Here is a 123768-nt window from a genome sequence, read left to right on the forward strand (position 1 = left end):
GCTACCTAATTACGAGGCAGAAACAGTGGCCCAGTTTAAGTTTTCACCAGGTTCGGTGTACCCGAGGAACTGCGCTCGAACCAAGGAATTGAGTTTGAGTCCTGAGTTTTCCGTGAGTGTTGCCGGCTCCTGGGGATTCACAAGACTCGTACCACGCCCTCAGAGCGACGAGATGGACAGGTCTAATGCCACCATCTTCCATCAGCTGGCCAAGTATAGCAGCTAGGACCAGCACGACTGGGATGCCTGGGGCCCGTCCATTTTGATGGCTTATTGCTCTGCTGAACACAAGTTCATTGGATTCTCGCCAGCACGATTGATGTTTGGCCAGGAGATTTGCCACAGGCCGGCAGCCTAGGGCAAACCTGCCAGGCATCCACACCGCTTATGTCAGGGCTCTGCAGCAGCGACTGGAGGAGACGCGTCATCGTGCGAGCCGGCATCTCAGGACAGCAGGCCAGGCCATGTGGCGGCAGTACCAAGAAAAGACCAGGAACGCGGAGTACAACCCCGGCGGCCTGGTATGGCTCTACTATCCACAACGCAAGCCTGGTCGGTCGCCGAAGCTCCAATGAAGCTGGGAAGGCCCGTGCAAGTTTGCGGAGACAGTATCAGCTATCATTTACCGCCTTGACATGCCTGAGAAAAAGAGGGTTAGATGGTTAATGTGGATCGCCTGTGGGGACACCCGGGTGATGTTGTGTACAGCTGGAGTGAGAAGAATGACAGTGCTACCGATGGTGACAATGATAATGATATTGATTTTGATACCGACAGTGATAGTGACACTGGTAGTGATTGTGATGGTGACAATGATTGTCGTAGTGACACTACGACACTAGACATTAGACACTAGAGATACAGGTCTCGCTGCACAACATTGCCGCAGTTATAACGGTAGAGATGTGAGTGAGAGTAAAGACGTAGAGAGAAAATAAGAAAATAAAATTCAACTAAAACGCCAGTCGAGAAATGTCTCACTGGCTTTTAAATTGCATAATATAAATATAAAATTTGTCCCTTTTGTTTTCTTTAGTTTGTTGTTTTTTTTCTTGTTTCTTTTATATTTTCATTTAAATTTTTATTTTTGTTGTTTGAGTTAGTGTGTGGGCGAGGTAACCGCACATTAATGAGGCCATAGTTGCATAGGTGGCCGGAAGGCTGATATTATTGTAAATAACCTATGTTTATTATCATGTGTTTCTTTTGTAAATGAATCATGTAGTGTTATTGTGAGAGTTTATGAGTGTGTGTGGAGAGTATGACAGGGCGAGTAAACAGCCAAGTATTGGCGGGAGAGTTGCGTGGGATGCAGTTGCCGCTAGACCAGAGAGAGAGATGCTGTCAGACTGCCGTTGGGGAGATTTAGTAGCCATAAGACCTACTGTGCGCTCCCTATCTGCCTCTGCCGTTGTTTGCCCTCAGGACTGGTGTGTGGTGTTTGTACACTTTGCTAAGTGACTGTGTGCCCAAACTGAGCTCGGAGAGTGTGCTTGTGTCCTCATAATATTATATATATATATATATATATATATATATATATATATATATATATATATATATATATATATATATATATATATATATATATATATATATATATTTTTTTTTTTTTTTTTTTATGTAGGAAGGACACTGGCCAAGGGCAACAAAATCTTATAAAAAAAATGCCCACTGAAATGCCAGTCCCATAAAAGGGTCAAGGCAGTGGTCAAAAATTGATGGATAGGTGTCTTGAAACCTCCCTCTTGAAGGAATTCAAGTCATAAGAAGGTGGAAATACAGAAGCAGACAGGGAGTTCCAGAGTTTACCAGAGAAAGGGATGAATGATTGAGAATACTGGTTAACTCTTGCGTTAGAGAGGTGGACAGAATAGGGGTGAGAGAAAGAAGAAAGTCTTGTGCAGCGAGGCCGCGGAAGGAGGGGAAGCATGCAGTTAGCAAGATCAGAGCCCGTATACACAAAACTTGTTAGCGCTAACAAATAGCTGTTAAGGGTAACAAATTCCAGTTAAGGCTAACATTTAGCTGTTAAGCACTAACAGTGGATACAGAAAACTTGTTAGGGCCTTAAAAGTACTGTTAAGGTAAAAGTGCTGTGGAGGACTATTAAGCTCTTAACAAATTCCTCTTAGTAGAGAAGATGGCGGAGCAACAACAACAACTTCAAAGACGACAGCGAGTGTATCGACAGCAACTGGACGTATTCAACAAGTACAATGACGACGAACTCATCAAACGCTTCAGGATGAATCGTGCTGGTATAATAACAGTGGCTGATTTAGTGAGGGACAAACTTCAATCCCGTACAGAACGGAATCAACCACTGAGTCCTGAGACAAAGGTGGCAATTACCCTAAGATATTTGGCCACGGGTAAAATGCAGCAGTGCAGCAGTGACGACTTTGGGACCTCACAAGCAACAATCAGCCGTGTCATTACTCAGACACTTGATGCACTGTCAGAACCAGACATTGTAACTCAATTTGTAAAATTCCCATTGACTCGCCAAGAAGTGCAAGTGAAACAAGTAGAGTTCATGGAAGACTATAGGTTTCCCGGTGTTGTGGGTACCATAGATGGCACACACACATTAGAATTGTGGCTCCCAGTGTCGATGAACATTTATATGTAAATAGAAAACGATACCACAGCATCAACGTGCAAATCGTATTCGATGCCAAGTACAGGATACTTGATGTTTTGGCACGGTGGCCTGGCTCAGTACATGATGCCAGGATATTGGACGAGTCTGGCTTGAAGGCACTTTTTGAACAAAATTATGCCCCAGCTGGATGCTACCTTCTAGGAGACAGTGGTTATCCTTGCAAGGAGTGGTTGCTGACGCCTTATCTAAACCCTCTAGCTGGTGTTCAAACAAACTATAACACGTAAGTTAAAATCATGTTTCTTATGCTATATAGTAAAGTTTATTTTAAAGAGGTATTGTCCTCTCCAGTCTAGGTAGTAGTCATTACTTAATGTGATAACAACCAAAATACCAATACAGTATAGAATTCCTCTTCAGTACAGATTTCCTCTTCAACACTATGCAGCTTATAGATGCTACTGTATATACTGCAATACCTCACCTTATGATGGTTAACAATTCTTGCAGAGCACACAAGAGGACACGTTGTGTGGTAGAGAGGGGGATTGGCCAGCTCAAGCGACAGTTCCATGTACTTCATGGTGAAGTACGATTGTCCCCAGAGAAGACATGCAAAATTGTCTATGTCTGTGCTCAGCTCCACAACATGTGCAAGCAGTTTAACATTCCAGTGCCTATCAACGAGGAAGATGAACTGTTCCACGATGCAGCTGAAGGGGACGTAGGTGCAGATGAAGAAGACGACCAGCTGGCCGTAACGGACATCCATTTCGAGATTATATTGCCAATCTTCATTTCAGGTATGTGCTATTTATCCTTATCAACTTTTCTGAATGTACTGTACTGTATACTGTACAATACAGTATACTGTATACATTACAATATATGTTCACTAAATTAATAAATGTTTAAATACAGTACAGTACAGTACTGTACTTAATTACCCTTGCTCAGAGATGCAGTACTGTGCATGAATATTTGTGATTGGTGCCAGTCTTATTTTCTAAACTACTAAATTTTTGTACATTAATTTATATTGCAGCAGACCAGTGGCTGAGTGAGGTATCGTGAAGGTGTGATTGCTGTTGCAGTGCTCTCTCTCTACTAACAAGTTTTTTTTCCACTTATAGTCAAAAGTGAAAGATAAAATGAATTGAAACAAATACAGTTTGTAAAATAATATAATTTGTATTTTTTTTCCTTTGCATACATGCTACAGTATATAATCTTGTGGATCTCATGAAAATTGTCCACCCCAAGCATGTTAGGGTGGACAATCTTCATGAGAGCGAGACTGAGGGTAGACAATGTTCAGCTGACCCGACCATTCCCTAACCTAACCTAACCTAAACTTTGGTGTTGGATGCCGAGAGCAGCTGAGGTGGACAATTTTCAGTTGGGTACCCTGGGGTGGACAATCTTCATGAGATTCAATCTTGTTAATAATACTGCAATATACTGTAAAATCTTAATAAATAAAATAATATATTTTTATTTCCTCAGCATAAATTTCTACTGTACCAAAAATGAAGCCTATACAATTGACTTATTAATTTTTCATATTTTTTTGCTGTCAAAGACTGGTAATATTCAATTTCAGCCATCATTAACTTCTGTTTAAGTTCAATGTTTCCCTTCAATGCTAACAATTTTACTTTCCTTTTTTTCAATTTTTTTCCTTTTCCTTTTCAAGTTTCAATTTGTGTTTTTTCAGCTTTGTATTGTTCATACTCATCACTGACACTTGAACATTTTCTTAGTTTTGGTGTTGATATGCTTGGTTGGGCCTTAGAGGTTTCAGGTTCATTTATGGTGCATTCTATAAAGGACCCATCCTCCAAGAGTTCTAAGTGCTGGGCCTTGTGCAATGATTGTTGTGGTTGGGGCTGGACTTGGACACTTTGCCAATGAAGCTGAGGGAGTTCACTATCATCCTCTACCTGTTGCTGGGGTGGTTCTTCTCCCAACTCCTCAGTGTCTTCCTGCCGTTGCTGAGTCTGCAGCTTCCTAAAACCACTGCATAAATTTACCACAGTTAAAAACATGCAACTAATTTAATCTCACAAGGAGAAAAGTGCATATCAACTACAGTACAGTATGTAAAAATGCCTTGCTGAAGTATGAACTATCTGATAAAATTATATCAATGCAAATGTTAGGCTAAAATTGTGGTACATTACGCAATAGAAAGTCCAATACAGTACACAGGACAAAAAAATTGCAAGAATCTTACCTCAACATATGAAAGCCGAGATCATTCTGAATCACACCTATCACAGTTGCATTCTTCTCCCCTAATAATTCCTCAACTTTCATGTCTACTGGGTCAAGTGGAGGAGCTTGGGGGCCACTAGGACCTTCAAGAATAGTTAATCATATTTTAGCACAGTACTGTAAAGCTGCAAATATACAATATCACTACACATTACAGTACAATATAATTTGTATGTATGACTAAGTTTGCGCTGAATTTGACTGCTACAGTACTTGCAACACATCTTTGTTAAATGATATGCATGTTATTAATACTGTGAGAACAAACACTCAAATGCTGAACTTCTACCTTAATAAAAGTAATTGTGACAAGTTGATTGAGGTGAATAAGCAATAGGAATAACGTGAAAGCTATTTCGCTTATGTTAACTTCTTAAAACAGAAGAGTATACAGTAATAAGTTAATCTTACCTGATTGGTTATATTCAGCCTTTATTGCCGAAATTTTCTTCCTCGATTTTGAGAGGACAGAAAACCATTTGGTTTCAACTTCTACAATCCGCTTAGTCAGTGGATTTGTTCCATTAATGGCATCAGTTATGCTTTGCCATGCCTCCCTCTTGTCCTTGTGGCTTAAACTTGGTTTAAATCACCCATTTATAATTTTTTTTTTTCTCCATAATCACGTTGACCAAGAGGAGTGTTTCCTCTTGTTACCAGTTTGGCTTCCTTTTCTTTTTCTGTGGTTCTTCTTCCATGTCTATATCCTCTGAAGTAGTTGTTGAGTCTTCTGTAGGAAGATTTGTCTGTGATGCAGCCGCCTGTACACTGTTTACAAACATACGGTGCGATGTGCTTTCGTCCAAAAATATCTGTCGTTGGTTAATAAGTACTCCTAAAAAAAAACATACATACGCTATTTATGTGCTATCATGATACTATATTAATAAATTTTTAACAACTGCATTAATAACACTGTTTTATGTGTGCAATTTTTAATAATATACCCATTTACATGTTCATAAGCTGCTAACTTCAGCATTGTTTAGCGGGACTTGACAAACAACTGTTTACTAGCTAACATTTGCTAGTTAAGCATTGGTGCATTACTTTTAGTGATTTTCTGTTAGCTAGCAGAGATTGGTAAGGCTAACAAAAAAGTTTTGTGTATACAAAACAGCGGTAGAAGACAGCTAGAGATGCAACATTGCGGCGGTGAGAGAGAGGCTGAAGACAGTCAGTTAGAGGAGAGGAGTTGATGAGACGTAAAGCTTTTAATTTCATCCTGTCTAGAAGAGCAGTATGAGTGGAACCCCCCAGACATGTGAAGCATACTCCATACATGGACGGATAAGGCCTTTGTATATAGTTAGCAGCTGGGGGGGTGAGAAAAACTGGCGGAGTTGTCTCAGAACACCTAACTTCATAGAAGCTGTTTTTGCTTATATATATATATATATATATATATATATATATATATATATATATATATATATATATATATATATATATATATATATATATATATATATATATATATATATATATATATATATTAAAAACAACAATGGGCCTTAAATTTATCCTTTTTAACACCCCACTAATTACTTTACCGCACTGGATTTATAATCGTTTACTATATATTTGTTGCCTTTCGCCTAACCACGACCTTATCCAGCCTAACACTTTCACATCTATCTCGTGTGCCCTAACCTTTCTCAGGAGCTTCTGATGTGGTACCTTATCAAACGCTTTACTAAAGTCCAGTTATAAGATTTCTTAACTATCTACATTATCTGCCGCCTCGTAAACTTTACTGTAAAAACTCAACAAGTTCGTAAGGCAAGACCTTCCCTTCGTGAAGCCATGACAGGTTTATAATTAGACATTAAGGTTTTATCTCCTGTCTTAAAGACGGTTACTACATTCCCTTGCCTCTACATTATCGGTACGTCTCCTGAGTCTAACAATTTCCTTAAAATAAAAAGTAGTGGTTCACTGATAACCTCTTTGCATTCTTTTATTTCTCTGGGATGTATTTTCTCTGGTCCTGATGACGTAAATTTTTGAGACAATCTATCTCCTGTTCCATTATTTCCTTAGTTATGGAAATATTTATTGGCTTTTCATTCTCTTTTGCTCTAAAAATCTGTTCACTATCCGCAATTTCCTCTATGTTTTCCTGTGAGAAAACTGTTAAAAAGTTAAAAACTCGTTCATAATTTCAATCATCTTTTCCCCAGAATTAATTCCCCATCACCTGCCTTGAGTTGATCCATTATTTCTCTATTCATCGTTCCATATACCTGTTACAATTTCTTGGGGTCAATCTTCGCCTGGTAAGCTACCTTTAATTTCTAATTGTTTTTAGCCTTCTTCAATAACTTTCTGACAGCTCTAACTAATTATTTATAATGATGCCTTAATCCTCTACCGGGCACTCATTGAAATCGGTGTTATATCTAAACAAAACTATAGCAGTTTGAAAGTACAATAAAATATAAGATACTTTTACTGATGAACGATTTTTTTTCTTATTTCTATAAATCTACAGTCTATCATGTGCACCTGATATGACTACTAAAGGTACTCTTCCCGGCTCCCGGTAAACCATGCTTGACTGTTGACAGTCACTTGGCCCAGGCCACTGTAAAATGTATTTGCCTATATTTTATTGTTATCAAGGGTCACAATGGTTGCATAGTTATTGCAAAGTAAAGAAATTATATTAACTAAAACTCAAGTGGACATGTGCAAATTTATTGAATCACATCAATGTATTTTATCAATATATTTATATGAAAGCATATGCAAAGTCATGAATTTTCCTTATAAACTTGGCATGAAAATATATTTTTCACATTTTATATTATAATAAAATAATATAATAATATGTAAGATAATATATAACAGTCTTAGTTTATCATTGAAAATATGTTATGACTAATATTTTAACAGCATGCTTTATTACCAAAATAACTAGAAATTACTACTGATACCATCAAAAAATATGTTTTCACATCTGCCTCTAAGAATGTGGTAAAAAAAAAAAAAAAACATTATTATTTCTTCCTTGAGTAAATACACCCTAAAGGGCCTTACTGTTAAACGATTTCTCCGCACGGAATCGCACGAGAGATTTTGTCGTCATAAAACTGGTACCGTTAAACTGGTCTGAAGTGCGAGAGATGCCGTCACGCGGCCCGGGACGGGATCCCTGTGAGGGAACCGCCACCCCGTGTTTTCGCCTTTCTCTTCCCTGATGCCATTAGCTTGTCAATAATTATCACCTCATTTTTAGATCAGGAAAGCCCACTTTTCTAGTTTACTGATATTTTTCATCAGTTTAATAACAGAATCAATTTATGTGTGTCATAAAAAAGGCCGCTTTGTTGTCCAGTTTCCTTATACTAGAGTGTGGCAATAAACCTGTTTGTACATTCTCTTACCATGACAATTTCATTAATGATAAGACGACCACATTTCTTTAGCTTTTCGTACTTTGCTAGTACTTTCATAACAAAGGTAACATGTATGCGTAATATAAAAAAAACTGTCTACATTTGTATTCTTTAAATTGACGATGGCAAAGTGCCTGTGTTAAGAATGTCATACCATGCTTATTTACGCCAATTTATTCCTAAGATTATCCTATATTCTTAGTTTATTGGCGCTTATAAGGTATATTATGACAAACTTCGGCTTGTAAGGGGAAGATATGCAGTAAAATTAGGACAATTTTCTAGAGTCCTCTCTCGGCCTTATTACTGGTTTATTCTTTTCCATTTTTCATATATATTCTCTTAGATATACCTATAACGTAAATATTAGGTGAAGAAGTGCTCCCGTCTTTAATTAAGGCTCCCCCTGGATAGGTGAGGTTAAGTAATGTCAGGTTAAGTTAAGTAATGCAAATTTTGATTAGTGTCCTTAAAGTAGGGGTCCAGGCGGGAGTCAGTTAGGTTTAATATGTAACTCAGTAAACTTATCAAATCTATTACAATATGAAGAAGTGAAGGGCACAATAAATTAATGTTAACCATTCTCCACTTTTTTTTTTTTTTACAGATTTCAAAGATGGGGATGGGGAAACTTGTCAGAGCAACCGCCATCTCTGTTCCTGAGGGAAATCTCTTAATCCACCTCATCGAAAATCGGAAAAAAAATAAAAAAAAAAACGTTTAGGACCGGAGGACTGACGGGAATACCGTTCTGCCTAAGACGGAGGCCTGGGCCAAGGTGACGACAGTTTAATTCTCATAACCTTGGGCCTGTACTGTCCGAGCAGCAGCTCAAGAAAGCCTAGGACCGCTTGAAAGTAAGGTAAGTTTATGAGGTGATGAACACACTGTTTATACAGTAGAACGTTGGTTAACGATTGTCTCCCTTTTCGAACTAATCGGTTTTGTATTCATTATTGCTTCGGTTGTGGTATTCGGTTCTAGAATAAAGTTTTTATATATTTGGAGGAGAGACACATAGTGTAAAACAGTAATTCGATTTTTTTTTTTAAATAAAGTAAATGTGATCCCGTTTAAAAGCCTTGCTGTAAACAAACAGCTTTCGGCGCGCAGGAGTTATCCCGAACCACCTGTGGCTCTCTCGATGACTCCCAACGCAATCACTATTGCACAACTGCATCTTTCCAGTAGCTTTTCCCAGCAACAAGATGTCTAAGTGTTTGATCACCATTTTGGCGGTAAGTTGCTCCTTTTTTGTGTCCTGTAAAGCTTCCCTCACTAGATCGGTGACAAAGAGAATACCTGCACGGTCTAAACAATATATTCTGATAAGTTCTGTGTCACAAAGTTCATTCAATACGAGTACATCCTTTCTGGATAAATAATTTGTGAAATGGAGATGTTTTGAAGCAGCTGTCCTGGTTGTGGAAGCGTCTGCCACAAGCCGCTAAAACAGAGTAGACTGGTGTCTGGGAACGGATAATCCATTTTGCATTGATACCTAAGGGGAAAATAGTTCCGGTTTTCACACATTTCGGATTTCGAACGGCATTCAGGAACAAATTAAGTTCTAGAACCGAGGTCCCACTACATAGTAATGGTAACATGCAGTATTATTCCTCATTGTGAAGAATTGAAGTTAATTGTTATTGATACTTTTCAGTTTTATTTATTTATTTATTTTTTTATTTTTTTATTATTTTATTTTATTTATTTTTTTCAAGACCAAACATGACCGACCTCCGAGGCGAGGAAGCAGAAGAGGACTGGTGGTGGGATCCCTCCGCCCACTGTCTCCTTGGTAAGTCAGCAACATCATAAATTTCCCTTCAAATTTGATATTATCAACATGAAATTATGTCATTGAAAGGATATATGAGAAGGCATTAATGCAAAATATATCACATAAATTAATGGCTGTGTAATTTTATTTCATCTTAACCCACAACTTCATTTAAGTACAGTGAAAAGTTTTTTTTTTTTACTTGTTTATTTATTTGTTTATTTATTTATTTTTACATCTATTAATTCAGTCATTAAATAGCAGAACACACCTACTCGACGATGTGTGAGGTGGTTCAATATAGCCCACTCCTGAGGAAATGGAAGAGGTGTAGGTGGAGGTTCTGAAAGCAGGGCCAAGTACCAGCCAATCACCTGTCCCACAAAGCCCCGACAAGCATCACAGACTTCGTGGTGACGTGTGATTGACACATGGTAATTTTTTGAAGGGTAAGTAGATGGAGAAACGAATGATAAAAAGAAAAAGAACACTTAAGATTATCAAGGAACAGTAAGTAACTGCCACGATGTGTCGCAGACAACAGTCAGTGAATGCCTCCAAACTGCTTCAACAACAGTTGCCAGTAGGAGCAGGCATCTCCTGCAATTATTTGCAGCAGGCCTTTTATGATATTTGGGGATTGTAGGGGCCATTGGTTGTACCCATATTGCCATTTCTAAACCATCGCTTGTTAATTCTGAAGTGTTTTGTTGTATGATTTCTCTCTCTCTCTCTCTCTCTCTCTCTCTCTCTCTCTCTCTCTCTCTCTCTCTCTCTCTCTCTCTCTCTCTCTCTCTCTCTCTCTCCCAACGTGCAAGGTGTGTGTGGGCCTGAGTTTGCTGTTTCATAATGTTGCTCGTTGGCCTGGAAGTGTCAGTGACAGTATATATATATATATATATATATATATATATATATATATATATATATATATATATATATATATATATATATATATATATATATATATATATATATATATATTTTTTTTTTTAATAGCTTTGGAATACAATCTTGCTCCTAAACACCATTTACTTGGATATGCTGCTTATGCACTGAAACCATTTGTAATGACTCCAGTGTCAGTTCCAAGGGATGCCCACGAGAGAGCATATAACAATTGACATTCTCAGATAGAAGTAATTGAACGAACATTTGGTGTACTAAAGATATTTGGTTATTTTGGTATGAAATTTAGAACGGATTTAGACACCACTAAAGCAGTTATTGTTGGATGTAATGATACATAACATAGACGTTAAAAATAGATTAATTTTGCCTCATGATGGGGAAGATGTCATTCAGAATGATGTTCCCAAAAGAATGGATGTACAAGTACTTGAAAATGAGCAAGGGAGAAAGAAACAGTAACAAATAATCAGGAATCCCTTCTAAGCGTGCCTCATGGGCATACATTATAGAGGTGAATTGTGCCTCGCTAGGAAATAAGCGCCTTTATGATTGGAAAAAAAAAACAGTATTAATTATATTATGTACAGTTTCATTTTTCTTACTGAATGTGACTTACATAGGTATTCCTGTGTATTATTATACATGTTTGTATTGTCAAGGCTGGTGTGGGTGTGAACAGACAAAAGTGGCAGTAGACAATAAAAGTAATGATTGAATGGTAGGGTTGAAAGTCACATGAGAGATGCAAGGAAAGCAAAATACAAGAAAAAAGAGTAGTGTGTGATGGTAAAAGGATGGATGCTGAAAGGTGGGGGAGAAAGTTAATGTTCAAGAGAATAAGAAATTTTTTCGGGAAAGAAATGAAGGTAATAAGAAAAGCAGTATGTGGTAATGAAGAAAAGGTGAAACCAATGGATGGTGATATGAAGAGTATTTTAAGAAACTGGTGAGTATGGAGCAGGAGAGAGAGCCTGAGATTTGGGTATTTGGGAGAGTATTAGAGTTAATGTACTAAGGAAGTTAAATGTGGCATGTATAATGAAGGTGGAGGTGCAGGCAGCAGTAAGGGAGATGAAAAGTGGAAAAGCACCAGGATTGGATGGGTGTGCAGTTGAGTTTTGAAGTCAGGTGTAGCCAGCGTCGTAGAGTGGTTAGTGCACACCATTCTAGCCCCTTGGCTCCCGATGGAGACGAGAAAGTACTCCTGCCCTCACTCCGTGGGGATCAGTCGGAGTTTGGTCCAAGTAAAGCAAGTATTCTACACACTTAATTGCCCCACATCTGCGTTACTCCCCATCTTTGGAAGCTGTGGAAAAAATAGGAGAATAATTAACATTAAAAATTATGTTATCCTATTCAGTACTTCATATGTTAACATACTACAGTAGTAGGTAAACATGTACATCTTCACACACAACTTTCCTGTCTGCTTATTTTGTAAAGCCTTACAGAACAGGAGTAGAGATTAAGAAAGAGACTAAGATCACACTCAAGGAGAGCTGAAGTTAGGATAGGGGTTAGATAAAATAAGGGTAAGGTTAGGTTTCATCGGTAATGAGTTAAGGTTAAGTGAAGTGAGATTGAGGTTAATTTTAATAAGTTACATATTTACATATTTACATATTTGATCCTATGAATTAAAATGACATTTGCACACAGCTTTACTATCGTTTTCATAATTGTATTAGCCTACAGAAAGAAGATAGGAAGGATTATTTTTTTTTAATCAGTCTTCCAACTAATTTCACCCTATATCTTCGCCCACAAGGTTAAGTTTGTCATTATATAGTTTATACGTACCAATATAAAAAGAAAATGATATGATCTTGGCAATAAATTGCCATAAATAAGCATGGTAAAATATCCACAGCACAGGTATTTTGCCATCTTCTAATTAAAAGAAAAGGAATGCAGACTTCTCTTCATATTACTCCTACAGGTTACCTCTGTTACAAAATTGCCAACAAATGACAAAATGTGGAAATGTGCTCATTTTATCAATTAACTGGATGAAAATAACAGGGTTAGGGATGTATTTTGCCACACTCCATTTCAAGTTAACTGGGCGTCAAGACGTTTTTTTTTTTTTTTTTTTTTTTTTTCAGGGATACTTTTCATACTTGTTTATGGTTTGGGCCTGGCGGGATATGGAGGCTTGGGGTCGGTACACGAGATGTAGGTGTCTCACATTTATTTATTTGATGTACCTCGCAGGTTATATATATATATATATATATATATATATATATATATATATATATATATATATATATATATATATATATATATATATATATATATATATATATATATTAAGGGTGTATATGGGCAGGAGTCTTTCTCTAATACATATCTCATTGAATGTGATAGCTAGTTGAGCATTTATTATTTTTCTTAAGATATTTTCCTTATATCTTATGACTGTCTTATATTCTTTTTTAATTGGCTGTATGACTTCGCCGAAGCTAGTCATTTTCGCTAGATCGCGATTTCGGGTCCTTGACCCTTCTTCAGTAGAAGGTCTTTCTGTATTGAGGGTGTCGGAGAGAATGGCTCAATTACATTACATTACAAGAGGGGGACAGACAGTGGGGGTGAAATCAGAGGGGGAAGTAGGGTTAAGAGTTGGAGGGAATAGTTTTGGTGAAAGTGAAATATAGTTAGAGAGTAATTGGTGGCTGGCTGTACGCCTTGCTTTTCCTGTTGTTCATTTACCTTTTACCGTTGAGTTGACGTAAATTTTGTTTTGGCAACGGGCAGTGTATATATGTGTGTGTGTTATAACATGTTATTGTTGTCATCTAGATCTTATGCTTTACCTAACGACTGAGAAGTTTAAGTGTAAAGTGGAGGTGGTACATCTTGCTCTAATGTTTTTGCTGTTTTCCTGATTTTTTGTGTAGACGCTGATTTACCACCAGCGTCTACACAAAACCAACGAATCTTGGACTCTGCTTGAACGGACGAAGTGAGTGTCCCACGAGATACAAGGATTCCACTATCTCAGCCTACATCAGAAGAGCGCTTACACACTGCAGCACGTGGAAACAAGTCCACCAAGAAATACAGCGCTCAACTCAAGTCCTCATAAACAACAATTTCAGTGAAAAGGATATCAACCGCCTAGTAAAGAAATTGTCGACAGCTGGCATAACAAGAAGCAACAAGAGGATAAGGAAGGGAACATCAACATCTTCTATAAAGCAACTTTCTCTACCGCCTACGAAGAAGATGAGAGGGCCATCACGCAGATTGTGAAGAGGAACATCAAGCCTTCCGACCTTGACAGACAAGTTAAACTGATAATTTATTAAAACACCAAGAAAACCAGCCATCTTCTTCTGAAAAATAACCCCTCAAAAGAGAAAGAGAGCCTTCAAAAGCCACATGTCATATATAGGTTTACGTGTAACCAAGGAAACTGTGAAGTCCTTCCCTCCACCTATGTTGGCATGACGACAACAAGACTCTCCCAACGACTAACTTTCCACCTCGCAGCAGGAGCACCCAAGAAACATCTGAAGGAGAAGCATAACATAAACATCACAAGAGGAATGCTAGTAGATAAAACGGAGATCCTAACTACATGTCCAGGCACCAGGCGTCTCCCCATCTTAGAAGCACTATATATAAAAGAGACAAACCCTACATTAAATCAATAAACCGAAGACCTACAAGCATTACCAAGCGCGCGAAGACCCAGCTTGGATAGCAGCCCAGCACAGCCCGCGACAGCCGTCAGCCAATCAGAGACCAGGAGGCGCGGCGGGGTGACAAGCCTACCGGTATAAATACACCCCCGCAATCAGCTTGAGCCATTCTCTCCGACACCCTCAATACGGAAAGACCTTCGCTACTGAAGAAGGGTCAAGGACCCGAAATCGCGATCTAGCGAAAATGACTAGCTTCGGCGAAGTCATACAGCCAATTAAAAAAGAACATAAGACAATCATATGATATAAGGAAAATATCTTAAGAAAAATAATAAATGCTCAACTAGCTATCACATTCAATGATATATATATATATATATATATATATATATATATATATATATATATATATATATATATATATATATATATATATATATATATATATATATATATATATATATACTGTTTATTTATATTTACCCATATGCCATAGTTATTCAGTATTTCTTAGAAGTGCCATGTTCTTTTTTTGCCTTGCAGTCTATACCATAGATTTAAGCTGAGTAAAGCTTGGTATGCAGCACCCAAGTTTTCTTTACTCCACAACAATTTACTCAGCTTAGATACCAGCCATGGAGAGAGTACTCCAGCCTATACGCTTGGACATCGACCCCAGTGTTCCGTTAGCAGCGAAGGAGTAGTGATATTGGTACAGGACTTTCAAGAACTTCATCGAGGAGTGCGGGGAGAAGGCTCCAGATAAGTTCAGGACATTAGTCAACTGTGTGACCCATAATGTGTTCGAGTACATTGAAGACTGTAAGGATTTTGATTCTGCTCTCTCTACTCCGGATAAAAAAAAAATGTGAAAACTCCCAATTAAATCTTTGCTAGGCACCTCTTAGCAACCAGGCAACAAGAACCAGGTGAATCCCTTGGTGAGTTTCTCAGAGAACTCCGTAAGTTGAGCAAGGATTATAACATTAAGGCTGTAAGTACAGAACAGTATCGTGAGGAACTAATTCGCGATGCTTTTATCAGTGGCATTGCCTCCTCCCTGATACGTCAACGTCTCCTGGAAAATGACACTCTTAAACTGCAAAGTGCTTACAAACAAGCCTATTCACTAGACCTGGCGCGGCGTAATGCTGATATCTATACTCTATAGACCCCTCACACTGCTGCTGTAGTTGCTTCACAGACCTCAGAAGATTCTCCGACAGCTGCTGGCTTCTTCCGAGGAATCAGCAGTAGCTGCGACCTACAGTAATACTAAGAAGTGCTTCTTTTGTGATGGCCTTTACCATGGACAGAATCGCTGCCCAGCACGCGAGGCTAATTGTAACAAACTCGAGTGTGTAAGTCAGGTGAGTTTAAGTCAAAGGTCTCCTCAGGCTTAGTGGCCACAGCATTCATTTTGGCCACTTTAATGTTACCGTGGGCTGCTACCTCCACTACCATTAATGATCGGAAGATGAGTGCTCTCATGGACTCATGCAGTACTGACAGCTACATTAATGAACAAGTTGCCCAGGAGCTAGGGCTGAAAGTGCACAAAACCAGTAAGAGAATCTCTGGCCCAGATATCCCTGACCACTAGTTCTCCAGGATTTGTAATAGTAGACCTTCAGCTTAGTCCCAGTGACCAGTCATATCCAGGTATACAATTTGGTATAATGAAAGATCTTTGTTCAGACTTATCAGGACTTGGTCAGGATTTTCAGCGAATGCATCTGAATGTAAAGTTTGAGTATGGGGGACCCAAGCCTAAGTTGACTCTGAAGAGGGACAATGCATACTGTGTGTTCTTGCTGCAGCAACTTTAGATGATCCCTCTCTGTTCCCTAATTTGTCACCTATTTGTAATGCAAGCCAATTGCTTCCAGATCAAGACGTTTCAGTAAGAATGATCAGGAATTCATCGGAAAGGAAGTTAACAGATTGCTCACTGAAGGCATAATTCAAACTAGTTTTTCCCCATGACGAGCTCAAGTCGTGGTAGTGAAAGATCCCATGCACAGACATAAGAAACGAATGTGTATTGACTACTCACAGACAATTAATCAGTACACAGAGCTAGATGCATACCCTTTACCGAGTATTAATGAGATGGTAAACAATCTAGCAAAATACAGTGTTTTCTCTACGTTTAACCTGGTAAGTGCTTACCATCAGATCCTATTAAAAGAAGCTGAGAGAAAATACACTGCCTTCGAAGCCAATGGTTGCCTATATCAGTTTTGTAGGGTACCATTTAGAGTCACAAATGGAGTACCCGTTTTTCAACGGGCTATGGCATACAAGTTAATCAAGGATGAAAACTTGCAAGGTGCCTTACCTTACCTTGATAACATCACTATTGCTGGACACACACAAGGGAAGCATGACCGGAATGTACAACATTTTCTGAAGGTGGTCTTTCAAAGGAACTTGACGCTTAATGGCTCAAAAACTGTAAAATCTGTGAGTTCCATCAGTATTCTTGGATACTGTTTTGGAAGAGAAGTCATAAGGCCAGATCCTGAGAGACTTCGTCCTTTACAACAGCTTCCAGCACCGACAAAGGCTGGATTTCTTAAAATGAACACTGGGGATGTTTGCCTACTATGCTAAATGGATCCAGAACTTCTCACAGAAAATACAACCACTGGTGAATACAAGAAAATTTTCACTCGGTGAAAGAGCACTAAAGGCATTTAATGAACTTAAAGGGGAGCTGGAATCAGCCACGCTTCATTCTGTGGATGAAAACCTGTCCTTTGAGGTTGAGTGTAACGCATCTGATGTAGCTATCTCGGCAGTATTCAACCAAGGTGGTCGACCTGTTGCCTTAATGTCCAGGACTCTACAAGGGAGTGAGCTGCATTATCACATTGTAGAGAAGGAAACTACTGATATTATTGAAGCAGTAGGTAAGTGGAGCCACTTCTTAGCACGTCACTTCAATCTTGTGACTGATCAACGTTCTGTGGCGTTCATGTTTGACAATAGAAAACGGACAAAAATCAAGAATAACAAGATCCAAGAATGGAGGATGGAATTTGCAGCCTTCAGTTATATATAAGGTATCGGCCAGCTTCTGCCATCTAGTGGTCACCAGACTCTTGTGTTTTGTGAGAACAAAAAATCCCTCCTTTTCCACAGAGGATGTGAAGAGGACTTGTGCTTCGTGCAGGATTTGTGCAGATTTAAAGCCTCGGTTTTATAATCCTGCAGAAGGGAGGATAATAAAAGCAACACAACCCATGGAGCGGCTCAGCATATACTTCAAGGGACCTTTACCTAAAGCTTCACGTAACCCATATATGCTGACAGTTGTTGATGAGTATTCACGTTTCCCCTTCGCCTTCCCTTGTCCTAACAAACACATCAACATTGATAAGATGCTTGGAGGATATCTTTATTCTGTGTGGAATACCACACTATGTTTATTTTGATCAAGGTACCTTCTTCATGTCTAAGAACCTTAAAGACTATCTTTCACAAAAGGGAGCTGCGACTAGCCGCACTACCCCATATCACCCCACGGGCAACTCTCAAGTGGAACGATTTAATGGTATTGTTTGGAAATCTGTCAAGTTGGCTCACAGTTCCCACAATTTGCCTGATAGTCACTGGGACCTAGTTCTTCCGGATGTGGTGCATTCCTTGAGGTCTCTCTCTAGTGTACTTCTACCAATAACACACCGTATGAACGGTTCTTTGCATTTCAACGCCGTTCAACTCGTGGAAACTCTTTACCCTCATGATTTAATGTCACCTGGTCCTGTGCTGCTGCGACAGTTTGTAAGAGGTAGCAAGCATGACCCTCTCGTGGATCAGGTTGGACTCCTTGATTGTAATCCCATCTATGCAACTATCAGGTACCCGGGTGGACGAGTCTACGGTATCTGTTTGTCATCTGGCTCAGTGTCCAGAAATCGCGACTACTCAAGAAACTTACCTTAAGGAACCTGGGAGCACTCATCTAACACCAGTGGTACCTAACGTAGAGAATCAGACAACATCAGTGCAAGAGAAGACTACTGTTGACTCGGCGCTGATCCAGTTCACATGAAATGTGAAAATGAAACTTTGTCGAAAATGAGGAAATGTGCCCGTGTCTGAAAACTTGTACGCTATGACTGGGATTAAATCAGATAGATAGGTATCTTTCTCAAGAAGGTGGTGTGTGTATGTACATGTATGTATGTATCTTATTAATTTAGTTTTAGTTTGTCTAAGGTCTGCTGTGCCAGCACATCTACCATCATTTTCATTCTAGGAGGGAAGAATGTTACATTAGGAGTTTTGCATGTTTACCTAGTTGATACTGTGACGTTTTCATACTTTGCCAGGGAGGTTTTTCATACTTGTTTATGTTTCGGGTCTGGCGAGATGTGAAGGCTTGGCATCGGTACATGAAATGTAGGTGTCTCACATTTATTTATTTACTGTATCTCGCAGGTTTATATATATATATATATATATATATATATATATATATATATATATATATATATATATATATATATATATATATATATATATATATATATATATATATATGGGGTAAAGAAAACTTAGCTGCTGCATACCAAGCTTTACTCAGCTTATATATATATATATATATATATATATATATATATATATATATATATATATATATATATATATATATATATATATATATATATATATATATATATATATATATATATATATATATATATATATATATATATATATATATATATATACTGTTTATATCATAGTTATTCAGTATATTTTAGAAGTGCCATGTTCTTTTTGCCTTGCAGGCTGTACCCTAGATTTAAGCTGAGTAAAGCTTGGTATGCAGCAGCTAAGTTTTATTTACCCCACAACATTTTTATTACACACACAAGTTGATTGCATAACTTATGTGCCTTATACGGCTGCGTGAAGATTGCTAAGCGCACAGGATTCCCTTTTCAATATAACAACCTTACCGCGGGAGAATGGCATGAAGGGAAGGGACAGGAACAGTTGATTGGTACCGCGGGGCTTCTAAGAACTGAGAGAATCTCTCAGAGAAGGGAAGGAAAGTTTTCACAATCTTGCCCTTAGATTCCAGAGTAATAAAAATAAATAAATAAATAAAAAAAATTGACATGAAACACTTTCCACAAACATATTACTTCACTGATTATGGTGCTTTGCATGACCCATAATACTGCTTAATGAAATTTATGAAGCCTTATAAAAATCTACAAAGCAGTTATTGATCTGTTTTAGACACAAGTTTACCTTGCAAACAGAGCGAGCTATATGTGACCTTATGAAGTTACTCTTTCTGCTCCAGTGCTTACAGGTTTGCCTGTAAACATACAGAGGGAAATAAAATTTGCTACTATCAACTTAAATGCCGACATCTGGGAGGATGGTTCATTGTTCCCTGACTGCAACAGGCAGTGCAAAATCAGGATTAATTGGGCTGCAGAGGATATTGGTTTATGTCTTTCTTTTTTTTTTCTTTTTTTTCATTTTTTTTCCGTGAAGGTGATGAGGTTGGAATGGTGAAAGTGTAGATGTTTTCTTAATCGCCTTCTTCCTCTTCCAGATCATCAGCCACTTCATGGTTCCTCCCTCGAGAAGAAACTGCAAATAAATGATAAAAGAAAGAGTTCTACCCTTAATTTTCTTGCAAAAGAAAAGAGCAAAAATGTAGTTTGTTTGGTGGCAAATATAGCCTACCAAAACCTTTCTAACAAAAAAGCAAAATGTGTCCTATATATAGGCACATAAAGCTTAGTATTAGCTGAGCATAACCTTTCTTACAATGAAGGAACAAAATGTATTCTGTACATTAGTAAATAATAATAATATAACACCACTTTTCTAATAAAGTAGAATTAAATTAGATCAGAACGATAAGTGGCAAGTCATAAAACAGCAGTTTTATGCATTAATTACAGTAATGCTCTCTATAAATAAATATGAATTCAATTTAAAGTACCGCCAGAAAAAAAAAAAAAGATAAATAAAAAACGGTGATTTAAAACATATTTAAAAGACACTTAAAGTTCCGCCAGCTAAGAGAACGGTGACTTGAAGCCCATTTAAAAGACATCTAAAATGAAAACGAGGCATTTAAAATGTCTATGAATGAACATCCTAAATTATGCTTTCATTTTCACACACACACACACACACACACACACACACACACACACACACACACACACACACACAATAATAACAATAATTACAATAATAATAATAATAATAATAATAATAATAATAATAATAATAATAATAATAGCAATAATAATAATAATAATAATAATAATAACAATTATGATAATAATAACCCACCTATCTTTCTGACGCTTGGGCTGTCGGCTAGGCTTATATTCATCTTCATTAAAAGAATTCTTGGAAAGCTGAGGGTCGAAGTCAGGGTCAAACACGTCATCATCAGTAGAGAGGTCAAAATTTAGGGCAATCACTATCAGCAGATGTTTTTCTTGTGATTACCCATGCCGTAAAATGAAATGAGGCTGAACTGTAAAGTAATAAAATAAATTATTCACGCTGTGTCATACAGAACTACATAGCATCGAAATTCGGCAGTAACTCTGACCTCCTTAATACCTGTATATTATATTATATATATATATATATATATATATATATATATATATATATATATATATATATATATATATATATATATATATATATATATATATATATATATATATATATATATATATATATATATATATATATATATATATATATATATATATATATGCATTAATCATAAAAGAAATATCATATATGAGTGTGTCATGATGAGCAAGCGTGCATCACGAAGCGCCGGGCAAAGTGGCCGCCAACAGCCAAACATCATGCACGACGCTTCGGGCACGTTACCACCAGTAGCCACTTCATATTTCTCTATAAGTTTATTAAAGTAAATTTATCCCTTATCGAAACTTTTATGTATCAATAGTTCGCACAACTCTTGAACTATCCACAGTGAAGAATATAGACATTTACCGGGATAAACAGGTAGAGACTCAAAACTCAGGTACTGAGACTTAAGAGGATGGATACTAAGACGCTGTGAAAGTAGCCATGTCAAGTGACTATTGCCGGTAATTTGCCCGGTAAAGGATTAAGTTTAATCTTATGTAATAAAACGCATTATGTACATATATTGTACATAATGCGTTTTATTGGATCTTTCTGGAGTCGCAATCACATAATCGAGCTAACCTGACTGTTGCAAGGCATGATAAGGGCCAAAATACCGGGAATGAAGAGGACGCTTAGGCAAGGCTAGCATTTCCTTCCGGAAATGTACGCAATTTTGCCTTGTGAATTCTATCAAAATAATTTTGGCATGTGCCTTAAAAAGGTGAGCATGTGCAATTTCAATAGCTTTAAACGTTCTTCTCATTTTTGCAAGCAATTAGTGACGAACAGCATCCTCAGCACCATCCATCCAGTACCCTTTAAGAACTTTCAAGGGCTTTTTAACTTCACGTCCATACATTAATTCAAATGGAATGAATCCTAAGCCCTCTAACACACTGTCTCTAACGGAAAACCTATTTTCTTTTTCTTGTTTCTTGACACAATTCTCTAATTATACTAGATAAATCTGGTTCTTCTTCTTCTAGTACTATAGAAGTGATGACCAAAAAAATACAGTTGTAAAGCTGCTGCAGATATATTAATGTAATGTACAAAAGATAATAATAAAGCCGCCAGGAGCCGAGGGTCCTTATCCGAGGCAGGTAGGACGGCGACTGGTCAGTGTGTGTGTGTGTGTGTGTGTGTGTGTGTGTGTGTATATATATATATATATATATATATATATATATATATATATATATATATATATATATATATATATATATATATATATATATATATATATATATATATATATATATATATATATATATATATATATATATATATATATATATATATATATATATATATATATATATATATTCATTCCACATGCAGTGTGTTCATATATTCATCCCATGTGTGCCTATGGCCGGCCAGTCCTCGAATTTTAATCTCTCAAGGGAATTCAGACCCACTTCCAGTCCTTAGGGAAAACACTTGCATTCGCTTCTGAGTCCTTCTCCCTGGTCACTGGCTAAAATAACGACAGCTGTCATTGGTCAATTCACCCCATTTCCTGGCATCTCATTGGTCATTTCTTCCGCCAAAAGCTGTATCGTGATCCATTTCTTTGACATAAATAAAGCCCGCATGCCCAGCTAGAGTCAGTCCCAGTTCCAGTTAGTTTCGGTCAGTCAGAGTTAGTCTCTGACTGACCGAAACTAACTAGAACTGGGACTGACTCAGTTCATCATCAGTTGACGAGTAGTCCAGCTCATACAATTTCAGAGGGAGGCAGTATGGTCAGTCATTATGTCGCTTGTGCAAACACGCCTCAGGAGGAGGCAGTAGACTCAGAAGGAGGCAGTAGACACCTGCCGAAACGATAATTACTCCCAGCGAGGTCTAAAGCACTGTTCAGGGGGTGCTGTGAACTTATCAATAAACCCAGCTGTGACCTCAATGAACGTTTCCCTTTGTGTCTCACAACACAAGGGGACAGTCACAGCCTGCCCACTAAAGACAACTCTCTTTCTCCACACAAAACTACAAGCACCTAATAACACACACACCCTTCACTCAAAAATTTTAAAATCATCATGGCGACTCCTACACCAGCCTCGGAGTCCCCATCTGGGGAGACCATGAATGTCCCCAGGTCGGACTGCCTTTCTGTCAACGAACGTAAGTGTCTTGACACCGTCCTCAACTTTTTCTTCATTAACTTCTGCAACATTCGCGGTCTAAGATCTAATTTTCAATCTGTAGAACACCACCTCTCCTCTTCTAAACCTCATTTTCTTTTCCTCACTGAAACTCAGGTGTCTGAGGCAACTGACAGTAGCCCCTTTTCTGTTCCCTCCTACTTTCTCTATCCTCATTTTCGATCCAAAGCTGGATGCTGCGTTTATGTACGCAGTGACTTAACTTGCTCTCGTGCCCACGCTCTTGAATCTTCCGAGTTTTCCACCCATCTGGCTACGACTACAGATATACCTCTCACCTAACTCCTTTGACTATAAGAAATTCTTTGACTACTTAACTTCCAAAGTGGAGCACATTCTGACCCTCTTCCTTTTTGCAGAGATCTCCCTTCTTGGAGACTTCAATGTTCACCACCAGCTTTGGCTTTCCTCTCCCTTCACTGACCATCCTGGTGAACTAGCCTACAACTTTGCTATCCTCCACGACCTAGATCAATTGGTGCAACACCCTACTCGTATTCCTGACCGTCTTGGAGATACGCCCAACATTCTTGACCTTTTCCTGACCTCTAATCCTTCTGCTTATGCTGTCACTCTTTCTTCAGCGTTGGGCTCCTCCGATCACAATCTCATATCTGTATCTTGTCCTATCGCTCAAACTACCGTCCTATTGGTGTCTGACTAATTCTCCGGTGAATATTGCTGGTAGTGTGAAGGTCGTGGGTAATGGTCTGGATTATGGTTGATTGTGCTAGAAAAAGAACACAAGTTGACAAGTTTTCTTCTTGATTTAATGATGGATAGAGATGTATACACGTGATACCGTGACACAAATTACGACAGACGTGATGATACTTGATTCTCTCTCTCTGTGAACTGATGTCTCTCTCAGAACTGATCTGAACTCTGGACTGATCTTGAACTCTGTGAACTGATCTCTCTCTGTCTGAACTGATTTACCTACGTATACAGGCTCTATTCATGTGAATTGAAGTGGACCAGGATTTAGAATCTGAAATGAAGAAATGTCCAGTCAAGTGCCTGTAAATTGGCTGAAGGAGCCAATCACATCTTATTCTTATTCTTATTCTGGCCACTAACCTGAAAGTAATGACGAGGGAAATGCAGGTGTTTTCCCTAAGGACTGGCAGAAATGTAGGGAAGGTGTGGTATTTCCTTGAGAGTGCAATAGGGAGGGTAAAAGGATAAAATAGACTAGACCTGGCCACGTTGGCACGTGGTATGAAATATATGAATGATGAATATATATAATAAGAATTGTTATGACTGATGTGTCCGATATATATATATATATATATATATATATATATATATATATATATATATATATATATATATATATATATATATATATATATATATATATATATATATATGTTACGGCCATTTTGGAAAATTGGTCGTTTTACAAAATTGCCGGTCATTATGCAAAAAGACCAAATTCGTGGTCACATTGCAAAATGACCTAAATTTCTCAACATTTTGCAAAACGACCAAGATTTTGGTCAGTTTACAAAATTATCGTTGGTCAGTTTGCAAAACGACCAAGATTTTGGTCAGTTTACAAAATTATCGTTGGTCAGTTTACAAAATGTCCATACAGCAAGCAGGCAGATGAAAAAAAAAGCGAGGGAATGATAAAACTAGTGAACATAACTAATTTTATTGTGTGTCGACCTTGTTGGAGTAAGAGGCACTGCATTTGCATCTGCTGTTGCATAATACAGAGTTTTTTAAACACTTGCAGCGTCTGGTCATACATGACTTAGTGCAAGAGCATTTAGCGAATCCCTGACCTTGTCCCATTGATTCTGCAATTGCTACTTCCCGCAGACTTACTTCCCGCTCCTGTACAACATCATCAAGAGAAAGGAATTTTTCTAGACATGGAGTAAATTGGTTGCGAGTGTACACTTGTTTAAGCAGGCCGTGTTTTGTACCAAGCTTATATGTGCCATTGTCCAATGCCTGAAAAACAACTGCCTTCACATTAGGAAACTCTGCACGTCCGCGGTCAACTAATGGAACAGGAACCATCACAGTTTCCCCTACCTTGGCTGGTTGAAATCTCTTCACAGAATTATCGATCATTTTTTGGGCTTGTTTCTGTTGTTCTATGTTGGACTTCATTTGTTCAGTATGAATACTCTGACTCCGACTGCAGATGGAACAAAGCACAGACTCATCAGCATCGTTATTCCTCATAGAACACGGAGTATTAGAGTGACATGGGTTCTCACACACATTGCACACATTTAAACCAAAATATCTTTTGCCACAGGAGATGCAGTTAATGACAGCAGATGCTTCTTCTTGCTTTTCAACACCTGTCTCTTCCTCCTCTGTGTCTGTGACCTCATTGACAACACCTAGTGCCTAGTGTAAACGGACCAACAAAAATACTGTTTATTTTGTAAACTGACCAAAATCTTGGTCGTTTTGCAAAATGTTGAGAAATTTAGGTCATTTTGCAATGTGACCACGAATTTGGTCTTTTTGCATAATGACCGGCAATTTTGTAAAACGACCAATTTTCCAAAATGGCCGTAACATATATATATATATATATATATATATATATATATATATATATATATATATATATATATATATATATATATATATATATATATATATATATATACATATATATATCACTAAGTTTAATAATTTGTGTTTAAACTAATTATTACTTCATCATCAATTTTAAAGCCAAACAGATGTGGTTCATAACTGATAAATTGCGACTTGGAGTATTTTTAAGAAAAAAATGCAATTGTACTTCCGAACGCAAAAGAACCAATAGCAATTTCTTTGGATAGTCTATCAAGATTTTTACAACAAAAATAATATCCGGGAATGGTAGAAATATTACGAAATGAGTTATCACCGTATGATAAAAATTAAATTATCATCACATCCATTAGAGATTTTGGCGAAACTTTTGCTGTTGCCTTGGACATATCAAAAGCTTTTGATAGAGTCTGGCACAAAGCTTTGATTTCCAAACTACCCTCCTACGGTTTCTATCCTTCTCTCTGTAACTTCATCTCAAGTTTCCTTTCTGACCGTTCGATTGCTGCTGTGGTAGACGGTCACTGTTTTTCTCCTAAATCTATTAACAGTGGTGTTCCTCAAGGTTCTGTCCTGTCACCCACTCTGTTCTTATTATTCATTAATGATCTTCTAAACCAAACTTCTTGTCCTATCCACTCCTAAGCTGATGATACCACCCTGCACTTTTCCACGTCTTTTCATAGACGTTCAACCCTTCAGTAGGTAAACATATCACGCAGGGAAGCCACAGAACGCTTGACTTCTGATCTTTCTAAAATTTCTGATTGGGGCAGAGCAAACTTGGTATTGTTCAATGCATCAAAAGCTCAATTCCTCCATCTATCAACTCGACACAACTTTCCAGACAACTATCCCCTCTTCTTCAATGACACTCAACTGTCCCCCTCTTCTACACTGAATATCCTCGGTCTGTTCTTTACTTATAATCTGAACTGGAAACTTCACATCTCATCTCTAGCTAAAACAGCTTCTATGAAGTTAGGTGTTCTGAGACGTCTCCGCCAGTTTTTCTGGTGGAGATGCTAACTCTGTACAAGGGCCTTATCCGTCCATGTATGGAGTATGCTTCACATGTCTAAGGGGGTATTCCACTCATACTGCTCTTCTAGGCAAAAGCTTTTCGTCTCATCGACTCCTCTCCTCTAACTGACTGTCTTCAGCCTCTCTCTCACCGCCGCAATGTTGCATATCTAGCTGTCTTTTACCGCTATTTTCATGCTAACTACTCTTCTGATCTTGCTAACTGCATGCCTCCCCTCCTTCCGCGGCCTCGCTACACAAGACTTTTTTCTTTCTCTCACCCCTATTCTGTCCACCTCTCTAACGCAAGAGTTAACCAGTATTCTCAATCATTCATCCCTTTCTCTGGTAAACTCTGGAACTCCCTGCCTGCTTCTGTATTTCCACCTTCCTGTGACTTGAATTCCTTCAAGAGGGAGGTTTCAAGACACACTTATTCATCAATTTTTGACCACTGCTTTGACCTTTTTATGGGACTGGCATTTCAGTGGGCATATTTTTTTTATTGGATTTTTGTTGCCCTTGGCCAGTGTCCTTCCTACATAAAAAAAAAAAAGTCCCATACGGTTTATTTAATATCTTTTGATACATTTTTTTTTTCAGGGCCCAAATCAGTTTGAATATAACGTAAATGAAGTACGTAATATGCAGCAGCATCGCTCTTATTTTTTTTTTATTTTTTTTTAATAACAGTTAATCGTTTTGTACGAACTTCTGCTATACCATTATAATTAACTTTATCTACGCAAAATTCTGAAGGTACTTTAGCCATTTAATTTATGATAATTTATTGTACAAAACTGATAAATCCAACTCCCATTACTATTTTTGTTGGGATCGGATGACAATTCAGGGGTAGATTCCATTTTGAAAAAGTTTACTGCACAATCAGTATTATCATTTTTTTTTTCTGTTAACATCAGTAATGACAATTATCATCCTGCTATTAATACATTTGCGTTTAAGAAAGGCAAGTAAGTCTTTTTTTTTCCACACCGAAAATAGTAACAACAAGAACAACAACAACAACAACAACAAAAACAACAACAACAACAACAACAACAACAACAACAACAACAACAACAAAAATGTTTACCATTTAAGCAATCTAGAAATTGGCCCACGTGTAGATTATCTTAAAGACAATAACGTATCTTATTACACATCTTCTATACACTCCCATTTATTTTTATTATTATTTTTTTTTTTTCCATGATGGCACTGAAAAACATCTGCTTACGTTTTGCGCAACAGAGTATCCGTTGCTTCTTTATTTATTTACTAATATAAGACAATGTGACAAATATACCAAGATCCTTTGACGTGTAGTTCTAAGAATTATTTGAATTGTGTCGGGTAAAGATTGTATGGAATTAAGATTGTAAGGAATTAAGATGCGGGGGGAACAGTGAATCCAGAAGTGCGGGAGAGCCTCTCACCCCAGTTCTCCACCACCCTTTTCCAGTTTTCCTCCCCTCCCTCCATCACATGTTATATAGACTGCACGGGCATCCCTGGCAGCGTGGGTCTGCCTTTGTTGTTCAAACAGTAGCCGGTGGGATATCAGAAAGCGTAGACAGTGCTGCGTTAGTCCAGGAGGAGTCGTATTTAAGGAGGGATATTCCTGTATATTTAACGGTGGGCTTGCAGTATAACATCCTATATTATTATTATTACTATCATTATTATTATTATTATTATTATTATTATTATTATTATTATTATTATTATTATTATTATTATTATTATTATTATTATTATTTTTATTGTTATTGTATACCATGCAAGGCCCTACGGGAGGGCAGAATCTAGGAGAAGCCAGATTTCAGACGAGAGAGTGTTTGGGACTCATATTCCGGCTGCACCTGTGACTGTGTGTGACTCTGTGCACAGTATTGCATTTTTGGTGTCGTTGTACCCAGTATTTTATACGTGAGCAGGCTCTCTCTTCTCCCAACCCTTTTTTTTGGGGGGGGGGATAAAAAAACAAGCAACTGAATTTGATCAAGCTTATTTTAACTTTAAAGATACAGTTTCATATTTATATTTGAATTGCCTTAACATTAGATTAAAACATAGTAATTGCTCCAAATAAAAACATGATGAAACCAATCATAATAAAAAAAATAAAATAAAATAGAAGCTTTAGGTATTCCTATTAACAACGCAATTGACAAAGACAAAACAGTTATCAACCTCTCGAATAGAACACTCACTACCTCAGAACTGGATGTATTATCACTAGGACTATCATACTCCCTCACTAAATGTCAAATTAATTTCGAGAATCATTTTCCTGCTTTTCAACATGTAATCAATTCTCTTAAATACTTACTATATAAGCCCAAGGAATGGGTGAAGTTTAAGGATATTTCTTCAATAGCTCACTCCTCATTTCAAGAATTCATCACGGTTAAACGTTCTTTCCTGATATTAATAGAAGCTCTTTATTACTCTCTCATTAAATTATAATCAGATAAGTCAATTATTATCACTAAATCGTGCCACAGTGTTATGGTTATAAATAAAAAAGATTACATCGTGAATGTTTAACTAATTATTGATTAATTAATTAATTTAGATGATGCATCAATGTTTAAATTAATTAAAGCTAAACCCTTCCATTACATAACTAAATTTCAAGATAAGCTAACATGACTTCTAAGACATCTTAAACTGAAGGTTATCACTAAAGATAATTTTAATCACCTATTCACAAGTGGCTCGTCCCCTGACATCTTTTATGGTCTTCCGAAAACTCACAAAGCCGGTAACCCTATTAGACCCATTATCAGTACCATTAATTATTAGTTAATTAATTGCCATTTAATTATAAATTAGCTGAATATTTTGTCTCCATACTGAAACCATTGACGTCAAATAAATTTACCTTGAGAAAATCTTACTATTTCGTTAAAGAAATAAATAAGTTCATAATACTGTCATGGCTAGTTTTGATGTTAAATCACTCTTCACTAATATTCCCTTGATGAAACCATTGAAATTATTTGTAATTATCTAAAGACCATGACACTTGTCTGAACTACACTGAAAAAAAAAATCAAATTGCAAATTAGACTTTGTAATTAAAAGCTCCCCCTTCCTGTTTTATATATATATATATATATATATATATATATATATATATATATATATATATATATATATATATATATATATATATATATATATATATATATATATATATATATATATATATATATATATATATATATATATATATATATATATATATATATATATATATATCAAGTTGATGGTGTGACCATGGGTTCTCTTGTCTTGGTCCTACCCTTGCCAATTCCTTTTTATGTTATCATGAAACTAATTGGTTAAATATATGTCCTAGTGAAGTTAAACCTATGTTTTACAGAAGATATATTGATGGCACCTTTCTTTTATTTAAACACTCAACACATTCCTAAATTTCTTAGCTATTTAAATAACTAAATAACCCAATATTGAATTTATATATGACACAAAAAACAATTATTCTTTCTTGTTTTTCCATATAATGGTAACTCGTAACAATAATCAATTACATACGGCAATTTACCGCAAACCAACTTTCACATGTTTGGGAATTAATTAACTATTTTGTATTCCTCACTTGTTTAAGAATAATGTTATCAATGTTCTTATATCGTTGCTACAGTTTTGACCATGAGGTTAACTTTTTGAGGACACTTTTCTATAATAACGGATTTATGTTAAGCATCATCAGTAATAATGGATTTCCGTTAAGCATCATCAATAATACCATCTACATTTTTTTAGAAAGCAAATTTAATCGGCCTTCCTCTAATGACAGACGAATCCTAAGAAATACTTAAAATTACCTTACTATGGCCACCTTAGTTATACTATTAGAAAGAGACTCACTACCATACTTAGATCACAGTATTCTGACACCAAGTTCCTTTTCATCTTCACCAATAAATATTTTACTACTGGCTCTTTCTTTAAATTCAAAGACAATATTCCTATTGGACTCATCTCTAACATCATTTATGAATTTACTTGTTCGAGTTGTAAGACTCGATATATTGGAGAAACCAAGAGGAATCTAACACACAGAATCAGTGAACATAAAGATATTTCGATGCGTACACAGAAACACGTAGCTAATCCCCAATTTTCAACAATAAGAAGACATTCACATACATATGATCATCCGTTTACGGAGAAGGATTTCAGTATATTACATAAAGCTGAAGCACATACAGACATTAAAATATTAAAAGCTATTTACATTAAACACTTCAAACCTGAATTACATAACCAATTATCATCATCACAGCTATATCCTTTATAAACTCTGTTCGGGGCTTCGACTGTCTGAGTTAGTAACCAATCAAATCACACACCGCCATCCTTTGCCAGTCCTCGCCACTCCACCAGCGAGAGCATGCAAGGTTTGTTTACATTACTCCCTTATTTATTGCACTTGCTTTGCCGAATATCAGTATTTGTTAACAGATCATATTATTCCATTAACATATATCACTATTGACTGTTTTATTTTATTTTTATTTATTTATTTATTTTGGGAGTTTTTGGTTACTTTATTTACCTGTATTGCCTTTTTTTTTTCCACTTTACCGATGTTTATCTAATTTTCTGTTGTCCGTCACCTCATATTGCTGTAACTTCTATGAGGTTATATATATATATATATATATATATATATATATATATATATATATATATATATATATATATATATATATATATATATATATATATATATATATATATATATATCTTTTTCTTTTTCTTCTTTTTTTTTCTTCTTCTTCTTAATGTATTTTATGTATTTTTCTCAGTTTACTTGTTTTTAGCCTGATGATAACCTAGGAAGGTGAAAAGTTGCATGCAATAAATAAAGAAGAAACTCTGGATGTATCGCTGTTCACCTTATTTGTAACTCGGAATCTGTCTAAAAAAAATAATAATAATATATATATATATATATATATATATATATATATATATATATATATATATATATATATATATATATATATATATATATATATATATATATATATATATATATATATATATATTGTGTTGCATTATAAGTATTAACAAAGATACTGCCCTGCCGCATGGATTGATTCACATGAAGGTCCATCAAAGCGAAACATTCATCCTGGAACGTTGCTCTTCAAACTTCTTGCTTTCACGTAGCATCACGTCCATCACCTCATCTACTGTATTGTTGCCTGTGGGTACAATATTAAGAGAGTTTTGTAGCACTTAGTAAAGCAGCCCTACTAACTTCTTGTAAAAAATTTACCTAGCAATGTTGTTGGTCCTGTGTGAGTGTGTCTTGTATCAGTCATAGGCGAAAATTATAAAAATAATATTGTTTTCTTCGTAAGCAGTAATCATTATACGACTGGGGAAAAAATGTATGCCATAATGTCAGGATGTATTTGTACCGTTCATCAAAAGGGTGCGCACTAAGAACGCATACTTACTTTATGTAAGCAAAAAAAAATAAATAAAATAAATAAATAAATAAATAAATAAATACCTTATACTATATTTTAACGCTAGCAACTGATTTTTTTTTCTTTATTCCCTTATCTATTCATATTTAGTTAGTTTGAAGAGGATATCTATAGACGATAACGCTAGCCGTATGCTGAAAAATAAACTGCAAGATTAAATAAGAATTAAATACAATTATAAGAATGATAGAAGTAATAATTAGATAGCAAATTAAAAAGTGATAAAATATATCATAATGTACAACTAACCTTAAAGAGATGAGAAAAATAAATGACATGTAACATTTCTCTAAATATCTGTATTTATAATCATAGTCGTAGACGAAAATTATGTAAATAATATTTTTTTTTCATCGTAAACAATAATCATTATACGATTAAGGGAAAATGTCTGCCATAATGTCATGATGTATTTGTTTCTCATCAAAAGGATGCGCACTAAGAACACATGTCTTATTTTGTTTAAACAAATATAAAATAAATCATAATCTTATACTATATTATAACGCTAGCAACTGAATTTTTTTCCTTTTTATATATTAAAAAAAGTACAATTGGACTTAAATTTCCAAACTTTCACAGCAGGTTTTTCCCTATTCACCTTTAGTTAGTTTTGAAGAGGATATCTATAGAAGATAACGCTAGATGTATGCTAAAAAAAAATAATAATAATTAATTAATTAATTAATTAATTAATTAATTAATTTTTTTTTTTTAAATATGCTAAAAATAAGAAATAGATGAAATTATTTGAAAGTTGGAAGTAATAATTAGAAAGTAGTAAATAAAAAAAGTGATAAAATATATCAAAATATACAAATAACACCAAAGAAATAAGAAAATAAATGATATTATGTAACATTTCAGTACACATTTTGTTTTTTATTTTCATTTATTTATTTATTTATTTATTTATTTATTTATTTTCATTTATTTATTTATTTATTTATTTTGTTTATTTATTTATTTTTTTTCTATGCTGATAACTGGCAGTTTAATGTCAATTCAATTTTCGTTATATATCCGCCGTAATGAAATGTTGTGTACTACGTAGTGTGCTATGTATCGTTTTGTGACGGCTCCCTCCTCCTGATGTATAGCTGGTGTTAAGGAGCATAAAATTACATCTTGTAGCCTCGCCGTTTACTTGATGTCGAGAATACGCCTGTTCGCGTCCTTAATTTTATTCCGGGCCGAGAGTCGTCCACAATCACATACATTACATTTCTTATGTGGTTTCGGAGAAAAGGGTGTAGAAGTGGTAAAGTGCGACTCCAGGTGTTTCCCCAGTGGACTGATGATGTGCGAGGTGTTCACCTCCGTGATTCTCGAGTATACACACACACACACACACACACACTAATGATAATGATAATAATAATAATAATAATAATAATAATAACAGTAATAATGACGAGTATAAGTATAAAAAAAAAAATTATTTTCATGGTTTATACACATTGTAATGTTGTTTAATTATTTCTTGTTTAATTGTTATGGTAAGTCATTATGAAGTTATGTAAAAAAAATAGATATGAGGGTGCTTTCATGTGTGTATATATATATATATATATATATATATATATATATATATATATATATATATATATATATATATATATATATATATATATATATATATATATATATATATATATATATATATATATATATATATATATATATATATATATATATATAAAACTTTCTCGAGTATTTTCATGTCGTCTCGCATCTTCCAATGTCATGCGGAAAGCATGATAGGGTGAAGGTGGATGGTACGTCCCCACCCACCTACCCAACCTGTGAGTCACATCTGATAATTAGTAAGTATAGAGTTTCCAACACCTTAAATTTTACGTTCCTCTTAAGTCTTTGATGATAATAACATCAACGCAACTGTTAAAAAACGTAACGCTATGTCAAAATATGATTTTTTTTTTTTTTCGGATTAAACTCGTCTAAAATATCAATTGCGCGTGGTGTGCAAACTTTTGGCAGGCTTTCATCGTGACGAGATTATCTAAAAATTTCAACATCCAACTAACGTGTTGCCTATACGGACATCTATCTTCCTACTGCTGTTGTCAAAGAATTCAGAAGAATGTGAATTTCAGGTGTTGGAAACTGAAGGCAGTTGTTTATAATTTATGAAACATCATTCATCCTCGCCATAATGACATTGCATTTTTACTTTATTTAGGTTGAAAATTTACCTAACTTGTTTAATATATCTATCTATCAATATATATATATATATATATATATATATATATATATATATATATATATATATATATATATATATATATATATATATATATATATATATATATATATATATATCCTCTTTTAGAGATTTTTGTGAAACTTTTGCTGTTGCCTTAGACATATCAAAAGCTTTTGATAGAGTCTGGCACAAAGCTTTGATTTCCAAACTACCCTCCTACGGTTTCTATCCTTCTCTCTGTAACTTCATCTCAAGTTTCCTTTCTGACCGTTCTATTACTGCTGTGGTAGACGGTCACTGTTCTTCTTCTAAATCTATTAACAGTGGTGTTCCTCAGGGTTCTGTTCTGTCACCCACTCTCTTCTTATTATTCATTTATGATCTTCTAAACCAAACTTCTTGTTCTATCCACTCCTACGCTGATGATACCACCCTGCACTTTTCCACGTCTTTTCATTGACGTCCAACCCTTCAGGAGGTAAACATATCACGCAGGGAAGCCACAGAACGCCTGACTTCTGATCTTTCTAAAATTTCTGATTGGGGCAGAGCAAACTTGGTATTGTTCAATGCCTCAAAAACTCAATTCCTCCATCTATCAACTCGACACAACCTTCCAGACAACTATCCCGTCTTCTTCAATGACACTCAACTGTCCCCCTCTTCTACACTGAACATTCTCGGTCTGTCCTTTACTTATAATCTGAACTGGAAACTTCACATCTCATCTCTAGCTAAAACAGCTTCTATGAAGTTAGGTGTTCTGAGACGTCTCCACCAGTTTTTCTCACCCCCCCCCCAGCTGCTAACTCTGTACTAGGGCCTTATCCGTCCATGTATGGAGTATGCTTCACATGTCTGGGGAGGTTCCACTCATACTGCTCTTCTAGACAGGGTGGAATCAAAAGCTTTTCGTCTCATCAACTCCTCTCCTCTAACTGACTGTCTTCAGCCTCTCTCTCACCGCCGCAGTGTTGCATATCTAGCTAGTAGTAGAGAGGGCGCTGTTTAGCTGACGCCAGGGCACTGTGTGTGCTCCAAACCTTTTTAAAATTTTTGAACTTTATGAGCTTTTTAACAAGAGACACACTGAAACGACATCTTCATGAAGTCTTGGAGAATCTGGTTATACCTTCTTTGCATTGGACAGTGGAATATATCGTGGAATAAAGTGCAAAATATAAGTGGTGGCCTTGGTGGTAGTGACAGTGGCTCAAATATCAACATGGCGGCAAATCATCACAATAATACGAACCGTGTAAGTACTACCTCAGAGATCACTCTTTCAGTGCCATTAACATATTCAAGAAGTGACTTATTAAGAAAACAGTTTCGTTGCTCCAAGTTACACACGAGAATAATTGCATTGCTAAAGGAAAAAGGTATATATAGAAATAGAGGTAGAAGGGGAGGTAAGCATATTAGACGAAACATTTTGACAAGAGTTACGAACCGTAGTGAAAAAAATGAAACGGAAGTGAAACCCAATGAATCACGAGTGTTGATAACGCCACCTATTGTGAAAATAAACAAACACAAAGCACGAGCACCACCCGCACTACTTATCACCAACCCACAAAGCCTCACAAATGTATACGAGGAATTTTATGCGCAAGTTCGAAAGCTTCAACCGGACATTGTTGGCGTCAGCGAGACCTGGTTCTCGGAAAACAAGCCAGCTCATCAGTATTCTTTACCAGGTTATGAACTTTTTCATAAGGATCGTGTCTCAAGAGGTGGGGGAGTAGCACTTTACGTGAAGGATACTTTCGTGACCAAAAACATTGAAATTGCAGTGCCGGAAAACGTCGAGTGTGTATGGGTTGTTATTGAACAAAAATTTGCCCAACAAATAAAACGGTTGTGTGTGTGCTGTGTATACCATCCCCCTGCGGCAGCCTCACACGACGATCTTGTGGAGCATCTTATTACAACCACGGACACTTTACGCTCCAACTATACTGACATGCGTACAGTTATTATGGGGGACTGTAACAACCTGAACGTCGCTAACATTATGACCAACTTAGAACTCAGATGCATAGTTAATCAGCCAACACACGGTAATTCAATGATTGACCTTATTCTGACGGATGCAGAATTTTACACAACCAGTAGTGTTCATCCACCCATAGGACTTAGTAGACATCTGTGTGTGCTGTGTCAACCCGAGGCGCCACCCGCCCCACCACCCTATACTGTGAGGGTGTACCGGCCATTCCTCGACTCATCCGTCCGAAGCTTCGGTCAGTGGATCACGGCAGAGGACTGGAGTGCCGTACTAAGTGTGCAGGACGTGGACGAGGCGGCGGACTTGTTGGAGGGCATGGTGAGGCAGCAGTACGAGGTACACTTCCCGGAGCAGCAGCAGCGAATGCGGCGGGAAAACAAACCGTGGATAACCGCCAGGATACTCCGGCTTATGGACCAGAGACGTCGTGCTTACAGCAGGGGCAGGATGGGCAAGTGGAGGTTGTTATACCTTAGAGTAAAAGCCGAAATAAAAGCAGCAAAAAAGGCAACAGCACTCAGTATTGAGGAAAATAACATAAATTCTGTACATTTCTCCAAGAATTTAAGATGCATACTAGGAACTCAGAAAAAGAAACTTAATATCCCTTTTTTAGATCATTTAGATACTCAGATTATTGGAGAAAAAATCAAGCAACATTTTACCAATATATGCACAACCCTCCCATCACTTGACCATTCACAACTACCTAGTTTTTTACCAATCAGTGACACCACTTCAATAGATCGTATCAGTGTGTACAAATCATTAAAACAACTTAAGATTACAAAAGCTTCTCCACCTGGATCATTACCAAAGAGGCTCATTAAGGAATTTGCCTATGAAATTAGCCTACCCCTCACTTATGTATACAACCTTTGTCTGAGCAATGGCATCTTTCCCAGTAGATGGAAAGAAGCGACAATAGTAGCTTTACCCAAGAAAAAGGTAATTTCCCAGCTAGGAGACTTACGACCATTGTCACTCACACCGGACTTGGGCAAAATATTGGAGGGGTATGTAGCTGTGTTGGTATTAGAAGACATTCGTCCCAATTTAGACCCATTTCAGTATGGAAACCTTAAAGGTAAATCTACCAGTCACTGTCTAGTCATGCTTTTAAACTCAGTTTTAAAGGGCCTTGATGTACCTAAGAAAATAGCACATATTGTTTTGATTGATTTTAAAAAAGCATTTGATTATATTGACCATACTGTAGCTTTAACAGAACTATTTTTATTAGGATGTAGACCTTCATTGCTCATGTTTGTGGCAAACTTTTTATCAAACAGAAAACATAGGGTTAGGTATGATGATATTATTTCTGATTATGATATGATAACATGTGGAGTACCTCAGGGGACACGTCTTGGTCCCATTATTTTCTTGGCTGTTATTAACAGACTATGCAGAAATTCCCCAATTCATGTCAAATATGTTGATGATTTAACTATAATGGAAATAGTAGATGTAGAAAATACAGTAACTTTCACAATGCAAAATACCTTGGATAAGTTAGCTCGGGATTGTGAAGTTATTAAGATGTGCCCAAACCCCCTTAAATGTGAAGTAATGATTGTGTGCCCACCCAAAAGACCTATCGTCTTCCCACTACTTAAATTAAATGGATACGAACTCCCGATAGTACACTCTTGCAAGCTACTTGGGGTTCACATTAATTCAGATCTTACTTGGAACGATCATATCACTCACATTGTCAGTAGAGCTAGCAGTCTCCTTTTTATCCTATATCGAGCAAGACAATTTTCTTTTAGTCCAAATGTAATGTTCATACTATACACATGGTACATAAGAACTGTCCTAGAATATGCTGCACCTGTATGGCACCCAGGTCTCACGCGTGCACAGCATAACTCACTTGAAAAACTTCAAAAGCGTTGCTTTAGAATCATATTGGGTGAGGCCTATCTGAACTACAACCATGCATTGCAATTACTTGGTACAGAATCATTACACAAGCGACGAGAAGCAGCAACAATAAATTTTGGACGGGGACTGCTCAACTCACCCGAGCTCAGAAATATGTTGCCACAGACCTTGCATGATGTCCATGGTAGGGAAACAAGGAGAGGTAGTCAACTCTTGCAGTCAGTAAGGTGTAGGACCTCAAGATACCAGAACTCTCCAATACCATATATTGTCTCTAAACTCAATGCTTTGTAAATACCTATGTACATGTTTTATATTTATTTTAGCAGCTTCTTGAGCTTATTTTACCTTTCATGTAGCTACCTAAATAGATACGCACTTGTTGTAAATCAAGACATGACGTTTTATAAATGACTTTGTAAAGCTTTCTTGATCAATAAACCATCAATTATTATTATTATTATTATTATGTCTTCTACCGCTATTTTCTTGCTAACTGCTCTTCTGATCTTGCTAACTGCATGCCTCCCCTCCTTCCGCGGCCTCGCTGCACAAGACTTTCTTCTTTCTCTCACCCCTATTCTGTCCACCTCTCTAACGCAAGAGTTAACCAGTATTCTCAATCATTCATCCCTTTTTCTGGTAAACTCTGGAACTCCCTGCCTGCTTCTGTATTTCCACCTTCCTATAACTTGAATTCCTTCAAAAGGGAGGTTTCAAGACACTTATTCATCAATTTTTGACCACTGCTTTGACCCTTTTATGGGACTGGCATTTCAGTGGACATTTTTTTTTATTAAATTTTTTGTTGCCCTTGGCCAGTGTCCTTCCTACATAAAAAAAAAAAAGATATATATATATATATATATATATATATATATATATATATATATATATATATATATATATATATATATATATATATATATATATATATATATATATATATATATATATATATATATATATATATATATATATATATATATATATATATATATATATATATATATATATATATATATATATATATATATATATATATATATATATATATATATATATATATATATATATATATATATATATACACACACACACACACATACATGCATACATACAAAGTAGAGTGCTCGTGTTTGGTGATAGTCAGGTTAGGTACTTAGGTGCTTTGGTGATAGTCAGGTTAGGTAGTGCATTCTGTGCTAGAGATAGGAAGCGTAGGTCGAGGGTGTGTTTGCTGGGGGCCTGGATAAGGAAGGTAGCTGATAGGCTAGACACGTGCTTGGAAAAAGATGGGACCAAGCCCATTGTTTTTCTCAGTGTGGGAGGGAATGACTTTGGTAAGATCAGGATATAGGAACTTATCGGGAGGTTTCAACAGGCTTTGAACCGGATTAGGGACAAGGGAGAGATCCTTGTGGTATGTGGTGTCTTGCCAAGGAAGGGAGTTGGTGCTGAGTGGCTGTCCAGGGCTATTACAGTGAACCGCAGGCTCGCAAATCATTGTAAGAGTAATGGATGGACGTTCATCGAAAACTGGGACCTCTTCTATGGTAGGGACACCTTGTACGCCAGGGATGGAGTGCATTTATCACGCCAGGGTGTTCGTGTTTTGGCCGAACACTACACAAACTGTTTACTACACAAACTGTAGAAATATTTTGAATAATATAGACTTGCTTAGAGGAATAGCATGTGTAGATAAATTTGATATCATTGCTTTAGCTGAAACTTGGTTAGATATGTCAGGAAAAGTATTTAATCCAGAAGTTAAGATAGATGGTTATACACTTCTATAAATATAGGGAAAACAGGAGAGGAGGAGGCGTCGCGTTATACGTTAGGGACACATTACAGTGTTGTATTAACAGTAGGATTACAACAGATAACAAAGCAGAGTCAATATGGATAGATATTAAAGAAAGATCACAGTCAGTAGTACTGGGAGTAGTTTACAGACTACCGACCAGTACAAAGAAAATTAACACCTCACTGTTGCAGGAATTAAATAAAGTAGGCAGGTACAGTCAGGTATGTGTGGTAGGATATTTTAATTTTAGGGAATATTGACTGGAGCCTGATGGTGGATAACAAGGAAGCAGAGGAATTTCTTAAGATAATTTAGGACAATTTTTTTTTAAACAGGTAGTCGTAGAACCCACAAGGGGGAACAATATTCTAGATTTCATTCTTACTAACAGGGAAGAAGCAGTCACGCAGGTAGAGATTGGAGGACAGCTAGGTAACAGTGACCATAGGGAAATTAGGTACAATTTAAAATGGGAAGAAACTTTTAGAGGCAAAAACACTAGTAAAATACCTGACTTTAGGAGAACAGATTTTGAGGAATTAAGAAGGTACCTCCAGGGGGTTGACTGACAACGGATGCAGGGTGAGGTCAGGTCAGGGACGGAGTTGAGATAGATAAGGCAGGATGAGAGAGGTGAGGTGAGGCGTGAGGGTGTAGGACAAGAGGAGGAAAGATGTGTCCGGAAGGGGCGGAGGAGAGAGGGAGGGGGAGATAGGTGTGAGTATGTTGGAAGGTCAGGTCATGCTGAAATGAGAAAGATGAGGTCGAGGCGAGTAGGTGAGGGAGTGGAGAGGATGGAAGGGGCCGAGATGAGGAGATTAGGTGAAGTAAATGTAGATGAACTGTATAAATATTTCATAGTTAAAGTTCATACTGGTCATTTAGCAAATATCCCGTATAGGGCAATAAGATCACAGAAAAATTACCCTAAATGGATGAATGCTAGGTTAAAACATTATATAAGGCGTAAGAGAAGTATATATAAGAGATTAAGGGCAGGTGAAAAAGTTTTAAGTCACAATATATTGAATTAGTTAGAACTGTCAAGAAGTTAACGAGGAAAGCTAAGGACACTTATTAATTAAAGGTAGCCAGCCAGGCGAAGACGATAAAACAAGGGATTTTATCAGGTATACAGGACGAAGAATAAGGATACTATAGGTCCATTAAATGCTGCAGATAGGGAGCTGGTTAGTTCTGGGGAGGAGATTAGTAAAATTCTGAATGAGTATTTTTCAACTGACTTCACCCAGGAAAACATGCAGGATATGCCAGATAGTGAACAGATGTTTAGAGCAGATAAGAATGAGAAGCTGACAGATATTTCCATAACTAAGGAGATAGTGGAACAGGAGATAGATTGGCTAAAAAGTTCAAGACATCAGGACCAGATGAAATATATCCCAGAGTACTTAAGGAATGCAAAAAGATTATTAGTGAGCCGTTAGTTTCTGTCTTTAGGAAATCACTTGAGTCAGGTGAGGTACCAGTAATGTGGAGGCAGGCTAATGTAGTACCCATCTTTAAGAAAGGAGATAAAACTTTAGTGTCAGCTTAGCTTCAGTTGTAGGTAAAATATTAGAGTCAATAATAGCGAGAAACATAAGGGAACATTTAGACAAACATAACTTGTTAAATCAGTCACAGCATGGCTTCACGAAGGGGAAGTTTTGCCTGACAAACTTGTTGAGTTTTTACAGTAAAGTGTACGAGACAGTAGATAATGGTGATAGTTATGATATCTTATATCTGGACTTTACTAAAGCATTTAACAAGGTATCCCATCAAAGGCTCCTGAGAAATGTTGGGGCACACGGGATAGATGGGAAGGTGTTAGGCTGAATAGAGTCATGGCTTAGCGACAGGCGACAAAGAGTTGTAATGAACGGCTCTAAATCCGAGTGGGGTCATGTAATTAGTGGGGTGTCACATGGATCAGTATTAGGACCATTGTTATTTCTAATATATATCAATGACTAATTTAGAGAATTAGTAGTGATGTTAGTAAATTTGCAGATGACACAAAGATAGGTAGATTAATTAGGTCAGAATCGGATGCCATCACCTTGCAGGCAGATTTAGATAGGATGAATAGGACGGACAGATGGCAAATGCAATTTAGTATCAACAAATGCAAAGTACTTAGCGTAGGTAGATGAAACCCACACAGTAGGTACACAATAAACAATGAAACTCTGGTAGGTACAGGGTACGAGAAAGATATAGGAGTTGTAGTTAGCTCTGAACTCCGTCTAGGAAAACAATGCATAGAGGCCAGAAACAGGGCAAATAGGGTACTAGGATTCATTTTTAGGAGTGTTAAAAGTAGAAGGCCGGGAGTAATATTAAAGTTATTCTTGGCGCTGGTCAGGCCTCATCTAGACTACGCTGTGCATTTCTGGTCCCCACATTGCAGGAAAGATATAGGTCTCTTAGAATCAGTACATAGGAGAATGACTAAAAAGGATACAGGGGATGAGGAGTATTCCTTATGAAGCGAGGTTGAAGCTGTTAAATTTACATTCTTTAGAGAGACGTAGGTTAAGAGGGGACCTGATAGAAGTTTTTAAGTGGTATAAGGGTTATAACAAGGGAGATGTAAGCAAAAATCTTAGGATCAGCATCCAGGATAGAACAAGAAATAACAGGTTCAAGTTTGAAAAATTTAGGTTTAGGAAGGAGATAGGAAAAAATTGGTTCTCAAATAGAGTGGTAGATGAGTGGAACGGACTCAGTAATCATGTTGTTAGTGCTAGGACATTAGAGAGCTTTAAGATAAGATTAAACAGGTTTATGGATGGGGATAATAGATGGAAATAAGTAGGTATATTTCATACAGGGAGTGCCACGTGTAAGCCTGGTCGCTTCTTGCAGCATCCCTTATTTCTTATGTTCTTATGTACATACATATATACATGCAGGAACATGAGTTCCTGCAGATATTAGCACAGATGGAGGTACAGCTCATTCTAAGTCGAAAATTATCTATGCACATATGCATTTTGAGGCCCTGTTCATTTGTAATGTGGTCTGGCAACAGATACAACTGCTGGTTGGGTATCAATGGTGTGATGTCCGTTGACGAAATTGCGAATTATTTAGTCATGATTTCTACAAGTCTTGGAGGTTTACAATATACAAAGACGAAACGAGTAACAGCAAGGGACATATCATTTACGGATAAACATTTCACAATGAAACTATGGATATAATAAACGAAAACTAAAATAGCAGACTGCGTGGCACCATGCATTGCCTTCCCGGATGAGGAGAGGGAAGGATTTTTTTTTTTTTTTTTACTTAAGAGGGTCATTGGCCAAAGAAAAAAGAAACTTGAAAAATAAAAAATCACCTTTAGGGTGACAATTATCGTAAATTAAAGGATAAATGTCTTGAAACCTCTCTCTTGAAAGAGTTCATAAGATAGCAAGAAGGAAATACAGAAGCAGATAGGGAGATCCAGGCTTTTTTTTTTATTTTCATTTAGGAGGGGCACCAGCCAAGGGCAACACAAATCCCCCCCCCCCAAAAAAAAATGAAATGCCGATTCCCGAATAAGGTCCGTAGCGGTAGTCAAAAATTGAAAGATAAGTGTCTTGAAACCTCACTCTTAAAGGAATTCAAGTCATAAGAAGTGGAAATACAGAAGCAGGCAGGGAGTTTTAGGGTTTACCAGATGAAGAGATTCATTAGAGAGGTGGACAGAATAGGGGTGAGAGAAAGAAGAAAGTCTTGTCCAGCGAGGCCGCGGGACGAGGGGAGGCATGCAGACAGCAAGATCAGAAGAGCAGTTAGCATGAAAATAGCGGTAGAAGATAGCTAAAGATGCAACATTGCAGCGATGAGAATGAGGCTGAAGACAGTCAGAGGAGATGAGTTGATGAGACGAAAAGCTTTTGATACTACACTGTCTAAAAGAGCAGAATAAGTGGAACACCAAGACATGGGATGCATACTCCATACATGGACGGATAAGGCATTTGTACAGAGTTAGCAGCTGTGAGGGTGAGAAATACTGGCAGAGACATCCCAGAACGCCTAACTTCATTAAAGTTGGAGATGAGATGTCAAGTTTCTAGTTTGGATTATAAGAAAAGGACAGACTGAGGATGTTCATTGTAGAAGAGGGGGGCAGTTGAGTGTCACTGAAGAAAAGGGGATAGTTGTCTGGAAGATTATATCGAGTTGATAGATGGAGGAATTGAGTTTTTGATGCATTGAACAATACCAAGTTTGCTCTGCCCCAATCAGAAATTTTATAGAGGTCAGAAGTCAGGCGTTCTGTGGCTTCCCTGCGTGAACTGTTTACTTCCTGAAGGGTTGAATGTCTATGAAAAGACAGAAAAGTGCAGGATGTTATCATTAGCGCAGGAGTGGATAGGACAAGAAGTTTGATTTAGAAGATCATTGATGAATAATAGGAAGAGGGTGGGTGACAGGACGGAATAGATTTAGGAAAACAGTGACCGTGTACCACAGCAGCAATGGAACGGTCAGAAAGGAAACTTGAGATGAAGTTACAGAGACAAGGATAGAAGCCGTGAGAGGATAGTTTGGGAATGAAAGCTTTGTGCCAGACTCTATCAAAAGCTTTTGATATGTCTAAGGCAACAGCAAAAGTTTCACCAAAATCTCTAAAAGAGAATGACCAAGACTCAGTAAGGAAAGCAAGATCAACAGTAGAGCGACCTTGACGGAACCCATATTACATACCCATAGTATGAGTAGGGTGTTGCACCAATTGCTCTAGGTCGTGCAGGATAGGAAAGTTGAAGGGGGATTGTACGATCCAGACCCAAAATAAAAAAAATGTTTTTTTTTTTTCTTCTTTTATAATTTTCTCCATTTTTCCACCTCTTTTGATATATGTAACACTTTGATAAGAAAAAAAAATTCTTATGTAATCAGGTCTTCCTTCATGAAATTCCACGGTTTCGGCCGGCGCGAGACATGTATGATAAGTTTTTTTTTTTTTTTTCATTTTTTTCCCATATTTTTTTCTGACACTCGTTTTTCTTTTGTCTCCCATGAAAATCTACAGTTCTCTCACTGCGTACAACATTAGAGAGCACGAAATTTAAGACCTAACTATTTTTTTCAGATTTATATACTAAAAATTAAATTATATAATTATTTTTTTTCTTAAATCCAGCAAATAATCAATGTGCAAATAATCAATGTATCTGCATCAGATATATTTTGCATTAATATTGTATTTATTTTAAATAGTTAAACCCTGTTGTTTACTGAGAAATATGGCGAAATATAACAAAAATCGTTTCCCCCCTTCCCCCCGGTTAATTAATTGTGAAATCATGAATCGCTCTCGGCCTATGTACAAAACCAATAGGAGTAACTAAATGAAAATATGTCTGCTTTTTCGACATATTTTGATATATATATATATATATATATATATATATATATATATATATATATATATATATATATATATATATATATATATATATATATATATATACCATGTGAATTTCAAGTCCCTTGCTGCAAAAGGTGAATTATAGTCACCCCTAACCTTAATGACGCGATATCTCAAAAAGACGGATTTTGGCATATAAAAATAATCTCCTCCGTTGTTATTCCTGTTACACACATATGGGCTATTGCGGCTTATGAAATTATGAGAGCCCAACAAAGTCTGCTATCGAAATTTTTGTTTGGAGTTGATTTTGTTTTTTGACAAATATTTGAAAGTATTTTTTTTTTTTTTACTTTATCATCGAACAATTTTTTTTTATTATTATTATTATCGTACAAGGAAAAACGATAGCAGATATTGTTCTATCCTTCCTGATTAAAATTAAATTAAAGAAATTGGTCAATAAATAAGGGAGGAGATACGAGTTGAACATAGGTAATTTAACATGGGATTAGGGACTTTACAATCCCCTGAAGGCTAGTTCACCAGAATGGTCAGTGAAGGGAGAGGAAAGCCAAAGCTGTTGGTGAACATTTTAGTCATCGAGAATGGAGATCTCCAGAAACGGGAAGAGAGTCAGAATGTGCTCCACTTTGGAAGTTCAGCAATCAAAGAATTTCTTATAGTCAAAGGAGTTAAGTGAGAGGTACATAGCACACAGATAAATTTAGTTTGAGAGTGACTCTGCAGTCGTAGCCAGATGATGGAAAACACGGAAGATTCAAGAGCGCGGGCGCGAAAGCAGGTTAAGTCGTTGCGCACATAAATGCAACATCCAGCTTTGGATTAAAAATGGAGGTAGAGAAAGTAGGAGGGAACAGGAAAGGGTCTACTGTCAGTTGCCTCAGACCTTCTAGCTTAGTGTAGGGCTTTGCATCTGCTGGTCGCCAGCAAATATCAAGCCTCTATAGGTCGACACCCTACTTAACTCACTAACAAGGAAGAGATAATGACGAACGCTAATCAAACTCACACGCTGAGAAAGGATTGTGAACCATGTGCTAGAGGTAAAAAAAAAAAAAAAGTCAACAGAGACACGGTGATAAGGATTATAATATTCTGTGGGCAACCTCCCACGAGACGGAGCCACTCACTTTCAACAGAACATTATATCCTTCTGCTTGAGAACGGTCTACTAGCTCCCAGCAGATGGACAATCACTCCCACTATGCTTGTCTCCCACTATATACTTTCTCCGGAGAGAAAACAGACAGCCGCAAACCAGCACCATATTGCGAAATCCTCTAGTTCTAAGACTCACAGCAGAAAGCTAAGAATACTAGTAGCATTTGACAGCACAAACACTTTGAACACAAGTGAACTACAGCTGACAGACATAAGATGGTCCACCGACCGCTCTCCGACTGTCACCGATCCCAACACACTCAGCTGATCTGAGTATGTCCCAAAGGTCTCGTGTTGAACAAGTTCCGGCAAGCTCCGGTGAGACTCCCTCCTAGCTAGGATGACAGAGGCGTACTGTCACAAACACTCAGCAATTATTACAGACCTCTACAATATATCATCTCCTCCCCCCGCCCCAAGACTTCTTACCGGTTCTCTCTCTCTCTCTCTCTCTCTCTCTCTCTCTCTCTCTCTCTCTCTCTCTCTCTCTCTCTCTCTCTCTCTCTCTCTCTCTCTCTCTCTCTCTCGTCACGCTCCCCTGATGAACTGGGTCCGACTGACTGGAGAAGACAAAGAGAGATAGTGTTGCTAACCTTCGGTGACCTGTGCTACCTACATCCAAGGTGATTTTCCCCTACGTTCCTCTACACACCAAAACTGATAATATAGCATCAGACTTGTTCCCCCCCCAAAAAAAAAAATACGTAACATGTAAAAGACTGAAAGGTGATAAAATACATATGTAAACAACTGTACAAAAAATAAGTAAAAAACATATACAATGTACCACAAAACAATAAACAAAGACTATATGCTTACGTTCACAGCACTGATTGTTGACTTAAGACAGGTCACCATTTAGTGTTGAGTCTCCTTAGCCAGAATGTCATTTTTTTTTTTTTCATTATCGGGGTATTTCGCAAAGTATCCTGACCTTGCACTTGAATAGTCTTTTATCAAAGATGGTGTCATATCAAAAGTTGAGGAGAATTTCTTAGATGTTTTGATTATTGATTCCAGTGTCTTCACAGAGTTTATTTCGCACTTTCGTTTTATTGTTATTAAGCTTTGAAAATGTTCTCTCAACTTGTGCTGTGCTTTGCGGCAAAGCTCTTAGCTTGACCATAAAAGTTGCTATTTCCTCATATGAGGGTACACCTCTCATATGCTTCCAAAATTCCATGATACTTTTAGTCTCCCATGCAGCTTTTTTGACTTTTTCATCAACTAAGATAGACCTCCACTGTCTGTCGATGGTTTGCACGTCAACATCCGGAAGAAGACGTGGTAGCTTGCGAAACACTACAATTGCAGAACCTAAATCAGCTTTGTCCTTTAAAATAATTTCATGATTTACATCTTTCAGTCCCACAAGCACTGGATCCAACAGATCAACCCTTTTCATTATTTGGCAGTATGCAATTATGTACCAGTCTCTGCATCGTGAAAGAAAGCTCTCCTTCCTATGAAACCTTATTTCTGTCAAAGTTTCACTGGCAAGTATACTATGATATATCTTATCTGGCTGCAACCAATTTCATTCATCCTCAAAAGCTGGAAGCTTGTAGGTGGCAGACTACCTTATCATGAAATTCAAGACAAACATCCGACGAACTCTTTCAGTCTCTGGTAGCAACATATGTAATCTGAAGCTGTTAGAGTGAAAAAAAGTTTACTCAAGCCAACCAGATCTCCCAGAACAAAGCTTGTAAATTCCAGGGTGGTTTTGACATAGGGGGATTCAGAGCATGTAGTATTTTGTCTGCCTGCGAAGTTTTCATTTCATGAGGTTCTACTGTGAAATACAATTCCAGTGTTGACCACTGTGCAAGGATAGTTCTACGCATTGTGAGGTCGATAGCTACCTTGTCTGACAAGGTTTCAACAGTTTATGTGGATCACACTCAGCAAAGTGTTGAAATTCTTCGTAGCTATTTTGCCGATTAGGTGATAGTTTGAAATAGTTGTAGTTGTCATGTTTCAGCTGCTCGGCCGTTTTTGACAATGCTTCACAAGCATGGCCTGCAACTAAATGGAATGTGTGACAAAAGCATTTCACAACAAATAAATCTGGCATGACATCCTTTAACTTGGTTAACAATGAATTAAAAGCATTCCACAACAAATAAATCTGGCATCACATCCCTTAACTTGGTTAACAATAAATTTATCTCTCCTTGCATCAGATTTTTACCATCAGAGGCATAACCAACTATTTTGTTCCATTCAATACCATCTTCTAAGATTGCTTTCAGTAGTTCAAACAGTTCTTCTGCACTATCATCATTTACAGGGATCAGGCGGTAGAAACGGGTAACTGGTCCATATGTGTCTTTTCAAAAATCTGATATTGACCCAAAATATTTTGTTTATTGTTACATCTATAAAAATTTGCTCTTAAGGACTTCATGAGTTTTTTTTTTTCATTTATTTATTTATTTTTTTATTATTTTTTTTATGTGCACAGGGTGATAAGCATTCAGTCAAAAGATATGTTCCCTTGCTTCGTTTACAAGTCATACTTTTGATTACTTTTAAATCATCTACTACAAAATGGAGTGTACTAACCATGTCATCAAGACAGTTGAAAAACTTTTTTTTTTTCTATCCATCATTGCTACAATATTCATCTCTGCTTTAATCCTGCCTTCATCCTTTGATTCCACAAACGTGATCATCCGTACATTTGACTGGATTCGCTTAGCAAGTCTTATATGAGTGACCAATAAGCTCAGATTTTCTTGCCACTAGATATTTATCACATACTCTCCAATGGGCTTTTTCCATTCGTTTTCCAGCAAAGAGCCATCCTGAAGCCAAGCTTTTTTTTTTCCCACTCCGACCTGTATCTTTGAGAACGATAATTCTTTTCAATTTTTGGCATGATTATCCCCTTTCCGAAAACGGTAACACAACAAACAATCTCCACACAACAATGACACATTCTTAAAACGGAGGGACTGCTTGTCTGAGCCAGCCTCAGTGTCGTGAGCCGCCTCAGCCCGTCGGCCGTTGAGTCATGAGGAGGCGACGAAATATTCCTTTACTATAAAACTCTCCTTAACACCATACGCGTTGCTAGCTTCAACATTATTTTGGTGAAAAATATGACTAGTACAATTGTAGTCTATAACAATTTGCTCTTAAGGACTTCAAGCCTATTTTTTCACAAGAAATAAAAGAAAGATAGTAACAGGGTCAACGAGGGAAACGCATTTTGTCACAGGAAATACACGTTCTGTACAAGAATGAATCGGCTGTCGCTCTCTCTCTCTCTCTCTCTCTCTCTCTCTCTCTCTCTCTCTCTCTCTCTCTCTCACTCTCTCTCTCTCTCTCTCTCTCTCTCTTGCCGTTAATGTACCTAATTCTCTTCCGCTATGGGTGTTCCCGTGTTGGAATTGAATCCATAGAATTCTCTCTCTCTCTCTCTCTCTCTCTCTCTCTCTCTCTCTCTCTCTCTCTCTCTCTCTCTCTCTCTCTCTCTCTCTCTCTCTCTCTCTCTCTCTCTCTCTCTCTCTCTCTCTCTCTCTCTCTGTGTGTGTGAATTACAGGTGTTAGAAACTGAAAGCAGTTGTTTATAATTTATGAAACATCATTCTTTAATTCATCCTCGCCATAATGACTTTGCATTTTTACTTTATTTAGGTTGAAAATTTACCTAACCTGTTTAATATATCTATCTATCAATATATATATATATATATATATATATATATATATATATATATATATATATATATATATATATATATATATATATATATATATATATATATATATATATATATATATGAGGAGGAGGCAGTAGGCACCTGCCGAAGCGATAATTACTCCCAGTGAGGTCTGAAGCACTGTTCAGGGGATGCTGTGAACTTATCATTAAACCCAGCTGTGACCTCACTGAACGTTTCCCCTTTGTGTCTCACAACACAAGGGGGCAGTCACAGCCTGCTCTCTAAAGACAACTCTCTTCCTTCACACAAAACTACAAGCACCTAATAACACACACATCCTTCACTCAAAATTTCAAAATTATCATGGCGACTCCTACACCAGCCTCGGAGTCCCCATCTGGGGAGCGGACCATAAATGTCCTCAGGTTGGACTGCCTTTCTGTCGACGACCCTAAGTGTCTTGACACCCCCCTCAACTTTTTCTTCATTAACTTCTGCAACATTCGCGGTCTAAGATCTAATTTTCAATCTATAGAACACCACCCCTCCTCTTCTAAACCTCATCTTCTTATCATTACTGAAACTCAGGTGTCTGAGGCAACTGACAGTACCCCCTTTTCTGTTCCCTCCTACTTTCTCTATCCTGATACTCAATCCAAAGGTGGATGTTGCATTTATATGCGCAATGACTTAACCTGCTCTTGTGCCCACGCTCTTGAATCATCCGAGTTTTGCACCATCTGGCTACGACTATAGAGTCACTCTCAAACTAAATTTATCTGTGTTGTATACCTCTCGCCTAAATCCTCTGACTATAAGAAATTCTTTGACTACATAACTTCCAAAGTGGAGCACATTCTGACCCTCTTTCCTTTTGCAGAGATCTCCATTCTTGGAGACTTCAATGTTCACCACCAGCTTTGCCTTTCTTAACCCTTCACTGACCATCCTGGTGAACTAGCCTTCAACTTTGCTATCCTCCACGACCTAGAGCAATTGGTGCAACACCCTATTCGTATTCCTGACCGTCTTGGAGATACACCCAACATTCTTGACCTCTTCCTGACCTCTAATCCTTCTGCTTATGCTGTCACCCTCTCTTCTCCGTTGGGCTCCTCTGATCACAATCTCATATCTGTATCTTGTCCTATCGCTCCAGTCCATTTTCAGGATACCCTTAAGCGAAGGTGCCTCTGGCGTTTTACCTCTGCTAGTTGAGGGGACCTGAGGAGGTATCTTGCTGATTTTCCTTGGAATGACTACTGCTTCCGTGTCAGAGACCCGTCTTTGTGTGCTGAGCGCATAATAGAGGTGATAGTGTCCGGTATGGAGGCGTACATTCCTCACTCTTTTTCTCGACCTAAACCTTCCAAACCTTGGTTTAACACAGTTTGTTCTGGTGCTATACATGATAGAGAGGTGGCCCACAAAAAGTACTTAAGCCTTCCATCACCAGAATCTCATGCACTTTATATTTCTGCCCGGAACCATGCCAAGTCTGTTCTCCAATTAGCCAAAAACTCCTTCATTAACAGAGAGTGTCAAAATCTTTCAAGATCTTACTTCCCTCGTGACTTCTGGCATCTAGCCAAAAATATCTCCAATAACTTTGTTTCTTCTTCTTTCCTCCTATATTTCAAGCATATGGCACCATTGCTATCACATCTGTTTCTAAAGCTGAACTCTTCGATCGAACCTTTGCTAAAAACTCTACCTTGGACGATTCTGGGCTTGTTTCTCCCTCTCCTCCACCCCCTGACTACTTCATACTACCCATTAAATTTCTTCGCAATGATGTTTTCCATGCCCTCGCTGGCCTAAACCTTCGGAAAGCTTATGGACCTGATGGGGTCCCTCCTATTATTTTCTGAAACTGTGCCTCCGTGCTTGCACCTTGCCTAGTCAAACTCTTTCAGCTCTGTATGTCAACATCTGCCTTTCCTTCTTGCTGGAAGTTTGCCTACATTCAGCCTGTTCCTAAAAAGGGTGACCGTTTTAATCCGTCAAACTACCGTCCTATTGTGTTAATTTCCTGCCTATCTAAAGTTTTTGAATATATTCTCAACAGGAAAATTCTTAAACATCTATCACTTCACAACCTTCTGTCTGATCGCCAGTATGGTTTCCGTCAAGGCCGCTCTACTGGTGATCTTCTGGCTTTCCTTACTGAGTCTTGGTCATCCTCTTGTCCTATCCACTCCTTGTCCTATCCACTCCTACGCTGATGATACCACCCTGATGATGATACCTACGCTGATGATACCACTTTTCCACGTCTTTTCATAAACGTCCAACCCTTCAGAAAGTAAACATTTCACGCAGGGAAGCCACAGAACTTCTGATCTTTCTAAAATTTCTGATTGGGGCAAAGCAAACTTGGTATTGTCCAATGCCTCAAAAACTTAATCCTCCATCTATCAACTCGACACAACCTTACAGAGAACTATCCCCTCTTCTTCAATGACAATCAACTGTCCTTCTCTTTACTTATATATTTACTCCTATATTTACTTATAATCTGAACTGGAAAGTTCACATCTCATCTCTAGCTAAAACAGCTTCTATGAAGTTAGGTGTTCTAAGCCGTCTCCGCCAGTTTTTCTCACCCCTCAGCTGCTAACTCTGTACAAGGGCCTTATCCGTCCATGTATGGAGTATGCTTCACATGTCTGAGTTCCAGTCATACCTCTCTTCTAGGCAGGGTGTTATCCAAAGCTTTTCGTCTCATCAATTCCTCTCCTCTAACTAACTGTCTTCAGCCTCTCTCTCATCGCCGCAATGTTGCATCTTTAGGTGTCTTCTACCGCTATTTTCATGGTGACTGCTTTTCTGATCTTGCTAACTGCATGTCTCCCCTCCTCCCGCGGCCTCGCTGCACGAGACCGCGGAGTTAACCAGTATTCTCAATCATTCATCCCTTTCTCTGTTAAACTCTGGAACTCCCTGCCTGCTTCTGTATTTCCACCTTCTTATGACTTGAATTCCTTAAAGAGGGAGGTTTTAAGACACTTATCCTTTAATTTTTGACTACAGCTTTGGACCCTTTTCTGGGACTGGCATCTCATTGGACATTTTTTTTTCTATTGGAGTTTTGTTACCCTTGGCCAAAGTCCCTCATATATATATATATTTTTTTTTTTTTTTTTTATGTAGGAAGGATACTGGCCAAGGGCAACAAAAATCTAATAAAAAAAATGCCCACTGAAATGCCAGTCAATAAAAGGGTCAAAGCAGTGGTAAAAAATTGGTGGATAAGTGTCTTGAAACCTCCCTCTTGAAGGAATTCAAGTCATAGGAAGGTGGAAATACAGAAGCAGGCAAGGAGTTCCAGAGTTTACCAGAGAAAGGGATGAATGATTGAGAATACTGGTTAACTCTTGCGTTAGAGAGGTGGACAGAATAGGAGTGAGAGAAAGATGAAAGTCTTGTGCAGCGAGGCCGCGGAAGGAGGGGAGGCATGCAGTTAGCAAGATCAGAAGAGCAGTTAGCATGAAAATAGCGGTAGAAGACAGCTAGAGATGCAACATTGCGGCGGTGAGAGAGAGGCTGAAGACAGTCAGTTAGAGGAGAGGAGTTGATGAGACGAAAAGCTTTTGATTCCACCCTGTCTAGAAGAGCAGTATGAGTGGAACCCCCCCAGACATGTGAAGCATACTCCATACATGGACGGATAAGGCCCTTGTACAGAGTCAGCAGCTGGGGGGGTGAGAAAAACTGGCGGAGACGTCTCAGAACACCTAACTTCATAGAAGCTGTTTTAGCTAGAGATGAGATGTGAAGTTTCCAGTTCAGATTATAAGTAAAGGACAGACCGAGGATGTTCAGTGTAGAAGAGGGGGACAGTTGAGTGTCATTGAAGAAGAGGGGATAGTTGTCTGGAAGATTGTGTCGAGTTGATAGATGGAGGAATTGAGTTTTTGAGGCATTGAACAATACCAAGTTTGCTCTGCCCCAATCAGAAATTTTAGAAAGATCAGAAGTCAGGCGTTCTGTGGCTTCCCTGCGTGATATGTTTACCTCCTGAAGGGTTGGACGTCTATGAAAAGACGTGGAAAAGTGCAGGGTGGTATCATCAGCATAGGAGTGGATAGGACAAGAAGTTTGGTTTAGAAGATCATTAATGAATAATAAGAAGAGAGTGGGTGACAGGACAGAACCCTGAGGAACACCACTGTTAATAGATTTAGGAGAAGAACAGTGACCGTCTACCACAGCAGCAATAGAACGGTCAGAAAGGAAACTTGAGATGAAGTTACAGAGAGAAGGATAGAAACCGTAGGAGGGTAGTTTGGAAATCAAAGCTTTGTGCCAGACTCTATCAAAGGCTTTTGATATGTCCAAGGCAACAGCAAAAGTTTCACCAAAGTCTCTAAAAGAGGATGACCAAGACTCAGTAAGGAAAGCCAGAAGATCACCAGTAGAGCGGCCTTGACGGAACCCATACTGGCGATCAGATAGAAGGTTGTGAAGTGATAGATGTTTAAGAATCTTCCTGTTGAGGATAGATTCAAAAACTTTAGATAAGCAGGAAATTAAAGCAATAGGACGGTAGTTTGAGGGATTAGAGCGGTCACCCTTTTTAGGAACAGGTTGAATGTAGGCAAACTTCCAGCAAGAAGGAAAGGTAGATGTTGACAGACAGAGCTGAAAGAGTTTGACTAGGCAAGGTGCAAGCACGGAGGCACAGTTTCGGAGAACAATAGGAGGGACCCCATCAGGTCCATAAGCCTTCTGAGGGTTTAGGCCAGCGAGGGCATGGAAAACATCATTACGAAGAATTTTAATACGAGGCATGAAGTAGTCAGAGGGTGGAGGAGAGGGAGGAACAAGCCCAGAATCGTCCAAGGTAGAGTTTTTAGCAAAGGTTTGAGCAAAGAGTTCAGCTTTAGAAATAGATGTGATAGCAGTGGTGCCATCTGGTTGAAGTAGAGGAGGGAAAGAAGAAGAAGCAAAGTTATTGGAGATATTTTTGGCTAGATGCCAGAAATCACGAGGGGAGTTAGATCTTGAAAGGTTTTGACATTTTCTGTTAATGAAGGAGTTTTTGGCTAGTTGGAGAACAGACTTGGCATGGTTCCGGGCAGAAATATAAAGTGCATGAGATTCTGGTGAAGGAAGGCTTAAGTACCTTTTGTGGGCCACCTCTCTATCATGTATAGCACGAGAACAAGCTGTGTTAAACCAAGGTTTAGAAGGTTTAGGACGAGAAAAAGAGTGAGGAATGTACGCCTCCATGCCAGACACTATCACCTCTGTTATGCGCTCAGCACACAAAGACGGGTCTCTGACACGGAAGCAGTAGTCATTCCATGGAAAATCAGCAAAATACCGCCTCAGGTCCCCCCAACTAGCAGAGGCAAAACGCCAGAGGCACCTTCGCTTAGGGGGATCCTGAGGAGGGATTGGAGTGATAGGACAAGATAAAGATATGAGATTGTGATCGGAGGAGCCCAACGGAGAAGAAAGGGTGACAGCATAAGCAGAAGGATTAGAGGTCAGGAAAAGGTCAAGAATGTTGGGCGTATCTCCAAGACGGTCAGGAATACGAGTAGGGTGTTGCACCAATTGCTCTAGGTCATGGAGGATAGCAAAGTTGTAGGCTAGTTCACCAGGATGGTCAGTGAAGGGAGAGGAAAGCCAAAGCTGGTGGTGAACATTGAAGTCTCCAAGAATGGAGATCTCTGCAAAAGGGAAGAGGGTCAGAATGTGCTCCACTTTGGAAGTTAAGTAGTCAAAGAATTTCTTATAGTCAGAGGAGTTAGGAGAGAGGTATACAGCACAGATAAATTTAGTATGAGAATGACTCTGTAGTCGTAGCCAGATGGTGGAAAACTCGGAAGATTCAAGAGCGTGGGCACGAGAGCAGGTTAAGTCATTGCGCACATAAACGCAGCATCCAGCTTTGGATCGAAAATGAGGATAGAGAAAGTAGGAGGGAACAGAAAAGGGGCTACTGTCAGTTGCCTCAGACACCTGAGTTTCAGTGAGGAAAAGAAGATGAGGTTTAGAAGAGGAGAGGTGGTGTTCTACAGATTGAAAATTAGATCTTAGACCGCGAATGTTGCAGAAGTTAATATATATATATATATATATATATATATATATATATATATATATATATATATATATATATATATATATATATATATATATATATATATATATATATATATATATATATATATATATATATATATACAGAAAAAAAAGTAAAGTGAAACAGTTGAACAAAATTATAAGAAAGACACAGACAAGTAGCCCTACCATACATGGTAGCGATGATTTCAATATGTTCTTTTATATTGAGGTTTATGATCAAGAGTGCCGGCAACTTCTCCATGCTTAAATCTTCCACAATTTCATTGTTAATGATCCGGCATTGAACGAATAGCTTCATCACTCTGAAAAAAAAAAAAAAGTTGCGTCGTTGAGTGTATTTGATGATCATCGTGATTCAGATTGTAAAATAAAGATAACTATCATGTTTTATCATAATCGTCATCTTTATCAGCAAGATCATTGCTATCATTGCCTTCATTATCATTATCATCATTGTTGATTGTTACTACAAAGTGTATTGTTGAAGTAAGGCGTCTAATGCTTTCAGTGTGCCCCACATCAGTATCATTCTGTGTATCCTGTCTCCTAACTCTATACTGTTATTGCTACACATGGTTGATTGGGAAAAAATATTGCTACACATGGTAGATTGGGGTAATCTTTTTTTTCATCTAAAAAAAAAAAAAAAAAAAGAAAGAAAGAAAGATACTCCCGAAATAAATCGTTTTTGCTGTGCACTTTCCTTCCAGTAATACTTCCATGCAAATTATAAAATCAATGGTTACTTTATGTTTGCGAAATGATGATACTACTTCTTTATGGATGTATGTGAAACAGATAAAGGTAATTTATTACAACCAGTCATTTACGTTTCACTGAGATATGTCAAGGAAAACAGTGATGAAAAGCTCACTCAGATGCAGTTTCCACTCCTCCCCTCAAGTAGAATCAAGAGATGAATTAATTTACTTTTTGCCGTGTCTTGATAATCATGTTTCGAAACATTTCAAATTATAATAAAAAAAAAAGTAACAGGAATCCAGAGTTTACTTGTAAAGGGAATAGAAGATTGAAGATCAACTCTTGCATACGTAAGGTGGACAAAATGTGAATATTAGAAAGTCTTGCACAACAAAACCATAAGATGACTGGGAGGTATGGAAACAACAGATTCGCAAGAACAATAAGCATAAAAATAGCGTTAGAATATAGCAAGATGTGCAACAATGCAGTATTCTCTTAAAGGAGAGATATCGATGAACCTTTTGACCCCCCATCTCCTTTAGGAATCTTTCCTTATGTGGGAACAATATTCCATACATGGACAGATGAGATCCTTGTTTAGAGTAAGCAACTGAAAGGAGGTAAAGTAATTGCGTAGGCAACACCCAACTTCATGGAAGCTATTATAGGACGGTCTAGGCGGCTGTCATATTATAGAAGTGACTTACGTGTCTTTGTTTTTCTTATGAGTCAGGTCCCAACCCCAGAGCACGAAGTTTACTGCCAGAAATTCCACCACAGTCTCGTTGCACAGCACCTGTGAGTTGAATATGTTGGATTGGATGCTGCCACCGTGGTGCAAATACACAGCCAACAGCATCTTCTGCAAATAGAACACAGATGCTTAGTGATGGTTCATTGGTTTACTAAAAAAAAAAAATATGCGTTACAACAACGAAAACCCATGACTTCGTAAACAAAATGGTTAAAATTCAGATGAAAATAAAAAAAAAATTTATTTATTTATTTTTTTTTATTTAATCCAGTATTAGAAATGAAATAAAGTTATGGAAATATAATCAATTTCATCATTTTAGAGGTAACTACGAGTTATCGGAGAATCCAGCTTTATCCGTAATGACAAGAATCCCGCGATTCAGTAATGATTTCCAGCTTTATGTAATAGTCGTCTAAAAATGAGATAATATAGTAAAGTTCTAAAACAATTCGAGGTTGATAAAAATATTCTAAGGATGGTTTTGTTAGTTTAATGTAGCGTGTTTTTTTTTTTTTTCAGTAGAGGCACTATGCGTGCTGCGTAGTCCGTCACTCAGTAATTCGGAAGAGAGTCAACGTGGCATTAGATGACAAGAACGAGATCGAGTAGAGATTATTCTCTCATCCGAAACCCTGGAGTTTCTGATGTGTTGTCAAAGTTATGAAGCGAGGGAGCAGGCCATGGTATGCATGTCAGGCGCTGCAGAAGAATGTGTCTGTCCTACAAGTAGAACGTGGGGTGCGAAGCTCAGGAGCTGTAATTATTATGTACTAGAATTTTCTGTTGTTAAACAGGAGAAAAGTGAACATCCCTACAGGGCCAAGTGAGTGGCGATAGGTGTTTACTACAGTGGAAAGAGGTGGTTTGTGGTTTGTGCAGTGGTAAGAGGGCTTAACAATGCATCTATGAGGCATTCTGCGCACAGTTCAACCATATGTTCAGTCTTTCTTCAGATTGTTCGATAAATGGTTACCTTGAGAAACATGGACAAAATAGATTGTGGAAATCCAAGGCCACAGGTGCAAAGATCAATGAGACCCATCGATGCTTCACACAGCTATAATGAATGGCCTAGTTTACGTGGCACAATCCACTAGAATAAACAATTAATTGATTATTTGTCTCCATGTTGCTAGGGTGGTTTCGGCAAGGACACTCTACTGATTCTCTACAGGCTAAACTCACGCTTCCTTGGGTGTAGAGGATCCCAGGGTTCGATCCCAGGCAATGGTGTTTTTTTGTGACCTAATTCATCCTTTCTTTAGAACAATTCTCTATGACGGGTCCAAAAGAGGCATGACGATGAATAATCCATAGTGGTTTAAATATTATGTGCTCCTATAAGTCATTGGTAAGTAATTAGTCTTTATTTTCATATATATGACAGAATGGCTCCAGCTGTGCAGTTCTCCCATTCTAATAATAATAAAAAAAAAAAAAAATATATATATATATATATATATATATATATATATATATATATATATATATATATATATATATATATATATATATATATATATATATATATATATATATATATATATATATAAAGGTTAATATTTACTGGTAGATAAAATTTATTTTCTCTCTCTCTCTCTCTCTCTCTCTCTCTCTCTCTCTCTCTCTCTCTCTCTCTCTCTCTCTCTCTCTCTCTCTCTCTCTCTCTCTCACACACACACACACACACACACACACACACACACACACACACACACACACACACACACACACACACACACTTCTATCTAATCGTTGCCGTATTCGAACTCATTTATCTTCGCCTATCATGGACAAATAATCCGACCTCTTGATCAACATTAATTGTCAGTCCTTCCATGGTGTTCCAAAGCTGGTTATCAGGGATCTTTCTAGCCCTGGGCAGCATACAAACAAGCATACACGTTTTCCCAACTGATGCTCAAATAGACTCAATTCTCACTAATAAGTCAAAACAAGCCAAACCATTTTCCGTATCACATCCTGCCACACAACACCATGTCACACTACAGATCACACCCAGTCACACACAGTATGATGGTGGTGCACATTATGCACCACCATCATACACCATACACAGGTGCCATAGTAACATAAGGCACTCAAGACCACTTCGTGCATACATAAACCAGTGGTGTTCTACTGCATAAAGCTTTTCCAACAAGAATGACTCTAGACTACTTATAAGCGTTATTGAATATTAATATATAAATAAATAAATGTTAATACTCGTATATCATTAAAGGAAGTAGCCTTAAAGTGACCGATTTTGCCCATCCGGTAACATCTGACATCAACATTAATTTCGACGGTCATATGGTAGTATCGCCATATTTGTAGATGGCATTTATTTTTTCTGCCACAAATTTTCTCATACAGCAAAATTAATCTCATGAAATTTTCCAAAATATTAACAAAGCAAGAATGTTTCTTCTTTTCAGTGGAGCTATATATGAAAAATGTTGTTTCAAATTAATTATATATGAATGTTACAAGTGAGGTATTACATGTTCTTTATAAATACTGTGGTTGGTTGCCTGTCTTTTGGGAGACTGCAAATAGGCATTTTATTTATTTATTTATTTATTTATTTATTTATTTATTTTTAGGAGAGTGTATAACATCCTGTTTGGGCGTAGATGAACGATTCGTGGGCGGTAATCCCAGGTAATTATATACTTTTTTTTTTTTTTGTCCTTGCTACTGCCTGTGTTTCCAGGCACGTGGTTCACGAATCTTTTCCCAGCTTGTGTCCTAAGTTGGTGTTCGTTAATATATATATATATATATATATATATATATATATATATATATATATATATATATATATATATATATATATATATATATATATATATATATATATATATATATATATATATATATATATATATATATAAAATTAAAACAGCTTTACAATATATATATTTCTAACAAAAGTGACACCTATCAACTTTTTTTCGTGGCACCTGTCATTGGAAAGAACTGCCTTTGACATGAATCTTCGGTCTGCCTTCGTTCTCTCCTCTTCTACATCCCCATTCCCTTCCCTCTTCCCAACTACCATTTTTTTTTTACGTGAGAGGGACACTTGCCAAGGGAAATAAAACTGGAAAAAAAAAATTAATAATTCCCACTCAGGTGCCAGTCCAAAAAGACACGACACGTCGAGACTCATCGAAAATTGAAGGATAAATATCTAAAAAATTCCCTCTTGAAAGAGTCTAAGTTGTAGGAAAAAGGAAATACAAAAGCAGGCAGGGAGTTCCAGAGTTTACCAGAGAAAGAAATGAACAGTTGAGAATACTAATTACCTCTTGCATTGAAGAGGTGGACAAAATAGGGATGAGAGAATGAAAAAAGTCTTGTGCAGCAGGACTGCGGGACGAGGGGAGACATGCAGATAGCAAGATCAGAAGAGCAGTTAGTATGAAAGTAACGGTAGAAGACAGCTAGAAATGCAATACTGCGGTGATGAGAAAGAGGCTGAAGACATTTAGTTAGAAGAAAGGAGTTGATGAGACAAAAAGCTTTTGATTCCACTGTCTAAAAAGAGCGGTATGGGTGGAACCCCCCCCAGACATGTGAAGCATACTCCATACATGGTCGGGTAAGGCCCTTGTACAGAGTTAGGATCTGAGAGATTGAGAAAAACTGGTGGAGAAGTCTCAGAACACTTAACTTCATGGAAGCTGTTTTAGCTAGAGATGATATGTGAAGTTTCCAGTTTGGATTATAAGAAAAGGGCAGACTGATGATGTTCAATGTAGTAGAAGGGAACAGTTAAGTGTCATTGAAGAAGAGGGGATAGTTGTCTGTAAAGTTGTGTTGAGTTGATAGATGGAGGAATTTAGTTTTTCGAGGCATTGAACAATACTAAATTTGCTCTGCCCCAATCAGAAATTTTAGAAAGATCAAAAGTCAGGCGTTCTGTGGCTTCCCTGCGTGAAATGTTTACTTCCTGAAGGGTTGGTTGTCTATGAAAAGACTTGGAAAAGTACGGGATAGTATCATCAACATAGGAGTGGATAGGACAAGAAGTTTGGTTTAGAATATCATTGATGAATTAAAGGAAGAGAGTGGGCGACAGGACAGAACCCTGAGGAAAACCACTGTTAATATATTTAGAAGAAGAACAGCGAGTGTCTACCACAGCAGCAACATAACGGTCAGAAAGGAAACTTGAGATGAAGTTACAGAGAAAAGGATAAAAGCTTTAGGAGGGTAGTTTGGAAATCAAAGCTTTGTGTCAGACTCTATCAAGAGTTTTTGGTATGTCTAAGGCAGCAGCAAAAGTCTCACCAAAATTTTTAAAAGAGGATGACCAAGACTCAATACGGAAAGCCAGAAGACCACCATTAGAGCGGGCTTGACGGAACCCAGATGTCACGATCCCGGTTATCTTTCCAAGAAAGTGGACGGTACACTGATCTCAGGAAGTCTTAAAGGTCTGTATTTTTAAAGGCCTTGAATACCTATCCGACCTATTAGAAATTGTCGGCTATTAAACCCTCTCTCAAAATTCTGACCTTGGCACAGCACGCCAGGAATCACCTGAATACCAATTCAATGTTGGGGTAGAAAACACAGTTATTCTATATAATAACAGAATATACTACTAATAATGTTAACTTACAAATAGATTGAGGTAATACACATTAAAGAGAATTAAGGAACAAATTTCTACTCTAGACCAACACACTCCAACACTCAATCACAATACATTTCCCCTTTTACTCAGTAAAAGTAAAGTAATGTAAAGTAATGCTTGGAAGATATAGGCCGAGAAAAAGAGCGAGGAATGTACGCCTCCGTGCAAGACACTGTACATCTTTAATGTGCTCAGCTTACAGAGACGGGTCTCTGACACGGAAGCAGTAGTCATTCCAAGGGAAATCAGAATAATACCTGCTCAGGTCCCACCCAATTGGCAGAGGCAAAAAACCAGAGGCACCTCCTTTTTGGAGGATCCTATGGAGAGATTGGAGCGATAGGACAAGATACATATATGAGGCTGTGATCGGAGGAACATAACCGAGAAGGTAGGGTGACAGCATAAGCGGAAGGATTAGAGGTTAAGAAAAGATCAAGCATGTTGGGTGCGTCCCCATGACCGTCAGGAATATGAGTAGAATGTTGCACCAGCTGCTCTAGGTCATGGAATATAGCAAAGTTAAAGGCTAGTTCACCAAGATGGACAGTGAAGGGAGAAGAAAGCCAAAGCTAGTGGTGAACATTGAAGTCTGCAAGAGTGGAGATCTCCGCAAAAGGGAAGAGGGTCAGAATGTACTCCACTTTGGAAGTTAAGTAGACAAAGAATTTCTTATAGTCGGAGGAGTTGAGTGATAAAATTAGTTTGAGAGTGACTGTAGTTGTAGCCAGATGGTGGAAAATTGAGGAGATTAAAGATAGTGGGCATGAGAACAAGTCAAGTCAATACGCATATAGGCGCAACATCCAGCTTTGGACTGAATGAGGACATAAAAAGTAGGAGAGAAGAAAAAAATGGCTACTGTCAGTTGCCTCAGACACCTGTATTTCAGTGAGGAAAAGAATATGAGGTTTAGAACATAAGAACATAAGAACATATAAAAATAAGGGAAGCTGCAAGAAGCGACCAGGCTTACACGTGGCAGTCCCTGTATGAAATATAGAACCTATTTCCACCTGTCATCCCTATCCATAAACCTGTCTAATCTTCTTTTAAAGCTCTCTAATGTCCTAGCACTAACAACATAATTACTGAGTCCGTTCCATTCATCTACCACTCTATTTGATAACCCTTTTTTTTTTTTTTTGCTATCTCCTTCTTAAACCTAAATTTTTCAAACTTGAACCCTTTATTTCTCGTTCTACCCTGGTTCCTGATCCTAAGAATTTAGTTTACATCCCCCTTGTTATAACTCTTATACCACTTAAAGACTTCTATCAGGTCCCCTCTTAACCAACGTCTCTCTAAAGAATGTAAAATTTAACAGCTTCAGTCTCGCCTCGTAAGGAATACTCCTCATCCCCTGTATCCTTTTAGTCATTTTCCTTTGTACTGATTCGAATAGACCTATACCTTTCCTGTAATGTGGGGACCAGAACTGCACAGCGTAGTCTAGATGAGGCCTGACCAGCGCCAAGAATAACTTTGATATTACTTCCGGCCTTCTATTTTTAAGACTCCCAAAAATTAATCCTAGTACCCTATTTGCCCTGTTTCTGGCCTCTATACTCGTACATTGTTTTTTCTAGACGGAGTTCAGAGCTAACTATAACTCATAAATCTTTCTCGTACCCTGTACCTACCAGAGTTTCGTTGTTTAATGTGTACCTACTGTGTGGGTTTCCTCTACCTACGCTAAGTACTTTGCATTTGTTGATATTAAATTGCATTTGCCATTTGTCCGTCCATTCATTCATCCTATCTAGATCTGCCTGGAAGGCGATGGTATCCGATTCTGAGCTAATTAATCTACCTGTCCTTGTGTCATCCGCAAATTTACTAACATCACTACTAATTCCACTATCCAAGTCAATGATAAATATTATAAATAACAACGGCCCTAATACTGATCCCTGTGGCACTCCACCCCGGTCGTATTTCGAGCCGTTTATTACAACTCTTTGTTGCCTGTAGGTAAGCCATAACCCTATCCAGCCTAACACCTTCCCATCTATCCCGTGTGCCCTAACCTTTCTCAGGAGCCTTTGATGGGATACTTTGTCAAATGCTTTACTAAAATCTAGATATAAGATATCATAACTATCACTATTATCTACTGCCTCGTACACTTTACTGTAAAAAACTTAACAAGTTCGTCAGGCAAGACTTCCCCTTCGTGAAGCCATGCTGTGACTGATTTATCAAGTTATGTTTGTCTAAATGTTCCCTAATGTTCCTCGCTATATTTGACTCTAATATTTTGCCTACAACTGAAGTTAAGCTGACAGGTCTATAGTTAGATGCTAACGTTTTATCTCCTTTCTTAAAGATGGGTACTACATTAGCCTGCCTCCACATTACTGGTACCTGACCTGACTCAAGTGATTTCCTAAAGACAGAAACTAACGGCTCACTAATAACCTTTTTGCATTCCTTAATTACTCTGGGATATATTTAATCTGATCCTGGTGTCTTGAACTCTTTTAGCATATCTATCTCCTGTTCCACTATCTCCCTAGTTATGGAAATATATGTTTATTAGAGGAGATGTGGTATTCTACGGATTGAAAACTTAGATCTAAGGCTGCGAATGCTGCATAAGGTAATGAAGAAAAGTGGAGAGGAGTGTCAAGACAAGAAGGGGGCATGTCTGGTCTTCTCCCCAGATGGGGACGGGATGTGAGGCACAAAAGGGATACGATGAGTGAGGTCACAGCTGGATTTTTTTATGAATTCACAGCGCCCGCTGATCCAGTGTTTGAAACTTCACTGGGAATAATTATCATTTTGGTAGGAGTGTACTGCCTTCTCCATGTAAAAAAAAAAAAAAAATATATATATATATATATATATATATATATATATATATATATATATATATATATATATATATATATATATATATATATATATATATATATATATATATTTTTTTTTTTTTTATGTAGGAAGGATACTGGCCAAGGGCAACAAAAATCTAATAAAAAAAATGCCCACTGAAATGCCAGTCCCATAAAGGGGTCAAAGCAGTGGTCAAAAATTGGTGGATAAGTGTCTTGAAACCTCCCTCTTGAAGGAATTCAAGTCATAGGAAGGTGGAAAAACAGAAGCAGGCAGGGAGTTCCAGAGTTTACCAGAGAAAGGGATGAATGATTGAGATTACTGGTTAACTCTTGCGTTAGAGAGGTGGACAGAATAGGGGTGAGAGAAAGAAGAAAGTCTTGTGCAGCGACGCCGTGGAAGAAGGGGAGGCATGCAGTTAGCAAGATCAAAAGAGCAGTTAGCATGAAAATAGCGGTAGAAGACAGCTAGATATGCAACATTGCGGCGGTGAGAGAGAGGCTGAAGACAGTCAGTTAGAGGAGAGGAGTTGATGAGACGAAAAGCTTTTGATTCCACCCTGTCTAGAAGAGCAGTATGAGTGGAACTCCCCCAGACATGTGAAGCATACTCCATACATGGACGGATAAGGCCCTTGTACAGAGTTAGCAGGTGGGGGGGTGAAAAAAACTGGCGGAGACGTCTCAGAACACCTAACTTCATAGAAGCTGTTTTAGCTAGAGATGAGATGTGAAGTTTCCAGTTCAGATTATAAGTAAAGGACAGACCGAGGATGTTCAGTGTAGAAGAGGGGGACAGCTGAGTGTCATTGAAGAAGAGGGGATAATTGTCTGGAAGGTTGTGTCGAGTTGATAGATGGAGGAATTGAGTTTTTGAGGCATTGAACAATACCAAGTTTGCTCTGCTCCAATCAGAAATTTTAGAAAGATCAGAAGTCAGGCGTTCTGTGGCTTCCCTGCGTGATATGTTTACCTCCTGAAGGGTTGGACGTCTATGAAAAGACGTGGAAAAGTGCAAGGTGGTATCATCAGCGTAGGAGTGGATAGGACAAGAAGTTTGGTTTAGAATATATATATATATATATATATATATATATATATATATATATATATATATATATATATATATATATATATATATATATATATATATATATATATATATACTCGTACATACATTCTCTCTCTCTCTCTCTCTCTCTCTCTCTCTCTCTCTCTCTCTCTCTCTCTCTCTCTCACACACACACACACACACACACACACACACACACACACACAAACACACACACACACTAATGTCAAAAAATACTCACATCCATTGCAGGAAGCAAAACGGAGTGATTCAGGGCTTCGCTGAACGAGCCCTGGTAAAAAAGGGGCACACATCTACCATAGCGACTCCTGAACTCGTCCGTGAAAACTGCGACACCTACAACTTCATCTTCTATTTCCTCAGGTACTGTTGGGGTTGGTGTATATTATTAGTGAAAAGATGAGAAAGAAAAAAAAATATGTTGTGATGCTCATTTAAAAGAAGAATGGTTGATGTAATAGAGAATTGGAGGATGAACTGACCTTTAAAGATTACTTTTTACTTACTGCCTCCTCCTTCAGGAGGAGGCAGTAAACACCTGCCGAAACGATAATTACTCCCAGTGAGGTCTAAAGCACTGTTCAGGGGGTACTGTGAATTTATCATTAAACCCAGCTGTGACCTCACTGAACGTTTCCCTTTGTGTCTCACAACACAAGGGGGCAGTCACAGCCTGCCCTCTAAAGACAACTCTCTTCCTCCTCACAAAACTACAAGCACCTAATAACACACACACCCTTCACCCAAAAAATTTAAAATCATCAAGGCGACTCGTACACCAGCCTCGGAGTCCCCATCTGGGGAGGGGACCATAAATGTCCCCAGGTCGGACTGCCTTTCTGTCGACGACCCTAAGTGTCTTGACACCCCCCTCAACTTTTTCTTCATTAACTTCTGCAACATTCGCGGTCTAAGATCTAATTTTCAATCTGTAGAATACCACCTCTCCTCTTCTAAACCTCATCTTCTTTTCCTCACTGAAACTCAGGTGTCTGAGGCAACTGACAGTATCCCCTTTTCTGTTCCCTCCTACTTTCTCTATCCTCATTTTCGGTCCAAAGCTGGATGCTGCGTTTATGTGCGCAATGACTTAACCTGCTCTCGTGCCCACGCTCTTGAATCTTCCGAGTTTTCCACCATCTGGCTACGACTACAGAGTCACTCTCATACTAAATTTATCTGTGCTGTATACCTCTCTCCTAACTCCTCTGACTATAAGAAATTCTTTGACTACTTAACTTCCAAAGTGGAGCACATTCTGACCCTCTTCGCTTTTGCAGAGATCTCCATTCTTGGAGACTTCAATGTTCACCACCAGCTTTGGCTTTCCTCTCCCTTCACTGACCATCCCGGTGAACTAGCCTACAACTTTGCTATCCTCCATGACCTAGAGCAATTGGTGCAACACCCTACTCGTATTCCTGACCGTCTTGGAGATACGCCCAACATTCTTGACCTTTTCCTGACCTCTAATCCTTCTGCTTATGCTGTCACCCTTTCTTCTCCGTTGGGCTCCTCCGATCAAAATCTCATATCTTTATCTTGTCCTATCACTCCAATCCCTCTTCAGGATCCCCCTAAGCGAAGGTGCCTCTGGCGTTTTGCCTCTGCCAGTTGGGGGCACCTGAGGAGGTATTTTGCTGATTTTCCTTGGAATGACTACTGCTTCCGTGTCAGAGACCCGTCTTTGTGTGCTGAGCGCATAACAGAGGTGATAGTGTCTGGCATGGAGGCGTACATTCCTCACTCTTTTTCTCGTCCTAAACCTTCTAAACCTTGGTTTAACACAGCTTGTTCTCGTGCTATACATGATAGAGAGGTGACCCACAATAGGTACTTAAGCCTTCCATCACCAGAATCTCATGCACTTTATATTTCTGCCCGGAACCATGCCAAGTCTGTTCTCCAACTAGCCAAAAACTCCTTCATTAACAGAAAATGTCAAAACCTTTCAAGATCTAACTCCCCTCGTGATTTCTGGCATCTAGCCAAAAATATCTCCAATAACTTTGCTTCTTCTTCTTTCCCTCCTCTACTTCAACCAGATGGCACCACTGCTATCACATCTATTTCTAAAGCTGAACTGTTTGCCCAAACCTTTGCTAAAAACTCTACCTTGGACGATTTTGAGCTTGTTCCTCCATCTCCTCCACCCTCTGACTACTTCATGCCACCTATTAAAATTCTTCGCAATGATGTTTTCCATGCCCTCGCTGGCCTAAACCCTCGGAAGGGGGTCCCTGATGGGGTCCCTCGTATTGTTTTCCGAAACTGTGCCTCCGTGCTTGCACCTTGCCTAGTCAAACTCTTTCAGCTCTGCCTGTCAACATCTACCTTTCCTTCTTGCTGGAAGTTTGCCTACATTCAACCTGTTCCTAAAAAGGGTGACCGCTCTAATCCCTCAAACTACCGTCCTATTGCTTTAATTTCCTGCTTATCTAAAGTTTTTGAATCTATCCTCAACAAGAAGATTCTTAAACATCTATCACTTCACAACCTTCTATCTGATCGCCAGTATGGGTTCCGTCAAGGCCGCTCTACTGGTGATCTTCTGGCTTTTCTTACTGAGTCTTGGTCATCCTCTTTTAGAGATTTTGGTGAAACTTTTGCTGTTGCCTTGGACATATCAAAAGTCTTTGATAGAGTCTGGCACAAAGCTTTGATTTCCAAACTACCCTCCTACGGTTTCTATCCTTCTCTCTGTAACTTCATCTCAAGTTTCCTTTCTGACCGTTCTATTGCTGCTGTGGTAGACGGTCACTGTTCTTCTCCTAAATCTATTAACAGTGGTGTTCCTCAGGGTTCTGTCCTGTCACCCACTCTCTTCTTATTATTCATTAATGATCTTCTAAACCAAACTTCTTGTCCTATCCACTCCTACGCTGATGATACCACCCTGCACTTTTCCACGTCTTCTCATAGACGTCCAACCCTTCAGGAGGTAAACATATCACGCAGGGAAGCCACAGAACGCCTGACTTGTGATCTTTCTAAAATTTCTGATTGGGGCAGAGCAAAATTGGTATTGTTCAATGCCTCAAAAACTCAATTCCTCCATCTATCAACTCGACACAACCTTCCAGACAACTATCCCCTCTTCTTCAATGACAGTTAACTGTCCCCCTCTTCTACACTGAACATCCTCGGTCTGTCCTTTACTTATAATCTGAACTGGAAACTTCACATCTCATCTCTAGCTAAAACAGCTTCTATGAAGTTAGGTGTTCTGAGACGTCTCCGCCAGTTTTTCTCACCCCACTAGCTGCTAACTCTGTACAAGGGCCTTATCCGTCCATGTATGGAGTATGCTTCACATGTCTGCGGGGGTTCCACTCATACTGCTCTTCTAGACAGGGTGGAATCAAAAGCTTTTCGTCTCATCAACTCCTCTCCTCTAACTGACTGTCTTCAGCCTCTCTCTCACCGCCGCAATGTTGCATATCTAGCTGTCTTCTACCGCTATTTTCATGCTAACTGCTCTTTTGATCTTGCTAACTGCATGCCTCCCCTCCTTCCGTGGCCTCGCTGCACAAGACTTTCTTCTTTCTCTCACCCGTATTCTGTCCACCTCTTTAACGCAAGAGTTAACCAGTATTTTCAATCATTCATCCCTTTCTCTGGTAAACTCTGGAACTCCCTGCCTGCTTCTGTATTTCCACCTTCCTACGACTGGAATTCCTTCAAGAGGGAGGTTTCAAGACACCTATCCACCAATTTTTGACCACTGCTTTGACCCCTTTATGAGACTGGCATTTCAGTGGGCATTTTTTTTTTATTAGATTTTTGTTGCCCTTGGCCAGTATCCTTCCTACATAAAAAATAAAAAAACTCATACTGGGGGTGGGAGGCTTGATCTCACCCTTACAGTGAATGGCAATGACTGTATCCAAAACGTTCACGGCATACCAGAACTCCTAAGTGATCACTGGGCACAGGAGTATGAGATACATCTCCCGAGGTCCACACACCTCTCCAACGCCACATGGAAGAGGTGGCTGACACGGAAAGCTGACTGGTTGAAATTCACAAACTACTTAAACACCTGGTATGCCTCATACACCCTCCCTGCCTCAGTGGAAAGCTTTGCTGACGACCTGACGAAAGCTATCCACGCTGCAGCTGATGCCTCCATGCCTCGCAAAGGGGGTAACAAATTTAATCCTAATAAGAAATACCTCTGGTACTATGACAGCAGGATAAAGTTCCTGCATCAAGTTTCACGGCAACTCACTACTACATACAAGCGCACGAGAGCCACCAAGGATAAACGTGACATAATAGAATGGGCTTCCTATGCCAGGGAACAGATAAAGACCATTCGTGAAGAGAAGTGGCTTGAAAACATGAGCAAGTTGAACCATGATGCCAGCATGACGCAGGTGTGGAGACAAGTGAACCGCGTCAGAGGCAAACACAAAACCTCCCCGCCACCCTGATCCAGCGGGGAAGGCATCTGAGTTAATGAGGGAGTATCGGGAGCGAGCGGCAAGTGACAGTCTGCCTGAAAACGTCAAGGAGGCTAAAAATAACCTAGACCCGGCCAGGGAGGCTGGTGTCGCTGCGGCCGTGCGCCTAGCAGACGACACCGACGCGCCCATAACGAGGGAGGAGCTGCTGGGAGCGAGGAACACAAGCCGAGACACAGCACCCAGGGTGGATGGCATAACGTATTCCATGCTGAATGCAGTGTGTAATGTTACGGGGGACCCACTCCTACACCTGTACAACATGTCCCTATCACAGGGAACACTCCCTGAAGTATGAAAGTATGCTGAATGCAGTGTGTAATGTTACGGGGGACCCACTCCTACACCTGTACAACATGTCCCTATCACAGGGAACACTCCCTGAAGTATGAAAGACAGCAAACATTGTCCCCATACCAAAACCAGGTGAGGGAAACAAGTATTGCCCGGTCAGCCTTACCTCAATGATATGCAAAATGATGGAAAGAAAAACGGGGCGCCTACATTTTAGTGTGAACGGTTTTGTTAAACACAGAAGTACTGCCAACTGCCTCTCCAACTACTTCTCTTATCATCAAGCAAAGACAGCAGTGTTCCTCGATATTGAAAAGGCATTTGACAGAGCTCAGCCCATGACCATCCTCCATGAGCTCACCAAGCTTGGGGTGAAAGGTAGACTACTATCATAGGTGCAGCACTACTTAACCAACAGGAAGGCTCGTGTTGTGTTCCAGGAAGAGGCATCTGACTATACGCTCCTGGAAAATGGAACACCACAGGGAGGAGTCCTTAGCCCAACGTTATTTAATATTCTCATGGACGTCCTTGCCAGACTTCCCTGTCCACGAGGGACGCAACACATAGGGTATGCTGATGACGTTGTGCTGCAAACGACAGGCAGACTCTGTCACCACAATGCAGGACTCTCTCAACCTTCTGGCTGCCAAGTGTGAAGAACTCGGCTTCACCATCTCCCACACCAAGACGAAGGCGATGTCTCACACACGATCCACTTCGCCTACCAAGCTGAGACTGCAGGGCCAGGATTTAGATTGGGTGGCCACCCATCGATATCTTGGCGTCATGGTCACCCGTAATAACACCTGCAAAGCTGAGATTCAGCATTTGAAGGGCAAGTGCCGGGCCAGAAACAAGGTTTTGAAGGCGCTGTCATGGCGTGGAATGGGAGCATCGGGCAGAGTTATAATGAGTGCCTACAAGTCTCTCGTGCGGTCACTCATAGACTATGCCAGTCCTGCTTTACTCAACATGACAAGCAATGACACTAAGGGCCTTGAAACCATCCCAAATGAGGCGTTAAGAGTAGCCCTGGGAGCCCCGAAGTGGACGAAGGTGGACAATTTAAGGAGTGAGACACAGGTACCTCCGCTTACACAAAGAATAAACACTGTGATCGCCAACCTCTTTATCAAGACTGCCATCAGAGGCCACCCAGATCACCTACATACACTTCTCCACAGCCACCGTGAGCAGGGGAACCAAAGCAGGTGGTTTAAACGAGCGGTGGAAGCCCTCGACAGCTCTGGGATCACCTGGGGGACATTAATCACCGCTGCCACCCCTACCGAGGCTCAAACTGCGCCCCCGTGGGAAACGACATGCATCACCACCATCATCAACCCACCACGGAAAAAGAAAATCCTGTGTGCAATGGCAGAACTACAGCAAGAAGGGCTCCATAACATAAGCGCCGCCCAGGGGGCACACACTGCCACATATTTCACCGACGGATCCACTGATCCGGTGACAGGGCGGTCTGGGGCGGCGTATGTATGCAAGACCGACAATGGGCGCGCGGCAGTCTCCGCCATCACCAACACCGCCTCTGCTCGAACAACTGATTTCTCCTCGTCTACACAAACTGAATTAGCTGCGATAGTAATGGCACTTGAACACGCCTACACCTACCACTACCGGAATGTACTTATTGCCACTGACTCCATGACTGCCATTGTAGCGATCAACAAGCAGGATGGAGAAAACATCACTCAAACCCGAGCCATCTGGAAAACAGCAAGAGCTATCCACAATGCGGGCAGAAGTGTCACTCTTACGTGGATACCATCCCACGTGGGAATCTCAGGAAATGAAGAAGCGGACGCCCTCGCCAAACGGGCAGCCAGTGTCGCAACGGTGGCCACAGTCATCCCCAGGACGTTGAATCAGCTGAGAGGAGCAGTGAAAGCCCACGCAGAAAGGCAGCGACAGCAGGAACAACACGATCAGGGGAGCGAGAGCGTCAGATGGTTCCGCCAGGTTGCCGCAGGCTGCCCGCCCCTGTGTGAGGTGGTGACATACAGGATACGTCTCGGTTACCCTTACCCGTGGCAACTCGGCTTCGCGACATCGGAGGAGGAGACACGATGCCGACTGTGCGGTTCGCCGAAGGGACAGTCTTGAACACTACCTGAGGGACTGTGCTCATCCCTCACACCTCAGAAAACAGTGCCCCACACCTTCACCTACACTACCCGAACTGGCAAAACACTTTATTGCGATTCTGCCACAAACATTAAGGGAACACCCGAAATTTTGTGCAATCAAATGAGACTAGCACGTTTGTGATAGTGCAGTAACGAATGGTGCCTCAAATATAACTAGTGCCTAGAAATGCTGTGATTTTACATTTAATTTATTTATGTATTCAAACATTATCCTGATAAGACTGTCTATCAGGGATCAACAGTCTTTTTCACAAATTATATTGTATTTTTTTGTGAATAAAAGCATTAAATCTCTCTCTCTCTCTCTCTCTCTCTCTCTCTCTCTCTCTCTCTCTCTCTCTCTCTCTCTCTCTCTCTCTCTCTCTCTCTCTCTCTCTCTCTCTCTCTCTCTCTCTTTACGCAGCACGCCAGCTACCTCATTCTTACTCCAGCTCCTACAGCAGCTACTCATAACCGCCAGTGAAGCTGAATCTATGTAGACTCGAAATAGCTATCTGGCATAAAATTGATTAGCTACAGCAAAGTCATCCACGGACTGAGTAAGGGGGGGGCTGCGAGACACTAAGACAAAAAGAGAATGTCTTAAAAAAGCTAATAATGCTGAAGCTGCCATACATTTAATGAGATATGCTTAAGAGAAAATTATCTGCCCACACATACCATATATATATATATATATATATATATATATATATATATATATATATATATATATATATATATATATATATATATAGACACCTGCCGAAACGATAATTACTCCCAGTGAGGTCTAAAGCACTGTTCAGGGGGTGCTGTGAACTTATCATTAAACCCAGCTGTGACCTCACTGAACGTTTCCCTTTGTGTCTCACAACACAAGGGGGTAGTCACAGCCTGCCCTCTAAAGACAACTCTCTTCCTCCACACAAAACTACAAGCACCTAATAACACACACACCCTTCACTCAAAAAATTTTAAAATCATGGCGACTCCTACACCAGCCTCGGAGTCCCCATCTGGGGAGGGGACCATAAATGTCCCCAGGTCGGACTGCCTTTCCGTCGACGACCCTAAGTGTCTTGACACCCCCCTCAACTTTTTCTTCATTAACTTCTGCAACATTCGCGGTCTAAGATCTAATTTTCAATCTGTAGAACAATAACAATAACAGTATAGAGTTAGGAGACAGGATACACAGAATGATACTGATGTGGGGCACACTGAAAGCATTAGACGCCTTACTTCAACAATACACTTTGTAGTAACAATCAACAATGATGATAATGATAATGAAGGCAATGATAGCAATGATCTTGCTGATAAAGATGACGATTATGATAAAACATGATAGTTATCTTTATTTTACAATCTGAATCACGATGATCATCAAATACACTCAACGACGCAACTTTTTTTTTTTTTTCAGAGTGATGAAGCTATTCGTTCAATGCCGGATCATTAACAATGAAATTGTGGAAGATTTAAGCATGGAGAAGTTGCCGGCACTCTTGATCATAAACCTCAATATAAAAGAACATATTGAAATCATCGCTACCATGTATGGTAGGGCTACTTGTCTGTGTCTTTCTTATAATTTTGTTCAACTGTTTCACTTTACTTTTTTTTCTGTATATATATATATATATATATATATATATATATATATATATATATATATATATATATATATATATATATATATATATATATATATATATATATATATATATATATATATATATATATATATATATATATATATATATATATATATATATATATTAACTTCTGCAACATTCGCGGTCTAAGATCTAATTTTCAATCTGTAGAACACCACCTCTCCTCTTCTAAACCTCATCTTCTTTTCCTCACTGAAACTCAGGTGTCTGAGGCAACTGACAGTAGCCCCTTTTCTGTTCCCTCCTACTTTCTCTATCCTCATTTTCGATCCAAAGCTGGATGCTGCGTTTATGTGCGCAATGACTTAACCTGCTCTCGTGCCCACGCTCTTGAATCTTCCGAGTTTTCCACCATCTGGCTACGACTACAGAGTCATTCTCATACTAAATTTATCTGTGCTGTATACCTCTCTCCTAACTCCTCTGACTATAAGAAATTCTTTGACTACTTAACTTCCAAAGTGGAGCACATTCTGACCCTCTTCCCTTTTGCAGAGATCTCCTGACCGTCTTGGAGATACGCCCAACATTCTTGACCTTTTCCTGACCTCTAATCCTTCTGCTTATGCTGTCACCCTTTCTTCTCCGTTGGGCTCCTCCGATCACAATCTCATATCTTTATCTTGTCCTATCACTCCAATCCCTCCTCAGGATCCCCCTAAGCGAAGGTGCCTCTGGCGTTTTGCCTCTGCTAGTTGGGGGGACCTGAGGCGGTATTTTGCTGATTTTCCTTGGAATGACTACTGCTTCCGTGTCAGAGACCCGTCTTTGTGTGCTGAGCGCATAATAGAGGTGATAGTGTCTGGCATGGAGGCGTACATTCCTCACTCTTTTTCTCGTCCTAAACCTTCTAAACCTTGGTTTAACACAGCTTGTTCTCGTGCTATACATGATAGAGAGGTGGCCCACAAAAGGTACTTAAGCCTTCCTTCACCAGAATCTCATGCACTTTATATTTCTGCCCGGAACCATGCCAAGTCTGTTCTCCAACTAGCCAAAAACTCCTTCATTAACAGAAAATGTCAAAACCTTTCAAGATCTAACTCCCCTCGTGATTTCTGGCATCTAGCCAAAAATATCTCCAATAACTTTGCTTCTTCTTCTTTCCCTCCTCTACTTCAACCAGATGGCACCACTGCTATCACATCTATTTCTAAAGCTGAACTCTTTGCTCAAACCTTTGCTAAAAACTCTACCTTGGACGATTCTGGGCTTGTTCCTCCCTCTCCTCCACCCTCTGACTACTTCATGCCTCGTATTAAAATTCTTCGTAATGATGTTTTCCATGCCCTCGCTGGCCTAAACCCTCAGAAGGCTTATGGACCTGATGGGGTCCCTCCTATTGTTCTCCGAAACTGTGCCTCCGTGCTTGCACCTTGCCTAGTCAAACTCTTTCAGCTCTGTCTGTCAACATCTACCTTTCCTTCTTGCTGGAAGTTTGCCTACATTCAACCTGTTCCTAAAAAGGGTGACCGCTCTAATCCCTCAAACTACCGTCCTATTGCTTTAATTTCCTGCTTATCTAAAGTTTTTGAATCTATCCTCAACAGGAAGATTCTTAAACATCTATCACTTCACAACCTTCTATCTGATCGCCAGTATGGGTTCCGTCAAGGACGCTCTACTGGTGATCTTCTGGCTTTCCTTACTGAGTCTTGGTCATCCTCTTTTAGAGACTTTGGTGAAACTTTTGCTGTTGCCTTGGACATATCAAAAGCCTTTGATAGAGTCTGGCACAAAGCTTTGATTTCCAAACTACCCTCCTACGGTTTCTATCCTTCTCTCTGTAACTTCATCTCAAGTTTCCTTTCTGACCGTTCTATTGCTGCTGTGGTAGACGGTCACTGTTCTTCTCCTAAATCTATTAACAGTGGTGTTCCTCAGGGTTCTGTCCTGTCACCCACTCTCTTCTTATTATTCATTAATGATCTTCTAAACCAAACTTCTTGTCCTATCCACTCCTATGCTGATGATACCACCCTGCACTTTTCCACGTCTTTTCATAGACGTCCAACCCTTCAGGAGGTAAACATATCACGCAGGGAAGCCACAGAACGCCTGACTTCTGATCTTTCTAAAATTTCTGATTGGGGCAGAGCAAACTTGGTATTGTTCAATGCCTCAAAAACTCAATTCCTCCATCTATCAACTCGACACAATCTTCCAGACAACTATCCCCTCTTCTTCAATGACACTCAACTGTCCCCCTCTTCTACACTGAACATCCTCGGTCTGTCCTTTACTTATAATCTGAACTGGAAACTTCACATCTCATCTCTAGCTAAAACGGCTTCTATGAAGTTAGGTGTTCTGAGACGTCTCCGCCAGTTTTTCTCACCCCCCCAGCTGCTAACTCTGTACAAGGGCCTTATCCGTCCATGTATGGAGTATGCTTCACATGTCTGGGGGGGTTCCACTCATACTGCTGTTCTAGACAGGGTGGAATCAAAAGCTTTTCGTCTCATCAACTCCTCTCCTCTAACTGACTGTCTTCAGCCTCTCTCTCACCGCCGCAATGTTGCATCTCTTGCTGTCTTCTACCGCTATTTTCATGCTAACTGCTCTTCTGATCTTGCTAACTGCATGCCTCCCCTCCTTCCGCGGCCTCGCTGCACAAGACTTTCTTCTTTCTCTCACTCCTATTCTGTCCACCTCTCTAACGCAAGAGTTAACAAGTATTCTCAATCATTCATCCCTTTCTCTGGTAAACTCTGGAACTCCTTGCCTGCTTCTGTATTTCCACCTTCCTATGACTTGAATTCCTTCAAGAGGGAGGTTTCAAGACACTTATCCACCAATTTTTGACCACTGCTTTGACCCTTTTAGGGACTGGCATTTCAGTGGGCATTTTTTTTATTAGATTTTTGTTGCCCTTGGCCAGTATCCTTCCTACATAAAAAAAAAAATATATATATATATATATATATATATATATATATATATATATATATATATATATATATATATATATATATATATATATATATATATATATATATATATATATTCTTAGCTTGTGTAAAAATCTTTCTGAGATTTCCGAGCTTTCATTTACTTTGAAAGCACTTCTGTGAGCAAACGTAACTTTGAAAGTCCTTTTACGAATTTGGAGCAACTTTGAAACTAGCGAAGGAGTTCTTGGGTAGCGACTGGCCTTGTATGGATGCTGTCATCACTAATGTTTTTTTTTGTTTTGTTTTTTTGTTTGTGTGTGTGTGTGTGCTGCTTAATTTCGGGTGCTAGCACCCCTAGGTGATGCTGAAATCAGTTTTAGGGGGTGCCAGGAAATGCTGCATATATGGCGGTATTCTTTCAGTGTTCCTCAAAAGGGATATGAAAATTATTGGATTAGTATTTTTTTGACAACAGAGTACTTTTCATTTGATAAACTTGAAACTTCTTTTTGAACTGTTTTATTGTATTTTAATGAGGAAGAAGACCAAATTTATTGTTTGTGCCCATCGTACTGACACCCTCCATGTTTTACTTCTGGAGAATGAACAAAATAAAAAATTAAGTAATATTATATTTTATACTATCTTTGTGATTTTGCTGCTGCTGTAATCCCTGTAACTACATGTTAGCCAAAGTTAGGGGTGCTGGACTACTTAGACTTGACAACGGTGGGGGTGTTGAGGTCAGAAAATGTTAAGACACGCTGCTCTAAGACGTTGAACCGATTTAATTTACAGAGGCCATCCTTTTTATATTTTCCCGACTTGAGATTCTTAGGCAGATACTGTCTGATCAAGATACCAAGCTTACCAACCAACTAACAACTGAAATGCATAGAGAAGGTGGTGCTCATGATCATCATAATTATAAAAATGATGATGAAGAGGAGGAGAAGGATGGAAGGAACCAGTATATAATGTAATCCTAAAATATCAGTTGTTGTGTTTACATAAGCATAATGATAAACTAATCTTATATATATATATATATATATATATATATATATATATATATATATATATATATATATATATATATATATATATATATATATATATATATTTTTTTTTTTTTTTTTTTTTTTTTTTCTCATTATGTCGGTCCTACTGCTTATGTTAATACTGGAGGGTTTTGTTGACATACTTAGACTCCTAGACATTCTGCGAGGTGATATTTCATCATCAGCAATAAGTAGATCATCATCTAGTTGAAGTTCGTCATCAAATTCGTCGCTGAAGCTGTCCTCATCGTTGTCCATCAGTATCTGTATATAAGAACATAAGAACATTAGAAATAAGGGAAGCTGCAAGAAGCCACCAGGCTTACACGTGGCAGTCCCTGTATGAAATATACCTACGTATTTCCATCTATCATCCCTATCCATAAATTCGTCTAATCTTCTCTTAAAGTTCCCTAATGTCCTAGCACTAACAACATGATTACTGTGTCCGTTCCACTCATCTACCACTCTATTTGAGAATCAATTTCTTCCTATCTCTTTCCTAAACCTAAATTTTTCAAGCTTGAATCCGTTATTTCTTGTTCTACCCTGGTTGCTGATCCTAAGAATTTTGCTTCCATCCCCCTTGTTATAACCCTTATACCACTTAAAGACTTCTATCAGGTCCTCTCTTAACCTACGTCTTTCTAAAGAATGTAAATTTAACAGCTTCAATCTCGCCTCATAAGGAATACTTCTCATCCTCTGTATCTTTTTAGTCGTTTTCCTCTGTACTGATTCTAATAGACCTATATCTTTTCTGTAATGTGAGGACCAGAACTGCACAGCGTAATCTAGATGAGGTCTGACTAGCGCCAAGTATAACTTTAATATTACCTCCTGCCTCCTGCTTTTAACACTCCCAAAAATTAATCCTAATACTCTATGTGTCCTGATTCTGGCCTCTATGCATTTTTTTCCTAGACGGAGTTCAGAGCTAACTATAACTACTAAATCTTTCTCGTACCCTGTACCTACCAGAGTTTCGTTGTTTAATGTTTATCTACTGTGTGGGTTTCCTCTACCTACGCTAAGTACTTTGCATTTGTTGATATAGAAGATATTTGTGATATCTGTACTTGTAACACACACACACACACACACACACACACACACACACACACACACACATAAATGAACATGAGGAAAATGACAGAAGCTGCAAAAAATCAGGCTTACATGTGGTAGTCCCTGTATGATAGATAACTACCAAATTTTACCCATCAGTTTCGTCCATAATTTATTCTAACTACCATTTAAAGTTCTTTTATTACTGAGTTTATTCCATCCATCTACCATTCTATCTGAGAAACAGTTTATTTATTTAATTTTTAAATTTAACTGTATCAGGTTTGAACTCGTTATTTCTTATTCTCTCCTGATTATTGAACCTGATAATTTTGATCATCAGGTCATAGCTATCTAGAACTCATAATATGTTTCGTTCTTTTGTGTGTGTGTGTGTGTGTGTGTGTGTGTGTGTGTGTGTGTGTGTGTGTGTGTGTGTGTGTGTGTGTATTGTATGGGTCTCTTCTCCCTACGCTAACTACTTCGCACTTGCTAATATTAAATTGCATTTGCCCTGTATCTGTCCATTCGTTTATCCTGTCAAAGCTTGTCTGAATGTGATCTATGGTGACCCTGAACTAAGTACTACATTATGTAAAGCCGGAACACACACACACACACACATACACACACACACACACACACACACACACACACACACACACACACACACACACACACACACACACACACACACACACACACACACATATACATAAAAAAAAATGTAGGGAAGAAGAATAGGAAAAAAAGCTGAAAACGTATGAAACAAAGAGAAGAAATGAGGTCATTAATACAACATAAACCTTATAAACACAGGTCAAGGACAATAAGGCCCTAGAAAATTACATCGGAGACTTAAACAGATACGGACACAGGACACCATAAGAAGAAGTCCATAAACCACCTGGGCGAAAGCAGCGTGGGAGTAGGAGAAAGGAAAACTGGGCTTCCCCTCTCAAATCCACGCCCCTATGCCCTGACGCGTCTGTGGGCAAGTCATATGCATGAATAGGTAACGCGAATAATGGAAATTTACAATGCTGTAAAAATAAATAAATAAAAATAATAACACGAAATATAAGTAGCGTGGCAGAGGGATAATTCATGAACAGACACAGACCAGAATTTGCAGATGGGCGCAAGCAGGCAAGATGGATGGAATCACTTAATAGAAGTGGAAGTTGGAAAACTAATGCATTGTAAAATTCAAGGATCTTATGAAGAGAAGGAAGAGGAATAAATGAAAGATATTCATTGTTACATGTTACTTAGAAGATGTATTGTACCAACGCCACACACAGTACACTGTTCTTTGTGGCAGTCCTGTCTCCCTAGAAATCACTTTAAATCCACAGCCACCTTTCTGGAGGGAGTCAGTGAGGACTCTATTGGTTTATGATACTTGAGGCTTATGTGCCATTAATACTTAAAACATTATGTCGTCACGAAATGTGCTAAAAAAATCTGGTACAATTTCTGGGCGAGCGGCGTAAATGTGAGTACTCCTTAAGGGGGTCAAGAGTCAACAGATTGATGACACGCAGGGGGTGCGACAATTCACAGATTTTCAGACTGCTAGCAGATGTTGCCACATTTAATTATACTGTGCCCTCTGTTTCAGCTCAGCTGGACACTTTCCCCGCAATATGAAACAATGGTTTGTTTATCATGCTCACCACTTTCATCGGCGGCAGGATGTACATATAGATAGAATATTTATGGTATTTTTTTTCTTTTTTTTTTATACAAGAAGGCCACTGGCCAAGAGCAACAAAAAAATCATATAAAGAAAATGTCCACTCAATGCAAAGTCCTAGAGAGATTTCCAGATAGAAAAGCCAAATAATGGAGGATAAATGTCTTGAAACCTCCCTCTTGAAAGAGATCAAGTCATAAAGACAGAAAAAAAAAAGCAGGCAGGGAGTTCAGAGCTTACCAGAGAAAGGGATGAATGACTGAGAATACTGGTTAACTCTTGCATAAAGAAATGTACAGAATAGGGGTGAGAGAAAGAAGAAAGTCTTAAGCAGCGAGGCAGCGGGAGGAGAGGAAGTATGCAGTTAGCAAGATCAGAAGAGCAGTTAGCATGAACATAGCGTTAGAAGATAGCAAGAGGTGGAACATTATGGCGATGAAAAAAGGCTGAATACAGTCAGTTAGAGGAGAGGAGTTCATAAGACGAAAAGATTTTGATTCCACCCTGTATACAAGAGCGGTACGAGTGGAACCCCACCATACATGTCAGGCATACTCCATACATGGACAGATAAGGCCCTTCTACAGAGATAGCAGCTGGGTGAGGGGTGGTGTGAGAAAAGCCGGCAGAGACAGCTCAGAATGCTTATCTCCATAGAAACTGTTTTTGCTAAAGATGAAAATGAAGTCTCCAGTTTAGATTATATTTAAAGGACAGACTGAGGATGTCCAGTGTAGAAGAGAAGGAAATTTGAGTGTCACTGAAGAAGAGAAGATAGTTGTCTAGAAGACTGTGTCGAGCTGACAGATAGAAGACTTGAGTTGAGGCAGGAAATTAAACCAATAAGATGGTAGTTTGAGGAATTAGAACGGTCACCTTTTTTTAAGGAACAGGGTGAATGTAGGCAAACTTCCAGTAAGAAGGAAAGATAGATGTTAATTGACAGTGTTGAATGAGTTTGACTTGGCAAGGTGCAAGCATGGAAGAACAATTTCGGACAACAATGGGAGGGACCCCATCAATTCCAGAAGTCCCCCAAGGATTTAGGCCAGCGAGGGGATGGAAAACATAAGTGTGAAGGATCTTATTGGGTACCATAAAGAAGTCAGAGGATGGAGGAGAGGGATAAACAAGCCCTGAATCATCCAAGGTAGAGTTTTTACCAAATGTTTAAGCGAAGAGTTCAGCTTTAGAAATAGATGAGATGCCATTGGTGCCATCAGGTTGAAATGAAGAAGGGAAAAATGAAGAAGCAGAGTTATTGGATAATTTTTTTGGCTAGGTGTCAGAAGTCTTGAGGGGAGTTAGATCTTGAAAGATTTCGACACTTTCTATTAATGAAGGAATTTTTGGCTAGTTGGAGAATAGACTTGGCATGATTCCGGAGAGAAATATAAAGCGCATGAGATTCAGGTGATGGAAGGCCACCTCTCTATCATGTATAGCACGAGAACAAGCTGTGTTAAACCGAGGTTTGGAAAGTGTAGATCGAGAGAAAGAGTGAGGAATAAACGCCTCCTTACCAGACGCTATCACCTCTGTTATGCATTTAGCATACAGAGACGGATCTCTGACATGGAAGCAGTAATCATTCCAAAGAAAATCAATTTAATACCTCCTCAGGTCCCCCCAGTTAGCAGAGGATAAACGCCAGAGGCACCTACGCTTTAGGGGACCCTCAGTGGGACTGGAACGATAAAACAAGATATAAATATGAGATTGTGATCGAAGGAGCCCAATGGAGAAGATAGAGTAACAGCATAAGCAGAAGGATTAGAGGTTAGGAAAAGGTAAAAAATGTTGGGTGCATCTCCTAGAAGGTCAGGAATACGATTAGGGTGTTGCACCAGTTGCTCTAGGTCGTGGAGGATAGCAAAGTTAAAGGCTAGTTCACCAGTATGGTAAGTGAAGGGAGAGGAAAGCCAAAGCTGGTGGTGAATATTGCAGTTTCTAAGAATGGAGATCTACGCAAAAGGGAACATAGTTAGAATGTGCTCCACTTTGGAAGTTAAGTAGTCAAATAATTTCTTATAGTTAGAGCTCTGAGTTAGGTGAGAGGTATACAGTCCAAATAAATTCAGATTGAAAGTGACTCTGAAGTCGTAGCCAGATGGTGGAAAACTCGGAAGATTCAAGAGTGTGGGCAAGAGAGCAGGATAAATCGTTCCGCACATAGACGCAACATCCAGCTTTGGATTGAAGATGAGGATATAGAAAGTGGGAGGGAATAGAAAAGGGGCTACTGTCAGTTCTCTGAGACACCTGTGTTTCAGTGAGGAAAAGAAGATAAGGTTTAGTAGACGAAAGGTGGTGTTCTACAAACTGAAAATTAGATCTAAGACAGCGAATGTTGCAGTTAACGAATAAAAAGTTGAGGTGGGTGTCAAGTTACCTACGGTCAATACGAGAAGAGCAGTCCGACCTAGAAAACATTTGTGGTCCCCTCCTCGGAAGGGGACTCAGTGGCTGGTGTAGGAGTCGCCATATTGACTTTGAGTTTTGAGTGAATAGTGTGTGCGTAGCTAGGTGCAGGTAATTTTGTGTGAAGCAAGAGTGTTGTCTTTAGAGGGCAGGCTGTGACTATCCCCTTGTGTTGTAAGACACAAAGAAAAACGTTCAGTGAGGTCAGAGCTGGGAAAGTTTACTGCACCCCGTGATCCAGTGCTTTAGACCTCACTGGGAGTAATTATCGTTTTGGCAGGTGTCTACTGGCTCCTCCTCTGAAACAAGGATTAACTTAATTACAGAATATTGATTACGTGAATCGATGTGATGCTGACATCATGGCTGTTTTCCTTCTTGAATATTAATTACATTACATATAGAACTGACATGGTATTTTCTGCAAGAAAATTGCATTAATTATTGAAAACTGAGTGTTTGAAGAGGTACATCGTGGCATAATGCAACTGTTATGGAAGTTTTGCATGAATTTGTAACAAATATAAATAATATTGATGGAATTAATCCTAAAATCTCATTGAATATCTTTAAATCAAGTAATATTTTTTTTCTGTTTATGCAGAAGGGTTAGTGGCCAAGGGCGACAACATTATAAGGAAATAAAAGAAAAAAATCCCACTTAAATGCCAGTTACCAAAAGACTGCCAAATAGATGATGGAGAGCAAGTGTCATGAAACAGAGTTGGAGGCCCTTGTAAAGGTTCACAAAAACTGGCGGAGACGACTCAGAATGCCTAACTTCATAGAAGCTGTTTTACGTAGAGATGAAATGTGAAGTTTTCACTTTAGATTATAAGTAAGGGACAGACTGAGGATTTTCAGTGTAGGAGAGATGGACAGCTGAGCGTCACTAAAGAAGAAGGGATATTTGTCTGGAAGGTTGTGTTGAGCTGATAAATTAAGGAATTGAGTTTTAGATGCATTAAACAATACTAAGTTTGCTCTGTCCCAATCAGAAATTTTAGAGAGATCAGAAGTTAGGCGTTCTGTGGATTCCCTGCATATTTACTTCCTGAAGAAGTTGGATGTCTACGAAAGGACGTGGAAAAGTGCAGAGTAGTATCATCACTGTAGAAGTAGACAGGACAAAATATTTGGTTTAGAAGATTATTAATGAGCAATAGGGAGAGAGTGGGTGGCAGAAAAGAACCCTGAGAAACACCTCAGTTAATAGATTTAGGAGAACAACAGTGACCGTCTATCACAGCAGCAATAGAACGGTCAGAAAGGAAACTTGAGATGTAGTTACAGAGAGAGAAGGATAGAAGCGGTAGGACGGTAGTTTAGAAATCAAATCTTTGCGCCTTACTTGATCAAAAAGCTTTTGATATGTCTAAGGCAACAACAAAAGTTTCACCAAAATCCCTAAAGGATGATGACCAAAGTTCAGTAAGGATAGCCAGAAGATCAACAGTACAACAACCTGAACGGAGCCCATACTGGCGATCAGATATACTATGAAATGATAAATGTTTGAAAATCTTCCTGTTTAGGATAGATTAAAAAACTTTAGAGAAGCAAGAATTTAAAGCAATAGGATAGTAGTCTGGGGGATTAGAACGGTCACCCTTTTTAAGGAACAGGTTGAATGTAGGCAAACTTCCAGTAATGAAAGGTAGATGCTGATAGACAGAATTGGAAGAGTCTGACTAGGCAAGATGTAAACACGGATGTACAGTTTCTGAGAACAATCTGAAGGACCCCATCAGGTCCATAAGCCTTCCGAGGGTTTAGGCCAGCAAGGGCATGGAAAACATCATTGCCAAGAATTTTAATAGTTAGCATAAAGTAGTCAGAGGGTGGAGGGGAGGGAGGAACAAGCCCAGAATCGTCCAAGGAAGAGTTTTTAGCAAAGGTTTGAGCGAAGAGTTCAGCTTTAGAAATAGATGTGATAGCAGTAGTGCCATCTGGTTGAAATAAAGGAGGAAAAGAAGAAGAAGGAAAGTTATTGGAGATATTTTTGGCTAGATGCCAGAAGTCACGAGGGGAGTTAGATCTTGAAAGATTTTGACACTTTCTATTAATGATGGAGTTTTTGGCTAGTTGGAGAACAGATTTGGCATGGTTCCGGGCAGAAATATAAAGTGCATGAGATTCTGGTGATGGAAGGCTTAAGCACCTTTCGTGGGCCTCCTCTCTATCATGTATAGCACGAGAACAAGCTGTGTTAAACCAAGGTTTGGAAGTTTAGGTCGAGAAAAAGAGTGAGGAATGTACGCCTCCATGCCAGACACTATCACCTCTGTTATGCGGTCAGCACACAAAGACGGGTCTCTGACACGGAAGCAGTAGTCATTCCAAGGAAAATCAGCAAAATTCCTCATCAGGTCCCCCCAACTAGCAGAGGCAAAACGCCAGAGACACCTTCGCTTAGGGGGATCCTGAGGAGGGATTGGAGTAATAGGACAAGATAATGATATGAGATTGTGATCGGAGGAGCCCAACGGAGAAGAAGGGGTGACAGCATAAGCAGAAGGATTAGAGGTCAGGAAAAGGTCAAGAATGTTGGGCGTATCTCCAAGACGGTCAGGAATACGAGTAGGGTGTTGCACCAATTGCTCTAGGTCGTGGAGGATAGCAAAGTTGAAGGCTAGTTCACCAGGATGGTCAGTGAAGGGAGAGGAAAGCCAAAGCTGGTGGTGAATATTGAAGTCTCCAAGAATGGAGATCTCTGCAAAAGAGAAGAGGGTCAAATGTGCTCTACTTTGGAAGTTAAGTAGTCAAAGAATTTCTTATAGTCAGAGGAGTTAGGTGAGAGGTATACAGCACAGATAAATTTAGTTTTGAGAGTGACTCTGTAGTCGTAGCCAGATGGTGGAAAACTCGGAAGATTCAAGAGCGTGGGCACAAGAGCAGTTTAAGTCATTGCGCACATAAACGCAACATCCAGCTTTGGATCGAAAATGAGGATAGAGAAAGTAGGAGGGAACAGAAAAGGGGATACTGTCAGTTGCCTCAGACACCTGAGTTTCAGTGAGGAAAAGAAGATGAGGTTTAGAAGAGGAGAGGTGGTGCTCTACAGATTGAAAATTAGATCTTAGACCGCGAAGGTTGCAAAAGTTAATGAAGAAAAAGTTGAGGGAGGGTGTCAAGACACTTTCTTTTTATTTTATCTTTTTTATGCTAAAGTCTACGAGGCAGTAAATTATGGGGATAGTTGCAAAGTGCAGTAAATTATAAGGATAGTTGCAAAGTAATAATTCGGTTTTAATAAATACCAGAGGTTTTTGAACAAGGATAGTGACCATGGGATAAATGGGAAAGTTGTGGAAAGTCATGGTTATGCAACATGCGACAAAATTGTCATTAACAGCCCCTAAAAACAGCGACCTAAAAAACAGCAGCCTAAACCTCCCAACCCTTGCTATAACACAGCTTGTTCTCGTGCTATACATGATAGAGAGGTGGTCCACAAAAGGTATTTAAACCTTCCATCACCAGAATCTCATACACTTTATATTTTTGCCCGGAACCATGCCAAGTCTATTCTCCAACTAGCCAAAAACTCCTTCATTAACAGAAAGTGTGAAAAACTTTCAAGATCTAACTCCCCTCGTGACTTCTGGCATCTAGCCAAAAATAACTCCAATAACTTTGCTTCTTCTTTTTTCCCTCCTCTGTTTCAACCAGATGGCACCACTGCTATCACATCTATTTCTAAAGCTGAACTCTTCGCTCAAACCTTTGCTAAAAATTCTACCTTGGGCTTGTTCCTCCCTCTCCTCCACCCTCTGACTACTTCATGCCACCTATTAAAATTCTTGGCAATGATGTTTTCCATGCCCGCGCTGGCCTAAACCCTCGGAGGGCTTTTGGATCTGATGGGGTCGCTCCTATTGTTCTCCGAAACTGTGCCTCCATGCTTGCACCTTGCCTAGTAAAACTCTTTCAGCTCTGTCTGTCAACATCTACCTTTCCTTCTTGCTGGAAGTTTGCCTACATTCAGCCTATTCCTAAAAAGGGTCACCATTCTAATCCCTCAAACTACCGTCATATTGTTGTAATTTCCTGCCTATCTAAAGTTTTTGAATCTATCCTCAACAGGAAGATTCTTAAACATCTATCACTTCACAACCTTCTATCTGATCGCCAGTATGGGTTCCGTCAAGGCCGCTCTACTGATGATCTGGCTTTCCTTACTGAGTCTTGGTCGTCCTCTTTTAGAGATTTTGGTGGAACTTTTGCTATTGCCTTGGACATATCAAAAGCTTTTTGATAGAGTCTGGCACAAAGCTTTGATTTCCAAACTACCCTCCCATGGCTTGTATCCTTCTTTCTGTAACTTCATCTCAAGTTTCCTTTCTGATCGTTATATTGTTGCTGTGGTAGACGGTCATTGTTCTTCTCCTAAATCTATTAACAGTGGTGTTCCTCAGGGTTCTGTCCTGTCACCCACTCTCTTCTACTTATTCATTAATGATCTTCTAAACCAAACTTCTTGTCCTATCCACTCCTACGCTGATGATACCACCCTCCACTTTTCCACGTCTTTTCATAGACGCCCAATCCTTCAGGAAGTAAACATTTCACACAGGAAGCCACAGAACGCTTAACTTCTGATCTTTTTAAAAATTTCTGATTGGGGCAGAGCAAACTTGGTATTGTTCAATGCCTCAAAAACTCAATTCCTCCATCTATCAACTCAACACAACCTTCCAGACAACTATCCTCTCTTCTTCAATGACACTCAACTGTCCCCCTCTTCTACACTGAACATCCTCAGTCTGTCCTTTATTTACAATCTGAACTGGAAACTTCACATCTCATCTCTAGCTAAAACAGCTTCTATGAAGTTAGGTGTTCTGAGACGTCTCCGCCATTTTTTCTCATCCCCCCAGCTGCTAACTTTGTACAAGGGCCTTATCCGTTCATGTATGGAGTATGCTTCACATGTCTAGGGGGGAGGGTGCTCTTCTAGACAGGGTGGAATCAAAAGCTTATCATTTCATGAACTCCTCTTCTCTGACTGTCTTCAGCCTCTCTCTCATCGCCGCAGTGTTGCATCGCTAGTTGTCTTCTATCGATATTTTCATGCTAACTGCTCTTCTGATCTTGCTAACCGCATGCCTTCCCTCCTCCCGCGTCCTTGCTGCACAAGACTTTCTTGTTTTTCTCACCCTTATTCTGTCCACCTCTCTAGCGCAAAAATTAACCAGTATTTTCAATCATGGAATCAAAAGCTTTTCATTTTATCAACTCTTCTAACTGACTGTCTTCAGCCTCTCTCTCATCGCCGCAGTGTTGCATCGCTAGTTGTCTTCTACCGATATTTTCATGCTAACTGCTCTTCTGATCTTGCTAACCGCATGCCTTCCCTCCTCCCGCGTCCTTGCTGCACAAGACTTTCTTGTTTTTCTCACCCTTATCCACGATCAATTCACGATCACTTCACAGAGAGTTCAGAGATAAAGCACATCAGTATCGTCACGTCTGGAATAAATTACATCTCAGTATCACGCGTTTACATCCTGTCCACCTGTCCGGTTCCTAAAATCTGTGTCTTTTACCCGCACAAATCAACGATATCAAACCACTGCTCACAACCTCCACCCTACCAACAATATCAAGCTGCTACCAAGAATCATCATCAATACAGGAGTGGCAAATACATCATCGGAACAAGGGGCGGTAAGAATCACATCGGAAACAGTGGTGGGCATTCTGTCAGAATATATATATATATATATATATATATATATATATATATATATATATATATATATATATATATATATATATATATATATATATATATATATATATAAGGTAATGACGGAAGTAGTCGTGAATCTCATGATGCACATAATCGTTCAAAGACATGATTAAAGTGTGTACTTCAAAGGATTTTTTTTTTTATTACAGTGCTTATCTAACCGATTACATAATTTTTATTTTATTTTGTTATTTATTTTTTCAAGATGTCCCACATTTACTCGCAGTGACTATTGTTATGCTTTTTGGCTATCCCTGGCATTTACTTTATTTACCATTTATTTATTGCATTGCTCATCTTCTTTAGTGTTTCAAGGACAACTTGTGCATTTACCCTGTATTTTTATGTATACGAATGAAATGAAAACAAATAATAATAATTATGTTCAGTATTATATAAACCAGGATTAGTATTAAACATGTCACTTCAAGGATATACCATTTCATTATTTTGTTTCACATGTCAGTTCATAGATTTATCTTCAGTGTCTTTATACTTTTTTTTTTCTGATTCTACAGATAAAGGTAAGTTAGGTAAGGAAAGGGCTGTGTTTTTTTTTATTGTAATATGTATAAAGGTGCTTAGGGAGGTATGCAAATCATTTTTAATATCAAATGTGTATTGAAGGTCCTAGAATGATGTGAAGTGATGTGGTGGTGGGACATGGTGTAAATCTCAGGCTTAACCCTTTCACTGCGACATGAAACAATGAACAACGCCAGAAGTAATGCATGGAACCTTTATAAGCATGTAAAAGAAAGAAGGATATGAAAAACATTAGATTTTACAATTTCTACCCGATTTAAAGAAGGGACGTGGCTGTAAAACATATAAAGATGTTTCAGAGTAATCAGTACTTAAGGAAAGATGTACCAAATAACAGCCAAAGGGGAAAAAGGTGTAATTAAAAATAATTGTTTATGTAAAGGGATGTTATGGTATAATATTACTCATTTAGTATCTAATTAGAAGTTCAAGTAGTTGTATCTCTGGAGTTTACTTGTTCCTGAGTCATAATTACCGGAGTGCTCATGTGTCATCAAAGGGTTTTAATCTGGATTGTTAATCTGGAGTTATTGTATCAAAAGATGAATTACATGACGCATGAAAATCCTCTACATAAGCTTGGACAAGCTGCTCTTGAAAATAACTACGTTAAGCTCTTTTAAAATCAATGTGTATTTTATGGCAGTGCAGTCGTAACACAATGTAGTCATCGCTACGCTGTAGAGCTAGATTAGAAAAATATTGACATTCTCTACCAAATACTCTGATAATTAAAAAGAAAGTAGATAATATCAAAATAACATATACTTACTTGTGGAAACAAACACTTATTTGCGTGAAGGAATTGGTAAAGGTTTTATATCTTTCTTTCTTAAAAATAAGAAAAAAAAAAAGAAAAGAAAGAAATTTAACACTCGTCTTCTCGCGATGAACGTCGGATCTGGTAAAGGGCTTGAAAAGCAGTTTGTCTCTGATAAAGGCCTGCCAGACGTATAATAGCATTTACAGAAATCGATATATCATCACCATTTTTTTTTTATATTCTGAATAATTATGAACATTGTTTCCCTGTTTATTGGATAGGTTTTTTTTTTTTCTATTTTAGAATGATGAAATTTAATATTATTACTTCACTCATAAAGTTATCATACATCTCTCTCTCTCTCTCTCTCTCTCTCTCTCTCTCTCTCTCTCTCTCTCTCTCTCTCTCTCTCTCTCTCTCTCTCTCCCATCCGGGAAACACCATATCTTAAAAAAAAAAAGTTTTTACGAGCGGTACTCACAGGAAGTTGAGTCATCAAACGTCAACGTTCACATTAACTCTAGTATTGTGAGTATCCAATTGCTGATCATCTCATTATCTTCATCTTGTGTAACTCACAAAGCCGGCAACCCCGACATGTCCCACCACAGCCTATATGTATGTAATCATGAAACATACAGAATGCGACTAGAGTAGGAGGGTGTGCCTTGCATACCTACATTTGAACAACTAGTATTATATATATATATATATATATATATATATATATATATATATATATATATATATATATATATATATATATATATATATATATATATATATATATATATATATATATATATATATATATATATATATATATATTATGATAGTATGTACATGTATGAATTCATTTTCTTTTTCTATACATATTATGATTATTACTATTGCAATGATTACTACATGTATTATTATTTATAATTTATTTATTCATTATATATATATATATATATATATATATATATATATATATATATATATATATATATATATATATATATATATATATATATATATATATATATATATATATATATATATATATATATATTATGATAGTATGTACATGTATGAATTCATTTTCTTTTTCTATACATATTATGATTATTACTATTGCAATGATTACTACATGTATTATTATTTATAATTTATTTATTCATTCACTTACGACACTTCATGTCGTTGTTTAGTTTTGGGGCATTTGTTGGTGTCTTCCACTCTCTTAGTAAGTGACAGACACAGCCTGCCCTCTGGCCAATCAGTCACACTCCGTATTGTGAATTCTTTTAATATACTGGAGCCACTTTACGCAATATTTACTGTTTTTTTTTCTTCTTTTTTAGCACCCGGGCAATCCTTCATTGATTTGTTGTAAGAGAGAGAGAGAGAGAGAGAGAGAGAGAGAGAGAGAGAGAGAGAGAGAGAGAGAGAGAGAGAATACTTCTATGACGCAACAAGTAAGAAACGCAAAACTTTTCTCCCAGTTCAACTCGAGGAAAAGGGGGCTCTACGAAGTTATCACGGCAGGGGTTGGTATCAACAATGTTGGAAATATCCTAAGCTAATGCATTTTTTTAACTACTACTGCTGCCGCTGCTGCTACCCTTACTACTACAACTACTACTACCCTTACTACTACTACCACTACTAATAATAATAATAATAGTAACATTAATAATAATAATAATAATAATGTTGTTGCTGGGTGTGTTAGTAGTACTATTATTACTACTTCTACTGCTGACAGATTTACTAGATACGTTTGGCAGTGGTGGTGAGTATACTCGTATGTGCCTATCTCTTGCTCAACCGTGACGACTTCCTGTCACAATTTCAGTTGAAATTACACTCTTTTATCGACAGATATGTTGTAAGAGGAAAATATAAAGGTTATGCTGGAAATCCAACGCAAAGCATACAAAAGTATAGCAGGAATGTTACTTCAGTACTTGAATAGTAGAATGACAAAATTAGTGTTGTGACATGGAGTTGACGCATTTCCTGAGCTCACACAGAAACAAGTTCATGACCTGTACAGTCCAAAAACAAGTCGTTAAAAGACTGTTCAAACTAAAAATTTATGAAGGATATCGATAATGGAGACAACTCAGAGATTTACATACACCACGTGGATTACTGAATATTGTTTAAAATTAATTCAAAATTGTTCCTCTGGTTTACGGCTGTTTTAACTGGATGGGACTTTCCTCACCTTGTCACGCTTGCGTTATCTTTATACTCGTATGTTTATGCATTCATCGTCATAATTATTCTCTTGTTCAAGAAAGAACATTTTAATTGGTTAGATCAGTGTTTCATAACTAAAGGTGCTTGAACCACAAGCGGGTGTTGGAATAAATTTTAGGGGAAGTTATGAAATGTTGCATATAATTGTAGTACAATTGTACCAGTGTAGTGTGCTGTCTTGAGAGTCCTTTGTGGTGGTAAGGGCGATGGAATCACATCTGGTAAATTATTTGTTTATTGACGAGGTAGATGATCCTCAGAGTCTAGCCTTAAATTGCTTTCTCGATGAAGAGGTCAGTCGGTATTTATTTGCTACTAAGCATAGATCCACGTGGGGGATTAAAAGCGGCGGACGTCAAAACCGCATGAGTGCATCGGTTAGGAAAGGGGAAAAAAATGTAGAAGTGTTTTCTCAAGGGACAAAGACACTTGACGAGGGTGAAGTGAGGTTAGAGCTGTCACGTGAAAGATGTGATATTCCTCTGGGATACAGGTAGTAAAAGTATTATTATTATTATTATTATTAGTAGTAGTAGTAGTAGTAGTAGTAGTAGTAGTAGTAGTAGTAGTAGTAGTAGTAGTAGTAGTAGTAGTAGTAATAGTAGTTGTTGTTGTTGTAGTTGTAGTAGTAGCAATTATATTACACTGGTACAAAATTAGAAGTAGTAGTAGCAGCAGCAGCAGCAGCAGCAGCAGCGGTAGTAGTAGTAGTAGTAGTAGTAGTGGTGGTAGTAGTAGCAGTAGTAGTAGTAGTAATTATATTATATTTGGCACACAGTGTTCGTGTTTTTCGCAAGTGTACACAAATATCGCCGATATACTTTTTGAAAAGCGTATGTATATATATATATATATATATATATATATATATATATATATATATATATATATATATATATATATATATATATATATATATATATATATATATATATATGACATTTAACTATTTAAATACATAGCAACCTGGTGATGGAAAATGCTAAATTTGTAAGAACACTTTATCATCTTTGTAGAAAGTCTACGTCACTAAGCTTTGAGTTACACGTTCTGTACGTGTGAAAAAAAAGTAAACATAATAAATGATCGAGCAACAATTCCCTTTATCTCTGAAGTAGCGTGCAACCTAAAGCCCAGATGTTTTTAATGTAGTGCCTTAATACCCCCAAGAGGTATCGATATTGGTTCTTGAGGATATCCAAAAAAAAGGCATCCTGGAAAATATTAAGTTAATAATTTCATGCACTGAATGGTGAGTATGACTAACTGGCAACTGTGAATAGGGAGTGAATAACTGGTTGACTTAAAAGTCAACGAAGGGGGTTGAAAACTGTTTTTGAAACTTTGCGGTTGAGACAATTTTGGGTAAAGCAGATCCGGATTTTCCCGAAATTAGAAGAGATTGCATTAAAGGTTTTATTACCATTCGCCACCACTTACTTATACAAGGTTGGGTTCTCCCTGTTGATGCAGTTTAATTCAAAACAAAGCAAAAACAATCTGGCGGTCAAATCTGATGTGTGTCTTGCATTGAGACGGGTGTGCCCTAGAACTCAGGCTTTAGTTGCATAAAAAAAAAAAAAAAAAGCACGAGGCCCATGCAGCTTAGTCGGAAAAAAAAAAGAAAATGCTGAATGAACACAAATGGTGTTGTGTACAATAAAGTAATCTGGAAACAATCTGACAATGAAGAAATATTTTGTGTAAGAATAATACTTTATTAATTTATACACTGAAAATAAAAAAAAAGAAAGTCCAGAGAATTCAGACGTTTCTTCATAGCTGTCCTGTTTTCTCTTTTTACAGGAAATTAAAGAAAATAATATTGTAGGGTTGGTTCACACTAAACTTGTGGTGTCGTTGTTTTGTCATTTATTTCATTACAGTCAATATGCATTCCAAGTCAAAGCATAAACTAAGATATAAAAAAAAGGACCCTCAACATCAAACTTGAATCTTGTAATATTAGAGTCACATATTTCACACAATTTTAATAAGGATTCAATAAATCCAAACATATCACTCACGTTATAACCTCCGAGAGTTTAGTGAGAAACGATAAGGACCATGTTCACTACCCTCCACCAGTCAATCACCTGTAGGTCCTGCCAACATGATACAGTTCACTATACTAACTTATACCTACATGGATAAAAAAAAAAATCATTGACACTAAATAACACAAGGGCAATGCGCACTATCCTCCACAAATCATGTGTATATGGTCCTGACAACACAATACAGTTTCCTATGCTAGCATGTACATGTATAAAAGTAATAATATGACACTAAAGAACATATCGTATAACCCTTACTCCAACAATCAGATAAATTACCTACATTTTCCCTCGTCACGCCTGCCCAGTACTCAAACCAGCCGAACAGCAGCCTGGCCTGCTAGTCCAGCTCCGCGTGGCCACCTTTCCCTCCAACCAACAAGACAAATGCGCAGCGGCACGCGTGATAAACCGCAACTAACTATCATTGTACATATGGATTATATAGTATACCACCAAGAACATGTATAAAAATAGATATACAAATAAATTAACAGATAATACATACAATAGACACCAAAAAAAGCTACACAATAAAGATGTGATGTTAAAAACAAAAGGTAATCACCTCTCCCTTTAACTATCATCACAGTGATGATACGCTTCCCACCCCACAATGCTTGTATCACTGATCCTCTACAGGTAGGATGACAGCTAAACGATGAACAAATGTTCTAACCTTTACTTCACTTGTACCTTCATACTTTGATCCTGACTGCTGATTCTCGTATCTAACAATTACATCTCTTACCAGCCCATCACGCCCAGTCTGAGTTGCATCAACCTGTGCCAACTTCGAAACTCCTATTACAGCATTGCTGTCTTGTACCAACACCAAATCACATACTTTTAGCAGTATGCCATTTTTACTGTACTACAAGACTAGGGAAGAAGTCCCGTTGCCACTTCCTCCAAAATGCTGTTACAATAATAATTAGGAAATTCATTCTTTTGTTAGTATCCCCTTCTAACCACACACCTACTAGAGCATGGTTAGATGCTCGACCTAATAGAAGTTCATTTGGACAGATAACTTCCACCGTTCACATCGGATCCTGGTTTAAGTCCTATTGGACGCTCATTAAGTAGGTTGGTTACCTCAAACAACAGAGTCTGTAATCCAGCAAATGATAACTTGTTTTCCCCTATCGACACATTCAAAGCTCTCTTTACACTCTTGATCAAATCTTCACTTATGCCGTTCTGCCAAGGGGCGTCTGATGATTTACTGAATACCCACTACATAACTTTGTCTCTATCAAAATTCCGGTTATTGCTTGGATCCAATTCACCAAACATTTGTTTGATCTCCTCAGCTGACACAAACTGAGGACCTCTATCTGAATACATACTGCAGGGGTAGTCCCTTATGGACACGAATCATCTGAAAACCATCAGAAAGCTCTGTGTCATAACCCTTCAGTAAGTTTAAGTAAACACTTCTGGTGGACAAACAATTGAATATTATTATAAGCCTTGCCAAAGGATCTACGCTTAACTGTATCACGAATTCTGAAAGGACCAAATATATCACAAGCCGTGTGGTAAATGGTTTCCTCTAATAACTCACTCATTTTCTGACCTTCACACTTGGGTGACAGTCTTTTACAAGTAACACAATTATACTTCACTGATTTCACAGTCCTACATACACCAGGTACCCAAAGTTTCCTTTGTAATTTAACAATAGTTGTATCTACTCCAGCATGATCAATTTGATGTAAATGAGATGCATAAGAGTGTGTAAACCTGTGCCTGGGTGACAAGAGCATATATGTATCATTATCCCAGTTCTTCCTTAGCCATGATCTCATTCTGTTCACTACCGTGATTATAACATCTTTGTCAATTGCAGGCCCTAGTTTTCCAAGCATCTTAGACCAGTCCCTTGAGTATTCTTTCTGTACTTCCTTAATCCAAAGCCTTTCAGCTTCTTGCATGTCTTGACCAGTGGTATTTTTAGCAATTGCCGGAAACGATTTTGCCTTTATTGCTGTCATTAGCTTACTGGTGACCCTGAGCAATTCTGTGTAGCTGCTAAACCTATTCATTTTGAAAAATTCATGTCAGGAGGTGTTTTGTCATTGTGCAGAACTGTCGATGCAATCTCGCATGCTAATGTTTGACCAATCAGTCTGGCAATTCTGTTTCAGTGGTTTGCTTTACAGGCCACTTTTCAATGTTTTTTCAATGTTTTTTCTGCCATAATGAGTCACCACCCATTTGTTGAATAGTCACTAGGCGTGTTAAAATGTCAGCGGGATTAATTTCAGACCTAATCCACCACCATTCGCTGGAATTTGATTTGTTCTGTATCTTAGCGATTCTCATTCCCACGTATGATTTAAATTTAAAGAAATCCTTTTGAATTTGATCCCTTACTATAGCAGAGTCCACCAGGTGATAAACTGCCAGTCCAATTCATGCTGTATTATCTCCCGTAGACGACATGATAACACAGCAGCACACAGTTCAATCCTAGGTATAGTGACTTGTTTAGCTGGGGTAATCTTACTCTTAGCTGCTATGAGAACAGTTTCATAATTTCCAGAAAGTGTCAAAACACGACATATATGTATCAACAGCAACAGCTCCATAAGCATGCTTAGAACCATCAGGAAAGATAATCAAGCTTGGATCCCCTACTGCATCACTAGGTTTGATTGCCCGCCTAATCCTGAAGTCTTCCAAAGTATACAATTCCTTATTTTTTTTTTTTCCATTTCATCCTGTAATCTTCATTAATAGGATCATCCCATCCTCCTTTTTCACTCTATGATAATTTCTCTCATGAGCAATTTAGCTGATAAAGTGAAAGGTTGTATCAATCCCAAAGGATCAAATATTGATGCTATTTAGCTGAGTACCATACGCCTTGTGAGAACTGTTGGAAATTTATATTCTAGTTCACCGAGCGATACATTGGGCTCTGTGTGTAACATCTTAAATTTTAGAGAAAAGTTTATCTTGACTTTGTAAAAGAAATGATCATCCTTAATGTCCCTCGACATTCCTAGCACTTTTACGGTCTCACTCTCTAACAACACCACTTCCTGAGACCACCCAGTGTTTTACCACAAACCCTCCTGTAGATAATATTTACTCTGCATCCCTGATTATCTTAGACGCATCTTTCTCACTGGGAACAGATTGTATCATATCATCCACATATGTGTTCTTCACAATCATGTGAGCAGTCTCTGGGTATTGATCCACATATTTTTCTGCAGTTTGTCTGAGTGCCAAGGTTGCTATGATTCCACTAGATCGATCCCCAAATGAGGGATTTTGAGGGATTAAAAAGGTACATCTCCAGGGAGATGACTGGCAACGGACGGAAGAGGACGTAAGGTCCAGGACGGAGTTGAAAGAGATAAGGCAGGGAGAGGTGAGCTGTGAAGGTGAAGGGCAGGAGGAGGGGAGAAGTGTCTGAAAGGATCGGAGGAGTGAGAGAGGGGGAGATATGTGTGAGTATGTTGGAGGGTCAGATCATGTTGAGATGGGTGAGGTGAGGTTGAGGCGAGTAGAAGATGGAGCGGAGACGATGGAGAGGACCGATATGAGAAGATGTAGATGAGCTGTATGAGTATTTCGTTGATAAAATTACATACAGGACAGTTAGCAAACTTCCCTTAAAAAGCAATAAGATCACAGAAGAATGACTAAATGGATGACTGTTAGGTTAAAATGCTACATAGGGCTGATCCCAAGGGCTTTTATCAGGTATATAGGACTAAGAATAGAGATACCAGACGTCCATTAAAGGTAGTAGATGGAGAGCTGGTTATTTCTGGGGAGTAGATTAGTAAAATTCTGAAAAACATGCAGGAAATCCCGAATAGTGAGCAGATGTTAGAGCAAAAGAGAATGAGAAGCTGACAGATATCATAACTAAGGGCTAAAAAGTTCAAGACACCAGGACTAGATGAAATATATCCCAGAGTACTTAAGGAATGCAAAGAGATTAGTAAACCGCTAGTTTCTGTCTTTAGGAGATCTCTTGACTGAGGTGAGGTATCGATAGTGTGGAGGCGGGTAATGAAGTACCCATTTTTAAGAAAGGAGGTAAAACTTTAACGTCTAATTATAGACCTGTCAGCTTAACTTCTGTTATAGGTAAAATAATGCACTCAGTAATATCGAAAAACATCAGGGAGCATTTAGATAAATTAGTTAGGGCATTTCTTCATAAAGGGAAAGTCATGCCTGACGAACTTATGTTTTTACAATAAAGTGTACGAGGCAGCAGATAATGGTGATAGTTATGACATCTTATATCTGGACTTTAGTAAAGCGTTTGACAAGGTAACCCACCAGAATTTTTTGACTACTGCTTTGACTCTTTTATGGGACTGGCATTTCAGTGGGCATCTTTTTTTTTTTTTTTATTGGATTTTTGTTGCCCTTTGCCAGTGTCCCTCCTACATAAAAAAAAAGAAAAAAAAAAGAGGCTCCTGAGAAAGGTTAGGGCACACGGGATAGATGGGAAGATGTTAGGCTGGATAAGTTCATGGCTAAGCGACAGGCGACAGAGTTGTAATAAACGGCTCTAAATCCGAGTTGGGTTATATTATTAGTGGGGTGCCACAGGGATCACTATTAGGGCCATTGTTGTTTTTAATATATATCAGTGACTTGGATTGGTAGTGATGTTAATAAATTTCTGGATGACACGAAGATAGGCAGTTTAATTAGGTCAGAATCGGATGCCATCGCTTTGGAGGCAGAATTGAATATGATGAATGAATGGAAAGACAGATGACAAATGCAGTCAAAGTATATTTGACTAATGCCTTCGTACTGTTCACTGCATTTACTAACCATCTTAGTCACATTGATTAACAGTCAATTTATGTCTAACTGAACCATTTAGCTGAGTATGGCCTTAGTCAAAGATAGTCAAATATATTTGACCAATGCCTTTGTACTGTTCACTGCTTTTACTAAGCACATTGGTAAAGTAAACCATAGGTGTTATTCAATTAAATGAGTAATTACTTAGTCTTTCTCAGGCAGATGATGAATCATTAGTAATTTTAATACAAGCAGCTAATTAGTGTTGTCTGAAGGTCAGGGAAAGAAAGGGGTAATAAATTAAATATATTTATATACACAATTAAATGTTTACTCCATTTCATTGCATTACAAAACTGAAAAAAAAATGATATACAGCCAGATGTGTAAAAAAATGAACTCCATTAGTAACATTTCATCCTAGTGTGAGAAAAAAAACAACAACACAAAAACAACCTTTTTGCACAAGCCATTAACTAAACAATATACATTTGTGAGCATTAATCACTAAAACCTGCGAAGTGAAAAAGAAAGTAAAAGAAAGTACACATCTCTAAGATATAAATATTAAGCCTTCTTCCCATTCATATACTAAAAGAGAAATATATATATATATATATATATATATATATATATATATATATATATATATATATATATATATATATATATATATATATATATATATATATATATATATATATATATATATACACACACAAAAGAGGGTGTAATCGACAGTATTTTGTATTACCTCTTTTTTCTCCCCAAGATTAATTCCCATTATTTATTTATTAATTTTACTTATTTATTTATTTTATCTATTTATTTATTTATCTTCGCTACTTCAGCGCTAAATGCTCTCCTTTTCTTCTAAGCATATGCACCACTGCCAAAAATTCTTTAACTTTATTCTGTTCACTTTTCCAGTGTAAAATTCAACAAATATTCTCAATTATTCACCTGTTTTTCTTGTAAACTGTGGAACTCCCAGCCTACTTCTGTATTCTTGTAAACACACACACACACACACACACACACACACACACACACACACACACACACACACACACACACACACACACACACACACACACCCACACACCCACACAAACACACACACAGACACACACACACACACACACACACACACACACACACACACAAACACATAATATTCGCACCGCTCCTTGTCTAATCAAACTAATCTCTCTATTTATGACCACATGTACGTACTCGAACCTTAAAAACATTCCTCCGGTTTCTTTTCATCCTTAACGTTGATTTTTTTTTTATGTAGGAAGGACACTGGCCAACAAAAATCCAATAAAAAAATGTGCCCACTGAAATGCCAGTCCCATAAAAGGGTCAAAGCAGTGGTCCAAAATTGATGAATAGGTGTCTTGAAACCTCCCTCTTGAAGGAATTGAAGTCATAGGGAGGTGGAAATACAGAAGCAGGCAGGGAGTTCCACCAGAGTTTACCAGAGAAAGGGATAAATGATTGTGAATACTGGTTAACTCTTGCGTTAGAGAGGTGGACAAAATAGGAGTGAGAGAAAGAAGAAAGTCTTGTGCAGCGAGGCCGTGGGAGGAGGGGAGACATGCAGTTAGGAAGATCAGAAGAGCAGTTAGCATGAAAATAGCGGAAGAAGACAGCTAGATATGCAACATTGCGGCGGTGAGAGAGAGAGACTGAAGAGAGCCAGTTAGAGGAGAGGAGTTGATGAGACGAAAACCTTTTGATTCCACCCTGTCTAGAAGAGCAATATGAGTGGCACCTTCCACCCCCCGACATGTGAAGCATACTCCATACATGGACGGATAAGGCCCTTGTATAGAGTTAGCAGCAGGGGGGGGGGTGAAAAAAACTGGCGGAGACGTCTCAGAACGTCTAACTTCATAGAAGCTGTTTAAGCTAGAGATGTGAAGTTTCCAGTTCAGATTATAAGTAAAGGACAGACAAAGGATGTTCAGTGTAGAAGAGGGGGAGAGTTGAGCGTCATTGAAGGAGAGGCGATAGTTGTCTGGAAGGTTGTGTCGAGTTGATAGATGGAGGAATTGACTTTTTTGAGGCATTGAACAATACCAAGTTTACTCTGCCCCAATCAGCAATTTTAGAAAGATCAGAAGTCAAGCGTTCTGTGGCTTCCCTGCGTGAAATGTTTACCTCTTGAAGGGTTGGACGTCTATGAAAAGACGGGGAAAAGTGCAGGGTGGTATCATCAGCGTAGGAGTGGATAGGACAAGAAGAATCATCAAGAAGATCATTAATGAATAATAAGAAGAGAGTGGGTGACAGGACAGAACCCTGAGGAACACCACTGTTAATAGATTTAGGAGAAGAACAGTGACCGTCTACCACAGCAACATTAGAAGGGTCAGAAAGGAAACTTGAGATGAAGTTACAGAAAGAAGGATAGAAACCGTAGAAGGGTAGTTTGGAAATCAAAGCTTTGTGCCAGACTCTATCAAAAGCTTTTGATATGTCCAAGGCAACAGCAAAAGTTTCACCAAAATTTATAAAAGAGGATGACCAAGACTCAGTAAGGAAAGCCAGAAGATCACCAGTAGAGCGGCCTTGACGGAACCCATACTGGCGATCAGATAAAAGGTTGTGAAGTGATAGATGTTTAAGAATCTTCCTGTTGAGGATAGATTAAAAAAACTTTAGATAGGCAGGAAATTAAAGCAATAGAACGGTAGTTTGAGGGATTAGAATGGTCACCCTTTTTAGGAACAGGTTGAATGTAGGCAAACTTCCAGCAAGAAGGAAAGGTATATGTTGACAGACAGAGCTGAAAGAGTGTGATTAGGCAAGGTGCAAGCATGGAGGCACAGTTTCGGAGAACAATAGGAGGGACCCCATCAGATCCATAAGCCTTCCGAGTGTTTAGGCCAGAGAGGGCATGGAAAACATCATTGCCAAGAATTTTAATAGATGGCATGAAGTAGTCAGAGGGTGGAGGAGAGGGAGGAACAAGCCCAGAATCATCCAAGGTAGTGTCTTTAGCAAAAGTTGAGCGAAGAGGTCAGCATTAGAAATAGATGTGATAGAAGTGGTGCCATCTGTTTGAAACAGAGGAGGGAAAGAAGAAGCAAAGTTATTGGAGATATTTTTGGCTAGATGCCAGAAGTCACGAGGGGAGTTAGATCTTGAAAGGTTTTGACACTTTCTGTTAATGAAGGAGTTTTTGGCTAGCTGGAGAACAGACTTGGTATGGTTCCGGGCAGAAATATAAAGTGCACGAGATTCTGGTGATGGAAGGCTTAAGTACCTTTTGTGGGCCACCTCTTTATCATGTATAGGACGAGAACAAAATGTGTTAAACCAAAGTTTAGAAGGTTTAGGACGAGAAAATGAGTGAGGAATGTACGCCTCCATGCCAGACACTATCACCTTTGTTATGTGCTCAGCACACAAAGACGGGTTTCTGACACGTAAGCAGTAATCATTCCAAGGAAAATCAGCAAAATACCTCAGGTCCCCCCAACTAGCAGAGGCAAAACACCAGAGGCACCTTCGCTTAGGGGAATCCTGAGGAGGGATTGGAGCGATAGGACAAGATACAGATATGAGATTGTGATCGGAGGAGCCCAACGGAGAAGAAAGGGTGACAGCATAAGCAGAAGGATTAGAGGTCAGGAAAAGGTCAAGAATGTTGGGTGCATCTCCAAGACGGTCAGGAATACGAGTAGGGTGTTGCACCAATTGCTCTAGGTCGTGGAGGATAGCAAAGTTGTAGGCTAGCTCACCAGGATGGTCAGTGAAGGGAGAGGAAAGTCAAAGCTGGTGGTGAACATTGAAGTCTCCAAGAATGGAGTTGTCTGCAAAAGGGAATGTGCTCGACTTTGGAAGTTAAGTAGTCAAAGAATTTCTTATAGTCAGAGGAGTTAAGTGAGAGCTATACAGCACAGATAAATTTAGTTTGAGAGTGACTCTGTAGTCATAGCCAGATGGTGGAAAAGCTCGGAAGATTCAAGAGCGTGGACACGAGAGCAGGTCAAGTCATTGCACACATAAACGCAGCATCTAGCTTTGGATAAAAAATGAGGGTAGAGAAAGTAGGAGGGAACAGAAAAGGGGCTATTGTCAGTTGCCTCAGACACCCGAGTTTCAGTGAGGAAAAGAAGATGAGGTTTAGAAGAGGAGAGGTGGTGTTCTACAGATTGAAAATTAGATCTTAGACCGCGAATGTTGCAGAAGTTAATGAAGAAAAAGTTGAGGGGGGTGTCAAGACACTTAGAGTCGTCGATAGAAAGGCAGTCCGACCTGGGGACATTTATGGTCCCCTCCCCAGATCGGGACTCTGAGGCTGTTGTAGGAGTCGCCATGATGATTTTAAAATTTTTGAGTGAAGGGTGTGTGTGTTATTAGGTGCTTGTAGTTTTGTGTGGAGGAAGAGAGTCGTCTTTAGAGGGCAGGCTGTGACTGCCCCCTTGTGTTGTGAGACACAAAGGGAAACGTTCAGTGAGGTCACAGCTAGGTTTAATGATAAGTTCACAGCACCCCCTGAACAGTGCTTTAGACCTCACTGGTAGTAATTATCGTTTCGGCAGGTGTTTACTGCCTCCTCCTAGGAGGGATGATAAGATGCCACTCTGATGTGTCAAATACCAGGCAAAAATTTCAGCAGACTCCCATTTACCGCTTTGCCCTCACCCCTTCTTTCACTGTTCTTACTGCTCTCTCTGCTGGTCCGTTACTGGAGGGATGATAAGGTGCCACTCTGATGTGTGGAATACCAGGCAAAAATTTCAGCAGACTCCCTTCCACTGCTTTGCCCTCACCCCCTTTTTCACTGTTCTTACTGCTCTCTCTGCTAGTCCGTTACTAAAGGAATGATAAGTTGCCTCTCTGATGTGTCAAATACTAAACCGTCTGGTGAAACTTGCCATCTCCTCCGACGTGAGGAGGTAATCCAAACTTACTAAATAGTGCGGAGGCAATCCAAACCTACTAGATAGTGCACTGAACTCATGTATAGTCCTCTCTGCTGTTGTTGACTTAATTGGGATTGCCTCTGTCCATTTCAAGAAACTGTCCACCACTACGAGTAGCATTGTTCCGTTTATCGGTCCCGCAAAGTCGGCGTGCACTCTCTGCCAGGGTGCACGGGTGCGTTCCCAGTGGTGCACCGCACACTGTGGTGGGGCAGCTCGCTTCTCCGTACACTTGATGCAACTTCTTGCTAACTCTTCCAATTCCTTATCCAACCCAGGCCACCATACACACCATCGAGGCAGCCGATTCATTCTTACACATCCTGCTTGACCTACATGCAATTCATTCTTCACCTTTTCCCGCAATGACACTGGTATCACTACTCTGCCGCCCCACATCAGACAGTCCCCCTCGGTCGGCAACTGAGCCATTCTTGACTTATAACTGCTAATATCCTTTGGATCCTCGAGGCATTTGCCTGACCTTACGCCATCACACTTTATCTAGTTGCGAGTCGCGCGGCGTTGCCGTTGTCGGCCTCACTGATGATCTCTCGTCCAGAAACAACACCTTGCTCTCCTTCTCCTTTTCCACTCCTTGTGCTCCCTTGTCGATGATGCCCGACATGGGTAACCTGGATAGCGTGTCAGCGAACCTCATGTCTTCTGATCGCCGCAGCTCCACATCGTAGCTATAAGCTGCCAGCTGCAAGGCGTACCGCTGCATCCGTGCTGCCCCGAGGGTCGGCATCTCCCTGTCTGGATTCAGAATCCTGGAAAGAGCTCTGTTATCTGTAACGAGAGTTAATCTTCTCCCATAACATTACTGGTGGAGCCTCCTTTCACCATACGATACTTCCACCGCTTCCTTCTCCACACTGGGGTACTCTCTGTCAGGGTAAGTACCCTCAACGCATATGGCACAGGACGCTCCACGTCCCCTGGACAGTTTTGAATCTGCGTCGCCCCGACTCCCACATTACTGGCATCTGTTATGAGCTTAATTGGCAATTTAGGGTCATACCTCATTAACACCACGTTACTGGATAGCATCTGCTTCACCAGTTTGACGGCTTTCTCACACGGCTTGTCCACACCCATTATTAGTCTAGGTTCCAGAGCACTTTATAACTTACATACAGCATTATCCCATCCCGCATTATTTCGCCATAGAGACGCGCAGGAAGGCTATTTCCGCCGTAATGACATCAGAGGGTGAACCTCTGGCAAAGTGCTGAAAGAAAAAGCGTGTGATTGGCCCATCCCTGGCCATATGAAAGCTCGCTCGTGATAGGTCGTGGCACGTGTGTAGACCGCCCACCACTCCCGCCGGTCCCGCCTAACCCAGCTCGGCGCATTCGTTCCTAATGAGAAGTAACGGTATTCCTTTTATACCCAGCGAGGAGGGAGGGAAAGTCTGAAGTGCTCTGGAACCACACTAATAAAACAAATTTAGCCCAACCCAGCTCGGGGTGACGGCGCATTCATTCTGTTGGTGGAAATCGACGTGATTGCATCTCGCAATGGTAAGTTCGATTACCTAGGATTGCCTACCTTGATAGAGACCCACGTGTTTGTCAGTGATCCGGAGATCGAATAGTGTAGGCTTAGGGTCTTCTCTTTTAGCTAGTTATTATCTCGACCTGAGGGTGTTGTGTAACGGTGTCACATAATTAATAATAATATGTATTGTATTTATAATGCCTTGCCTGATTAGCAATATAAGTGTATGTATACACTTATATTGCATAAGTGTAGATAGTGGGTGTTGGCGCATAAGGATGGGGCGGATATGATCACGCCACCCTACGTCACACACACACCATGGAACTTTCCATACTCCTTTTATTGCCATCGATAAGTAATCGGTAGCACCTACATTATAGTATCTAAGTATTCTCCATAGTTAATCTCTCCCTAATGTATTTTGGCATGTATTACTCTTAGCTATAAGTAGCTTTTCCCTTACCTGATTTATGTAATTAGAGAGTTATAATTATGAATATATTCATATACTGTGAGTGCGGTCAACCCGCCCCTATTTCTACTGTCAGCACTTTTTGAAGGCGCTAAGCGTCCCTTGTGCCGGTTCCGGCAGTCTCTTGCCAGGGTGTAACGCTGTACCACGCAGAGGACATCCGTTGTCCCGTACGCGCCACACCCTTCTCCAGAACTCTGTACATATATCTAAATATACCTATTTTTATACGTTCACCTTTGACATTCACCTGAAAACCACAGAAACTCACCAAGAGTGACTTTACCTATTATACAAAGGTAAGAAACTAATGAACAGTGTCCAGCGGTAATTGATAATTCAAAACCTTCTCTGGAACATTTGGTGGCAGCTTAATGAGATACGAATAACTAACTCCAGTGCTAAGTGCAACAACAATAAACAGTGGTTGAAAGTGAAGTGGTGAACGGACACAGTGAACGGAGAAAACGGCAAACAGTGGCAGGGTAGTGAGGAGAGCGGAGGAGCGAGCCGGCGTTGTTTACAGAACTTACGCTGACACACCAAAACACTCGCACCCAGCCAAGAGCGACGCACCTAACGGTCTCGCCTTACTCACCCAGCCTGCCACTCCCAAGATTCACTTCTCCTTGTTATAAAAGGAGGAGACTTAAAAGACTCAGGGAGAAACCTAACAATTACTCGTCGTAGATTCTCGGCGAAGACATCATCGGCGCAGACATTCCCGGCGCAGACCAACACATCTCCCACCTGCAGGAATCCTGCAGGATTCTACAAGGACACTACTACCCTAAGAGGAGCTTCCCAAGACGAAAGGAGTCTTCCTAAGAAGAGGATATATATATTTATATATATATATATATTTTTTTTTTAAGTGTGAATTTCACCGGCTACAGTCGTGAGTACAGGCACTTAGTGGTACACCACACCAATATTAAATAAAACACTTGTGGTAACGCAAACACTGTTAGGGTTCATGTATAACTTACCTATTTCACAGTGATGTTACTTATGTGGAAATTAAAATAATTTAGTTTGCCTTTTAAATACCGTTTTCGATTGTCTGCTGGACGGAGCGCTCGCTCCTGTTTTCTTTTAAGTGTTCAGGGATAACTAGAATAATTCCATTTCTATCCCTAAACCTTCAATTATGTTAAAATTTTCACACTTCTAATAATATTAACCATTCATCCTTTAAGGGTGGAAACGCCTTTGGACGATGGAAACGTAATGCAAGTGTGTAATTAATACCTAATTAAGATAGTAATAATGCCACATTTATGGCTAAAGCTGAGAATTTAGCTGAAATTTATGAACTGGAGTTTCCAAGCGGAAAATAGTGATACTAGATCATCGGAAGCATTATCAACGGAACCAAAACCCACTACAGTGGAAAATACCGTGCCTCATGAGGACGGAAACATGTTGATTACAAGATCAGGGAATAAATACCCATCATTATCAGCAGCAACCATGTCTAATCCTAATGCTTCTGCTTCAGCCTCTACTGGCTCTCCTCATGCCTTGCATGCATCTACTACACTTAAGGTACTTCCTATTCCTGAAACAATGTCAGTATTTCGCGGAGAAAACCCGCAAGAAAGAGCTCATGATTTTATTCGTTTGTGTGAGGATAATATGACAAGATCAAATACTATCACCGATGAAGACAAGATATCTTTCGTCAGATCTAAATTGGCTGGAGAAGCAGCACACATGATGAATACCAGCGCTTTCAGTCCGCTTGAAATAGGGACTAGTTATGCAAATTTCAAGAAAAATTTCTTGAACATTTTTGGGGGTAAGAGTCAAACTGACCTCATGGTACTAGCCTCCAAGGTGGGTCTTAGATTTGCAGCTGAAATTAACTCTCTTCACGAAATGAAAGCCTTAATTCCTAAACACCAGTTCGTAACGGACTTCATGGATGTCTTACGACTTAACAACTGGTTCCAAAGGAAACAGTATGACAGAAACAGATTTCAGAAGACTTCTGGAATTCATCTTTTACATATCATTGGTGAATGGAGAAGTGAAGAAAACCGCAAGTCATTTCAGTTTTAAACCGGGAGACACAGTAGCTGACCTTGCAGTCCTGATTCGAGAGAAAAGACTGCTACCTGGTACCTCTCCAGAAACTCAAACCTCACTGGTTGCTCCACTCATGGATGATGACCAATCTCAACCTTGTGCAGCAGCCATGGCAAAGCCTGGAAATGTCTGTTCGTAATGCCATAAAATAGGTCATGTAGAAAAAAGATGTTATAAGAAACAAAAGGACCAGAAATTGGCAGCAAATAAATCCGACTTAGAGAACAAAACAAAAGGGGGTAATCTCTCTGTTAGACCAAAACCAGGTGCATCGTCCCACGTGAAAACTGGTAGGACAAGATCCTACAGGGACGTCGCTACACAATACTGCCTCATACATGGCCAGTGTAAACACTCATCAGAGCAATGTAAAGATATAATCAATATGAGAATTGAAAAACAGGCCAGAGCTAACCTGAACAGTACAAGGCAGTCGGGGGAAGACCAGCGCACAGTAGTAAACAAACCCGACTAAAACATCTAAATGCGCAAGACGCTGAGGCAGCAAATTCCTCTGACATGTCAGTGCATTCAACCATAAATGCTGCCAACAACCAAACAAACATAATGGCATTACCAACTATGGTAGGTAAGCATCGCTTATCTTTGGCTGTAGACACTGGAGCCACAGTAAACGTGATCTCTGAAGAATCTTACAAGATTCTGAAACGGAATTCACGCGGTGGTAAATGGATGCTCCGTCCAAGTGACTTGAATCTTTCTGGTGTCACCGGGTCAGCCCTGAAAATCTTACAAAAATTTCCTTACCAGTAAGTCTATCTAAGAATACTCAGCATATTCAAACTGATTTCTATGTAGTCAGTAACTTTAAACTTCCTTCTGACGGCTTGTTAGGGCTAAGAGCCATGAAGTCTCACCAGATAGTAATCTATCCAAAGCAAAATACAGTCAGGTACTGCGGACGACATCTGGATGGGATGAAACATCCTGCCCCTTTGGTTTCCACGCAACCCAGAAACGGTTCTTTATCACGAAAGGGACAAAGATCCAATGGGGAGTCTCAAACAATTCCATCTGTCCGGTCTCCTATGAGAGATAAGGATATAACAGAAGCATGGAGGGAAGCAAAAGCAATTGTCAATGCCAGTTATGACATTCCTGCTCGTGTGGCAAAACGGATTACAATTCGTGTTCCAAAGCTCCTGTAGGCAGTGACATCTGTCTTGAAGGTATAGGTAATGTCAGGCGATTGGCTGTTGAATCGACTCTTTCCACAATTAGAAAGGGTCATGTCACTGATGCCTTGGTGGTGAACACTACTGGAAGTTCTGTAAGGATCAAACAAGGTCTTTTCCTTGGAAAGTGTCTGGTTTATGACAAGAAAGTGGTACCAGAACCCAGTATTCTGCCTAGAGCCTGCGTCTCTTCGGTGAGTCAGTCTGCTTTGTCAATGTTGTGGACTACCCCGAAATGAGGCCCGCGCTCTTGGACTTATTGGGGAAGTATCGCAATGTCCTGGCACTACCTGGAGAATCCTTAGGTATGACCGATCGAGCGGAACACCACATTAGGTTAAAACCAAACACTAAGCCAGTATATATACCAGCTTATCGTCTTCCTCATAGTCAGAGGGCGACTGTAGATGACATGATTCATGACATGATTGACAAGGGAGTGATTCAAGAATCGTGCTCTCCTTGGAATTCACCAATCTTTTTGGTTCCCAAGAAAGATAAATCTTTCAGGCCGGTAATCGACTTCCGGCGAGTTAATGATGTCACAGTGGATGATCATTATCCTTTACCTGTCCTGAGTGACCTTCTAATGTCCTTAGGTCGTGGAAACAAAATTTTCTCTAGTTTAGACCTGTTGTCAGGATACTGGCAGGTTCCCTTAGACCCCATTTCACGGGAAATAACGGCGTTCAGTACGCCTAGTGGCCATTACGAATGGTTATGCATGCCTTTTGGATTAAAATCCGCTCCGTTAACATTCCAGAGAATGATTAACAGTATTTTCACGGGCTTACCTGGCAAAACCGTGTTTGCATACCTGGATGATATAATCATCGCTAGTAAGGATCAAGAGTCCCATCTGGAGAGTTTAAAATTAGTCCTCCAGAAGCTTGAAGAAGCTGGACTTAAAGCAAAGCTTTCTAAATGTGAATTTCTAAAAGCCAAAATAAAATTTCTTGGCCATGTAGTCGATGGTGAAGGAATCCACACGGTGGATGAAAAGGTCATGGCTGTACAGAAGTTTCCTCAACCTAAATCGGTGGAGAATGTCAGATCTTTCCTAGGCCTTGCGGGATATTACCGTCCTTTCATCAAGAATTTTGCGGCAATTGCATCCCCACTTACTAAACTCCTTAAAAAGGATGTTGCTTTCCATTGGGAGGCTGCTCATGAACAAAGTTTCAATGAATTAAAATCACTATTAACAAATGCACCTGTACTTGCTTTCCCAGAGCATTCAGAGCCGTTCATTATTTGCACGGATGCTTCTTCTCTAGGACTGGGAGCAGTACTGATGCAGACAGATGCCAGAGGCAAAAACTATGTAATAGCATATGCAAGTCGTGTGCTTAATCCAGCAGAGTCTAATTACTCTGTCACTCATCAAGAAACACTTGCTGTAGTTTGGGCTTTAAAACATTTTAAAGACATTATCCTTGGATATCCAATTACAGTCTACACGGATCATGCACCCGTAATTGAATTTTTCAAAGGGAAAAATTTAACTGGACGAGTGGCAAGATGGTACTGTACCATGCAGGAATTTGCTCCAGTAGTCAAGTTCTTGCCGGGTCGTGCTAATGTAGTAGCCGACGCACTTTCACGAAATGTGCCTGTGGGAGCTATCAGTGACTCGATCCCTGTAAATAACTTCACCTTGAAGGAATTAAGTAAAGCACAGCGAGAGCATGAAATATGGTCTAAGGTCATACATGCTCTGGAGTCAGGCGAAGAAGATAATCTTCCACGTCTAAATATACCATTCTCTCAATTTTTCATGTCACCAGACAATGTTCTGTGTCGACATAATCCCCAAATGGGAGAATCTAGTAAAGAGCACATCATTCCTGAGAGTTTAGTCCCTGTCATACTTATCTTAGTGCACGACATGCCAAGTGCGGGACATCCAGGAAGAGAGCGAACTCTACAAGCAGCGCGTAAAAGCTATTATTGGCCTACCATGTGCACTGACATAGAAAATTATGTTGCCAAGTGTATATCATGTGTAAGAGCTTGGACACACAGGGCGGTTGTAACCGAGTGGTTGCAACCGCTCGGTTACATTTTCAATGATAGCCTATGGAATCGTTCACATGTAACCGCGGCGGTTTGGTAACCGCGGCGGAACTGACGGGGACCTCGCAACCGCGCGGTTGGCCAGCGTGTCGAGATACATACAGACATGTTACATCGCACACACAGGGCGGCGCGCCGCTCGGTTTGAAGGCATTAGGCGACGCTATTGGTCGTGCGCCAGCCAATGAGATAACACGATGTGCGTTACTATGGCAACCTTGGGCTTTGCCTGATGAATCACGTTAGGTAATACCACTCAGTCACTGCAGTACTGCTGAGGTAGACGTTATGGAGCGGGATCATTTTGATACGGATTTATTTATCAATGAGATAGAAAAACGCCCATCAATATGGGACATGAAATCTCCCCACTACAAGGACAGGGTGATGAAGAAAAAACACTGGGAAGAGGTCGCTGACATTTTCTGTCCTGACGGAGAAATCAAGGAAAAACAGAATGTAGGTGAGTAACTGAAGAACACTTTATTACGTATATATTACAACTTGCTTGCCTAAATCATTCTATCCTGCCATTCTAGTTTGCCTTCACTTACAAAGTAATCTGCATATCTGTCTCGGGTTGAGGTTGCAGACCCACCTTCTCTTGGGACATTACCTTCACGTAGACCTACGAGTGGTGCACGATAGAGTGTGTCTTCGTACCTGTAACCTTCTCTAGCTCTTACATAGTTATGTAATATACAACATGCCTTTATTATGTTTTCTGCAAAGTCAATGTTAACATTGAGAGGCCTATGGAGTATGTGCCACTTATTAGCCATGATACCAAAAGTACATTCAATGTACCTACGTGCCCTTGACAATCTATAGTTGAAAATTTTTTTCCTGTATGTCAGATGTCTTCCACTGTAGGGTCTCATAACATTCTCCATAATGCCAAATGCCTCATCTCCAACAATTACATGAGGGTAGCATACTGTCTCAACACTGGAAATAGGTTTTGGCTCTGGTACATCCAAAGTATTTTCCACAGGATTCTGTAAAAATTGCTGAATCACTGCTTTTTCCATATGCACCTATATCCACATATATAAATGAAAAATTGGCATCACATACTGCTAGCAACACAGTTGAAAAGAATAACTTGTAATTATAATACAGAGATCCTGAACCTTTAGGTTGGACTAGCCTAATGTGCTTGCCATCAATAGCACCTATGCAGGTAGGGAATTTCGCATACTTTTCAAATCCCTTTGCCACTTCTTCCCACATTTCCTTCGTCATCTCTGGCATGCACATTGTCTTCATTCTTGCCCATATCGCTTCACATACTTGCCGCAATATGCCTGCGAGGGTTGATTTCCCAAGCCGGTACCCATAATGCAAGTCAGCAATCGAGCATCCCGTGGCCAAGTACCTACAGAGAAAAATAACAAAAGAAGAACTTTCCATATAATTCTCTCTCTCTCTCTCTCTCTCTCTCTCTCTCTCTCTCTCTCTCTCTCTCTCTCTCTCTCTCTCTCTCTCTCTCCTACACATACACACACACACACACACACACACACACACACACACACACACACACACACACACACACACTTATTTTTCCTTCTCTTCCTTTTTATCTTTTATTTTCTGCATTCCATATTATACTGTATTCATATGACTTTTCAGGCCTGGTCTTGCAGAAAAAGTGGAAAAATTTGAGGGATTCCTTCTCGAAGGAAATGAAAAAACAAAAGAATCTTCCATCTGGATCAAAGAGAAAAAGCGGCACCTACATATATTTCAGGAGGTTACAATTTTTGGAAAGTTCAGTCGCTAGCAACGAAACTACTAGCAACATTGATGGAGAGGAAGAAGCACAAGATGATATTGACACAACAGAACATCATAGAGCGGAAATCACACCAGCAGAGAAAAAAGTGAAGTTCAATTCAGGCGATTTGCATATTGCTAATATTTTGGAAAGGAGTTTATTGGCAAGGCAGATGGAAACTGAGCAACAGAATGATGAAGATAAACTCTATAGCGAACTGAAAAAAGTGCCAGAAAATAACCGCTTGATGACGAAAATTGAACTGTTACATATTGTTCATCGTGCTCAAACACTCAACAATCCACACACCTATATTAATCAGTCATACCCATATCATTACTCAGGAAACCCTCATCATTCACAACCTTACACAGTTTCTGGCTCTCAACCAGGCCACCAGACACACCAGAATATACAACCAAGTACATCAGGATACAACACAAATAACATACTAACACCACTTCCAGCTCCTTCACCAGGAACTGTAAGCCAAGCTTCTGATACACAGTCAGACTATATTGAAATGTTTGACTAATTTGTTCACTGACAGCAATCCTAAATACGTAGCCTATGCGTGCCACGGAGAAAGCAGATGGGCTACTTGTGTTATAAAATAAAGTGAATGGTCATTTTTTCTTGCTCTGTATTTTCATTTAAAAAATTAGTATTTGTATCCAATGTACTGGCAACTGGAAATTTATATGTAACTTTTTTCTTTGTTTTGTATTATGAACAACAACAACAACAACTTATAATAAAGTATTCACCTTAATGTTATGACGAGTTTCTCTTCTGGGCAGATGGAATCCCTCATCATGGTGTTGGTTGAAAATATGTCCTCCTTGATTAGTTCCAGCAAGTCATCAAATGATTTCACCGATATTCTACAGTAATTGAAAAACTTTGGTTCATGCTCTCTCAAGGTAGGGTACAGGGTGGTAAACAAGCCGTGCGTAAGTCTATCATGTAGAATCGGATGAATCCAATGTTGTCTTTGCCTCTGCTTGCGCCGTTTCAAGCGGCGATGTAGCAACCAAACGCATGCTACTTCCTATACATCCATCGTGACACTGCCAAGTAAAAATTCAGGTGAAAAAAATAACAGTGGGTCAACCGCCGCGGTTCCGCTGCGGTACAAAACGCCTTGTGTGGACAATGCCAGCGTGAAACGCTCGGTAGCCGCCGCGGTTGCAACCGCCCTGTGTGTCCAAGCTCTAAAGCACAAGGGTGCGGTAAAAGGACCAGCCCCAATACTGGAATATCCACTACTTGAGCGACCTTGGGACATTGTCTCCATTGATCTTCTTCAATTACCCAAAAGTCAAAATGGCTCACAGTACCTACTTGTGTGTGTAGACCATTTTTCAAGGTTCGTGGTTCTCTCACCTTTAAAGGAAAAATCTGCTAAATATGTAGCGCATGCGCTAGTAACTAAATTGTTTTGTCCATACTCAACACCACGAGTGTTGTTAAGTGATAATGGATCTGAATTTCGCAATGAAGTCCTACAAGGTATATGTACACAGTGCAACATCAAACACACCTACACTGTGGCTTACCATCCTTCTTCAAACGGACTGGTAGAAAGAGCAAACAGGAAAATCCTGGAGGTTCTTAGTCCAGTTGTAAACAGTCTACATGATGACTGGGAGGACTGGTTACCACACGTTGGTGCCTGCATTAACACTTCAATGTGTGAAAGTACTGGGAAATCCCCACATTATATAATGTATGGTGAAGATAAAAATCTTCCTTATGATTTGTTGGCAAGTCCACAAACTCCAGTATACAACATAGATGACTATGTTAAACAACATATGCATGTTTTCAAGGACATTCATGCTAAAGTCCGAAGTAGGCTACAAGCTTCTAGGGCAGAAATGATGGCTAGACAACACAAGCGTGCGACTCCTGTCACGATACAGGTTGGAGACACAGTTAAAGTTCGTCATCCGGACAGGACCTCCAAACTCTCCCCAAAATTTAGTGGTCCATGCTCGGTTGTCCGCCAGTTACATGGTAACAAATTTGAGGTGCATGACCCTCTTCTTAACACTGTTGAGATAGTACATAGTGATCGGCTTGTGAAGACTAATGCTCAGATCGAGTCATCAACAGAGAGTCAAGTTACAAACAATAATTCTACTAATACTATAAAGACGCATAGGTATAACCTGCGCTCACGCAGCTAATTGCCTGCATTATTTACAGATGGCACTGGGCCTCCTGGTTATCTATTTGAGCATGCTGCAAGTGCTACAAGCGTCCACTGCGTTGCGTGTCAAACCGGGGGCTCTCACCACACATCTTGGGGAAGTAACCTTAATAGAAGATGTTCTTCTGGTTCGATATCCTTTTTCTACCTTATTTTCCGTACTTCGGACCTCGACACAATCTCAAAAACTTTGGATAACTCCTTACAGGAACTGGGATCCTTACTTGCTGATGAAACGCATAGACAGACACATCCAGTGCACGCTCGTACCAAAAAGAGGACTCATAAATGGGTTGGGACAATTGTCTCAATATCTTTTTGGCACCGCCTTGGACGAGGATGTACAGGATTTAAGGAAACATTATGATCAACTAATAACGATTGCAACTACTAATAAGAAGGCCCTGAACCTACATCATAATAAGATAGTTAAATTAGAATCTAACCTCAATGAGTTATTACAGTACTCGAATGATTTAACAACTGTGCTTGAAAATGCCTTACATAGTTTAGATGTGATAAATCACGTTGTGGTTATAGATCAAGCTTTGCATGTATTTGAAGCTTCCTTGGATTCAGTTCTCTCCATTAATGAAGCGATAATTCGCAACGTGGTGGATGCTGTCAATGGCAGAGTAACAACTTCACTATTTCCTGTAGAGGATATGCTTCACACAATAGAAATTGGTCAGTCAACCTACAAATTGACACCAGTGTATGCAGCGGACATGATCCAATATTACTATCCATTGCTAGAAGTTACCTTGACCACATATGCAATAATTGTAAACATACCTTTTAAATCTCAGGATCATTTTGAGGCCTATGAGATTAAACCTTTTCCATTTTCCGTTAATAATTCCGTGATGACATTGGACATGAATCCCTCCTTAGTGCTAATAGTCAAGGATTTTTCATTATATACAATTGGAGATTTAACTGAATTAAAACGTTGTAAATCTTCATACTTACATTTGTACCATTGTTCAAGTATCCAATTTCCCTTCTTACCTGTAGTAAAAGGTATTTGTGAAGTCGTCTTGACACGTTCAGAGGCGTCTGCAGCTCTAACACTCTCGATACAAGCATGTGGTTTCAAAACCTATTTTTCATTGCAATTTTCATGGATATCATTACTTTTATTTCACAGAAAACTTTTATGTCTCAGTGACTTGCCCAGAAGGAACCACCTATGAGGAGGTTCTAGGACATTATGCGGTACAAGATGCTTGTCACGTACGTTCTAGTAAACTAACCACTTACCCTTCTAGGATTCATTTAGCTTTTACGACAGACCTTTCATATAGGGTTTTCCCTGTCACTTCCCTGGAGAATTTGACAAAGTCAAGGATTACTTTTATAACAAACTCCTTATCCACTCTTTCCTTCTCAAACACAGAAGAGTTTTCAGAGGCTCTAGTGACATCTTTGCCAGTATATCTGAAACCTGGGATTCTCTATCCAAGTGTCCTGACACCTTGCATTATTTTAATGTTTTTGTTAATATTCTTATATGTGTGTGTTAGGAATGCCTTAAATTTGCATATATATATATATATATATATATATATATATATATATATATATATATATATATATATATATATATATATATATATATATATATATATATATATATATATATATATATATATATATATATATATATATATATATATATATATATATATATATATATATATATATATATATATATATATATATATATATATATATATATATATATATATATATATCTTGAAAGTAGACGTAAACGTCTTAATGAAGGAGTTTCATACTCATAATATGGTTAGGTACATTGTATTTGCGAGGCACGTCAAGTAGGTGACCAAGCGATATAACGGTGTCACATAATTAATAATAATACGTATTGTATTTATAATGCCTTGCCTGATTAGCAATATAAGTGTATGTATACATATATGCATAAGTGTAGATAGTGGGTGTTGGCGCATAACGGTGGGGCGGATATGATCACGCCACCTTACGTCACACACACACCATGGAACTTTCCATACTCCTTTTATTGCCATCGATAAGTAATCGGTAGCACCTACATTATAGTATCTAAGTATTCTCCATAGTTAATCTCTCCCTAATGTATTTTGGCATGTATTACTCTTAGCTATAAGCAGCTTTTCCCTTGCCTTATTTATGTAATTAGAGAGTTATAATTATGAATATATTCATGTACTGTGAGTGCGGTCAACCCGCCCCTATTTCTACTGTCAGCACTTTTTGAAGGTGCTAAGCGTCCCTTGTGCCGGTTCCGGCAGTCTCTAGCCAGGGTGTAACGCTGTACCACGCAGAGGACATCCGTTGTCCCGTACGCGCCACACCCTTCTCCAGAACTCTGTACATATATCTAAATATACCTATTTTTATACGTTTATCTTTGACATTCACCTGAAAACCACAGAAACTCACCAAGAGTGACTTTACCTATTATACAAAGGTAAGAAACTAATGAACAGTGTCCAGCGGTAATTGATAATTCAAAACCACTCTGGAACAGTTGCTCCTCCCGATTGAATGTTTCTCAGGCGAAGGCGGTGACTATCAGCTCCACGTGGCTGTATCCTCGGGAGTCGGGTAGTTTCCCGTTGCTTTTGTTTGTTTCTTTTATGTGTTGCTTTCGTCAGTTGTGTTACTTCTGACGAAGGGTAATTACCAGCTTCGTGAGGTTTTTCCTCTGGAGCCGGGTAATTCCCGGGAAGAGAATCAGCTTCGCCCTTGTTTTGTGCTGTTACCGGCTTCGTGAAGCGTTATCTTCCGGAGTCGGGTATACGGCTGGTGTTTTATTGTGATAATTGGTATGTTAGGGTGAGAGGCTCCCCGTGGGGGTCACCATGGAGCACCGGCTTTGGGTTCCGCCACGCGGTTCTGCAGGGAACCTTGTGGGCGGGGGAGGGTGCCTGGGGGTGGCTTCGTCGGGGGTCTTCACCCCTCCCTGTTGGGAGGACGGGTGTGTACACCTGTCCTGTGGTCCCACCGTGAGTCCCTGTTGGGGGCCACGGTCTGGCCTGTAGTAGTATTCACTTTTGGGGAGAAGGATTCTACGTTCTCGGCTATTAGGGGCTTGTTCCGTGCGGGAATCCCCCTAAAACTCCGAGTGTCCCCCTGACCACATGTTAGGTGGGTTGCGGTGACGGGTCTCCGAGCTGCGCGTGGAGCGTGCTCGGTGATCGTGTACCGAGTCCCTGCTTGCGGGGTCCCGGTCGCCCGCCCCGGCGTTCCCCATACCGCTGGCCGCTCACGCTCGAGCCTCTGTCGGTACGAGCTTCGTTGAGGGTCATCACCCTTCCCTGTTGGGATGACAGGGGTGTACACCTACCCTGTGGTCCCACCCTGGCTCCCCGTTGGGGGTCACGGTCTGGCCTGTAGCAGTAGTATTCGCTTCAGGCGAGAAGGCATCTACATTCTCGGCTACTAGGGGGTTGTTCCGTGCAGGAATCCCTAGTACTCCGAGCGCACCCACCTGACCACGCGTTAGATGGGTGGCGTTGGCGTGCCTCCGAACTGTGCGTGGGGTGTGCTCGGTGACCGTGTACCCGGGTACCCGTGCTGGCGGGATCCTGGTCGCCTGCCCTGGCGTTTCCCTATACTACTGGCCGCTCACGCTCGAGCCTCTGTCTGTACGGTGGGGGCGGGGGCTGCTCATCCTCCTCCAGGTTCCCCCATCAGGGCGGTTACCTTGTAGAGTGCTGAGTATTCTTTTCCCCGTCTTTTCATATCACCTCCCCGTTTTCCTACGGGATTCCGGATCGGGATTACTCCTTTCCTGCGGTTTCGATTTTGTTTTTCTCCCCGCAGGCCTCCTCTGTCTTCAGTAAATCCAGTTGTTCGTCCCAGGTGGCTGTGGATGGGCACAGTAGCTGTTCCACTCATTCACCTTGCTTTACCACGGTGGGGTACGACCCCACCGCCTATCAGGTGTGCCGCACGTGGCTTGGGGAGTTCAGGCGTTTTCCTCCGGGTACTCGTTCAGCCCCCGTCCCTTGGTGGCCCTTAGGGATGTGTGGGCGAGAATTAGAAGAGCTGCCTCTAAGCACAGTGATGACTCGGTACACTGGGCTGACCCCGCGCTGGCTGCGGAATTAGGGCCGTCTCGCACGAGGACGACCTCAACTGGCATGACGGCTTCGGGGGAGGCTACCCACCCTAGTACCCCGTGTCCGGAACTGGAGGTGCCCGTGCCTGGTGGACCCCTCTCTGAAGCCTCACGAGAGGGCGCCCTTTCGTTGAATCATAGCAGCCCCTCTCCTTCCGTTCTCCTAGTCGTGGGGGCTCCCCTAGGGTATCCTCCCAGCGTAGGAGAAGGAGCTCTTCTGCGGTGGACAATCATAAGAACATAAGAACATAAGAAATAAGGGAAGCTGTAAGAAGTGACCAGGCTTATACGTGGCAGTCCCTGTAAGAAACACACCTGCCTATTTCCATCTGTTATCCCCATCCATAAACTTGTCTAATCTTCTCTTAAAGCTCTCTAGTGTCCTAGCACTAACTACATGATTACTGAGTCCGTTCTACTGATCTCATTGGTTTGAGAACCAATTTTTTCCTATCTCTTTCCTAAACCTAAATTTTTTAAGCTTGAACCCTTTATTTCTTGTTCTACGCTGGTTGCTGATCCTAAGAATTTTGCTTACATCTCCCTTGTTATAACCCTTATACCACTTAAAGACTTCTATCAGGTCCCCTCTTAACCTACGTCTCTCTAGAGAATGTAAATTTAACAGCTTCAACCTCGCCTCGTAATGAATACTCCTCATCCCCTGTATCCTTTTAGTCATTCTCCTCTGTACTGATTCTAATAGACCTATATCTTTCTTGTAATGTGGGGACCAGAACTGCACAGCGTAGTCTAGATGAGCCAAGTATAACTTTAATATTACTTCCGGCCTTCTACTTTTAACACTCCTAAAAATTAATCCTAGTACCCTATTTGCCTTGTTTCTGGCTTCTATGCATTGTTTCCCTAGACGGAGTTCAGAGCTAACTATAACTCCTAAATCTTTCTCGTACCCTGTACCTACCAGAGTTTGGTTGTTTAATGTGTAGCTATTGTGTGGGTTTCCTCTACCTACACTAAGCACTTTGCATTTATTGATATTAAATTGCATTTGCCATCTATCCGTCCATTCATTCATTCTATCTAAATCTGCCTGCAAGGCGATGGCATCCGATTCTAACCTAATTAATCTACCTATCTTTGTGTCATCCGCAAATTTAATAACATCACTACTAATTCCACTATCCAAGTCATTGATATATATTAGAAATAACAATGGCCCTAATACTGATCCCTGTGGCACCCCACTAATTACATGACCCCACTCGGATTTCGAGCCGTTTATTACCACTCTCTGTCGCCTGTTACCAAGCCATGACCCTATCCAGCTTAACACCTTCCCATCTATCCCGTGTGCCCTAACCTTTCTCAGGAACCTTTGATTGGGTACCTTGTCAAATGCTTTACTAAAGTCCAGATATAAGATATCATAACTATCACCATTATCTACTGCCTCGTACACCTTACTGTAAAAACTTAACAAGTTTGTCAGGCAAGACTTCCCCTTCGTGAAGCCATGCTGTGAATGATTTATCAAGTTATGTTTGTCTAAATGTTCCCTAATGTTCCTCGCTATTATTGATTCTAACATTTTACCTACAACTAAAGTTAAGCTGAAACGTCTATAACTATAATTAGACGCTAAAGTTTTATCTCCTTTCTTAAAGATGGGTACTACATTAGCCTGCCTCCACATTACTGGTACCTCACCCGACTCCAGTGATTTCCTAAAGACAGAAACTAACGGCTCACTAATAATCTCTTTACATTCCTTAAGTACTCTGGGATATATTTCATCAGGTCCTGGTGACTTGAACTTTTTTAGCCTATCTATCTCCTGTTCCACTATCTCCCTAGTTATGGAAATATGTCAGCTTCTCATTCTCATCTGCTCTAAACACCTGTTCACTATCTGGCATATCCTGCATGTTTTCCTGGGTGAACACAGTTAAAAAATAATCATTCAGAAGTTTACTTATCTCCTCCCCAGAACTAACCAGCTCCCCATCTGCTGCCTTTAATGGACCTACAGTATCCTTATTCTTCGTCCTGTATACCTGATAAAATCCCTTGGGGTCCGTCTTCGCCTGGCTGGCTATCTTTAATTCATAATTGTCATTAGCTTTCCTCGTTAACTTCTTGACTGTTCTAGCTAATTCATTATATTGTGTCCTTAAAATCGTAGTAGAACTCCTCGGAGCCCTACACATCACCGCAAGAGACGGAATGGTAGGGATAGTTCTAGGGTGAAGAGGTCACGCCACACGAGGTCGGACTCTCGGTCCTCGTCGGCTCACTCTCTTTCTTCACCTTCAGCATTCCCCCTCTCCTTCTCCCCCTAGGCATAGACGCCACCGCTCCCCGCGCTCCGGCCCCTCCAGGAGAGGTCACGTCTCGAGAGACGGTGCGAGACCTGACCTTAAATCTGAAATCAGAGCGGAAGTTAAGGATGCACTGCTGGCACTCCTTCCTGAGTTTAAGGCCTCCTTGGCCTCTCAGGCTCCCCCTCAGGCTTCACCTGCACTTCCCTCTGTACCCCTCCAAGGTAATGCCTCTC

The 123768-nt window shown here is 39.3% G+C and overlaps 2 protein-coding genes across 3 annotated transcripts; one reads left to right on the top strand and one right to left on the bottom strand.

The window, feature by feature from the left end:
- Positions 1–658: 658 nt before the first annotated feature.
- LOC135113374 (putative nuclease HARBI1) lies at positions 659–3879 on the top strand. Its single transcript, XM_064028630.1, has 5 exons — positions 659–791; positions 2136–2570; positions 2726–2891; positions 3119–3411; positions 3872–3879. The coding sequence occupies exons 1-5, from the start codon at positions 659–661 to the stop codon at positions 3877–3879; spliced, it is 1035 nt and encodes a 344-aa protein (XP_063884700.1).
- A 28289-nt stretch (positions 3880–32168) lies between these two features.
- LOC135113448 (FAS-associated factor 1-like) lies at positions 32169–91870 on the bottom strand. 2 transcript variants are annotated; one of them, XM_064028707.1, is made up of 6 exons: positions 91748–91870; positions 79630–79750; positions 67160–67305; positions 58306–58460; positions 57059–57195; positions 32169–32320 (listed from the first exon to the last, which is right to left on the bottom strand). In XM_064028707.1, the coding sequence occupies exons 2-6, from the start codon at positions 79742–79744 to the stop codon at positions 32229–32231; spliced, it is 645 nt and encodes a 214-aa protein (XP_063884777.1). In that variant the 5' UTR covers positions 79745–79750; positions 91748–91870; the 3' UTR covers positions 32169–32228. The 2 variants fall into 2 exon arrangements, with proteins under 2 accessions (XP_063884777.1, XP_063884778.1); XM_064028708.1 differs by lacking the exon at positions 57059–57195 and having other exon boundaries at positions 32181–32320.
- Positions 91871–123768: the final 31898 nt, after the last annotated feature.

This window comes from Scylla paramamosain, chromosome 25 (assembly GCF_035594125.1).
Source record: "Scylla paramamosain isolate STU-SP2022 chromosome 25, ASM3559412v1, whole genome shotgun sequence".
Lineage (NCBI taxonomy): Eukaryota > Metazoa > Arthropoda > Malacostraca > Decapoda > Portunidae > Scylla > Scylla paramamosain.

Excerpts from the sequence above, each read along its gene's own strand:
- LOC135113374 (XM_064028630.1), top strand. The coding sequence starts at position 659 with ATGGTTAATGTGGATCGCCTGTGGGGACACCCGGGTGATGTTGTGTAC. Across the intron at positions 792-2,135 it reads CGACAGTGATAGTGACACTG|TAGAGAAGATGGCGGAGCAA; the intron begins GTAGTGATTGTG and ends AATTCCTCTTAG. Across the intron at positions 2,571-2,725 it reads TAGGTTTCCCGGTGTTGTGG|TACATGATGCCAGGATATTG; the intron begins GTACCATAGATG and ends GGCCTGGCTCAG.
- LOC135113448 (XM_064028707.1), bottom strand. The coding sequence starts at position 79,744 with ATGGACAACGATGAGGACAGCTTCAGCGACGAATTTGATGACGAACTT. Across the intron at positions 58,461-67,159 it reads TTTTGCTTCCTGCAATGGAT|AAGATGCTGTTGGCTGTGTA; the intron begins GTGAGTATTTTT and ends TTCTATTTGCAG. Across the intron at positions 32,321-57,058 it reads AATCATCGCTACCATGTATG|GCAACAATACAGTAGATGAG; the intron begins GTAGGGCTACTT and ends TTGTACCCACAG.